The sequence below is a fragment of the Carya illinoinensis genome, chromosome 16 (genome assembly GCF_018687715.1).
Source record: "Carya illinoinensis cultivar Pawnee chromosome 16, C.illinoinensisPawnee_v1, whole genome shotgun sequence".
NCBI lineage: Eukaryota > Viridiplantae > Streptophyta > Magnoliopsida > Fagales > Juglandaceae > Carya > Carya illinoinensis.
The window spans coordinates 10,042,789-10,186,967 of NC_056767.1; the positions used below are offsets into that span (position 1 = coordinate 10,042,789).

At 33.4% G+C, this 144,179-nt stretch overlaps 7 protein-coding genes and 2 pseudogenes across 20 annotated transcripts; 6 read left to right on the forward strand and 3 right to left on the reverse strand.

The window, feature by feature from the left end:
* Positions 1-9,073: 9,073 nt before the first annotated feature.
* Positions 9,074-13,470, forward strand: LOC122298791 (annotated as a pseudogene).
* A 14,048-nt stretch (positions 13,471-27,518) lies between these two features.
* Positions 27,519-31,519, forward strand: LOC122298792 (annotated as a pseudogene).
* A 332-nt stretch (positions 31,520-31,851) lies between these two features.
* Positions 31,852-40,597, reverse strand: LOC122298793. Its single transcript, XM_043108650.1, has 9 exons — positions 39,553-40,597; positions 38,945-39,010; positions 38,778-38,846; positions 38,515-38,601; positions 38,347-38,414; positions 37,051-37,162; positions 34,451-34,726; positions 34,055-34,366; positions 31,852-32,757 (listed from the first exon to the last, which is right to left on the reverse strand). The coding sequence occupies exons 1-9, from the start codon at positions 40,234-40,236 to the stop codon at positions 32,017-32,019; spliced, it is 2,415 nt and encodes an 804-aa protein (XP_042964584.1). The 5' UTR covers positions 40,237-40,597; the 3' UTR covers positions 31,852-32,016.
* Positions 40,598-53,035: 12,438 nt separating this feature from the next.
* LOC122298795 lies at positions 53,036-53,449 on the forward strand. Its single transcript, XM_043108651.1, has one exon. It carries the CDS (start codon positions 53,036-53,038, stop codon positions 53,447-53,449), a length of 414 nt encoding a protein of 137 aa, XP_042964585.1.
* Positions 53,450-57,828: 4,379 nt separating this feature from the next.
* On the forward strand, positions 57,829-64,693 carry LOC122299514 (lysine histidine transporter-like 8). The gene is made up of 5 exons (XM_043109873.1): positions 57,829-58,554; positions 60,374-60,507; positions 61,625-62,052; positions 62,177-62,308; positions 63,912-64,693. The coding sequence occupies exons 1-5, from the start codon at positions 58,181-58,183 to the stop codon at positions 64,395-64,397; spliced, it is 1,554 nt and encodes a 517-aa protein (XP_042965807.1). The 5' UTR covers positions 57,829-58,180; the 3' UTR covers positions 64,398-64,693.
* Positions 64,694-69,835: 5,142 nt separating this feature from the next.
* On the reverse strand, positions 69,836-71,250 carry LOC122298564 (dof zinc finger protein DOF1.6-like). Its single transcript, XM_043108374.1, has one exon. The coding sequence runs from the start codon at positions 70,943-70,945 to the stop codon at positions 70,217-70,219; it is 729 nt and encodes a 242-aa protein (XP_042964308.1). The 5' UTR covers positions 70,946-71,250; the 3' UTR covers positions 69,836-70,216.
* A 4,196-nt stretch (positions 71,251-75,446) lies between these two features.
* On the reverse strand, positions 75,447-78,675 carry LOC122298386 (ent-kaurene oxidase, chloroplastic). Its single transcript, XM_043108104.1, has 8 exons — positions 78,417-78,675; positions 78,044-78,204; positions 77,359-77,520; positions 76,884-77,024; positions 76,546-76,800; positions 76,306-76,467; positions 76,029-76,223; positions 75,447-75,934 (listed from the first exon to the last, which is right to left on the reverse strand). The coding sequence occupies exons 1-8, from the start codon at positions 78,589-78,591 to the stop codon at positions 75,623-75,625; spliced, it is 1,563 nt and encodes a 520-aa protein (XP_042964038.1). The 5' UTR covers positions 78,592-78,675; the 3' UTR covers positions 75,447-75,622.
* A 28,815-nt stretch (positions 78,676-107,490) lies between these two features.
* Positions 107,491-112,624, forward strand: LOC122299212. Of its 5 annotated transcripts, none has more exons than XR_006239626.1 (4): positions 107,491-108,058; positions 108,208-111,377; positions 111,858-112,021; positions 112,143-112,624. XR_006239626.1 is itself a non-coding variant. In XM_043109286.1 (2 exons), exon 2 carries the CDS (start codon positions 108,372-108,374, stop codon positions 111,219-111,221), a length of 2,850 nt encoding a protein of 949 aa, XP_042965220.1. In that variant the 5' UTR covers positions 107,491-108,058; positions 108,208-108,371; the 3' UTR covers positions 111,222-111,695. The 5 variants fall into 5 exon arrangements, 1 of the variants encoding a protein (XP_042965220.1); XR_006239624.1 differs by having other exon boundaries at positions 111,858-111,974; XR_006239627.1 differs by having other exon boundaries at positions 111,858-111,974; positions 112,147-112,624.
* Positions 112,625-118,307: 5,683 nt separating this feature from the next.
* On the forward strand, positions 118,308-124,375 carry LOC122299047. Of its 10 annotated transcripts, none has more exons than XR_006239529.1 (5): positions 118,308-118,546; positions 119,779-119,832; positions 119,983-123,152; positions 123,613-123,776; positions 123,899-124,375. XR_006239529.1 is itself a non-coding variant. In XM_043108894.1 (3 exons), the coding sequence occupies exon 3, from the start codon at positions 120,147-120,149 to the stop codon at positions 122,994-122,996; it is 2,850 nt and encodes a 949-aa protein (XP_042964828.1). In that variant the 5' UTR covers positions 118,308-118,546; positions 119,779-119,832; positions 119,983-120,146; the 3' UTR covers positions 122,997-123,456. The 10 variants fall into 10 exon arrangements, 1 of the variants encoding a protein (XP_042964828.1); XR_006239531.1 differs by having other exon boundaries at positions 123,903-124,375; XR_006239528.1 differs by having other exon boundaries at positions 123,613-123,729.
* Positions 124,376-144,179: the final 19,804 nt, after the last annotated feature.

The window sequence follows — 144,179 nt, forward strand, 5'->3', positions numbered from 1 at the left end:
TTAGATTATGTTTGACTATGAGGACCATCACACAAGATTTCTACTAGAATTAAAATCCTTTCAACCATTTTCCCTTTCCTATATCTACCCTCCCGATTGTATATCTTGCTTGTTGATTTCTTATTGCTTTTTAACAGATAAGGCTGTTTTCAGCCACTTAATAGCAACCAATTAAAATATTACATCTCAACATTAGATTATGTTTGACTCTGAGGACTACTACACATAATTTTTGATAGAATTAAAATGCTTTCAGCCATTTTTCCTTTCCTGTCGTGACCCATCCGATTGTGTCTCTTGCTTGTTGCTTCCGCAACCCCTTGCCGCCACCAGCAATCTGACACCAACCAGCCGATGCAGCCACCTGCAACAACCAAGTCCGACGCAGCCACCACCATCCTACCGTCATCCTACACTCATCTAGAAACTGTTTGTCCCTTGTCAAAACAGCTGAAAGTAGCTATGATTTTTTTCTTGTGATTTGTTTCTATCAAAATGGCATACTCTGTAATTTTTTTCTATGTCAAATATGCTTGTGATTTATTTTTTCCAACCCAAATAAAAAAGGAAAATTCTATGTGCAGTCATTTTCGCGGACTCCTTTGTGCACTCCAGTGATATGATTGGTTGTGTATTAAAAAAAAATTAATCCAGCCAATCATATCAGTAGAGTGTGTAGGGAGTGCGCAAAAATGACTATATGTAGCATTACTCATAAAAAAAGCAAGGTATTATCTGGAATAAACAAGGACGGGCTATGTGATTTTATTTTTCCCGACCCCCCAAATAAAATGTCAAATCTGACGATGCGCATTACAAAAGATGCAAGGAATTATCTAGAACCAAAACAATCAAGAACAAACCTAGCATTTCCTGTGATAATTGGGGATAATTGTATTGATATGGGTTCAATACAATTAAAAGTGTATCAATGACAAAGTGATTGATCGAGCAGAGAGGAGAGCGATGGGGTGGGCAGCGTCGATGGGAGTGGTGGAAGAGAGGAGAGGGGGCTGCATCGAAGGATCTAATCAAGCAGAGTGATGGGAGAGAACATAGTGACCGAGCAGGTAAGGGATCTAATTTCCTTCATGGGTTTTTTTATCATGTGCCACGCATCCATTGCTAACCCCATGGATAGGCTATGTGGTAGAAAATTATTGAGGCGTGATTCAGCCTAATAACAGCATGACCGATGAGAAGATATTCTCTTTTTTATGTACTAGGCAACATTTACGCCTAATAAAAAGTGACATCTCAATCGCCATCGACAAGTGTATTAATTTTGATAAAACTGTTTTATTGTTCAGTTATTTCTTTTTCATTTTGCTCTTTAACTCAGGATTAAAAATTTTAAAATATTATATTCTTGCATAATTTAAAAAAATAAAAGATAAATTCAATTAACTAATGTAATTATATAATTTAATTAAAAACTATTTCAATTTTATAAAAATTGACTAGGTCATGTTTTAGGAGAGTCAAGAAGTTCTTAGTTGCTAGAATGCTAAACAAGGCAATTAAGAGGGTGGTAATGGTCCGTCCTTATATCAGAGCAAGGGGTTGTCTATTGATTCTGGTCCCATCTTTTATATGTTAGATGGTCTTGTGATTTTTTTTTAAATGGTTCTAAATATGCCTAGTGGAATTTTTCAAATGTCATGATCCATAATTAAAGAATCAAGGGTCAGTTGGTGAATCACCATAAATCTGCCTTATTTTCCAGCAAAAGTTTTTGCTTCATGGCTAGCCATAGGAGGCAGGTTAATTACAGGCTTCAAAGAGGATGTTTTTGCACTCATGCACATATCTTGGAGCTCCTAATTAGATGGAGGTGGAAGCTTTAGGGTAGGTTTGGGGCATGGTATGTGACACAAAATTCTTATCTAATCTTATTTTTTTCTTATCCCATCTTATTCTCAATGATATGTCAAAAATATTTGCTCATGACTTTTGGGGAAGAGTCTGCCGGGTGACGAGTGAAGAAACATTTCATGGGAAAAAGAATTTGGTCAACCTGCGCGGGATAGGGTTTTTGGTATTAAAGATTTGGCGGAGTTAAAAGGCACCACATATGAATTAAGCTAGCTTGCATGAAAGATCATCCCTTTGGACTTACATCTTTAGGGCCAAATACTTGAGAAAGATACATCCATCCATACCTTCTCTTGCCGACTAGCCTAGATTCAAGTCTTTTGACTCTTTGGGAATCCATCCTTCAATTCCTACGACTATACCAGAATTCATTTAGCCAACTTAAGTAAACTCCAATATGTTTAAAGACTAGGTTAGATATAAGCAATTTTGGACAAATCTTCTTACTCAAGTTTCTTTTTTCATAACTTCTGCCTAGCATTGTGTAAGCTGGACTAAAGGGGGTTAACAAGTTGTTTGGTCAGCCCTACTTGGTTAACCAAAACTAAAAATCTCTTCTCATTTTATCTCAACTCATCATTATAACTTTTTCAAATCTCCATACAAAATATAATAAATAATTTAACTTTTTCAAATTCCAATACAAAATTAATATTAAAAAATTATATTATAAAAATATTTTATTTATTGCTATTCAAAACATCTCATCTCATCTCATCTGTATAACCAAACGGATGGGAATATGGAATAAATATGTACTTGCTATTTCGGTGTTTTTTTTTTTTTTTTTAATTTGGAAATTAATGCTTCCATATGTAGGGGACTGCCTTATGTACACATTTACATATGTACTAGTCCTGAAAGATATAATATATCAAAGGAAAAGTATATAATTTCTCATTAAGCAGTGTCAAATTCATACATTTAGTTTTTTATGTTATACATGGAAATAAAATCAAACAAATGAATGACATTACAAATACGGAAACAAGGATATTATGGATTGACTGAGCCATTTTAGCCATTACCAGATTCTAATGAGTTGTCTGTATGCGGTGCTAATTGAATCATGGATGGTGCAGCTGTGTCACTACTGTCAATGCCCTTTATCTATAAAACTAGATCTCGATAATTTACTACATAAGTGTAAAAATAAAATTCTAAAAATAAAAATAAAAATATGAATTTTATATTTATAATGATAATGTTTCATGAAATAATATTCATTCATTATTATTTTTGTAATGAAGTATTTAGAATTTATTTTTTTCATAGAATCTATCAAGTAATCTTTTAGAAGACAATCTTTCATTCTGATGTGTAATCTGGTTTATTAAGTTTCATGTAAGATCTAAATATTTTTTTTGATCAATGAAGTTTAGAGTATAAAACATTTCAACCATTTTTTATATAGATCATCAATCTTAAATGACTTTTCTTATATTTTCACTTTGGATTCCATATTAAAGAATCTAATATTGTATAACAAAAAAATTTAGTATCCGTATTAATAAATTTATTATTTATCCTAATTTAAATTAATCTTAGTGAGGACACAACCTTGAAAATAGATAATATATAGAAATTATACAAATTTTGGAACTACAGAAATAAAATTGGAGAGAGGCATTTCTAAGTATATTGAAATTTTAGAAGATTTTAAAAAACAAATGGGGATTATAAATTTTTTGGGAGGCCATAGAACTATAAATAAAACTTAGGGAATATCATTTAAAACAGTCCATAAGACTATAATTTTCCTTATAAATTGGCATGCAAGTTTACTTTTATTTGTTAATGTAAGGACCGATCAACTTACCAATTAGTGATCAACCATCGAAATATATAGCAGACAATATTAACAAGTAAACATGGTTGTAAATTCAAAAATTCTATGTGTAGTCATTTTTGTGTACTCTTTTGCACCCTTTATTGATGTGATTTGTTGTGTATTAAAAAAAGAGTAATGCTACATACAATCCTAAGATACGCAAGCGCCACTACAAGAGAAGTGGGCTTTTGTGACCAAACTTTTGTGATCAAAAGGACTATTTCCTACAAAAACCGTGGGAAATAGTCATTTTGGTCATTAAATTTTGGTCACAAAAACTCGCTTCTCTTGTAGTGGCCCTACGTGCTCCTTTTGAAATTTTGAAAAAAGTAGGAAAATATGAGATCCATTTGAAAAAATCATTTATTTAATGGTGGATGCCACTTTTTCAAAATGATTACCTACTTTTTTCAAAAGGAGTATGCAGGGCTTGCATATTCTAGGACTGTAAATATCATTTTTTTTTAAAAAAAATTGATATAACCAATCATATTAGTAGAGTACGCAAGAAATACGTAGAAGTGACTATATGTAGCATTACTCTTATAAATTTTGTCTGGATGGTATAACCTCCCCTAGATTTCGGGGTTGCCAGGTGTCTAGGTGCACTTGGGAATGGATGACTACGCTTAAAAGTCTTGAACTTGCATCAGCAATAACAGATGGGAATGGATGACTAAGAAAGTCTTGAATTATGATCCATTGCCTGAACACATAGGATTTAAAACAATGCACATGATCTGTATAATGTTGTATCATTGTTGTTCTTAAATACTTTTAGTTTCTCGAGAATACTCCAACACATATATGTAATACCTAATTGTATATATAAAGAAATCTAGGAGCTAGAGTTATCTGATCTTGTCCAAGTATAATACCTTACATAAAACCTCCTTGAAATCAAACTGGGTTTAAACATTAGCAATACAAGATTTCATCTAGTATGAACCAGAATTGCCAATGAACTAGATATAACTTTTGCGTACTCCTTTCACATTTCATTAATGTGATTAGCAACATCACTTTTTTTAATATTAAATAATTGGTTTGGCCAATAACATTAGTGGAGTGTACAAAAAATATACAAAAATGACTGTACATAGTAGAACTTTTTTTTTTTTAAATGTGATGCTACTTAGTCCCCTCATTTAGCTGCCTTAAAGTTACCACTAGTTCAAATTATTTTTTTGTATGTTTTTTATTTTTTAAATATTATAAAAAATACACAAATTAATGCACTAGTGGTAATATTTCTAATCATTTAAAAGAAAATCAAATATACTAGCAATAAGTATGAGGGGGCTAACTTAGCATTATTCCTTTTTTAATGGGCAAAAAGGATAGGAAGGGACAATCAGGGGGTTGTTTTACAGCTTGTACTTAGGTATATGATTATATAATAGTAGCACTCCCCCAAGTTGGATTTGAAACTCCAACCGGATAGATGCTCGTTTTGCAATCTGGAAATTTATTACACAGATGGTTTTATCTGGGTATGGGATCATATATTGTGATGGTATAGATTAGTGGGACTCTACCATATAAGATGCGGTTTTGATAGTGAGATCATGATATGAGATGATTTTAGATGAAAGTTAAAAGTTGAATAAAATATTAATTTTTTAATTTTTTATTATTATTTAAGATTTGAAAATTTTTTATTATTATTTAAGATCTCAAGTTGAATAATTTTTTAATATTATTATTATTTTAATATTTAAAAAAATTGAATTATTTATTATATTTTGTCTGAAAATTTAAAAAAGTTATAATGATAAAATGAGATAAGATGAAATATTTTTACCATCTAAACAGGGCCTAAATCTGTAAGTGCATACAACTGAGATGCATAGACATTAATTAAAAGAGTAATACTAAATACACTTCTAGGTGTGCAAGCCCCCCGTAAACTTCATTTGAAAAGAAAGTGGAATCCATCATTAATAGAATGATTTATTCATGTATGTTCCAGATTTATCTATATTTTTAAAGAAAGTCATGTATGAGACTTTTACACTTTAAAACTACAAATACCATTTCTCTAAAATTAATCACCCACTTTTTTTATCCTCAATTAGATATATCTCTTGATTAAGAAAATGCTGGTAAAGCATGGAAAAAGGTTGGAATTGGTCAAGAAACAAATAAGAATATTCGAATAAAAATTAAAATATTTTGTAGCAATTTCCTTCCCATTTTTTTTTTTTTCCAAGCTCCATGCGCATGAAATCGTGTCCAATATTAAATGCACATGTAACGATAGGAGCATGATCGGTGATCTCATTTGTAATTAATTAGCATTTGAAACTATATATATATATATATATAGATAGAGAGAGAGAGAGAGAGAGAGAGAGAGAGAGAGAGAGAGAGAAATTCTACAGGCAACCGGCCTACGTCCCTACCGCGACCTTACGGCTGATGTGGCAGCTGAATTATTTAAAAAATAAAAAATAAATAAAAGACAGAAACAAAGCCATTGACACCCAAAAAATAAAAGACAAAAATAAAGCCATTGACACCCTCCCTAACTTCCATTGCAAAACCATTATAGAGTTGAAGAGCCCCTTTGGCTGCGTTGTCTGCCTCTGTGAATTTGAGCCAGAAGACAAGCTCAGGTTATTGCCAAGTGCTATTGGAAGGAGAAAAAGAGAGAGTTTCTTTGTTTCAAAGATTTGGCTCTGAGGGAAGAAGGAGAAGCCAAATGCATCAGCAGATGCATCAAGGTGGGCAATCTCGTTCCGATTTCCAGTGCACCGAAGTGTTGTAGTCAAAGAAGATTTGAAGGCCAAGAATAGAGATGGGGATGTAAGGAGGAGTATTTATGAGATTAACATTGGAAGGCACGAGAATGGAGGGAATGAATTGTGTTGTGACGAGGATAGACAGAGCTATAACAATTTGGAATCTCAAGCAAAGGAACCATCTTTTGCAAGGCGGACATTGCTTTGGCTCACGGGAAAATAGAACAAGGTCGTTCACTCGTCCTTGGCATCAAATGCCTAGTTTCGTTCTATTTCTTCTTCGATTTTCTTTCTTAGATTAATTTAAATTTGATTGCCTAATCTTGGAAGGTATAATTAGAACATTTGTAGTTGAGAATATAAAGAAGAGATTTCAAGCACGTAAGAGATCTGAAGTACTAAACTAGACACAAGACTCTCCTGCATTTCACTAATAAATTTTTTTTTAATATATTCTCCCAAACTCAGAAACAAAAAAGTTTGTGTCATGAAAAGTGTGCACATAATTTTTTTATTTTTTAAGTATTCTTTCAATCTAGAATTATTTGTCTCTATTGTTGTATTGTAATTTGTATCTGTTCTTTGAGTTCCTCTATTGAACACATTCAACTTTTTGCAGGTATTTTCTATAATTGTGAAATAATTAGGAAATACTTGTCGACATTGTTTAATGGTGATAGAAGTCGTCATGCTTTTGTTTTTATGTATAAAGTTGTGAGCATTATACCATATTCATTCTTTCATGCCAAGTAGCTTTATAGACGAAGGGCTTTAAAGACGAAGAGCTTTATACCAAGCAGCTTTTATTATTTCTACTTTTATTATTTCTATCTTTTATTTTTTTATTTTTTAAATAATTCGACTACCACGTTAGCCGCAAGGCTACGGTAGGGACGCAGGCCGGTTGCTTGTAGAATTTCTTATATATATAGAATATATATATTCAGTATGTAAGCATGAATTCCTCAAATTAATAATTAAACATTATTTAGCATATAATAGTCAAAGCCAAAAACCAATTAGTTTAGGAAGACAGTGATCACATAAACAAACAAATTAAGCTATATCTATTATATTATAATAAGTGACCATCTAACTGTGAATAATAACTTTTGTTATTTTTACATTAACTTTTCTTATTTTTTCGTTAAGTCTTATTTATCAAAAGGCCTTTAAGACCCTTGACCATTTGATGTATAGCTCTTTTATAGAATTTAATAAAGGATCCTGTTTTACCAAAAGGCGCCCCTTAATAGGAGTGTACAGAAACCGATGCCACCGGTCGCCTCTGACGAGAACCGAGCGGCCGAAACAGCCGGTGAACCAGTCAGCAGACGGTAGATATTCTTCAAAACAGACCAATGTCAGTTCGGTAGCAGTTTGACCCTGGTTCAAACTGCTGAACCAGCTGACTTAATAAGGTATATAAGTTTTGATTTATACCTTACTTAAATGACGCCGCCGTTTCACTTAAATAAGTGAAACGGCGTCGTTTAATATCTGAAATTAAAAAAAAAAAAAAAAAAAAAAAAAAACTTAATGAAACGGTGCCGTTTAGCTTAAGCCAAATGGTGCCGTTTCATTCTAGGGTTTAAAGTCCCCCGAGGGACCCTTCTTCTTCCTCTATTTTCTTCTCTCCTTGGTTCATCAGACGCCGCCCCCTCCTCTCTCTCTCTCTCTCTCTCTCTCTCTCTCTCTCTCTCTCTCTCTCTCTCTCTCTCTCTCTCTCTCAAATCTCAATGTCGCACCTCTCAACTCTTGACGTCGTCTCTCACCCAATGACTGAAAATAGGCTCCGTCGCCACTGAAGACGCCGACGAATCGACTGGAGTGACACTTAGACCGATGTAGACAGTTTTATTTCCTTTAAACGGCCAGTTTCGGTCGAGATTTCTCCTCGTTTAATGATATCGGTTCGATTTCGATTTTGGTCTGAAACTGAATGATCAGTTTTCACCCCTACCCCTTAATAGCCCCGCAGTGTACATTAATTGACGTCTCTTTTTCATATCCTTTTTGGTTGACAGTGCACTCATTTTTCTTTATTTTTGTTTCAATTTTTTTAAATAAAAAAATTAAAATGACTTTACTCGTTAAAATAAAAACGCTTTAGAGCATTCTCATTGTAAAATTCAACTTTAAGTAAATTTAACTAATAAAATACTTAAAACACTCAATATATAATATCAATTATTAATTTAATTAGAATATAATTATTATTAATATTTTTATTAGTAGAACTATAAAATGTGGTAAAAATAAAAATTAAAAAAATTATTAAATTAATAATATTTTATTTTTATATAGAGAGTAAATAGATAATCCAATATGAATGCATACCAATACTCATATATTGCTGAAGTTTAGATTTTTTTATCTTGACTTTTTGCTTTTCTTTAACGTTATATTTTCTTTTCTCAAGCAAATAAGTTACTGACTTTTTTATTTTTTTTATTATTTAAATTATTATGTCAGGTATACCACGGGACTACTGCTCCCGGCGTTCCTTAGTGTATATTATGTATGGAGTCTTATGAAAAATAATAATAATAATAATAATAATAGAGAAAGGAAATTGCCATATCATGATGATTCCCTTATTGATCCAGTACTGCTAGCTATTATGGCGTCGATCGCTCCGTCACTGTCTGATATTTTGTTGTCGGATTAAATATGCATATTAATTACAAGATTCGTCTCCTTAAATAGCACCCGCGGGAGGGTTTCATTCTGGAAAATATGGTGTCAAAGAAGGAAGATCAATAAAGCTTATTCCAACATATGAATGCAGGTATATATAACTCGGGATGAATCCACCAGATTCTGGATCTTTGAAGTTAATTCTCTCATGCGCGATGCATGCATGCGCGCAATGTATGCCTACTTATTCCAATCAGAAAACCAGCGCATGCATGCCTAATTAGAACATTAAGTACGTACTACGTACGTATGTACTACAATAAATTAGCTGCATGCATGCATGCTTATTCCAATCTTCTATTTTCTCTTCGCCATTATATGATATTATTATTGATTTCCTAATTAATCCACGACAACTGTAGATCGATCGTATGCAACTGTAGAATATTCCTCTGTATAACCGAGAGAGAAGGAAATTAAAGTTCTTCGATTGTGTTGGGTCAAGCAAATAGATTCTTTCCATATTTGAGCAGTACATGATGATCATATATATGCTTAATTCGTCAGGCTAGGCATCTTTGCGCAGGCTCCCTCGCCCTGTACATTTTTAACGTTTCTTAAGTATATGAACACCTCGGACAATTGTTTTCGCAAGGTATTAGCTTAACATTCTACATTTAAACAAATTTCAACACCATTGATATGGCGGCCAAGGTAGGTTTACATGTTCTTCTGTACCCAATATTGTTGCTGCTTACAGCTCTTGATCTGCAAAGCTGCCATGGCGACCAGGAAAGAAAGGTAGATATCGATCTTTACCTAGTAATTATTGACATGTAACTAATATTTCCCAATACTCAACATGCATGGGATCTTTTTCAAGGAATTTGCATGTGTTATGTACAGGTCTACATAGTATACATGGGAGAGCGGCCTCAAGGAGACTTTTCTGTTGCATCAACGCACCATTCCATGCTCGAAGGAGTACTCGGAAGGTCTACCACTAAATTATTTATTATTCTATTTTTGCGGAACCCTTTGAAGTATCTCATGAAGCATATACCTCTTTCCAATTGCAGTATTTCATTGGCCAAAAAGTCGCTAATTTACAGTTATGGGAGGAGTTTCAACGGATTTGCTGCCAAGTTGACCGACGAAGAAGCTGGCAAGTTGTCAGGTGAGATTGTAGTCAAACATACAGGTGGCAAAGAATACTATATATTGAAGCTTTGTAACTGTGTTTTGTACCAAAACTAAAGCTTTGTAACTGAAATGTGTTGCAGAAATGCAAGGTGTTGTTTCAGTGCTTCCAAACCATAAATTAAAGCTTCACACTACAAGGTCATGGGATTTTGTGGGTCTCCCAAGAAGCAAAGTTGTAGGCCATCAAGGGGATATCATTATTGGGCTTCTTGATACAGGTTGTTATACTAGCTATTTACACGATCAAGTGTCATGCATGCTTGCACGCGCATTGGTTGATTGTCAACTGGATCGTAAAATAGTTGTAAAATAATTTTAGGTGTATATGTTTCTCACGTGGTTCCGGGTGCAGGAATCTGGCCAGAGTCTGAAAGCTTTAGTGATGAAGGGCTTAGCTCACCACCCAGAAAATGGAAGGGTATATGCCTCGGTGCCAATTTCACCTGCAACAAGTGAGCTCTGTTCTAATTCTCCCGGCTAGTACTTTAGCATTTCCATGGGTCCAAAACACATTAGATCAGGAAACGAACTAATCAACCACTCTCTCATAGAACTCACTCCGACGCTATTGTCTGGAATATCAAAACTTAGACAACATAAAATGACATCACGTGCATTGGGTCTTTTAGCCGTCAACTTAGTAACTCAAATATTTTTTTTTTTTTTTAATCACAGAAAGATCATTGGAGGCCGTTTCTACAACATTAACCGGTACTTCGGGAGCACTGACTTCATATCTCCAAGAGATTCTGAAGGTCATGGAACCCATACTTCCTCCACAGCTGCAGGAAGGAAGATAGCAAGCGCAGGCTACTATGGGCTAGCAAATGGAACTGCGAGAGGTGGAGTTCCAAGTGCAAGGATCGCCATGTATAAAGTTTGCTGGTCAACCGGTTGTTCCTCAGCAGATGTCATGGCAGCATACGACGATGCAATAGCAGATGGAGTTGACATTATTTCAGTGTCCCTTGGTTTTGACAGGGTCGGCCAATATTTTGAAGACCCAATTGCTATTGGGGCTTTCCACGCCATGAGAAAAGGTATTTTGACCTCGGCTTCTGCTGGAAACTCAGGGCCAATCCCATCAACCATCGCCAATTATGCACCTTGGATTCTCACTGTTGCAGCCAACACCATTGACAGAAAATTTGTTGCCCAAGTTGTGCTTGGCAACGGACAAGTATACACCGTGAGTTTCCCAAAATGAAGTTTTCTTTAATTCAAAAGATAGCATTTCAAAAGAGTAATCATCAGTACTAAGACCATTATGCTAATTCTTTGAACGATATAATGAAGGGACTCTCCATCAATAGCTATGATCTATATGGAAAATCATTTCCCTTGATTTGGGGTGGAGATGCTGCAAACTACTCAGCAGGTTTTGACCCGGAGATTTCAAAATTCTGCTCCCCACGTTCCCTTAATTCATACAAAGTTGAAGGAAAGATTGTCTTGTGTCGAAACCCCCAGGATGACACTGGCGTTCTTACAGCTAATGGTGTTGGAACCATTATGACCAACTCATTCACCAACGATGTTGCCTTCAGTTACTCGTTACCAGCAACACGGATAAGCACAGACGATGGCCTCAAAATTTTGGACTACATTAGATCAACAGAGTAAATAAGTTCCTAACTATTTAAATCAATCACTTAGAAATGTTCTGTTTTTACACAATCCTAATGAAATTATGCAAATCATTGGTAGAAACCCAATCGCAACTATTTTAGTTGGTGAGACTTGGAAGGACATTGTGGCACCTTATATTGCATCATTTTCTTCTAGAGGACCAAACTTTATCACCCCAGACATTCTCAAGGTGATCTAAAGATCGAGTCTCTCTACTAAATCTCATGCACCGTACCATGTTTTAGTTTTAGACCACATGCATGATATTATATGCCAACACTCTTGTTTGGATGGTATGCAGCCGGATCTCACTGCCCCCGGAGTGGACATTCTTGCTGCTTGGTCTCCTGTGGCATCAGCTTCCAATGACTTTGAGGACCCAAGGAGTGTCAGATTCAATATAATTTCTGGCACATCCATGGCTTGCCCTCATGCTAGTGGTGCAGCTGCATATGTTAAGGCTGCCCATCCCAACTGGTCGCCTGCCGCCATTAAATCTGCACTCATGACCACTGGTGAAGTAACAGATTACTTGACTTCTTGAAACATGACCAAGTTTTAGATTATTTCTTGGCCCGGACAGAACATCAAGGAAAACATATTTGCATACTGAGTTAGGAGTTCATGATAGACAGATTCAATAGACCTAATTTCTTTCTACCCGTTTTTGGAACTACAAAAAGAATTTATATATAGGCTAATAACTAAATAAGCTGCATTGGTATGGAGTTTGTTTGATGAGGCAGAGTTTAACAAAATAAACTCATGGCATAGGCAGATTTAAATATTTATTATATCTTAACGCTGTTAATTTTTATTTGAACTCTCCCATAATAAATGGGCTCGACGCGTGAAACATTTTAATTAAACAGGATGAAGTATAAAATTAAGTTCAAATTTAAAGCCTCTATTTAGATATTACGTGAAAGAGATAAATTTAATTATTTATATTGTATCTTGACAGTTCACAAGATGGATCCAAAGAAGCATGAAGACCTTGAATTTTCCTATGGATCAGGTCACATCAACCCATCAAAAGCCATAGACCCTGGGCTCGTCTATGATTCATCTGAGGCAGACTACATCGACTTCCTTTGCAAGCAGGGCTATAATAACACCACAATAGGACTCATCACCGGAGACAATAGTAGTTTCTGCACCACCACTGGGCCTAAAAGAGCTTGGGGGCTTAACTATCCCTCATTCTCCCTACCTGTGGAAGATGGCTCACCAATTAAAGCTGTGTTCACGAGAACAGTCACCAACGTTGGCCGTCCAAACTCGACCTACACTCTCAGTTTTCACATGCCTCCACCTATTACTGTTGTAGTGAAGCCATCTATCCTGTCATTCTCTGCCACTGGGGAAAAGAAGAAGTTCAGAGTGAAGGTACATGGCCCAAAGGTTGCACAACAGCCGATCACATCAGGAGAGATTATATGGACTGATGGGGTTCATGTGGTGAGAAGCCCACTTGTGGTTTACACAGTTCTCCCTGGTTCAACATTCTCCTCCTTACCATCTCAGAAAGAACCAAGATTCAATTAAGATCCTTCCATGTATCATAAGAATAATATATATGGGATTCTTGTGCAGAACTAAATCCACCCATATTTTATTTCATATTAATTACCTTTTTTATTTGAGATGGGTTCCGCTTTAATTGTATTGCCTTTAGAAGGTTGAAATAAAGATGCATATGTTTTTAATTATCTTCAATTTTTTCCCAAAAGTAAATTTTTAATGATTCTCAATACACGAGTTTTCAAGAATAATTTCTTTAGTAATATTAAAAAATTAAGAGTACTGCTACGTTTATAAATGAATTATATAAAATAATTTCATAAATTGGAGTAGTTTTATCTGATCTATTAGATTTATCTTACAATAAAGTAACTTTACAATCTGACAAATCACATTAAACCATATCAGTTTGTGAAATTATTTTTGTGTAATCACTTTATAGCTAAAATATTTCCCAAAAATTAAATCACTATCCCATCTTCATGCCATTCTACTGCAGTGATAGTTCATAAAAACCCTTAAATCCATCATCGTAAAACAATTAACTTTAAAAGTTATTGTTAAAGGCTAATGCATTTTCTTAAATATTCTACAAATGGTTTCTAAAAAACGTAGTCTTCTCTCTACTTTCTGTAGAGAAATGCAGAGGTGAAGAGAAAAGTTAAGACTTTTCGTTCAAATGGGTCAACCACAGTCTTCTCTTACGACGGGAGTTTGAGAGAGGAAGAATGGATGAATTAAAGGAGAAGTGAGTCAATCTCAGCTTTGGAAGAAAAATCCATAGTCATAGAAGTGGAGAATGGAACTCTAAAAGAAGGGAAAAATAAAGAAGATCGAAGTTTGGTGGGCAGGATTCACTCAAAAAAGAAGATAAGCAAAAAGGCAATCAATTCTATAATGGCAAAGATATGAGTCAGCAAGCCAACTTCTTTTCAGGAGGTAAGAACAAATCATGTATTTGTGATCACATTCGCTACTCAAGCTGATAAACAAAGTGTGGGAAAGGAAGCCCCAGTTATTCGACAATTATCTATTTGTACTCAACCTGTTCGATAGGTTTACTGAACCACACAAGATGTGCTTCAAAAAAAGAGGTTTTGGGTACAAATACACAATTTACCATCGGCGTGCATCAACCGAGATTTCAGATAACAAATTGGAGGATCAATTGGAAAGGTTTTAGATGATGTGGATGGGGTAATTTCTTGCAGGCTCAAATTGAATTGAACTTAAACCAAGTTAATTGTTAGAGCCTAGAGGAAGAACAATAACGGTGGACGAGAATAGATTGTGGGTTCCTTAAGTATGTAAAACTGTGTCAGAAGTCATATCTACTTTGCATGTGGTCGAGTTATTCATGATCCTCATGGATGTCCAGCAAGTGGCAAGGGAGAAAAATATCCTGGGATCTATGGATGACTAGTTAGCGAGTAATGTTAAATACAGACATGAAATATGCAAGTGCTGCAAAAAAGAAAAGATTAGAGTCTATCATTAAAAACTTAATTTTTTCATATGAATTCTATATTTACTCATTTTTTCAAAAAAAGTGTGTGGTGCTTCTATAACTATAAATATAATTTCTCTAGCAGAGTATTAACAAATATGTCAAAGAAATAATTTGTAATGGCTAGTTCTAGAATCTGTCTACTTCCCGTATATATACCATACATACGATGCTTTGTATGACAATCCAAAAATAAAAAATAAAACAAATAAATATCAATCTTTTCTACAAGCTTTGGAAGAACTCAAAAGTAGAAGTCTTCCTAATTCCTCTAGCCTTTTCTCACAACTTATCCATTCAACTAAATATCACATTTTCATACCCAACAGTACTATTAGAGCTCAAATTCGATCAATTTTGGGCGAAGGGCATCATGGCTTCTAGTTCAAAATGATGACAGTACTAGTTTTTCAATATCAAGATTTATGAAAGGTGATTGAAGGAGTTGCAAAGCAAACTAAAGGAAGCCCTCTCTCTACAAGTCAAATGTCAAAACAGAAGGAACTTAAACAAAAGGATGAATGGCAAAACTCTTTTTGTTCTCCAACAAGCACTACTTGATATAGTCTTTCCAAAAATTATGACAGTTAAATCATCAAAGCAGGCTTGGGATATGTTGTAGGAGAAGTTCCAAGGTAACACACCAAAGTATGAACTATCAAACTCCAAATTTAGAGAAGAGAATTGGAGAATCTTATAATGAAAGATCCTGAGTTGCTAAAGACATGTAAGGATAATGGAGGTTCATAAAATGGATGAGAGCTTATGGAGAAGAAATATCTAATCAAAGATCGTTACAAAAGATATTAATCAACATGACAGAAAAATATGATTTTGTTGTAGCTGCAATTGGAAAGTCTAAAGACTTATCATCTATGTCGATCGCATAACTGATAGGCTCTCTAGAAGTACATGAGCAATGATTTAATAGGTGTTCGGTGTTCCAAAGCCTCATTAGAGAATGCCTTTCAATTTAAGCTCAACATAGAAACTTAGATATCAGGAAAAGTGGGAAGAGAATTTCAAGAGAATTCTAACAGAGAATCAATATCTTATGGGGAAGAAACTATGAAAATGAAGGAAAAGAAACGCAATCATCCATCTTGTGGCATATGCAATGAGACAAGTCATCTCAAAAAAGATTGTTGGTATCATGGAAAGCTTCGGTGTAGAAATTGTAAAATGTTTGGGCATACTGAACAAGTTTGCCACTTCAAAGATACTCATCAAGCAAATTTTTTGAAGAAGACAATAAGGATCATCTATTCTATGCATGCCAAGTTGCTTCTAAGAAGAAACATGAAAAGTAGCATTTAGACAGTGGATGCAACAACCATGTGATGCTTGATGAAAGTATTTGTATGGGCTTAAGCCAGCACCTCGAGCTTGGTACATTAAAATTGATAAATATTTAAGTGACCATAGTTTCAGGAGGAGCAAAAATAATCAGCCAATGCTCTACATCAAGACCCAAGATCACATAGTTATTCTAGTTGTTTCTATATATGTTGATGATCTAATTTTCACAGTAAATAATTATAACCATCAATGATTGAAGAATTTAAGAAAGACATGATGAAGGTTTATGAAATAAATGACTTGGGATTGATGCACTACTTTCTTGGCATAAAGATAAGTCAAGATAAAGAAGGAATTTTCGTACGTATCACAAAGAAAATACGTGAAGAATGTATTGAAGAAGTACAAAATATATGGTTGTAAATCCACAAAATAATTATATAAAAATAATCTCACAAACTAATGTGCCTTAATATTGTTTGTTAAATTATCAAGTTACTTCTATTGTAAAATAAATCTATCAGATCACATAAAATCACGTCAATTTGTGAAATTATTTTATTTAAATTCTTTGTGGTTGTAGTACTCCTTGAATGAGAAATTAAATAAAGAAGATGGATAAGAAAATGCAAATGCTTCTCTCTCTAGGATCCTAATTTGAAGTTTACTATATGTTACTGCTACACATCCATATACCATGCATGCTACACATCCATGTCTGATACAAGTCCACTATGGTACAATGAAAAGATTTTTTCGATATTTGCAAAGAAAAATGGATTATAAAATAATAAACAAGTTCGCTTCAAATTCAAAGGTAATAAGATTCAATGATAGTGATTGTGTTAGATCAGTGGATGACATGAATAGCAATTTTGGATACGTATTTGAGTTTGGTTCTAAAATTTTTTCTTGAGTGTCAAAAGAAGAAAATACCATTGTGCAGTCATCTACAAAAATTGAATTCATTGCAACAGTCAGAGTAAGACACCAAGTAATATGGCTTAAAAGAATATTTGAAGGTATGGAATAACCACATTCTCAGATAAACATAAGCAAATGGAGAAATCAATCTGAAATATTGTAAATGTAAAGAACAATTTGCAGACATATTCACAAAAGCATTTCCAAGAGAGAAATGAAGATGCTTGAAGTTTCAAAATGCATTAAGGGTATTAAAAATTAATGAATTTTATTGCATATTCTAGAAATAGACATTCATTATAGGTAGCCAAAATCCATTGAATCTTGAATCTTGGACCATGCATGTATATAGTTTATTTATTGTGACTAGGAAGTTGTAAAGGTTGATTCTAGAATGTGTTACAACAGGAAATACTTTTTGCAATCATTATTTGTAACGAAAATCTTTTCATTGCTAATGTATACCCTTTTGCAATGAAAGTCAATATCTTTTTGCAAATGGATATAATTGCGACAAAAACATTTCCTTGCAAAATAATAGTTACAATTAACCTCAGGTTTGGAATGCAAAAAGTTTCTACCAATTTCTAACTGTTTATTGTTGAAAAAACATGTTTTCTCATTAGCAACAATATAATTCCATTGCAAAACAGTTCGCCTAATTAGCAACTATGTAATTTTGTTGCAAAAAACATGTATCCTCATTAACAACAGATCAAATTCGTTGAAAACCGCAACGAACCAAATTCATTGCAAAAACAAGCACCTTGGCAACTAATTAATATATCATTACTAATAAAATTGAATAGTTACAAATGCCTCATTACCAACAATATAATTTTATTGGTATCATCATTAGCAAGAGTATGATTTCGTTGTAAAAATATGTTAATAATAATTTCAATTTTCTTGCAAATAGAAGATCATAATTATAAAATCTCATTAGTAACGATATGATCTCCTTGCAAAAACATGTTAGCAACAATATAATTTCCTTGCAAAAATATATTAGCAACAATTTTAATCTTCTCACAAATAGAAAAATAAAATTAAAAAAAAAAAATTGATTACCAATGATATATTTTTTTACAAAAATATTTTTATTTCCTTGCAAAAACAAATTAGCAACAATTTAATTTTCTTGCAAATAGAAGGGGTAGAATTATAAAAATCTCATTTTTTTTCCTACAATTTGAAAGAAAATACACAATAAGTAACGTATTAAAAAAATACGAATAAAAAATAATTTAGATCACATATTGCATCATTTATTTAACAAAATTAACATCGCTTGTATAATTATCTGCAGCGGCAGAATCCATTCACTCACTATGCTCATTAGTGTGAGCAGCAGCATAAAGATTGCATTTAGCATTAAAGACAAGGTGAATGGTCGCGGGATACATGTTTGAGGAAGATGTGCTGTAAATGTTTTGAATTTTCATTGCAGATGTGTAATGAAAATTTGCGGGATACTATGAGAAGGGTTATCCTTGGGAATGAACCAAGCCCAATGAGCTCGGACTATGGAATCCAGGAAGACCAAGGGCCCAAAAGTAAACGGGCAGAGCCAGACTAGGCTCGGGAGGCTCAGCAATGGAGACAGCTGGACAGCACGTGTTGAACGAGAATCACCTGACACCTTTAGTGGCCAATAGATCTCTACATGCAAGGACAAGAATAGTCCCTGCCCGAGAGACCTGACAGCTGAGCATGTCCAGGAGTGGGTGCATTTGACTTATGACACGCTACATTAAATGAGACACAGAAACAGGCACGCCACAATTACAGAACCACATCGCATTCAATACTATCCAGGGGCAAGGAGCTCAGGGCAGGTATAAATACCCCCTCCCTCACCAAAGGGAAATTCTTCTACACACTTCACCACAACATTTATGTCTTTTTGCAGCATTTTTAGTCGCAACTAATACAACAAATGTCGCTATTAATAACAATTGTTGTCCATTGTGTTTCGCTGCTACATGGTCGGTAGTATTCCATCTCAAAAGACTTTATACAACACATGTATGAATCATCGCAAATATGGTGTTTTTCACGTCCATTTTGATCTCCCTAATAAACCATCCAGCATAGACACAAAAAGACATTTTGTCTGTATATCACTTCATAACGTCCATTTTACTTATCGTAAAAAATTTATTTGCACCATAAAAAATCTATTTATAGCTGCTCTCCCTCTTTGTCGCCAATGAGAGGATGGATCCTCATTCTATTTCCATCCCATTCTATAGACACAATGGTCATTTACAGCAATAGTTTTTACTGTGATAACATTTTTTTCCAACCCAGTTTTCCCGCTGTGAATGTTCGTGTATTTATCTGATTTTAGTTGCAAATATCATTAAATTCGCAGCAAGTAACCAACCATCTTGGTTGCAAATACCAAAGAAATTCGCAGGTAAAATAATATATGGGTCGCAAATACCAATTTGACCATGACATTCGTAACTGTATTTTTCCGTTACGAATAATTTTGCATTCATCTAATATTTATCACAAATGTCAATAAATTGGCTATAAAATAAAATATAGAGGTTGCAAATATCAATTTAATTTTTGCATCAATGATTCTATTGCAACTGTATTTTTCCACCGTGAAATATTTTACATTCATATCATTTTGGTCACAAATGTCAATATATTCGCTGTAAATAACTAGCTTCTTGGTTGCAAATAGGAAACAAATTCGTAGCAAATGGGGATATAGAGGTCACAAATAGCAATATATTTTTTTACGTTGATAATGATTTATTGCTACTGTATTTTTATGCCATTAACGGTTTTGCATTCATCTAATTATGGTCACAAATTTTGACATATTTCCCGCAAATAACTAGCTTTTTGGTTGCAACTAGGAAATAAATTCGCAGCAAATTGTGATGTAGTGGTTATAAATTGCAATATATTTTTATGTCCATAATGATTTTTATTGCAACTTTATTTTTCCGCCATGAATAGTTTTGCATTCATCTAATTATTCTAATCACAATTGTCGGTATATTCATTGAACAAAAGTAGCAGTTGCTTGCCAATAGTATTACATTCGTAACAAAAGTGAATAATTTGGTCACGACTGAATTAATGGCGGGTCACAAATATAATACTGCTGACTCCAAGTTTTTGCAAAACCCATCCAGTTCGTGGTGTTGATGCTTTAGATCAGTAAAATGTTTTATAGAATTTTATCTAAACTAAAGTAAAATGTTTTATCAAATTGATCATGATCATCAATAACAATTTGTGTACAAGCAGTCAAATATTTTCCCACTTATATATACCTAAATAATAGTATGCAATATAAATTTCTGAGTTAGAATTAGGTGATGAGCCATGGCCTAAATATAAATAAACCTTTGGGTTTCAAATCAAATCATACATAAACCTCAAATGGTAAAAATAGATAGCTAGCTACTTAAAGCTGCAACTTAAAACATGATTAGCATATTTTCCAACCTATTCATGGTCTCAAACAGAAATACGCATCTTCCAATTAATTACAATAGTATCATTTATATTCCAACTAGTTCATATGCACTGAAAGTTATCATAGTTTTAATGTACCATAGATTTGATCTGTCTTCATCCACTACCAGTGATTTACCAATCACTCTATTACAATGGTAGGAAGGAAACAAGATATATACCTAAATTAGCAACTTCTTACTATTTAATCACATATGAGGCAATCATTTTTGGACATTTAATACAAGGCAACTATAATATGTATATATATGTAGATAGTGTACCTTAGCAGACAACATTTGAGTATTTTCTGTCATGGAACCATCAGTATCCCTTCGCCCTAGAACTTGAAGTGCTCCCATCTTCGTCCTAGTTTCACCAATCACCCATCAGCCCTCACCTTGTCCAATGGTTTTTTCAGCATCCAAATTTAATCTCAGTGTTGGTTAAATATTACAAGTAATATCAATTTACAACAAACTACATCCATCAAATACATTGCTTTTTAACTAAACATGTACCTGAAGTGAACAGATTTTATGTAGGAAACCTAAAACATCACAGGTGAGTTTACCCTGCTCATACCACTTAGAAAGAATTGGTTAACCATGCTATTAAGTCCCCCTAACTGCATCCTCAGCCCATATATGATTGAATTATTTAAAAATAATACCATCACAACATATTTTTTAATGTCTACCATATAAATTTACACATGCCATTCAAAACTACCCATTCTGATCATAAGTGTATGTAGTAACTAAAATTACTTCATAACTAACATTATCATAAAGATCAACTAACCCCATAGTTCAAATGGATTATATAACATAAATTATCCTTTCAAACGAAACATTCATTTAAATGCTCCTAAATTAATGTTGAGAAGGCAGTATCAAACTAGATGCTAGTAGTTTTTGCTAAATACCTGTTTGAAAGGGTTGTCGCCACCACACGTATCAACAATGTCGCACGTATCTAACTCTTTAGTACCATCAACTTATCAACCCAAAGTCCCTCTGTCTATATAGACAGGAGGGAGTTCGTCACTACCCATAAAGCTAGTCTAAAAGCAGTACTTATAAAACCCCATCTTTGTTGCCCAAACAGAAACAAAAATCCCAAAGGCTGATATATCGGATGTTTGGACACCAACATCAATGTTTCAATCCTCTCGAGTGAAGTGGGTTGGTACATCAAGCAGATACATTCAACATGAATATAAGCCTAAGCAATGGATCCTTCTGGGTAGGCTTTGTTTTTCACACAACACTTAAACTTGCCCAAATACCTCTCGAATGGATACATCCACAGGTATTGACCTAGTTCTGCTAGCAACAACTCTCGGGACAAATGGACAGCTAGATGGATCATTACGTCAAAAATGTTTGGTGGAAATATTATTTTCAGCTTGCCAAGAATGAGAACAATGTTAGTCTCAAGTTGTAAAACTGCTTCTTTTTTACATGTTCGTGCACACAAAATCTTGAAAAATGTGCTAATTTCAATCAATTTCATACGTATATCATGAGGTAAGTACCCTGCAATTGATGTTAGTAATAGCCTTTGCATGAATATGTGGGCATCATGACTTTTCATCCCAGATATTTTACAATCACTAACATTAACACATATTGAAATGTTAAATGCAAAACTATCAGGAAATTTTACACCTTTCAGCCATACACAAAACTCTTTTCTCTCATCTCAATGCAAATGAACTGGGCATGAGGGATAATAACTCGATCACCAACTTCTTTCAAATGTAATTCTTTCCTTATACCGAGTTCGACCAAGTCTCAGTGAGCCTTGATATCATCCTTTGTTTTACATGGAATATTCATCAATGGACCCAAGATACTGTCAAATATGTTCTTCTCAATGTGCATAATATCGAGACTATGTCTAAGGTTCAGAACTGGCCAATAGAGTAGATCAAAAAAGAGACTCCTTTTTGTCCAGTTTAACTCCTCAGGGGTGCGCTTTCTTCGCTTAGTACACTATTTAATTGGTGCATTATACCTTCCCTTGAAAGCTGCATAGGTGGCATGCGTAGATCTTCTTTTCCATTGAAAATATTCTTTTTCGTTCTCAAGATATGACCTATTGGAAGGAAGCAGAGATGACCCATGTAACAATGTTTTCGCCCATGTGTCAACCACAAAGATTCTATACGCAAATTGCAACAAGGGCATGCCAACTTCCCTTTAGTGCTCCAACCAAAAATGTTACCATATGCATGAAAATCATTGATAGTCCACAATAAAGCTGCACGTAATCGAAATCGTTGGCTAACTATGGCATCATACTTATCAACCTCATTTTCCCACAAATTTAGTATTTCATCAACTAAAAGGCGTAAGTAAACATCAATCTCATTCCTCGGTGATTTCGGCCAAGGAATTAGTGTAGACAACATGGAGAATGGATCTTTCATACATAGCCATGGAGGCAAATTATATGGAACTAGAATCATTAGCTATATGCTATATGGTTTGCTCATATTATTGAATGGGTTGAACCCATTAGTAGCAAGACCAAGCCTCACATTCCGAGGATCTTGAGCAAACCAATGATGCTCGGCATCAAATGTAGTCCACACCTCAGAGTTAACTGGATGGTGCAAAGTGCTTTCATCTTGTACTCTTTCTTCATGATGCCACCTCATGGATACAGCTGTTTTCTTAGATATAAGTAGTCTCTGCAGCCTTGGTTTTAGTGGAAAATACTTCAATACCTTTTGGGGCACTGGTCGTTTAGAAAGTGTGGCGGACAACCACCTAGAGGCTTTGCACTTAGGGCACTCTTGCATGTTGCTATTTACCTTCCAATAGAGTATACAATCATTTAGGCAGGCGTGAATTTTAATATATCTAAATCCCAACCCTCACTCCAATGCACGTGCCTTATGAAATGATGCTGGAAAGAGTAAATCAGGAAAAGCTGTTTTCAATAGTTTTATCAACATGTCAAAGGACTTTACACTCCAACCACCAATAGTTTTAATATGGAGCAACTTAACAATGAATGATAGTTTGGAAAATGCTTTTCAACCGTCATAAAATAGATTGCAAGCATCTTCCAGTAGCTTCTCAAAGGTGGTTGGTTTGGGTTCAACCGTGCTGGGCTCCTCGGGGTGTGAAGCCATGTCTTCTTCTTGCCCTACATTGTTTGTCGCATGAATGTCATCCAACATATCATTGATGTCATCAATATAACTATTGTCACCACCATCAGGTGTATCATCTTCGTCCTCAGCTATGAAATTAATGGGTTCTTGCTCCCCATGAAAAATCCAATTAGTATAATTTGGATCAATACCCATAATAAACAAATGTCTTTCTACCTCGCTGATTGGCAAGAAATTTTGTATTACGACATCTACGGCATGGACGCTTCACTATTCTATTTCTTTGGGCATGAGCTCGAGCCATTGTGAGGAATTGCCTAACCCCAATGCCATATTCCCTTGACCTAAACCTTATCGGTGAGGTGCATCTAACTTTTGTCCATCTGAAAAATGAATATTTCAACACTTGGTATTACTTTTATGGACATCGAATCTCACAAATATCAAATGACGTAGGGAAAATAAGATAAATATTTCATAAGAGGAATATTTTGTGTTTTTGATCAATTAGAAAGCACTCTAGTGGTGGTATAGAAAAATACGAAGTGTATAGATGTTTTATGAACTTCTATATTTATAGGAGATCAAGTATAGAAGTTCAATATGGGGATGAAGTCTAAGAAGGTATTTATGAAAAGTTCATACTTGCTGAAAAAGGCAATAGCCATTGGTCAAAAAATGGACATGTCTGAATAATCTTAACTCCCACGTCAGTTGGTATTCACCATGATAGAAATGTGTAAGTATCAAAGGACTTGTGTGGTAGTGGGTGATTTTGTTTAGAGGTTTCAGGAGAATTTCTAGATGCAAAATTTGAAATGTTCGTGCACAGATTTTAATATCAGCATTGGTTTGGTTAAGAAGCAATCACATATGAAGTTAGAATTGTTTGGTTGTTTATTTAACCTAAATCAATGAAAGAGTTGTTTAAGGGTCACTAATAGTACTAACTTGTATTAAAGCGAACATAATGGTCTACCATTATCAGCTGCCAAACTAGTTTTGAAGGGACAAATTATTCGAATAGAGAAATTCAAATTAACAAAAGGAACCAATGCAGTAAGCAACAATTAGTCTAGTTGGCAAAAAAATCCAACTCTCATGGTCATCTCTTTTATTTCAGCATGTATTAAGCACTTGAAAACATAATAATTTCAAACCGACTAATTCAACAAAGAGCAAAACAAATGATAAAAGTAAATATGATTGATTATAACAAGTATGCACGGGAACACTACTTACTAATTATCATGATTATCAGAAACATCTAATCAGTTCATTCACATGGAAAAGTCGTAGTATATTATTTGACTATCATACATCAAGGTTGACAGATGTAATATATCCTAAAAAATCTTAAAAAAAGGAAAAAGGGAGCCTAGAGATGCAACATGTCCAAACTGATCATGGGTATATGTAGGCCAACTAATTCCTACAGGGAAGTCATGAATGCGTAAAAGAGATGATGAGGGCAGGGTCGTCGATCAATTTTACTCAATTTTCAGCTATCATAAAATTAAGGAATATAGATCAAAAGGTCGTAGTTTTTTATGTTCAAGTATTGCTACTTAGATGTCAATAACACCCGAACAAGCTGCTATTGATTTAGATGTTTTACAATAGTAACTTTTGTGTGTCACTAAGTGACCTTGCAAATAAGATAAATATTTCATAAGAAAAATATTTGGTTCACAAAAAAAGACCTCACAAGGAAAAAAATTTACAAACTCGTTGTGGTTAAAATAAAGTTGTAACATTAGCATGCAATATAAAATTGATCTAGTATGTCCATATTTAGTTCTATTACAAAAACAAAAACAAAACAAAAAAAAAAATGCACTAATTTATGGCAAATCATCGATCCTTATAGAAAAGTTTCCCCAATTACTTTTATAGGATTTAACTTTATGAAACTAGTATTAGCATATTCTAGGTATAGGCAAGCTTTCATATAAGCTCCAAGCTGCTTATAATGCATATATATAAGTATATGTTTCAATACCAATATATATATATATACACACACACTCTATTAGATGATGAAACTCAAGGATTCTCAACTCACGCTGGACTGAATTAATGGGCTGCACTAACTTACAATAGTTTTGATGGGTAGATGTTTGAAAAAGTCATACAACAAATTAGCTCACCAAGTTATGAGCATACAGCATGGTCCAACCCACCCTCATTGCATTTAAATTCTAAGGTCTTACTCACATCCATTTATCACAATTAAGCTAGACTAGTGCTGGCGACTTATTTCCTCCAGATATCAAATATTTAAATTAACATAAGGAGCCAATGTCAGTAAGCAACATGTGAATATAGTAAAAATAAAATTCTAAAATTCATGGTAAAAAATTTTGTAGCTTGTATTAAGCACTAGAAATGGTCAATAATTTCAAACCTCCACGCAAAAACAAAGAGCCCAACTCACGACATAAGTAAATATGATTGTGCACTAAATTTACAATCATATAATTCATGAATTTGAGGGTTTCATTCAGTGGATAGTCGTCAACCAATAATCAACAATATTACACAAGAACCACATCAAAGACAGGGAAGGGCAAGAAATATTGAAAGTGGGGGGTGAAACAGACCGAGTCATGAATGTGTAATGGGAAAGGAAAATCATTGAGTGGAAAAGAAAAGATTACAAGTATGTTCCCTATTGTTGGGGCGGCACGATTATGGGCCAGAGAAAATGTGAGACAAAGGGCGAGAGATGGTTTTCAATCGACAGCAATTTATTTGATTTCTGCTGCAAATAGAGAGAGAGAGAGAGAGAGAGAGAGAGAGAGAGAGAGAGAGAGAAATTACTTGCTACGTTTGGCGGTGACACAACAATGTGGGAAAGGGCAGCATGGGGTATTTCCTTCAATGTTTACATAGACCATATAGGGTATCGGGGTGGGCGAGAAGGAAAACAAGAGCGTTATATTTATTCCCCTATTTTTTACAGCGAGAAAAAATGCTGCCACAGAATTCGCTTGTGTGGATTTATTGTGTCGGATAAAAAATTCACTATAATAAATCATAATCCGCTGCAAAGGCAATCCATGGTCAAATTTAAAGCGGCGATAGTAATTTTGGTTGCAACAAATCATCTGTAGTGTCATTGTGTTGGTCACCGTAAGATAATGGACTTCGTTTTATTTTTGTGTCAAAGCATACAACGCCGAAAATAATTTAGCCGCAAAAACACATACGTGTTGTAGTGCTTGCACTTTATTCTCCACAACCCACACAAAAAACCATACACTGACTTTACCATCAAATGTGTCCCTCACTACCCCTGAGCTCTCATTTCTTTCCAGTTGTAGATCATCGGGTTGGGCTTCCATGGAATTGCTTGGGCCAACACGACATCAACAGTTGCATTGGAAGCCATTCAGCACGGATTCCTCTAATCAATTAACATATACTCAAAGCCAACAATAAAATTCAAAATACCCAACAATATTAAAAAGTTTTGGAACACAATGACATCAAGAGACAAAACAAAAATATCTTAAGTCATGTAAAGTATGCTTCATATTTGAAGATTCGACTCTCTCTCTCTCTCTCTCTCTCTCTCTCTCTCTCTCTCTCTCTCTCTCTCTCTCTCTCTCTCTCTCTCTCTCTATATATATATATATATATATAAATAGTCGGAAGCCAGAAGATTTCAATCTGAAAAACAACCACTGTGATTGAGAAGCAAAAGTTCTTCCTATTGGGTCAATGGAGAAAGCAGCTTATTCCAACACAATGGTATATAAGCTAGCTAGCTATGAATTCTCCGCCACCATATACTGATATATTTTCTTTGAATTTGATCTCTCATCATTGAAATGCTTATTTAATTCATCACTGCAGTATGCTTTGGTTAATGTTTTCTTTTTGATAAATAATTCGCCAGGTCATACTCTGTGATGATGTGAAAACCAAGCCTGTAAAGAAATCAAGACCAGGAGGCCGAAATCGAGTTACGATTTTTGTATACAGTAACACACACAGCTATATTTCTTTTCTTTTCTATGATGAATTCTGCATGGTACATAATTGGCCGGCTTAATTTTAAACGTGAATCTATACATACATGTAAAATGCAGCTACTAAGGGACTGGAGAGCATGGCGTTCGTCTCCCAATGCAGTGAGCCTCGTAACTTATTTTTACCATTATATGAATTTCAGCTTAACGAAATCCGCCACAACTCTCAAAAACTTCACGGGGACTGCATTTTTACTTCCACTCGTTGGCGGATTCATCTGCGATACCTATTTTTCCAGATTCAAGACTTGTGTCCTGTTTGCTTCCATAGAATTGTTGGTACGTACGTACCTGCGTATGCATGTTTATTCTTCTATTACAGTATTCTTCACACATTAACTATGATAACTACATCTGGGAAAAACAAATATTCAGATAGTCTCTTATGTATACTACTCAAATAGTCTTAATCTGATAGAAAGGAGATTGAAGAAATTAAGGAAAACAGCTGATGATCCTAGATAATTTGGGTCGACGTTACGTCCAATAATTGGCAAGTTGGACAGATACTAACTACCAAAAGATATATAATTTGTAGCTAGGTAGGTACGCCATAACCTAAAAACATTTTAAATGGCATAATCAATAATTGATTCGGTCGAAAACAGACAAAAGTATATAAATAATTCATGTTGTCTAGCATGCAGCTCTCTGTATTTCCACATCTGTCTCGATGATCGATTATCCAATCATAACACGTACATGTATGTTGGTTAGAAGGCATGATAATCTTATAATTTCAACATTAGACCCACCACGTACGTTTTAGGTTTGGTGGATTACAATAGTTTAATAAACTTCCAAATTTCAAGTTCAATCCTTATATATTTATATATGTATACACATACATATATATAATTTAAATATTGTGTGTTTTAATTTAGCTTTTTAAGTGGCTATTTTTAAATTAATGCAAGAAATTTATTGGATATTTTCTCAACTGCCTTGATCAGTTTTTTAAAACCAAAAGGACCAATTTTCCATTAACTATTGTAAGTGTCCAATTAATGTTAGAGAGAGAGAGAGAGAGAGAGAGAGAGAGAGAGGAAATTATAATTTTGATTTTGATACAGGAATAATAAGGCATATATATGTGTGTGTGCGTGTGTGTAAATTAAAGCTTGACTGTAAAAAGTCCCCAGAGAGTTCGATGGACTCAACTGATCGTGATTTACATGCATGCATATGTATGCAGGGATATGCCCTCCTAACAGTGCAAGCTCATTTTCATCAACTAAGACCCATCCCATGCAAAGACGGTGGATTATATATGCAAAACAACTGCGAGGAAGCAGACACAAGCCATGTCGCAATCCTTTTTAACGGCCTATACATGATTGCACTTGGAATCGGCGGGGTAAAGGCGGCGCCACCCGCTTTGGAAGCCGATCAATTCAACGACAAGGACCCCAAGGAGGCAGCTCAACTATCTAGCTTCTTTAACTGGTTTTTGTTTAGCCTCACCACTGGAGCTATAATTGGGGTCACTTTTGTGGTATGGATAACCTCCAACCAAGGCTGGGAATGGGGCTTTGGAATATGCACTGTAGCTGTGTTGTTTGAGCTGGTGTTTGTGTGCATGGGCAAGTCAATGTATCGGAATAATGTGCCCAAGGGTAGCCCGTTACTTCGAATTATCAAGGCAATGTGTACTTTTTGACGACTAGTTGTTCTATTTATAAGTCTATGTGTAAAAAGATTATTTATTGTAGAACTCATTACAGTGATTTAAAAAAAAAATCAAAATAGAAAATTAATGCTATATACAGTTATGAAGTATGCATGTAAATGTCGTGCAGTCGCTTTTAAAAAGAGTATGGCTTACTATTAAAAAATTAATTTTCTTTTCATGTAGATTCTGTATTTATTCATTTTTTTCAAAATGATTGTACAACACTTATATACTCACAACTGCAAGTATCATTTCTTATTTTTTTTAATCATGACTAGCTTGGACCATATATAATACTGTCATATGATTATATTTCATTTCATAACCAGGTGTTAGGCAAACATATAAATATTTGAATTGATTAGATGTTATTAATTTGTACATTTCCTAGGCACATCCCTCAAGCATACACCTTCACATGTATTGGCAATTTTAAATTATTTCTGTTCTTAAAATTCAGGTATTTGTAGCTGCCATTCGAAACCGAAAACTTTCAATCCCAGAAAATGCAGAGGGCTTGCAGGAGCCTCATGACAAAGAAAGAAGAACAGATGATGAAATCCTAGAGAGAACAGAACAATTTAGGTATATAATAAAAAATCATCAAGGTTACTAGCAATATCTTTTGTAATTCCTTCAAACTGGAACTACTGAGAATGAAATGAACTGTAATATTATACAGATTTTTGGACCGGGCAGCAATCATTCAGAGGAACAATGATGCATGGACAACAACCAGTTGGAGCCTGTGCACAGTGACACAAGTTGAAGAGGCAAAGATCTTAATCCGCATGCTACCAATCATATTTAGCACAGTATTCATGAACACATGTTTGGCTCAACTTCAAACATTCTCGATCCAACAAAGCACAACCATGAACCCCTGTATCCTAGGCTTCAAAGTGCCTGCCCCCTCAATCCCAGCCATCCCCCTCCTATTCATATTCGTTCTTATTCCATTATACGACTAGATTTTTGTTCCACTGGCTAGAAAATTCACAGGAGTACCCACCGGAATTCGACACCTCCAGAGAATTGGAATTGGGCTGGTGCTGTCCGCTATTTCCATGGCGGTTGCCGGAGTCATAGAGACCCGCCGCAAGTCCGTGGCTCTTGAACATAACATGCTAGATAGTGTTAAGCCTTTACCAATGAGTGTGTTTTGGTTGGGGTTCCAATATGCTATATTCGGAGTAGCAGATATGTTTTCCTTAGTGGGGCTCCTAGAGTTTTTCTATGCAGAGAGCTCAGCTGGCATGAAGTCACTCGGCACCAATGTTTTGAATACCGTATTGGATGTCATACCGGTCAAGGTACTGGAACAAAATATTTCGATACCAATACCGTTTCGTGTACCGTTTCAGGATAGTCGATATATAAATAATTTATATATATAAATATATATATAAATTATATTTCAAAATAATAGTCTATATATGAATAAATTATACATAGAATACATACGTATATATAAATTTTTCTCAAAAAAAATATGTATATATAAATTATAAATAGTCTGGTCTGAATTGGGGGTCAAAAAATAAAATTACAATTTATAAAAAAAAAAAAGAAAAAAAAAAGTAGAAGAAGAAGAAGATAAAGGCCGAAATACCGGCCGGTAAGACCGGTACGACTGGTATTTCAGCCGATACGAAACAAGTACCATACTTGTACCAGACCAATGACAGGTACGGAATGTACAGACTGGTATGATACGGTACGGTATCAAAAACAATGCTCAGCACAGCCATTTCATGGTGTTCAGTGTCATTTGGGTATTTCATGAGTACTGTGGTGGTGGAGGTGGTGAACAAGGTGAGTGGAGGGTGGTTGGCTAGCAATAATCTTAATAGAGACAAGCTAAACTACTTCTATTGGTTATTGTCAGTAATGAGCATGGTGAACTTTGTGGTTTATTGGTGTGTGCATCTTGGTATAGATACAAAAAGGTGGAGGATAAGGAGGATGATCCTGAGGGAAAGCTTGGAATGGCAGGAGCTAGGGAAGTTGGTGTTTAGATTTTCTTCCGAGGTTTTCCTAGTATGTTTTAGTAGCATCCATCATATTCCCTAGAATTTGTGTTCGTACTTTAAGCCTAGATTTGGAGATAAACTTTACAGTATTTATTAAATATTTAATATTTCTCAAAAAATCCATATATTATAGAGTTCACATACTAATTAAATATATTTCTCTTTTCAAGTCTTGTTCATGTGGTGCTAGCTGCTGGTGATTATGACATTTACTAACAATGGACAACATGAATATATATGCGTACGAGGAAATCCAAGCTTGACTACCAAAATTAAAATAAATAAATAAATAACCATGCTACCAGAGCCATAACACATGGATAGAATCTAGTTTGCAAATTTAATTCATTTCCTCGTTTTCTTTGAAATTTATGTACATGCGAACCAATTAAAAGTGCGCTTGATACAGGTAGCTTATACAATTCATCATCAAACAAGGCAGAAAATGACACAAATCACAACTATAATACAACAATTTCATCCTACCACTTCACATCCAGAGTTAGAGCCTCTGGAGGAACAAGGATGGACCCTAACTGTGTAAAGGACACATTCGCCATTAAATTGCTCCATGAAACTGTATCTACTTCAATGAAAGGATTCACCTTCTCGATCGAAAGGGGCTTCAGCCTCTCTGCTTCAACTCTTGCCATTACCTCAAACCATATTCTTTGGACATTTGGCTTTGTTCTCCACTCTGCCAACTTAGTGTGGAGAGTGTCGTTGCTCCTGACATGTCTTTCCAGTTCTAGCTGAAAGCGGATGATAGCAGATGCCTTGATCTTAGTTTTGAGAAATCTCAATTGTTTTTGAAGAATTCTATCACCAAGAAAGCTCCGCAAAACTCTTTCCACCATGGCAATCCCCGAACTCAAGGAATCAATGGGGCAATCATGCTCCTTGAAGACTCCGTAACACTTCTCAGGCAACAATTCAATTGTGTCCTTAGAAACCAATTGAGTTTCAATGTATGCATCCCTATTTCGAGTCTTATATGCAATTAATGATGCAGCCCCTAGAACTTGTATAGGAAGTAATGGGATGCACATAGAATGGCGAAAGGCCCAGAATTCATTTTTCACCTCGTTATTCACAAGACTTCTATTTACCAAAAACCCAAGATTGGATGAGTGGAAGAGAGATACTTCTTGCGCTCTTCTCACTTCCACCGTGATGCCTTCACCAACAAGAACTCGATTCAAGCCCTTAATAGAAGCGTTCATCTGGCATAGATGTCAACATGTCCAGGCAGTTAGTGGTAGAATTAAAGAAACTTTCCCATGCAGCCAAAATAATAATAGCCATTTATGGGACTATAACAGATGCATCAATAATTAAACGTCAATCCTTGAGTATAACCAGACATTGTCAAACAAACTGGTCCGCAAACTATAAAAAGAAAGAAATGCAAGAAAAGCCTTTGTTGATTGAAGCTATCCATTTCAATATGATGCCATCGAGGTGAACTCAACTAGCCTATACAAGATTGTTTCTGAAATTTTTAGTCTTGCTTTATCTCCTTTTTCTAAGCAAAATTGTATCACAACTACTCATAAGCTTAACAGAAAAGGAAGATATCCTCTGGAGATGTTTACGAGAGAAAAGGATAGTCAACTATCTCGGGAATGATTTGTAAAGTCTAAAACAGATCCAAAAAGCTCTAGCAACATTGATTACTGATCTATTCAACTCCCCACTTCTTCACAACCAAAAAGAAATTCCCACTTTTCTTGGGACCATCAAAATTGTATTGCTTGAGCAACGAAGGTAGCCACTAAGAAAAAAACAGCTTTAGAAACCAGAAACCAGAAAACAGAAACCAAAATCCAAAGTGACCATGAAATGCTAATCTTGACTCTTTTCAGTCTCTAGAACAATAGATATGAAAAATCGTTTCCCTCGTTTAAGATTTCAAGTAATTGACACCTAAAGCATTTTGAAACCGGTTGGTGCCCCAACAGAATTTTAAACATATATGCATCAGAGAATTATCCTAAAGAATCACAAAGAGAGAGGGGGGGGGGGGGGGGGGGGAGAGAGAGAGAGAGAGAGAGAGAGAGCTAAAAAACTAGAAGAAATTATCAACGAATTCACATACGATACAGAGAAGCAGAGATTTACTGAGAAAAACACTACGGACTGAAAGGTGACCAATAAGATGCAATTTTGAAGATAAAGAAAGATTCCCAAAGTGGGGGCTAGATTCCTACGCTTCCAGATTCTTATCCATATAAAAATATAGCAATTATGCATGCATGGACCACCATCTGCTTAACGAAGAATCTGGTTCAGCCTTCTATCCCATACATTCTCAGATTTAGTCCCATTACCAATAAGAGCGAGCTAAAACCCAAAAAATGGCAACCTTTTACGCTCAGTTTCAATAAAATATATATATATATATAAATATATCTATTATATCAGTCTCAATTCCATCCTAAAATATATAAAGCCACCTGGGATGGAAATGGAATGAGATTACAGTATATAACCTAACTCGTACTAAAATATAAAGCATACCGGCAACTGTAGCGAAACCTCATCGCTACCACCGACCAGCAACTCAAACGGACCCTCCACTTTAAACGTATCAAGCACGCCCATAGAACCAACCTCGCCGACCAAAGACCCAAAATCGCTTTTTTCAGTCCCGAGCTTCTTCCAAGAATCCACTCCATCCACATATTTCAACACCAGTCGAGTCCTGCCAAACGCGACCCGATATTCGTACCGTTGAGCACTCCCAAACCGGACCTTCTTCAGATCCAACTTCGAAACCCTAACGTCATTCAAATCCCACCTCTGCCTCGCCGATATTTCCTTCAAAACATCCTAAATTTTCCACAAATTAGGATCCGGTGAGAGCGTAATTAATGGTTAAAAAAGATGAATCAAGATGAGATCCGAGGAACGTACCTGTATGTAGTTGTGGCTTGAGTTCGAGGTGTTTGAGGAAGGAATATATGCTAGAATTAAGGTTGGGAGTTGAAAGTAGACGAGGAAGTGGAGGAGGAGAAGGGACATGGGCACAGGGAAACGACTCGTTGTCATCAGTTGTTTCGTCAACAGTCGGACTCTGTTACTGTTAGCGCCCCTTTTTGGTCGTCGGCGATCGTAACTCGTACGGGCTTTGGGCAGGTTCCAACCCAGTTTAGGATCGTGAAGTAGTAAAATGACGATAATGCCCAGATAAAAGGATAAGTGTCAAACGTTTACTGTGCGTACATTTACAAAAAACTTCCCAACATCAGATATTTTTTTTTTACAATAAAAACATATTTACAATCTAATATATTAAATAATCAAATTTATGAATTTATTTTTATAAAAAAGTTTTATAATTAAAGTATTTTTTATAATAAAAAAATATTTAATAAATAAAGAGAATTATTAATTCTACACCGATATCTTATATAAGTTTACATAGCTGACGAAATTTAAAGTGTTGTATTAGATGGACTTTACAAAAAAATTATATCATATAATCTACCGTTTCATATTGCATCCTTACAAAATTGTAATAGAGAATAAGAAAATATCTTATCATCAAACGTTAAATTGTAATGTTATTTTTATTGTAACATCAATTTTTAAAACTACATCAAGTCTTCGAAGTTCATAGATTCACAATCATAAAACTTATATAGATCTAGCAGTTTTCTAAGATTGTATTTAAATGTTAAGATGATTTCGCATGATTTGAATTTATCTGTGAATAGTAATATTTTGTAAATTATATTGAGATGTATTTAATATAAATAAGTTAAGATATATATTTGAATATATGAAATAAATCGTGATGAATTTAAATTTTTTATAATAAATTAAAAAAATAATAAATCCTATCAATAATTGATTTGAGATGGATTGAGATTATTTTAACAACCTTGCTATTTTGATTTGCATAAATGCTATATGTCTGGAGAAAATGTCATGAATTTGTGTCTCGGCAAAAATTTTTTAGTTTTTTTTTTTATTATTTTTTTAACTTGGTGATTAAGGAAATATTTTCTAGTGATGTTATGAATTTTTTTAAAAATATATATATATATATTTAAAAATATAAAAAATGTGAATGAAAAAAAAAACACACACACACACACAAAAACATTTTAATATAAAAAATGTCCTCGTTACCGAGCTGGTTCTACCGTTCTACACGAGGATGTAGCACTGCTCCTCTTTGGACAAACTTTACTCTCACCCATAAAACTCATGACAAAATCCACCAATTGAGTTTTTTTTATTATTTAATGATTAGAGAAATATTTTTTAATAAATTTTTATTTTTTTAAAAATGTTTAAAGTATTTAAAAGATGTTTGAAAAAAAAAAAAAGGAATAAAAATAAAATGTTTTGTCGTTCCTCACCGCATCACCCTACTCTTGTCATTAACTGCTCCTTCGACTAGCGTCAGGAGTAAGTTTAACGACCCACTTAAAACATGATACAATAAAACAAAAGAGAAAAGGGTTAAAGAGCAGCAAACAAGGTGGAAGTTGATGAAATACATGAGCAAAAGTCGATACAAACAACAACCCAGAATTAGGTGTAATGGCCTGTTTTGGTATGCAGTTACCAACAGATGGTTTCCAAACAGAAATATAGACATGATACAATAAAACAAAAGAGAAAAGGGTTAAAGAGCAGCAAACAAGGTGGAAGTTGATGAAATACATGAGCAAAAGTCGATACAATCAACTACCCAGAATTAGGTGTAATGGTCTGTTTTGGTATGCAGTTACCAACAGATGGTTTCCAAACAGAAATATAGACATTTATTACATACTTATAACAATAATCACTCCGACTGAGTGATCCCCAACATGCATATAACAATGGGGAATTGAAGCTAGCTCTGAGAACCACCCACTTGCCATGAACATTTTTAAGATGAGATGGTTAGCTCGTCGACCAGAGATGCGATGCTGTATGCCAGTATGGATAAATTCATAAGCATCCAGCATGATAGTAGAGTACCCGCCAGACTTCATCACTTCACCAATTCATCATCATCAGGGAAACTCCAAAGACAACATCTAAGAGAATCAGAACTTTTGCACCAAAGTCTAGTCGATGGCAGCACCGGACTTCATTGTAAACCAACACCCCGCAGATATTTGAGCCCTCCAAAGCCAAACTCCGTAGACTGCTGCAAGCTCATTTTAAGTCCTTGACTAGCGAAGTGCATTTCAACTCCCCCACGGATAATAACCAATATAAATATAGGTATGAGAAAAAGGAATGCTAAATATGTTTCCTACATTCCTCTCTTCCCACTTTTCATGCAGCACTGGCGGACAGCTGGGCCATCCAAAAAGTAACTGATAGACAAGCTATCCATCGAGAACCAATTGAAGTCAGGCAGGCACATGATGGGAAAAGGGTTGAATGTTCACAAGTGCTTAGTGATGAGGTAAAAGAGAGGATAAACAAGTTCTAGAATCATCATCCAGATGAAATAGTCGTCACCAAAGATCATTATCGTGCAAGCAGAGGGAAATATGTCAAAAAACTGCCACCACTTTCCTACCCACTTGTGGTTCATATATGGTGTCTGATACTTTGGATGGAGGCCAATAGCGAAACACTGATCTCCCTATAATGTTTTCTATAGGAAGCGGACCCCTGATGACATGGTAAACAAAACAACATGTCAGGAAATACATTAAAAAATTAAAAAATTGAAAGCGTGTTTATTGGACCAGCATCAATTGATATTGTCATTCTTAGGGGTGAGTATCGGCCGGTCCGGACCGGCAAAACCGACCGGACCGGCACTGTTTGGACCGAACCGAACCGGACCGAATTGGGACCGGTCCGGTCCGGTCCAATTTTTAAGGGACCGAGAGGATTCGGTCCGGTCCCGGTCCGGGAGTTTTTCACCCCGGACCGAACCGAACCGGACCGAATAGAAATTAAAAAAAAATATATTTATATATATTATTTATATAATAGTTGTATATAATTAATTATATAATTATATATGGTATAAAAAAATATTAATAGTCTAATATAGACTATAGTTATAATATGTATTAAATCACTATAACTACATAGAGTATTAGTAATAAGAGTATTACTATTATTTAATATAGTATTACATATAGTATTACTATCATTACATATAGTTATTAGTTATAGTATTAGTACTAGTATAGTTATTAATACTAGTATAGTTATTAGTACTAATAGACTAATAGTATTAGTTATTAGTATTACATATAGTTACATATATAGTTATCACTATAACTATTATTACATATAGTTATTAGTTATAGTATAGTTATTATTACATATAGTTATTAGTTATAGTATTATTACTAATAGACTAATAGTATTAGCATATTACTAATATATATATATAATAGTATACTATATATATATATATATTAAATATATTACAATATAATTACATAAGTATTAAAAAAATGTCATTAGATAAAAAAAAAAAAAAAAAAAAAAAAAAAAAAAAAAAAAGTCAACCTTGGACCGAATGGACCGACCGGACCGGACCGAATAGGACCGGACCGAACCGGTCCTGAGGGAGTTCGGTCCGGTCCAGGGTGAGAAAACCCTGGACCGAATAGGTTCGGTCCGGTCCACAAAACCTCCCCGGACCGAACCGAACCGGACCGAACTCCCCCCTAGTCATTCTCATACATTTTGTATATAAATTTCTGATGGGCTAGATTTTAACATAATCATATTTGAAATATCTGTAGAAGCCACGTCCTGAAAATGATTCTTTCCCACCTAATTCAACAGTCTCAAACTAAAAAATCATCAACAATGATAGATTCCAGAATTACCAGTTATGAGAATCAAAACTGTTGTTGCGATTGTCTCCCATCACAAAGACGGAACCTTCGGGAACAAGCTGCAAAATCAACAAGAAGAGTGGACAAGGTTCAAACATGCAAGGCATGGTGACAGATCAGTAACAAGAAAAGAAAGTAATGATGAACATGAGGCATTACCACAGGATCCATCTCATAAGCAAGTGGCTCTAAAATGAAATTTTCATCTCGAACAACGCCGTTCACATATAATTTTCCATCATGAACCTATCGCATGAAAAGGCAAGTAATATCCAAGGTGGTAGAGATAAACATAAGGAAAAAATTTCCTTACATAAAAAAGATGAAAGGAAGAAGTGTATATAAAAGTATCTTTTATATACCAAAAAAAAAAAAAATAGACTGCAAGAAATAGATGGAATTAATTATAAAAGGATTCTAACCTCAACATAGTCTCCAGCCCTTGCCACGACTCTTTTGATGAACACATCGCCAGAACAAAAGCCATCTTCCTACAAGATGCAAACAATTCGCAAAATCAGCAATTCCCACTTAAACCAAGAGATTTTTCCATGTAAGGCACTTCAAAGTAGTTTCCATCCCATAATACCTGTAATATTGGTGCCTTAAAAATTACTATATCTGAAACATCGGGCTTCCTGAAAAGGTATGTAACCTGTGGTACAAGAACAGAAGCAGAAATATCAGCTTACCGTCCAAAAAGAGAAATGAAAACATTGACTATAACTGTCTTATCTCTATATTTCTGAACCGTTCAATCAAATTTATCAATTAGCCTGTGAATCCACCGTAAAATCAGACATCTTCCAACACAAATTATGATCCCTAGATACCATTTAACAACGTAAGAAACATGCAAAATCTTCGGGAATCCATGGAGTGCACTAAAGGAATAAATCAAACTTTTACAGCGCTTATTGCAACTACAATATACAATAAAAACCATAATGGAAATTCGGGAAAAATGTTCACTCCTATTGAGATTGTTGAATTATCAAAATAATCTGGAAGTATATCCCAAGCAACTGGGAAAAAGTCTATAAATTTAACACGAATTTTAATTACAAAAACTCGCTAATTGGTTGGATGTAAGTCGCATCAAGTTCGATATGGAATCCATCCAGCCAGGCACATGCCCGTTCCCGGATTAGAATACCAAAAAACGTTTTAAAATTAAATGAGTTCAGCTAAATGAACCTTCTCGGCCAAAACGCGGTCGCCGACATCCAGTGTAGGGTACATCGAAGACGACGGAATCGATCTCGGCTCCGCCAAAAACGACTGAGACGTCAAGCTCACAGTCAGAGCAATGAACACAGCCTTGGCATCCTCCGAACACAAACTCAATATCTTCGATAACCACCCGCTATTCTCCAACGTCTTCTGTTTGAACTCTGAGCTCTCCTCACAACACTGTGTTCCCCCTTTATCCACAACCCCACTAGCCGACTCGTTACTAGAAGGAAGCCAGTTCGATCCCTGTAAGAAGGGAAATATCGACGAGGCCTTAATGGGCGAAACCCCGGAAACGCCGAGCGCCGTGGCCGACGTACCCGACGCGCAGGCCGTTGACTTCATAATCGAAATCGAGCCCAGCACAATCGGGCTTTTGCACTTATCCCCGATAACCTCTCCGGCGAGAGTGGAGTACAGAGAAGCCGAATTTTTGCCCCAGTTATTCGGTTTAGGACGGTCCACATCGGATCGGTAATTGCGCACCGTGCCGGAGGTATCGTGCTCGGGCTTCTCGTTCGGACCGAAGGTCCGAGGACGGAACCAGCACTCGTGAGCGGTGCGGCAATGGCCGGCCCGAAGGCCGGCCGAGGATGCCAGGTTTTTGGCGACAAAGCCGGAGAAGTTGAAAGTAACCCGGATAGCCATGTCTAGAATTTTGATAAACAAGATGAAGAACTGGTACAGTGTGACTTCGGTAGCTAGCAAATTCGATTCGGGAAACCCTAGAATCCGAAAAACGCAATTTCCACAGAAGACAACAGAAACTCGGAGACGGGTGGGTGGAATCGGAAGTGGAAGCTACCGCTGGGAAAAGAAATCGAACACGATTGGGAAATTAGGGAATCGAAATCCTTTTGGCTCTGCGTTCAAGATGGGGATAGCTTGGAGGTCCAGAGCAGCGAGAGAGCTAGACTCCGGGGCCGAAGGAATTGGGACGTGGAGGAATACCAGCAATGGCGAGCTTGGACAACTTTTGAATTTATTAGACTGCGGCTATGTCTTGATGATGAAACTGGACTCGTTCTTCGTTATTATTACGATTCTGCACCTCAGCATCTTTTATTATATAATGTAGGCAGCAAAAGAAGAAAAAAATGTTATATTATCTTGTATTTGTGGTTACAATATTTTTTTTATATATATATTTATTTTAATTATAGTCATTTTCCTTTTTTAATATTTTTTATTTTAAATTTTATTATTCTGTTTCAATTAATTTATTTTATTATTCACTCATGCATTATCCCCTTAAATGATGCATAAACATGTGTACTTTTTATCTACAATTAATCCTCTAAATTGATATTTCTAGTTTTATCAATTCCGTTTAAGTTCGGTTTAATTTTTTAATTTTAATATATTAATATTATTAATATATTTATCAAAATAAATATGGTAAAAATTTATTAAATAATAAAATGTATTTAATATATATTTTATATTTAAAACATATATTTAAATAAATATTTGTCTAAAATTAAAATATTATGTTATAAATTATAATATATTATTTCATACATAATAAAATATTATATTTATAATTATACATAATAAAATATATTATATATAATATTAAAAATTAAAAAAATATATATATAATAGGTTGAAAAATATGAAATTAATTCTAGACCAGATTTAATCGATTTTTTAAATAAATGAATCGATTTTAAGAGGTTAAAGTGCAACGGACATTTCAAGGCTTGATAAAAAGAACAAAGTTCAAGCAGCCAAAACATGCCAGCTATCTGAATCCAAGCCAATCCAAATTAATCTTTAGCAAGATTCCCTCTTGGCTAAACCACACGGATAACAATTTGGTCATCCGACGGTGACGTTGATCGTTGGGGCTAGTTTGGATATTTGGTGGAAATTCGAGGGTGCTTGTTAGCTCTGCACTGCTATTATTTACTTTGTTTGACTTTGACCAAGAATGGGTTTTTCGCAGCACGTTCCTGCGACTTTCCTGCTTCCCCGACCGGCCACAACAAGCGTGGAAAATTCGTGCCACCAAAACGACCATATTACCCCCCGTTCAAATTTATTCAACGCTCCACTCAGCATAGTTTTTTAGTAAATTCCCTTTATAATATATTTGAGTCCAGCTATGTATCTGTACGTCTGGATGTCATGGGCCCAGGGCATAATGCTGACGTGGCAGATCAAGAAATTCATCAGGACTCTGAAAGAAAAATTTTATTTGAAATACAGAACTTTTATTAAATGAAAAAATAATAATATTACGTATAGTTTTTATTTAGAAATTATAATATAAGTCTAAATAATTCTAATTTTAAAAATTTTTAAAATTATAAAAATATCTCTCTTAAAATAATATTTTTTAATATTTAATAAAAAGCCTATATATGCAGTCCCTATTTAAAAATTACAAATAGAATTTTTTATAAGAAAAAGTATCATTTTAGGAGAGCAATGTTATGATTGAAGATTGTAATGTAGGTTTAAGTAATTTTATTTTTAAAATTTTTTAAAATTAAAAAAATATCTCTTTTAAAATGATATTTTTTAACATTTAATAAAGGGTCTATACATACAGTCTCTATTTGAAATTACAAATAGAATTTCTAATGAGAAAAAATATCATTTTAGGAGAGCAATGTTATGTACAATCTCTATTTGAGGATTACAATGTAGGTTTAGGTAATTTTATTTTTAAAATTTTTTAAAATTACAAAAATATATCTTTTAAAATAATATTTTTCTCATTTAATAAAAGTCATGTATATACAAGTCTTTAAGTGAAGACTGTAAATATAATTTCTCGTTTACTCTTAGGAGAGATATTTTTATAATTTTAAAAAATTTTAAAGATAAAACTGCATAAACCTACTTAGAATTCTCAAATAGAACCTGTAGGTAGCATTACTCATTTTAAAAACTACATTCTAGTTCGTCAACACTTAACTAGAAGGAAGAAATTGCTCACCATTTTAGGACATCATTTTCGTTCATCCATACTCTACTGATATCACTTTTACACACCATCTTAGACCAAAATTCATCATTTTGGTTCACGTCTTAAAAGATTTGAGTCATTTTCATGGAGTTTGGAGGCTCACATTCTCCCATTTTCAGATCAAACCCACCATTTCACATCACCCCCCACCGCCCGACTCTAACCAATTCATTTTTTTTATTTGAGATATCTTCAAATTCTAGCTCTCACCAAACTCTCAAATTTTAGAAGAAAAGACCCCTAAAGCTCCGAAACCCACCACCATTTGAGGTGCTCTTTGCAAGTGCAAAAGAAAGTGGGAGATTAGTCAAAGATAATGTTAGAAGTACTATAAGATGTGCCTACTAAATATGCAAACTAATAAAAATAAGTTTTTTTTTTCTTTTTCTTTGAATATTTTTTAAACATAAATAACAATTAACCTTATTTGTTTTTACAAATAAGATTAATTAAAATAAAAGTTAAAAATTGAATAAAATATTATTAAAATATATTTTTTAATATTATTTTTATTTTAGAATTTAAAAAAATTAAATTGTTTATTTTATTTTGTTTAGTAATTTAGAAAGTTATAATAATTAGACAAAAAGAGATGAGTTGAGAAGTGTTTTCTAAAAATAGACTTAAGAAAAGATAAAAATATATATATAAATTTATTAATAGTCACTTTTTTAATCATTAAAAAATAAAAAAATAAAAGAAAAATATAAGAGTGGGATGCCCTATATAACCAACCCCCAATTATATTATTTGTACCAGTGAGAGGAGGAGAAAATAAATTACAAATAAAGAGATGATAAACAATAGGTTTAGATCCATAGTTTTTGGCTCTTTCAAAAAGAGATATTTCAAGTTTGAGATATAAAATTTTTATTTTATTATTATAATTTTTTTAAATTTTTACATGAAATATTATAAATAATTTAATTTTTTTAATCTTATTTCAATTTTTTTTAATTTTAAAATGATAATAATATTAATAAATAATATTTAAAATTTTTATTTAAAATTTAAAATTTAAAATTCTAATCTCACTTTCAAAACCTGCCAGATGTTTGCTATGATCCAATCGAGAAAGAGACATTATGATGGTCTGGTTTGGTGTATTCCTAGGAAACCTATTCTCATACGGTTCTACGACCTTTATGTTCTAATTCGAGAAAAACATAAACATAATTGGATAGTTAGAGATTAAAAAAAATAAAAAAATCTGATCCTCGACTGTACTCAAAGAAGACCAATGGCTGTACCAGCACGTGAACTCATTTGTCGACTAGGTCACATCTTGATGCTTTGAGACCAAGAAATCTATCGGTGCCATGCATGTAGTCGTTGAAGTGGCTAAATCATGGCGTGTGAAGTTCACGCGCAAAATGAAAGGCTCGTAGTCGTTACGGTGTTGCATGCGTACGTAGCTTTTAACAATAAGCGAAAAAACAAATATAACCTTGGACCGATGGGAGAGGAAGCATTCCTTGCTCCAGACGGAAAAAAGGTTGGGGACTCTTGGTTTTCTTGAAAGAGAAATGAGAGAGAAGATATGAGCAAACTTTGAAAGCGACCAAGTGAGCAAGGAAAACATGGATTTTGGTGGCTGCGTCTTTGGAGAGGGCCGTGGCATGGGACTGGCCGACTGAGATTGGAAAATTGTCAAAGATGTGATTTGATGGTTGGGTCTTACTCATGAGAGTTTTGTAGGTCAGGAGAGGATAAGATGAGATTTATCTTATTAGATAAGATGTCATATAAATAATTATTCAATAAAAAATCATCAATAATATATAAAAAATATGACTCTTATATAATAAAATAAAAGTAAATAGTAATATAGTATATAAAATTTTTCGATTGAATAATACATAGAGTTAGAAGGATGAATGGTTAATATTGTATAGTTGGGTAAACTAAATGAGAAATTATATTTATAGTTTTAAGGTATGTAGGATCTGTGTACTCTTATTGAAAAAAGTAAATACATATAAAATTTATATAAAAATTATTTTTTAATAGTATATGTCAGTTTGTTTTAAATAGAATGCGTAAAACTTACGCACGCTAAAATTTTATCTAGCATTACTTAAACCAAATACTGTAGTTGAGTTTTTTTTTCTTTTTTCCTAAGCGTAGGTTCATATTCGTATATTTATATCTTTTTAATATCATGCTTACTGTATAGTTTTTAAATTTTTAGAAGAAAATTGTGTATAAATATGACACGTGTTATAGGCTATAAAAATGATAGTTATATGTGATGCCAATAGTTTCTATAAGTAAACTAATGGAATTATCATTGAAAGACTTATTTGAAACAAGAAATCTCCAAGTTTTGACCAAACCATCCTTATAATAAGAAAGAACATGTCCGAAAAGGTTCTATAACTAGGGGTGAGATTCGGCCGGTTTGAATCGAAAAAACCGACTGGATTGGCCATTTTTTAATCAAATTGAACCGAATTGAGTCCAGTCTGGTCCCGTCTAATTTTGGAATGACAAAACCACCCTTATAATAAGAAAGAACATGCCTGAAAAGGGCCTACAACACTTATTTTGAGCAACTCTTCCCTATGATGGCTAAATATACGTACCTTTTTAGGCTGCCTTTAGAAGCTAAAATGATTTTAGATGATTTATGAATAATAATGTTTTATGAATTTTATTAAAATATGTTTGAATATAAATATGTTTATATATGTGTTTCAATGTATGAAATAAATTAATATGATTTTAACTTTTTTATGAGAAATTAATAAAGTAGTAAGTTCATCAATAATTAATTTAAAATGAATTGATGTGAGTTTATATTTCAAACATAGCCTTAACCTCGCTTTCATGTATGAACTTATTCTATTCTAAAATCCTTCATCCTAATTTCATTTCGAGACTAGTATGAACTATGCGGATTTGGGGAGTAAGATGAGATCAAAATTTTGTAAATAGTAGTGAAATAGTTTGAGTTAAGTATTTTTCAAATTTAAAAAAAAAACATAGATAAAAATTGAATAAAAAATATTATAAAATTAAAATATTGTAAGAATATAGTTTATAATATTATTTTTATTTGAAAATTTGAAAATGTTTGAATTGTTTTTTTAGTTTTTATTTAAAAATTTGAAAGAAGTTGTAATGATTAGTTTGAAAAAATTGTAATAATTAGTTTGAAATTTTTGTATTTAAATTATATTTGATAATAAGATGAGATGAGATAAAATAAGATTAGATAAAAATTTGGTGTCTCATCCTATACCCCAAACCTATCCTAAGTAACTTACTCAAATATTTTTATGACATTGTGATAAGATGTTATAAAAAAATTTATAAAACAACTATTTATCAGTCCTCTCATCACCAACACCACTTTTATCATCTCATTGATAATCAATTATAGATATAAAAGCTATACTCAAATCTTAAAATCAAGATTTTAAAATTTTCCACCTTGAATTTGATGAAATGTTAAAGATAATATCAAGTAAAATCCAAATATCATAATTATCAATTCAAGAAACTTGATTTTCATAATGATGAAGAGATTTACAGCTTATTTCATCCCTTGTAAATTTCTTACAAATAAGAATATATACTTTATATTTAACTAAGGGTGTAAAAAAAATCAAAAAATTGATTGAACTTGATCGACTGGTGGGTTCAGTCTGATTTGTAAGTGGTTCAGTACGGTACCAATTTTCATATTTTGAAAATCGGTTTAAATCAAACCGGACCGGTATATATATTTATAATTTTTTATATTATATTATATATTATATGCTAAATCTCTAATTAATCTAATATGAAATTCTAATCTTATTATTCAAGTCTATTAACTTATAACATAAAATTAATATAACATACGATAAAACATAAAATTAATCTTATAAATTTTAATATAACATTTGATATAACATATAAATTTTGATTTTAAAGAACATTAATATTAAATTATTAATATAAATTTACTTTTGATATATATATATCAATAATAAATACATTTTTAGCATAATAAATTACAATATATATTCTTTTGTAAATACATAATACATTTTTACACATTTAATCATATATACTCATAAAAAAAGTCTAGAACTTATATAGACTATAGTTAAATTCAATACTATATCAATATGTATTAATTATTATAAAATAATATATTTATACTATAATATAAATAGACTAACAATTTAGTATATATAAATATCATATATTACTAACATAAACCAAAATTCATCATTTTCGTTCTCGTCTTAAAAGATTTGAGTCATTTTCATGGAGATTGGAGGCTCACTTTCTTGCCATTTTCAGATCAAACCGACCATTTTCCCCTCATCGCCTCTAACCAATTCATTTTTTTTTTTATTTGAGATATCTTCAAATTCTAGCTCTCACCAAACTCTCAAATTTTAGAAGAAAAGACCCCTAAAGCTCCGAAACCCACCATCATTTGAGGTGCTCTTTGCAAGTGCTAAAGAAAGTGAGAGATGAATCAAGGATAATGTTAGAATGACTATCAAATGTATCTATTAAATGTGTAAATTAATACAAATAAGTTTTTTTTTTTTCCTTTTTCTTTGATTGATTTTTAAACATCCATAACAGTTAGCCTTGTTTGTTTTTACATATAAGATGAATTAAGATAAAAATTGAAAATAGAATAAAATATTAGCAAAATATATATTTTTAATATTATTTTTGTTATAGAATTTAAAAATGTTGAATTGTTTATTTTATTTTGCCTGATAATTTGGAAAGTTATAATAATTAGACAAAATGAAATGAGTTGAGAAGTGTTTTCTGAAAACAAACTTAAGAAAAGATGATATATATATATAAATTTATTAATAATCACTTTTTTAATTATTAAAAAAATAATAAAACAATAAAAATATAAGAGTGGGATGCTCTATATAACCAACCCACCCCCCTAATTATATTATTTGTAGTAGTAAGAGGAGGATAAAATAAATTACAAATAAAGGGGTGATAAACAATATGTTTATATCTATGTTTTTTGACTCTTTCAAAGAGAGATATTTCAGATTTGGAATATAGGATGAGATATAAAATTCTTATTTTATCATTATAATTTTTTTAAATTTTTACATAAAATATTATAAATAATTAAAATTTTTTAATTCTCAAATCAATTTTTTAAAATTTTAAAATCATAATAATATTAAAAAATAATATTTTAAATTTTTATTTAAAATTAAAAATTCTCATCCTACTTTCTAAACCTACCAAATGATTTGTTTTGGTCCAATTGAGAAAGAGACATTATGATGGTCTGGTTTGGTGTATTCCTAGGAAACCTATTCTTATACGGTTCTACCACCTTTATGTTCTAATTTGAGAGAAAATATAAACATAATTGGATAGTTAGAGATTAAAAAAATAAAAAAAATCTGCACTGATCGTCGACTGTACTCAAAGAAGACCAACGGCTGTAGCAGCACGTGAAGTCATTCGTCGACTAGGGCACATCTTGAAGCTTTTGAGACCAAGAAATCTATCGGTGCCATGCATTTAGTTGTTGAAGTGGCATAATCATGGCGTGTGAAGTTCACGCTCAAAATGAAAGGCTCGTTACGGTGTTGCATGCGTACGTAACTTTTAACAAATATAAACATGAGTAACTTGGACCCATAGGAAAGGAAGGACTCTTTGCTCTAGACGGAAAAACGGTTGGGGACTCTAGATTTTCTTGAAGAGAAATGATATGTGCAAACTTTGAAAGCGACCAGGTGAGAAAGGAAAACTTGGATTTTGGTGGCTGCATCTTTAGAGAGGGCCGTGGCATGGGACTGGCCGACTGAGACTGGAAATTTATCAAAGATGTGATTTGATGGTTGGTTTTGAGTTTTGTGGGTGAGGATAAGACGAAATTTATCTTATTATTATTGTAAGACGTGATATATTTATTATTTAGATGATAAATAATTATTTAATAAAAAATTATTTAATGATATATAAAAAATATAAATTTTATATAATAAGATAAAAGTAAGATAGTATTATAATATATAAAATTTTTCAATTGAATAATACATAGAATTAGAAGGATGAATAGTTAATATTGTATGGTTGGGTAAACCAAATGAGAAATTATATTTATAGTTTGAAGGTATATAAGACCCTGTACTCTTATTAAAAAAAGTAAATAAATATAAAATTTATATAAAAATTATATTTTAATAATAGATGTCAATTTTTTTAAATAAAGTGCATAAGTTCGCTAAAATTTTATCTAGCATTACTTAAACCAAATAATGTAATTGAGGTTTTCTTTTTTCTTTTTTCCTAAGCATACAACAAGTTTCATATTCGTATATTTATATCCTTTTAATATTATGCTTATTGTATAGTTTTAAAATTTTTAGGACATAATTGTGTATAAATATGACAAGTGTTATACAGATTGGCAATAAAATGACAATTATATGTGATGCCAATAGTTTCTATGAGTAAACTAATGGAATTATCATAGAAAGACCTATTTGAAACAAGAAATCTCCAAGTTTCGACCAAACCATTCTTATAATAAGAAAGAACATGCCTAAAAAGGGTCTATAACTAGAGGTGAGATTCAGCCGGTCTGAATCTAAAAAACTGATCGAACTCGCTACTTTTAAACTGAATCGGACCGAATTGAGTCCAGTCTGATCCCATCCAATGTTGAAAGGACCAAACCATCCTTATAATAAGAAAGAACATGCCTGAAAAAGGCGTACAACACTCATTTTGAGCAACTCTTCCCTATGATGGCTAAATGTACCTTTTTAGGCTGCCTTTAGAAGCTAAAATGCTTTTAGATGATTTATGAATAGTAATATTTTATGAATTTTATTAAAATATGTTTGAATATAAATACATTTATATATGTGTTTCAATATATGAAATAAATTAATATGAGTTTAACTTTTTTATAAAAAATTGATAAAGTAGTATATAAGTTCATCAATAATTAATTTAAAATGAATTGATGTGAGTTTATATTTCAAACATAGCCTTAACCTCGCTTTCATGTATGAACTTGTTCTATTCTCAAATCCTTCATCCTAATTTCATTTCAGGAACTAGTATGAACTGTGCGGATTTGGGAAGTAAGATGAAATCGAAATTTTGTAAATAGTAGTGAGATAGTTTGAGTTAAGTATTTTTTAGATTTTGGAAAAACATTGATAAAAAATTGAATAAAAATATAATAAAATTAAAATATTGTAAGAATATAGTTTTATAATATTATTTTTATTTGGAAATTTGAAAATGTTTGCATTGTTTTTTTAGTTTTTATTTAAATGAAAAAAGTTGTAGTGATTAGTTTGAAAAAATTGTAATAATTAGTTTGAAATTTTTGTATTTAAATTATATTTGAAAATAAGATGAGACGAGATAAAATAAGATTAGATGATAATTTTATGTCTCATCCTATAGGCCAAACCTGCCCTGAGTAACTTACTCGAATAATTTTATGACATTGTGATAAGATGTTATAAACAAATTTATAAAACAACTATTTATCAGTCCTCTCATCACCAACACCACTTTTATCAACTCAGTGATAATCAATTATATATATAAAGGCTATACTCCAATCTTAAAATCAAGATTTTAAAATTTTTCACCTTGAATTTGATGGAATGTTAAAAATAATATCAAGTAAAATCCAAATATCATAATTATCAATTCAAGAAACTTGATTTTCGTAATGATGAAGAGATTTACGGCTTATTTCATCCCTTGTAAATTTCCTTCAAATAAGAATATATATACTTTATATTTAATTAAGGGTGTAAAAAAAATCAAAAAATTGATTGAACTTGATCGATTGGTGGGTTCAGTCCGATTTGTAAGTGGTTCAGTGTGGTACTAGTTTTCATATTTTGAAAATCGATTTAAATCAAACCGAACTGGTATATATATTTATAATTTTTTATATTATATATTATATGCTAAACCTCTAATTAATATAATATGAAATTCTAATCATATTATTCAAGTCTATTAACTTATAACATAAAATTAATATAACATACGATAAAGCATAAAATTAATCTTATAAATTTTAATATAACATTTGATATAACATATAAATTTTAATTTTAAACAACATTAATATTAAATTATTAATATAAATTTACTTTTGATATATATATCAATAATAAATACATTTTTAGCATAATAAATTATAATATATATTCTTTTGCAAATACATAATACATTTTTAAACATTTAATAATATATACTCATATAAAAAGTCTAGAACTTATATAAACTATAGTTAAATTCAATACTATATCAATATGTATTAATTATTATAAAATAATGTATTTATACTATAATATAAATAGACTAACAATTTAGTATATATAAGTATCATATATTACTAATATAGATAATCCGTAAAATAAAAAAAAGGGATCAGTCACGTTAACTTAATAGCAAAAAGAGTCTTCTCTCTTTTCTCTCTGGAATAAGAGGAGATGTATGTAATCCATGGCTTTGGCATAGTGGTAGCGATTGATAAGTGATAGAATGGAAGGGCTTGAAGAAAAATGGGAGTGTTTGAGATTAATGAAGGAGGAGGATAAAATATTAGATTTGGAAGGAGAGGTTCCAGAAAAAGTGAAAAGGAAAGGAGATCACAGTGCGATGGGGAAGGTGTGGTCAGAGAGTGGTATTAGAAGAGAGCTATTGAGTTCAACTATGGGGAATGTGTGGTAGATTAGTAAGGCGACATCCTTCATTGAATATCAAAAAAATATATTTATTATTACGTTTGAAATAGAAGCTGATAAACAGAAAGTTATGGAGGGACATCCGTGACTTTTTGACAATTATATGCTTGTTCTAAAGAATTTTGATGCTTACACTCCACTACAACAAATGAGATTTGATTATGAACAATTTTGGGTTCAATTACATCAGTTGCCAATGGGGAACTCCTTAGGAAAAATCATTGATATAGATATTTCTGAAGATAGAGTGGGATGGGGGAGATTCCTTCATCTTAAAGTGGAGTTGTGTTTAACCAAGGTGATTGTGAAAGGGCGCACCATTAAAGTCCAAGGTAAACATGTTTGGATTTCTCTGCGATATGAAAAACTCCCAAAGATATATCTCAACTGTGGTCGAATAGTGCATATCTCTAGTGAATTTCCAAATGATGGGAGGAACAATTCAGTGAGAGAAGGGGACTCATCCCAGTTTGGATCTTGGCTATGTGTAGAACCAACACAGAAGAAGAATTTAGGTAGGAGTTTTTACATGAACGAGAAGAATTCATCAACTGAGCATTAGAAGGCACCATATCTAGTATCGGCTCTTGATGTCGAAGATGAGCCGATGAAGGGAGGGGCGGAGGAAGGAGGAAGGAAAGACATGAAAGGGGGAGTACGTTACAGAATCTTGAATTCAAATATAGATAATATAGTGGTTGAGAGGGATAAGGAGGGTAGCAAAAATATGAGGGATTTAATTTCTTCCCAAAACAAGAAGGGTCAAATGGATAAGATTCAATGAGGGGGATGATATGGAGATTATGGATTCTTTCCATAATAAGGTGGATTGTGAGAATAATTTTCCAAGGGTGGCAGGTGTAACGGTCACTTTCCAAAATAAAGATAATGGGATGGTGGGATTAATGAAAACAGGCCCAGTAAGCAATTTATAGAATGAAGTTGGGTTGAGTGCTATAAGTGTAGCTGAGGGGATTGAAAGTATAAGGCACCATGATGACTTTAGTGGAGAGGCAGTTAAGACAGATACGGGGGCTGATATGATTGATAGCCATTCTAATCATAGTTGGAAAATACGGGCAAGAGAGAAGGGGAAGAGAACAAGTGAGGAGTCTTTGGTGGGAACACGGAAAAGAGCATTCATAGAGGATGAGAGTAATTCACAAAAATAAGGTTATACAAAGTACATTCAAGTTGTTTGTGATAATGTTGCTTAGAAACCTGAAACAGATGTGGCAGTGGCTATTTGTTAGCCCCGCCAAGCACAATGACTCTCCTAAGTTGGAACTACCAAGGGCTTGAGAACCCTCGAACAGTTCAAGACCTTTGCCTATTGGTGAAGGATAAGAAACCCAACTTTGTTTTCTTAATGGAAATAAAGCTATGTGCAAATAGATTTACTACTTTAAAGTGGAGATTGGGGTATGATAGCTGTTTTGTAATGGATGCTAAAGGAAGAAATGGAGGATTAGTACTCTTCTAGAGATTAGAGTGTCAGGTGGAGATTATCAACTATTCTAATAGACATATAAGTGCATGGATTAAAGATGATAAGGCTAATTCTAAGTGGATGCCAATAGGCTTTTGCAACCAACCAAATGTAGCAAAGAGATCAGAAGCACAGGAACTTTTGGAACATCTAAAACCAGATTTTCAACAACCTTGATGTGTTTTTGGAGATTTTAATGAAATTCTTTTTATTAATGGAAAGAAGGGAGACAGGTTAAGGAAGGAAGCACGGATGGTCAGCTTTCGAGAAATTCTAAATAAATGTCACTTATATGATCTTGGCTATAGAGGGGACATGTTCACATTGAGTAATAAATATGGAGATGGTACTTATACAAAAGAAAGGTTGGACAGAGTGGTAGCTAACCCTATATGGACTTACATGTTCACAAATTATGGGATTGAAGGATTAGTGGTTAGGAGTTCTGATCATAAGCCCCTATTGATGAGGTTTAGTAAAGAAGAGGAGGCAAGCATGAATAGTGCACAGCTATTTAAGTATGAGGCAAAATGGAATTTAGAAGATGATTGTGGAGGGGTGGTTCTTGAGAACTGGAAATATGGGGGCATACATTCTGATCCTGTGAACAAAGTGAAAGGAATGCTTGAGAATTGTGAAGGAGCATTAGAGAGATGGAGTAGATAGAAGAATAGAAACAAAGGAAAAGAAATAAAAGATCCGTCTGATTAGTTGAAGCACTTACAAGACAATGAAAATGAGCATATGATTCCTGAGGTGAAGAAATTATAACTGAGAATGGGGATTCTGTTGGAACAAGGAAACATTAATTGAAAACAAAGAGCTAAAAGAAATTGGAATAAAGATGGGGATAGAAACAGACAATATTTTCATGCATGTGCAACTAAGAGGAAGAAAAAAAAACACTATCAAATCTGTAAAAGATGAGAATGATACTATGTTGACAGAGGCAACAGACATTGCAGGGGCTTTCAAAGGTTTAAGGTTTCTTTGAGAAGATTTATAAATCTTCAGAAACACCAATTGAAGTTATTGAAGGTTGTTTGCATTCTTTGGAAGCTCAGAGTTATAACAGATATGAACCAGAAACTGGACTTATCATTCACAAGAGCAGAAGTTAATGATGCTATAAAAATGATTGCTTTTTAAAATCCCCAGAACCAAATGAATTCAGTGCATGCTTTTTTTAGAATCATTGGAATATTGTGGGAAACGAAGTGAGTAAAGCAGTTCTTATATTACTAAATGAAGAATGCAAACAATAAATGTTTTAATCCCTAAAGTGAAGAATGCAATAAATGTTAGTGAATTTCATCCTATTACACTTAAGCAAGTGTTACCTTGATTATTTCTTGTAATCAAAGTGTTTTCTTCTCGAGAAGGTTAATAACTGATAATGTCATGATTGCATACGAAGTTCTCCATTTTATGTAGACTCGAAAGAAATGCAAGGTTGTGAGTCTAGCACTGAAACTAGATATGTCTAAAGCTTATGATAGAGTAGAATTGAGGTATTTGGAGGCTATTATGGAAAAATTTTATTTTAGTGAAAAATGGATAAAACTGATAATGGAGTGTGTTAGTTCAGTAAGTTATTCTATGTTTGTCAATGGTGCCATGAGAGGTTTTCTATCCAAAGAAGGGTTTGAGATAAGGTGATCCTTTATCACCTTATTTGTTCATTCTATGTGCTAAAGGTCTTAACTCAATGATTTATGCTATAGAAAATAAGGGTGACATTCAGGGAGTATCATTGAGAAGAGGTGGTACTGAAACCAATCATTTTATGTTTGAGGATGATTGCATCCTATTTTGTAGAGCAAAGGTTTCAGAATGGAAGAAGATCCAAGAAATATTGCAGGGGTATGAGGCAGGCTCTGGTCAAATGCTTAATAAACAGAAGTCATCATTTTCCTTTAGCTCCAATACAAGAGAAAAGAACAAGAGAGATATTATTGAAATAGTAGGTGGTGGGGTGTGTAGGAGCTATGAAAGATATCTAGGGCTACCAACATTGGTGGGAAGGTCAAAATTTAAAACTTTTAGAGGGATAAAGGATCAAATGTGACAGAAAATTAGTAGATGGAAATCCTCTTTTCTTTCTCAAGCAGGGAGGGAAGTGCTTATCAAATCTATACCACAGGCCATACCTACATATACTATGAGTGTTTTAAGTGTCATGAAATTTTAAGTCTGATTTTAAAGTTTTGGTAGGGCAGTAAGGAGGGAGAGAGAAAGATTCATTGTAAAAATTGGAAAAAAATGGAAAAATCAAAGAATGAGAGAGGTATGTGATTTAGGGACCTGGAGAGTTTCAATGAAGCTTTGTTAGCCAACCAATGTTAGAGAATGGTGCAATTTCTATCTTCTTTGGTTGCTCAGATTTTTCAAGAAATGTATTTTAAGAAGAAGTCTACACTGGAGGCCAAATTGGGCAGGGGACCTTCCTTGATTTGGAGAAACTTGTGGTCTATAATTGGGCTTTTAATATGGTCTAAGATGGAGGATGGGAATGGCCAGAATATCAAGATTTTGGGGCACAATTGGCTTCATTCTCCATCAACTTTTTGTGTACAATCTCAAGTTAGTGTTTTGGACCAAGAAGCAAGTATTCAGAAGCTAATTAAAGTCAAGGATCACTATTGGAATGAAAATTCAATTACAGAAATATTCAACAAGGATGAAGTTGAGCAAAAATGTAGCCTTCCCATCAATGTTTTAAAAATCGTTCCGTTCTGGTCGGAATGGCTAAAATTTTTCGTGCCAGAACAGTGACCGGAATGGGATAGGTATCTATTCCGTTCCGGTTCAAATTCCGGCCGTTCCGGTCAAATTCCGGCCGGAATTCTGGTATTTCGGCCGGAATTACTGCCGGAATAGTAATTCCGGTCCGAAATTAAAATTTAAATTAAAAAAATAAAAAATAGCTCTTTTATAAATAAGTTGAAAAATAATAGATAAAATTGTACTTTTAGAATTCAAATACCCCTTTCCGTGCACTAGAAGTATTGTTACTTTTAATAATCTGTCTATTCTTTAATTTTTTCCTTTATTTTTGTGTCTTAACTCAAGTTTGTGATTTTTTTCAATATATATTCATTTTATAAATCTTTAATTCTTCTATATATATACACATATACATATCACACACTTACATATATATGTATTTATTTTATTAATTGTTAGTTTATATATACAAATAAATATTTATATATAATATATAATTAATCCCGAAACGGTATACCAAAACGTACCGGTATCGAAATATTCCGTTCTAGTGCTTCAACCGGAATGGTCTCCGGAACGGATTTCAAAACTTTGCTTCCCATAAGTTTTTTTTTGGAGGACCTGATAAAAGATATTGGGGTATACCAAAGATGGGACATTTTTTGTGAGGAGTGCCTATTATACTGTCTTAAACTAGAGGAAAATGCAGTAAGGTGATTCTTCAATGAAGTGTGGAATGGAAAAATATTGGAAAAAGTTATGGAGCTTGGAGGTTCTAGAGATAGTGAAGAGTTTTCTGTGGAAAGCATGCAAAAATGTGCTACCAATGAGGCAAAATCTGTACAAGAAACATGTTCTTGATAATTTTTTGTGTATGGTTTGCAAGCAAGAGGAAGAAATAGTCATCCATGTGTTGTGGAGGTGTATTGTAGCTAATGACATACGGGTGGATAATACGAATCCAATACAGAAGTCGAATGTGAGTGAAAGTAATTTTTTGGAGTTGTGGAAGAGATTTGCAGAATCCTTAACTGAATCTGATCTGAAATGGGTAGCTATAATATTGAGAAAAAGCTAGTTAAGAAGGAATAAATTTATATTTGAAGGCAAAATGATTAATTCAAGGAACAAATGATTTAATGGAGGTGTTTAATAGTGTAGAAGAGAAAGGGACGGGGGATTATCATGTGAGATTCGACATACATCATTAAAAGATGGAAAATGTCAACCGATAGATTTATTAAGGCCAATTGGGATGCTGCGATTGATAAAGGTGCAAAGAAAATGGAAATTGGAATTATTGTTCGTGACAGTGAAGAGGAGATATTAGCGTTGCTTCTTGTTAACAAGCAGTTTCATTCCAAATTAGTTTTAGCTGAATGTTATGTCTTATGAAGAGCAATGGTATTTTGTCAAGAACTTAATTTCTAGTGTTATATTTGAAGGTGATGCATATATGGTTGTAGAGGTTGTGAACAGTAAATATGAAAATTGACTTTGATTTAGACAAATTGTGGATAATATAAAAGAAATGCTTAAGAGAAAGACAGATTGGAAGGTGGTGTAGATATCTAAAACTGGGAATTGTGTTGCACATCAACTAGCTAAGTTGAGTTTTTCTTATAAGAATAAGATTGTAATGATTGAGGAGGGTTATGAGATTATTTCAGGTAATGTCTTGTCAGACAAATTCTATAATTAATCAATTTATTATCAATGAGAAGTTTCTTTAAAAAAAATAGAGGATCGAACTAAAATTTAAAAAAAATAGAGGATCGAACTAAAATTGAAAGTTTTGGTTTTCGTAATAAATCAGTTTGGCATCATTTCTCAAATTTTTAAAATCACTATATACCAGTTTAATTATAAAAAACATATAAATTTGAACTCGTTAGATCCATATATTCAATCACAATAATAAAGATGGAACCTTCAAATTCTTCATTTATTCCTCGTTCTCTCCTCCCTTCCTATTTTTATTTTTATTATATTTTATATTTTTTATCTCATAGAACAAACTTGCAATAGAAAAATTTATTGAAGGAGTAGACATAAGACTTCAAAATTTATAATAAACCTATTATATTAACTCAAGTTTATTTTGTAAAGTAATTTTATTTTATTTCTATAATTCTAGATACTAATATCTTCTACAGTGAAGAGACCGATGAACTACAGGTAAGCTCCAGCCAGTTTGCCCACATATCGAAATGATACTCCAGCGTAAAAGCCAAACCACAAAATCCATCTAAAATCAAAGCAATCTACTTTTTCGTTGAATCTCGTGGGTTGTGTCTTCATCGCCGTCCAAAATAATGGATCCCACTCACCAACCGTCAAAAGATCGTAAACGCTGCAAACTTCCATGCTGCTCTTGTACAAAGACCCCACGCTCGGATTCCAAACTGACACTTCTTCTGACACTGAAAAAGCATTGAAATAATTGAAGTGAAGTTGGAAAACGAAGGTAGGAAAGAAAGAAAGAGACGGGAGAAATCTCCATTATTGCTTCTTGATCACGTATAGATATACTCCTGTAACTCGGAGTACTGGAGTTGCAGAGTTGGAGCTAGAGGTAAAGGCGCTAGATATAGACCGGCATTGGTTTCAGCGGCAAAGCTGCAGAAGGACGGAGAGTTTTGGGTTTTGGGTGCTGGGAGCTTAGGGAGAATGGAGGAAAGGCCAGAGACGGAGCTAATATCCATACCGGCTACGCCGAGGGCGGTTACGCCGGAGATACAGACCCCATCGGGGCAGAGGTCTCCGAGGCTGCAGGGGAAGTCGTCGACGGCCTGGACACCGACGTCGTTTATATCGCCTCGGTTTCTGAGCCCGATCGGGACGCCGATGAAGAGGGTGCTGATCAACATGAAGGGCTACTTGGAGGAGGTCGGCCACCTCACGAAGCTCAACCCTCAGGACGCTTGGCTACCCATCACCGAGTCTCGCAATGGGAATGCTCACTATGCTGCGTTTCACAATCTCAATGCCGGTATCGGCTTCCAGGCTCTGGTTTTGCCCGTTGCCTTCTCTTTTCTCGGCTGGTATATATGTTTTTATAGCTATTCAATTTCATTTACATGTTTTCATATTTCTGAGTTAGACAGTGAGTGGATTTAGTCATTAGAGGTTTACGTATCTTTGTAGCAATGATTGCATGCAAATTCGTGAACTCTGAACTGCCTGCCTGCCCGGACATGTCTAACTGAAGAGAGATAGACAACTTTACTTCAATTCTAATGTTATTTCTTTATCCTAAGCTTCATGCAATTAATTTCAAAAGAGGGAGTCTTTCGATTTCTTTCACCATTTGTACCATATGTATAAGTTCTTCTCGAACGAACCGTCTCTTTCCTTTAACTTGAGTCTCTTTCTCTTCTCTCTTTCTCTCTCTGCATCCCACATGCTATTCACTAGAATTTGACTAAAAGGTACAGGGAAAGCTTTTTATTTTTTATTTTTTTAAAGTTATGGATAGACTCTCTTTGATAAAAGAAGAATTAGACATCCTTAATGCAAGCTATTCGGGTCCTTTATCTTTTGCTTTTTAAGCAAAATTATTCTAGAGAGAAAAAGCCACCTCTCGTACTGGGGCCAGTCATAATTTTGTCAACAGTTCTTGCGATTATGACAGGGGGCCCTTTATACTTTGTTTTTGCTTGTTTGGCCTTACCCTTGATTCCTTATCGTAATATTCATCTCAAATCACTGAAAATGCTTAACCTAGAACACTTTGCCAAAGCATATTGTGCAGCCATTAGTAGTATGTTCTTTCTTCTTGTGTTTCTTCAAATTTAATTGATTTCTGTTTGGCAAGTTACTCTATCCCGTACAACACTGTATAATATGAAAATAAGAACAGCAAATTCAGCTCAATTTTCCATCTAAATTCTCTTTAATTTCCTTGGTGTGGTGGAAACGTGAGGTTGCTCTTTCTACACATATTTGCGGCTTAGGTATTGTTTTAAGTTGCAGACTAGTGATTCTGGAGAATGTAAGAAATTTCATAAATATATTTTTACCCCACTGGTGAATATGCAATATCAGACTATCCTCATGTTGATAACTCTTGAAATAAGGTTGCGACCATTTTTGGCACCCAAAGTAGAATTTTCTTGTACTTGATTTGCAAACTTGGCATATGAATTTCTCATGGATATTCACATGAGCGTCACAAATAAGAAGACCTAAACGGCATGAGTGATCCATCTTTGATCCATCCAGGATAATCAAATAGAAAAACTAGCCTCGTGTTTGTGTTAAGGACCTTATGAAATGGGACAGGTGGGTGTAAATTTGCCAGGGAAGCAGAGTGCAAGGTGCTCACAACCGTCATTTTTGGTGTGAGAAGCCATGGCTCTAATGAATTGCATCATTTACCTCATGTATTAATTATTCTGTGGCTTTGGTTTTATGCGTCCCGATCTCCCAATCCTTTACAAATTAACATGTCACACCCAATTTCACATTATTATTGCTGTTGTCCGTTCAAATTAGTAAAATAAAATTAAAAAAATGGATTTCTTATATCTTTATATGGTTGTGGACCCTGTGTACATTGGTGAGGCAACTTTACCGTCCACAGCGTTGCTTCTTTTCAGCCAAATCCTGGCAAGCTCCCCCAGTTTGATTACTATTCTTGATTTGACCTATTATTATAAAAACTGCTTGCTAACAAAATGAAAGACAGCAAGGTAGAGAAGAAAGGGACTAGCAAGTGAGAACATGAATTGGGGAGAAAATGCTTGCTGTTGCCTATCTTAGACATTGTGTGAAAATCTGTACAATAATCATTTATCTTGGTGCTTAAAGGAATAAACATATATCGATCGACGTCGTTTACCTTTTTCACTTTTTCTATAGGAGCTGGGGAATACTTTCTTTAACTATAGCCTACTGTTGGCAACTCTATACTTTGTGGATTCTAGTTCAGCTACATGAGGCAGTTCCAGGAAAGCGGTACAACAGATATGTGGAGCTTGCAGAAGCAGCCTTTGGTGAGAATCCATTTCAACATAAACTTTTGTTAGATAACATTTTAAATGTTCCCTCTTTCTTGAAGATGATTACCATAAACAACTTATAAATTAAAAAGCACACAGACAGATTGTGAATGCTCATTAAACAGGGCTGATTATTTACATTTATTCCTTGCCTGCTCATATAACATTGACCATTCCATTTATCACAATAGTCAGATGATTGCATGTATGCTAATTTCATTTTTGACAGGCCCCTTCTGCATATATGACAATGGTCAAGTAAATTACTGTCATATGAAAAAATGTTCATCTCATATTTTGCTCTTTGCTTCCTAAAATTTAGCATTTGCAACAATTATGGTAGGACTATTGTAGATATCTAATTCGAAAGTACTCATTGATTACTTCTATATTGAACCCTTTTGAGTGCAGAAGAAACTAAACCATAACGGGGAGCTGGTGAAGCATGATGCCTTTACTGATTTCATTTTAAATTAGAATTACGTGAAAGCACAATCTTACCATATTTCCTAAAGCATCTAATATTAGAAGTATATATGAGAACCATGGTTGATATTCAAGTGGTTTACTAGTATCTGCTGATGAAAGAGGAAATAAAATCAACTCACAATGAAAAATATTTATCAAATTTCATAAACTTCTTGAAAGTGTGGCTACAATGAGTATATAAAGCAAACCCTAATTAAAACCCTAGACTAAAATAAAACCCTTTTCTCAAAAATACCCCTGGCCAAAAATATCCCCCCAAAGAAACCCTAGGCACCCCAAAATAAGATCCTTTCCCAAATTGCCCTAGTTCATAAAAATAAGACATGTGGGCCAACCATCCTCAAGCCCAATTATTCTATACTAATTCCTATAACTAATAAAATAAGCCATTTTAATGAAATAAACAAGTCCAAGGCCCTCAATCTCATAAACATAACAATAAGCCCATCTTGAATGTTTCGTGTCTTGCTAGCTTCATTCCAAGTGAATTGCACCAATCCTTACATTGTCTCTTTGATCTTCTTGGCACTTGACCTTGTAATTGGCCCATCTAGAATTTGCAAAGGATCTTTAAGACTTGGTCCACCTTGGTGCTCATTAGATGATATTCTTTGTTTTGCAGGGGAAAGATTGGGTCTCTGGCTTGCTCTCTTCCCAACTATTTATTTATCAGCTGGAACTGGAACAGCTTTGATTCTTATAGGAGGGGAGACCATGAAACTATTTTTCCAGATAGTTTGTGGGCCACTCTGTTCATCTAATCCCCTTACAACAATAGAGTGGTATCTGGTGTTTACTTCTCTATGCATTGTTCTATCTCAGCTCCCGAACCTCAATTCAATTGCTGGACTTTCACTAATAGGGGCTGTGACAGCAATCACTTACTGCACCATGGTGTGGGTCCTCTCTATAAGCCAACAAAGGCCACCAGCAATATCATATGAACCCCTTTCACTGCCATCCTTCACCTCTTCTGCCTTTTCAGTCATGAATGCACTTGGAATTGTTGCTTTTGCTTTCAGAGGACACAATTTAGCATTGGAGATCCAGGTATGCACTCTGCGAGGGATGAAGAGATAAAATTTACTAATACCCTTGCAGCCACGTCCAAAGTCGTCATTAGTTGAATTTGTGCATCTTGTTCATCTTATGAAGTTCATTTGGCTTCTGTCAGGCAACTATGCCATCAACATTTAAGCACCCAGCTCATGTGCCTATGTGGAAAGGAGCCAAAGTTGCATATTTATTCATTGCCATGTGCTTGTTCCCCGTTGCCATTGGAGGCTTTTGGGCTTATGGAAACCTTGTAAGTATCTAATTGAACTACTCTTGAAATTGATTAATCAATAATATCATGGTAATTTACTAGTATCAGAAGCAAAATTTCTTTAAAACTATGCATACAATAGAGGTGAATGTTTTTCAGTCTGTCTCATAGAAGATTCCACCGTGTCAACAGGTTTTGTACAAAAGAATTAGATAGTTTCTTACTTATCAAAACAGAATTAGATATATTCTTAGAATTATATTTAAATTATGTATTAAAATAACCATTCTGTGTTAATTTGGCTTTCGGTACAAGTGATGGTTTTTCATTATATCAAACTAGGTGGTTTGAGTTTGAACCTTGTCTCTACTCTGTATCTTCAATTTAAATTGGAAATTTCACGTGATCCCAACTTGTTGCTGGAGACAAAGAGTTTGAACTTACATGTGAAAATGAGATCTAGAATGATTAAATGATGATTTCATCATTTTCCCATCAAGTTGTAGGCTTTTTGGACCCATTTTCATTTAGCTTCGGTGAGGAATTTGAATGAAACAATTTTGGGGGACATGCTAAAAGAAATAGCTTTTAAGCAGTTTGTGTAAATTCAAGATAGGTGTTCTAACATCCTTCTTTCATTTAAAGCAGAGAACAACCTGATTCGGGAAGGTGAGTTAACTTGTATTTAATTACTCCCATATGGTTAGTGGTAAGGATGCAGCCCATGTGACCAATGCATGCATGCACTTTTTTGTCTTCTGTAAATGCACTTGTTAAAATATAATTTAAATAATTACTGATAAAAAAATACAATTTAAATTATTAAATTTTTTGCATCCAATCAAGGCTTTTAGAGCAAGTGATGATTTAACATGATGTCAAAGCATAGGTCTTGAATTCAAACCTAACTTTACATTTCACTAGATCTAAATAAAATATTCAACATGTTTGGCACACTTATAAAAGGAGAGTCTGACCCAACATGAGAATGAGTGTTAAGATATAATTTAAATTCCCATCAGCTTATGCTTTTTGGACAATTGGTGATTTAACAGATTGTGGAGTGTATTGTTGGCATTATATAGACTGTCACATTACTGCAGACTTGACTTGCGTCTCCTGTTTTATCTAAATACTCTAGTTTTCAGAATGTCGATGATAAAGTTTTTGGTGACTTCATGAAATATTCCCCAATCAGGATGAAGCTATCGATGTCCAGTGGCCTGTTAATTTTCCTTCACTTGCTTGACCTCCATAGTGGGTTTTTGGTCTTCACCCTTTTGTTTACTTAGTTCATGGAAGCCTTTTATTTTTGTCCCTCTTTGTGCCCAGTATTTGACAACTTGTGAAAGCGATACTGTGGTGTTCGTGGTTACATACTTTGAAACAATCACAAAATAATGACATTTCAGTAAGGATGAAAATGCTATTTTTTTTTATGATAATGATGAAAAAACTAATTCACCAGAACATTAATCAATGACTTTATCCGAGATAATCTTCCTTACCATATACTTATAGTTCTATGGATATTAATTTATGCAAGCAAATTATTGATTAGTCTTTTATAAGATTCTCAAATGTATGCCGTAGCATCACGAAGATATTTTGGTTGGATTCAATATGCTGTTTCTTCTTGCAGATGCCATCAGGAGGGATTCTTAATGCCTTGTTTGCCTTTCATAGTCAGGACATCCCGAGAGGACTTCTTGCTATAACTTTTCTGCTAGTCGTGTTCAACTGTTTGAGCAGTTTCCAGATATACTCCATGCCTGTTTTTGACAGTTTTGAAGCCAGCTACACCAGCCGAACCAACCGCCCTTGCTCGATCTGGGTCAGATCCGGTTTTCGTGTATTCTATGGATTTATAAACTTCTTCCTAGGGATTGCTCTCCCTTTTCTCTCCAGTATTGCTGGTCTGTTAGGAGGACTCACTCTTCCTGTCACATTTGCTTACCCTTGCTTTATGTGGGTTCTTATAAAAAAGCCTACAAAATACAGCTTCAATTGGTACTTCAATTGGATCCTTGGTTGGCTAGGGATTGCTTTTAGCTTGGCCTTTTCTATCGGAGGTATTTGGAGCATGGTGAACAGTGGACTCAAATTGAAATTCTTCAAGCCCATTTGAGATTTGGTCAAAGAAAGCTAAAAATGCCATCTGAGTTCTGTAGAACTGATACTGAAACTGTATTATGTTGTTGTGTATACCCCAGGTGTCATGTAAGAACCTCTTCCCCCTGGACTTATTAGCAGCAAACTGGTGTTGTGTTCAAATTCGTTTTCTGCTTCAACTTTTCATGTATTGTTAGTCTTGAGGTGTAATTTGGCTCCTCCCTCAGCTCCATGCTATCCTGTATTGAAATAATGAAGAATTGGATCACCATATGTTTGGGTTGTTATGAAGAGATGCAGAGAGATTGTGTAGATTTTAGATTTTCTTCTTCTCTCTCTCTTTTTATTTTTTTATTTTTCCTGTAATCGCTGCATAAGTCATACTTTAAATCAAGGAGGTTCAAATATATCATCAGCAGATTGGACATAATTAGGAGGTAACTGGGCTATAGGTATTCCACCTACAATGTTAGAAGCAGCGGCCCATTTTACCTAGTTATTCGCCAGAAAAAACTACCAAGGTCTTGCCTACTGTCATTTATTACCGGAGAAATCAGCCAATTTGTTGAAAGATTTTGGTTGTAAAGTGCAAGTTCCTCATGTAGAGAATCTCTCGACAATGACATGGTGAAATCCTTGAGCTTTGGGTTCAATCTCAACTGATGATGCATCATAAGCTTCAACCATTGTAGGATTGAGAGTATTTTAGTGTACAAAAAAGAAGAGCATATATCACATTGAGTTCCACTGAGCCCATAGATGGGCTTGGAAATTTGGAATGCCTTAAGTTTTCTCGTCCCAGGCCAGGCTCTCTCTAGGTAAGTACTTACCTGACATTCCCATGATAGAGTTCACACTACATACAAAGAAAATAAAATGAAAAATAGAACTACCAAGTTGGTCGGTTCTCATGTTTTTTTCATCAGTGTGAAGACAGTTTTTGAAGCAGTCCAATTGATGGATTGTAGTTGCAATGGTTCGAGTTCACATAAAAAGGTGTAATACTGCGATCTACTGATGAGGAAGCCGATGACCAATTCCAGATTTTGTTTCCTGGTAAATGTGGTATGATTTACTTCTCAAGAAATGGATTGAAAAAGCCAGATGGCCATTGGATGGAATCATGCGTGCTTCTGATGGTGTGTAGACCTCCCGCCAATGGTGATGATGATCGGTGGGCGGAGCTTGGTTAATTGGAGAGGGCATGTGGGGATGTGGTTGTGGTGGATGGATGATTATAAATCTAGATTTCCACATCCAACAAAACTTGAGGATACAAAGAAAATTTTGGGGAAAAAAAGAGGTAGAGAAGAGGTGAGAAGGACAGGAACGCCAGAGTGAGATTTCATACCGAAAGTGTAAAATTTAACATGTGGAAATTAGATTCTGGCTTGTTCTATTTTTACTGTCTCCACAAGATGGCCTAGTGGGGCAAGTGCAACCCCTAGTAAATTTCAAGGATGGCTCAGAAATAGTTTCACTGATCTATGTAAACTTGAACTAATTTGGATCTTCTAGAGTTCATGGGTTCAGTTCATATGTCTTTCTCTCTTCCACACTAGACTTTAGGCCTTGTTTGGATTGTAAGATGGTCTCATCTTATCTCATCTCAACATCTAAATACTACAAACACATAACACTTCTATTTTAAATTTTTAACTTTTTCATTTAATTATTATTTAATTATTACAACTTTCCCAAACTTCTATTCAAAATACAAAAAACAATTCAATTTTTTTTAAATTTCAAAATGAAAATAATATTACAAATTTATATTCTAATAATATTTTAATTTTAGAATATTTTTATTCAACTTTTTCTCTCTTCTTTTTTAAAACTCTATAAAAATATCTTAACTCCAACATTTTCATTACTATTAATAAATTTCTAATTTCATCTCATATCAACGTTCAGGCCTTATTTGAATTCGAAAAGTGTTTCATCTCATCGCATTTTATCATTATAATTTTTTTAAATTTTTACATAAAATATAATAAATAATTTAAAAATTTTAAATTTTAATACAATAATAATATTAAAAATAATATTTTAACAATATTTTTTTAATTTTTACCTAAAATTATCTTATTTTATCCCTAAACCTAAACCGACTAGAGTTCATGGGTCAACAAGGTGGGGGCAGAGCATTGATAATGGGATGCTTGGTGAAAGGCGGGGAGAGGTATCAATTAGCAGCATGCGCCGGGGGTATCTATTGGGTCAGTGAACAGTATGAGTGCGTGTTTTGTGGAGGGCCCTCCATAAATGATGCCTTCGCATCTGTATGGAACATAAATATGATGAGCTTTTGGCGGCTAGACTGTGTTTCCTCCGTAGGTCAACGTTCTTTCATGGGAGTCAGCAGCTGATCTCTATCTGTAGCACATCAATATTCATCACCAACTTAGGATGCAACCTTGTGTAGATATGATAATGAGGCTACCAAAATGAACCTGTATGCAAAGACGTGAAAGCTCAAAAACAAGAAAACGACAGTTTAACGGCCCAGCTGAGCATCAAGACTTTAAAGACTGAGAATGATTCAGCTGTGATCGAGTAGCATTAATGCTGGAACAGCTAGCTAGCACAAACTTGGAGTATCAATGGCTGAGTCCTTTCATGGAAGGTTGCCTTTCGCTAGACAAACTCACTCCTCCGGATGTTGGATATAGTTTTATTTTCGTCTCATAACATCAGTTAAATATAAATATTTTTAAATTAATTATTATAATTTTTTAAATAAATATTTTAACTTTATAAAATTCAAGCAGGTTTGATAAATGAAAATTATCATCTCAAATTCAAAATTCTCATCTTATCATTACACATTTTTTAAATCATTATACAAAATATAATAAATAATTCAACTTTTTTAAATACCAATATAACTTTTTTAAATCTCAAAATAATAATAATACTAAAAATAATATTTTAAACTCTCATCTCAAACTCAAAATTATCATATCTAGCTATCTCCAAACGTCATAATCTCACTACTATTCACAAAATTTTCATCTAATCTTATTTCCTAAACATACTCCATATTTGATTCTTTTAGGTCTTTCTTTTAATCTCCAAGTTTTTTTTCCCAAAAACGAGGACTAAGAATAAAATTAGAAATGCCGTCTCTCTTCCTAAAAGTAAGATGCTCTTTGAAAGAGTGGGTAAGTCTTACCTTTCCATTTTTCTCTGTGTTTTCTTCCATTATTCTCTTTTTTTCCCTTCCCTTTCCATGTTTTTATATTTGTGTTATTTTACTTTCCATAGCAATCTAAGCAATTATTATTTATTTTATATATTAACACTCATATAGTTATTATTCACAAGCATTATTTCATAAAAAAAACTCCACAAATATTTATCCTCTGTTAACAATAATAAGTAAGGTGTGATTCTTTATTAATTGGGATAGGAGATCACATTCCACAATAATTAATTAATGAATTAATATGAAAAATAACTAAGAAGCCGACATGCACTTTAGTAGAAGTGAGAAAAGCAACCGGTGGCGCTTTAGTTGTGTTTGGTAAGTGAAATAGTCTGAGACTATTTTATTATTATTCATAAATAATTTATTATTATTTATAAATTATTTATTACGATTTTTTTTTATTAGTATTCACAGAAATTATCTCAGTTAAACATAGTTTAAGGCTTCATTTTGTTGTAAGATTCAGTTGAAATCAACTCAGTTCAGTTTAATTTTAAAATGAGTCTAACGTCAAAACATTCAACTCTCAAACTATTAAATTTATCTCAACTCAAAACTTCCTTATAAGTAGGACCTACAATATTTTTTAACTCAACATATTTTTATACGTAAGACTCATAATATTTTTCAATTTTTCATAAATAGTATTAAACTCATCTTAACATTTAAATACATTTAAACTCATTTTAGATCGGTCTCATATAACTCATTTCACTTATTTAACTTACTATTATTTATAAAGAACTTAACTCATATCATTTCAACGTTTAAAAACAACCCTAATTAAAGAAGAAAATATAGAGGAGGAGGAAAGAAGAAGAAAAAAAAAAAAAAAAAATAGGTGGTAGGAAAGAAGAAAGGAACATGCGTGCATAGTAATCGCATAATTAGAACACCAACGAACCAATGAACCATCAAACTGTCCCATGGTCGGTGGTCTGTCAGCCACTACCTATCTATTTGCCCTTTTTCTAGATTACATCGAACGTGAATGTGTCTTTAATAGATTTCCCCACACATCAACCTTTTTGTTTTTTTTTAAGAAACTTCTCACCATTCCAAAGGGAATGGAAGAAACAAAAAAAAAAAAAAAATCATGGTTCACAATTAATTAAATTGCTCCATTTCTTTAAAAAAAAAATTCCAAAATCAAAAGCACTTTTCTCACATGGTAGATATGGTATTTTCCATAACTTTTAGATCATCTCTTTTTTCAAAATAACAAAAACAAAAAATTAAGGTCAATTACAAAATTATTACATGAATTTTAACAGTTTTGCAAATCAAGAGCTCAATTTTCAACTTCTACAAAATTGATAACTAAATAAACTTAAAACAAAAACTCGCAATTGGGTACCTTTTTTAGGCTGCGTTTAGAGGTTGAGTTAAGTTAAAAGTTAAATAAAATATTATTAAAATATTATTTTATTATTATTTTTAAATTTAAAAAAATTAAATTGTTTATTATATTTTATATTAAAATTTAAAAAAGTTATAATGATTAGAAGAAATGAATTGTAATAAATTTGGAATCCAAGCTTACCCTAATCTCATTTTATAAAACTAATAGTATGCCACACATTAGCTATGGATTGGCTACACTTGGCATTAATATATCAAATACTAATAGTTTGAATTTGGAAAAATGTGAGATATAGAATTTTTAATTAAGCTTTGTTTGTATTCAAGAAGTGTTTTATTTTATCTCATTATTATAATTTTTTAAAATATTCACATAAAATATAATAAATAATTCAACCTTTTCAAATTTTAAAATAATAATAATATTAAAAAATAATATTCCAACAATATATTATTCAATTTTCATCTCATCTCAACTCACTATCCAAACCGCAACATGTCATGTCCATAAAAATTATCTATGTTGAAATCACTTAAATTATTTTCCAAGTGTGATTAAAAAGAAGATTATCCAAAACATTTCTACTATAAGTCTGAAGAAAAAATGCATGCTGCGGAAGGGGAATCAAACAGTGTCTAACCAAACAAGAAAAATGTGGGATTGCAAAGTAACATGATAAAAGTGAACAAGACAAGACATAATCCGAAAGCCATTACAGATACTGGGAAGCTCAATTTCTGTTGAATGTGTTTTTGCATTCAAAACCCTGAGGTTGATGAGCCTGGAAACTGCAAAGTTGCATGGATTACCCGAACCCTTCTGTCCATTGATACGTTCAAGAAAGTACTATGTATTAATTTTTGCCCAAAAACCAAAAACAAAACATTGAAAAGAAGAACATGAACTATGATGCTTCCAAAGAATTTGCCTTTCTCAAAGTAGATACTGTAGTATAAAACTCCTGAAAAGGATGTCCTTGTCCACTTTCTTTCACCCCATTTTTGTCCGACAAAAGACCAAAAGATTTACAGAGCCACCGACAAACAAAAACATAATCTACCTAAAGAAACCTTCTGGTCATTTTTCTATGAAACCCTATGCCACTGATCTTCAATGTCCACCAAATACTGACCCACAAAAGAAGGCAACTTTGACCCACAAAGGTTCGAACGATACCACTTCCCCCAGAATTTTCGAAAACCCCACCAAAACCCAGAAAAGAGTGAGGAAAAGCATTTTCTGGAAATGGTAAAATGCTCCACTATTTCTCTAGACCTTGGCCGGGACTTGAAATAGAAAGGTCCGGCGAAGTAAAGGAATCCCCGCCGTGATCAACCAGTCCGCCTTGATCATCACCACCGCTCACCTGCCAGGTACCGTACGATGCCGAAGCCAGCGAAGTTCCGATGCCACTCCCGCCGCCAAAGTCACCGACTTCAGGAAATGCCCAAGCCCCAGCTCCGGCCAACCCAAGACTCATCTCTTCGAAACCAGGTATTGACCCGTACCCGTACGTCCCGCTCAGCCCCAAGAACCCGGCCGGACCCTGCGAGTTCAGCAAGAAGTTGAAGCTCCCAACTGCACCACCCACTGCCGCCACGTTCTCGTTTAGGTTCACATCGTGCGAGACCATCTCGGGTAAAACCGGACTGGGATTGGAGGGTACGGCCTCACTGTTTACGGCAGATGAAGACGAAGAAGACGAGCAAGATGAAGTACTAGTATTCGAGCGAGAGCGCTTGGTGATACTCTTGCGGGTGCCACCGCCGACGGGGACGTTGCGGAGGGTCCCGCCCTGGGTCCAGTAGCGGCGGCAGGACTTACAGAAATGTCGGGGCTGTGAGAGGTTGTAGTTGTTGTAGTAGCAGAACTTGGTGGAGGTGGAACCGCAACGAGGACAAGGGAGGGGCTGGGTCTGTGGCGGTGGAGGATAACCGAAGCTTTGCTGGAGCCTCGCCGCCGGTTTGTCATCGGCGGTCTCGGATGGCATTTTTGTGGGAAGTGCAGCTGGTACTTGTTTTGGGCTTAGTTTTTTCTTGGTTCCGGTGAAGAAATGTGGAACTAGAAGACAAAACCAGGTGGAGATGGGAGAAGATTCAAGATTTGTGAAAGAAGAAACAGACAAAGCGAGAGCAGATGTCTTGGAAGTAGTGAGTGGGGCTTTATACCCACAGGGGGGAGAGAGAGAGTGTGTAAACAGTTCAAACGGGAAGGGGATAGGACTTGAGAAAGGGATGGAGCTGCCGAGTACATTCAAAGAGTGGGGAATTTTGGATACCTGGGTTTGCAAAATTGCGATCGGTGGTTTGTAGTAGTACCATACTCCGTAAAGTGTTATACAGCTCGACGCGTGGCTTAGCTAGTTTTAGGGTTGTGTGAATTGAGAGACTGTTTTATTTTAGGGCTATAATTTTTTTAAATTTTTATATAAAAATAAAAAATAATTTATTTTTAAAAATTTTAATAATATTATATTTTAATAATATTTTATTCAATTTTTAATTTTTATTTAATACAATATAATATCATCTGTGAATTTAAATGAGTTTTTAATAATAACTTTTTTTATATTATTCTATCTAAAAGAAATTTTTTAGTCATAAAAAGATTATACAAAATTAAATATATAAAGTAACATGTTTGTTGCCATATGTTAGATTATAAAATTATTTTTATTATAAATTAGATCTAATAGATGTTATAAAATCATCACTTTGTAAATTTATTTTTATTTAATCCTTTTATATATTTACTACTTCTCTTTAATTTATTTTCAATTTGGATGATTTTGAGATTGATTAATAATATAAAATTTTTATGTAAATTCTAAAACTTTCTTTCGTTATAAAAAAAATCTAACATATTACGTTATAGACATCTCAATATGTATATTTTTTTAATAAAAAATGCTAGTAGAGCCTCTCATACTTACCGTTCATGCATTTTAATTTTTAAATTTATCTTTTTACTTAATTGTTAAGAAAGTAATTATTAACAAAATTATATATTTTTTATTTATTTTTAATAATTAAAAAATATTTAAAAAAACAATTCCCACAATTGTGCTAGCGGGGTGCTTGGCCCATCATTTCTTTATATAAGATTTGTAAGCAAATTGTTTATCCTCTATGTTCGGAATGTTTGTTGATGATCATGCATGGTTTCTTAGTATACTCTGTAATACGTCATCAATATTTTATCATTTTACAATTATTTTTTAATTTAATAATAAATTAATAGAAGAATTAATGAAAGTCTCACACTTTATACTTACCATACATAGTAACATACATACAGTTTTATAGTACTATACATATAGTTTTAGAGTACGTAAGATTCATATTTCATTTATAAAAATAGATAAAGTTAAGATTTATTTAAAAAAACTTAATTTTTAATAATAAATTCTATTAGTTTTTAAAATAAATATACGAAATTTGTATTATTATTATTATAAATAAGGAAGCTTGCATGACAAAGTCTCTCTATTGTTTAACGAAAAATTCTATTTATCATTTTTATATTATATAGTTTGTTATTTTTCTTTTTTTATTTAAATATAACATATAAATATATATTTAAATAAAATGATGAAAATAATAATAGAGTTAAAAAAAAATTAGAATAATTAAAGACTACCCGTTGAATGAGATTCACCCTAGAAATAAAGGTTAAAAAGAGAGTAGATGGACAGAAAAATAGTAGGGTAAAATGCACAGAAGAGGACCCACAGCATCATCAATGCTGGGCTGCTCTCTCTCTATCTGTAGCTGCTTGCCTGTGCCGGATTTCCCGGCTGCCTTAAAATCTCTCAGCTCCGTTGATTGAGCATATCTGTTCCCATGTTCTTCTTCGTCAATGGCTTTTTGTTTCTTTTTTTCGTAAAATTTCACTACTCACTTCCGTAAGCAAATTTCCCCGACAGAGCTGTACGCCATCTGACCTACATCTGACCTGCAGACATAAATGTCAGTTCTCACGGAATTGACGAGACCCTTTGCTTCTGCAACTTTGACCAGGTTGTTCTACCACGTTGAATTGGCCCCGCCCGCCGACCGGACCATCCTAACCTGCCGACTCAAAACTTCAGCCACCGGCTACTGATTATAATCCCTTATAATTCTCGACCCGGTAATGATACGGACAGTTGTAGAATTGTAAATATCGTATAATTATTTTAAAAAAGAGTAAGATTTATGATTAAAAAATTAATTTTTTTTATGTAAATCTCATATTAATTCTTTTTTTCAAAGCGACTATATGCCGCTTGCACAACTACGACTGCAAATATCATTTCTCTTCTCGATTGTACTTTCTACAACTCCTTTTGATTACCTTAGATGATTAATAATATATACAGTCATATAATATATAATGATCGTATAATTATTTAAAAAATAAAATAAAATTTATTATTAAAAAATTAATTTTTTTGTATAAATTTTATATTTATTTTTTTTTTCAAATTGTTTGTGTAGTATCTGAATATTTACAACTATAAATATTATATTTTATCATATATTCTAATTTAAATTTTAGAATATGCAAGTTTACTTTTTTTCCTTCAAAAAAGTGAAGTTCACCACTAAAACTATAATTTTTTCATAAAAATCTCAAATTTATCTTTTATTTATTTATTTATTATTTTTAAGGAATGCCCTAAATTTGCTCCTTCCAAAACTACAAAATATCTTCCTTTTTTCAAATTATAAAATAAATTTGAATTAAGAAATTGTAAAAAATCTCAATCCCACAAGCATCCAAAATAAGTTTTCTATGGAGTCGTATATTGGCTCTATGCTAACGTGGATTTATTGAATAAATTAAGGTCGCAGAAGGTTCGACCAAAAAGTGTTTGGACACACAATTATGGTTGTACCCAACTCTCGAGTGGGTTTTGAATGTTGATGTTCCATTGTTTGATTTTGTTGAGAGACATGTGGACAAAAATAATAATAATGATGATGAATTATACCTTATTGCAAACGAACATTAAATGTTGTACTAGTCATCCATGGACTCACCCCCCCGTCATCATTTTTATTTTCTTCCATCATATTAATTAAAAGACAAATAATAATTCTGTATATTTAATATGTATTACAAGGAGGCCTCAATATATTTAAACGTAACAATCATTTTAGAGAAATTCTATTTAAGTTTTTTAATTGAATGTAACGAAGACAAGACAATTTTTTTTTATTTGTTTTGCTTGGCAATGGAGTGAGGACTCGAACTTAAACATCGTGTAAGAAAAATGTCTAAGATCTTTTGGATCAAATTACATAAAATTATGAAATCATCACTTATCTTAAAAGTTTAAACTGATAAAAAGATGTAAAATTTATTAGTCATTTTATATCTTAACACTCTCTCACATATGGGTCAAACTTTTCCTTAATGGGTAGTCCAACAAATAGAATATTTAATCGAATAAGATAGAGTGTAGAGTCAGAATTTAAACTCAGAACTTATGGTCTAACACCATATGAAATTATTACTTATCCTAAAAGCTTAAGTTAAAGGAAATATGTAAATTTTATTATTTATTTTATTACTTCATGGATTGATGAAGTAGCTGTCAAGTAAAGCATGGCTCTAGATACCACTTGTAACGTACCTCTAGTTACTTAGGAACAAATATATTGAAATTACTCGATTCGAGCGGAGCACCTCCCTAGAAAGAAAATAAAGAAGAAAATAAGAGAATGAAAGTAGAGTTTTTCATTAAATTTCTAGATGACGAACCTTAGAGCCCTTAGCTCATACATAAAGGAGATGACTACATGGGCCCAGACTAAGAAAATGAAACTAAGGCCTAAGGCCCATTACTACTATTGTAGTCCAAATAACAGGTAGCATCAAAGTAAATGAAATTGTAAATGAAATTAATTGGCCCAAGGCCCATAGCCCATGTATTCCGTTCGTGGACTGTGACATAAACACAGGAAAACCGTGCGATGTGAGAGGGGCTGAAATGCGGTGGAAATGGAATATGGGAAAAGGTCGGCAGTGGGGAAAAATAGACACAAGGAGAGAGAAATGGCTTTAAAATATTTTAGAATTGTGAACAGTAAACTCTACATCTAGTGGGATCACTATCGCAACTTGTAAAATAAAATTCATACATGACATCATTGGAAGAAACTTTTGAGCAATTTTCTTTATATTTTGGAAGAAACTGTATTTTGCAACATCCATTGAGGATGCTCTAAGATAGATTTGTGGACCTCTTGCCAGATTTTGGTGGTCTCCGGCCTCGGCCGCCACCAGAAGGTGATTATCCCAGACATCTCTTCAAATATTGTGAATGTTCCATGGAGCATCTTGTTATTCGAATGTGTAAAAGCCAGCCACTTATACGCCACATCCTCCCCAAATATGCACTTAATTAGAAAATGTTTTGAGGGTTTAAAAATAGAAATTATACTTTTCTTTAAGATTTGTTTTTATCAAATTCATATTCATTCTATCTTTGACTGTAAATCTCATTGAATAAAAAAGCAGATATCATTGGTAACATGAAATATTAGAATCACTAACATATTGTTTTTCTTCCTTTTCAGAAGGCTTTGAGAACAACTTAAAGCATTACAAACATAAGTGTCCAATACCTCAGAATCAGTTTGAGGGAGTGAAACTGAAGGCAGCTGGAGCTCCTAGGCTATTAATTTCTCAGCTTTAACATTGCTTGCATCGGATGGAGTTTGTGAGTAGTGAGCCCAAGAGTATCTACCTTGTCCTCCTCCCCATCTTTCAGCCTCCACTCAAACTCCTGTACTAACCGACCGATTGATGTGCATGCTATTAGGTTTGCCTGAAGAGAACCTGCGCATACTCTCTTTCCACCTCCGAATGCCATCGTCTTGTACATATCCGCTGGATCATATTTCTCATCGAGAAACCTCTCCGGCTTCCACTCTTCCGGATTTTCCCATTGTTTCTTGTCCATGTTGCATCCATATATGTTTATTGCAATCTGTCCAACAGTTCCCAGTGAAATTTCATTGGCAATAGTGATATTAGAGTCAAAATCTAATGAGAATTGATGGGTGAATAAGAAAATGACCAACCTCACTTCCAGCCGGAATATGGTACCCTCCTAATTGTGTGTCTTCGTGTGCATATCGCAAGGGCACTATTGGAGCTGGGCTATGCTTCCTCAAAGTTTCATGGAAAACAGCACTCAGGTATGGAAGCTGAGACAAATGTTCCTCACCAAACTTTCCAGATCCACAAACATTTTGGATCTGTTGGTAAAGACGATCCTGTTACATGAAGAAGGAATCAGTATTATATAGTTCTAAAACTAATGGCAAATGGATGCACATATCTGTGATAAAAAGTAACCTGATGAATTGGACTCTTAGCAAGTTCATACAAGGCCCACTCAGTAGTAACCAAAGTAGTATCTGATGTCTCGATGATCACCTCCCAAACCAACATGGCAATTTGTTCACTCGTAAGTGTTTTTGCCTCAGATAACAAGTAGCTAAGATAACAATCTACTTCCTGCATCAGTTCCTTGGGAAGGTTACAATAATGACAATGTCTTCAAAGTAATTTTGAAGTTAGGCACAAAACCATTACCTCTCCTGAAGCAATGCGCTTGGTCTGCTCCTTGATTAGGGCCTTCATCACTACTTTCCTGCGAAAAGCAACTCGCTTAATTTTCTTCTCAAAGCTCTCATTTGGAATCCATTTCAGGTATGGGAAGAAATCTCTCCAATCCACCTCAATTGCACCCTCCATTAATTCAGTTACCAGAATCTTTAATATCTCCTCCTTTGACAAAGTGCTTCCAAGCTCCTCTACATAAATGGATTGCACATCATGTCCTAAAGCCTGCAAGTTCCATTGTGTTTTTTCACTTAACTAATTAAGTTGGAAATATATGTAACCAAAAAAGAAAAGGAAAAGAAACTCACCTCTTTAAATGCTAGTCCGAAAAGTTCAGACTCAAAAACTTTCCTGAAATTCACAGCTTCGAAGGGAGACTTCTTTATAAGAGCATGAAATTTGCTTGAGACATTTTCTATCATGGTAACTCTGTGGCGTTGATGCCGCTTCTGAATGTCAAAGTGAGATGATAATCAAACAAGTTTGGTAATATAATTGTACCCTTGAACTACCATTGCTTTTTTAATTTGATCCACATGCTAACCAAAATGAACAATTTGCAATCTAAAGTAGCAATTTTTGGAAATTTGCACCTAATCAAGATCTAACCATAGATCGATGACAAATAGTAAAGTGACTCAAATTTAATAGTCAGATCTTGTAGATGCAATATCAAAGATTAAAATTCATAGATGATTGTAATCCAGGGGTGAAAAATCAAATCTACCCTGGATAACATGCATGCAAAAAATATGAGATGATTGCATTGATAAAGTATCCAACCTGAGCGTTCGGTCCCAGAACATTTGTAAGTATATGTCGTTTTACCATCTTGTGAAACTCATTGTAGTCACTTGTTGCTACCATACATTTATCCGAGGTGAGAATCATTAGGGCTTTTGTTAAATTTCTTGTTGAGATGGATGAATGTCTGGTCACCATAGCCTGAAAGATTCAAAAACTGGTTTATCCCATTGAAGACACAAAACATGCTCTGTTTTTCAATTAAGGAACAGAAAATTCAGCATACATAACATTGTGATAAACATAAGTTACGAAAAGCTAGCCTAGGGATTCTTATGACAGCATTTATTCACTACATACGAGGATTCTAGACACCCACGTTATCATAAGGGAACTTGTTTACCGCGACATGTATACTCAATGTTGTAAAATGAGGGAACAAAACAACCCCTATATGGACTTGAATTCCACATTTCTGAACCAGAAGTCACTTGGAAGCTCAAAATCTACAGATTAAACGACACCACCTCCTTTTGGGTGCCTACTTTTGGGAGTTCCAATTACTACTAACAAGTGTAAAACAAAGGCTAATCTGGTGATTATCGAACATGGCTCTGGCACCATTTTAAGTACTGATTACTTAAGTTGAATTTAAGAACTGCAGTAGAGTGATATACTCAGTTAAGAGAAAGATGTTGGAATTGGAAAAAGGAAGCTTAGTTACCTCTTTGGCAACATCTGTTGAATTGAGAACAACAACAGTAGAAGCACCAGTTTTGATGGAATAGACTGGACCATATATCTCAGCCCACCTTGCAAATGTCTTGTGGGGTTTCTTCTCCTTCAGCTGCAGCAAATTCCCAATAACCGGAAGCCCTGGAACAACTACATCTCCCAATAAACAATTCCCCCCACCCCCAAAAAAAGAACCCATCAATCAATCCCCAAAGGAAGAGCAGAAATCGGTAATCAGAACATAACCCAACTCAGTTCAGATCACATATCTTTTAATACAACCTACAGATGCCAAGATTTGAAAAAGAAAATCCAATAACAAACAAAAGGAGAAGAGAAAGGAATCAAGAAACATGGAGTACCGGGTACCGGAGGGAGTGTGGAACTTCCCATCTTTTGGGTGGAGAAAAATCCTCGGATGATCAGAAAGAAAAGCAAAAGAGAGAGACTACCAAGAGCAACAGATGTGACAAGGGGCGCAGCAGCTTGGATATCTTTAAGGATATGAGTCAGGTAGCTTAGGCTGGCCATGAACATTGGAGTTGAGTAGAGAGATGAGCACTGGGATAAATAAAAGAAACCGGCTGTGGGTGGATATTAATACTGATAAAATAAGCGATGCCATGATTGTGACCGAAGATTCAGCCATACTCAATAGTACTCTTGTAGTTGAGGTTTTGGTTCCGGAATATGACTGTTTTTGACAATTTTTTTTTTTTTTTGGTAATTTTTCCTTCTACTTTTGACACAAACATATTTTTAATCTTAAATCATATGATAATTGGTCGGGCCTATTCAATTTCGCATAAACTCAAAAAATAACAGAAATAAATAATTTTTTTATAAAAATATTTTCAAAAATCTTATACTTTATAACCTCACAAATTTTATTAAAAAAAGGTAGTTTTTTTTTTCCCCCTCAAACTCTCCTTTTTATTATGAATCATCACGTATTTTAACAAACACAATAATGTTAATCAAATTATGGGGAAAAAAAAAAACAAGTTAAAATATGAAGACTGAGAAAGTTGATGCCATAAAAACAAGAGATTTTTGTCCATTTATGTAGAAATCTCCATAAAAGTCTTAAAAGAAAACTAAATAATTAGAAATATATCCCAGCTAATTAATACCATTTAATAATTTCGTGACATGTCGTTCAGCCTTTTCATAGTTACCATATTGAGTGGATAATACCCAAAGAAGAGAGAGAACAAAATCTGTTACTGCATATCTTGTCATAAATTTTCATGATAATGTTTGGATATAAATTTTAATTTTTAATCAACCCAATAACAAGGGCACCACAAAATAAAATCCCTTAATGCAACTATAATGGCAATAATTATCCAATTAGTTAAATTGTTTCCTTTATGGTAAAAGCGTGATGACCAAAGCAAGTAAGTTGAATTGTATGGATCAAGTGTTTCCTAATTTGTAAAGAGCCTTTATTTTCTTAGCATGAAAATCAGCATCTATTCTATGATAAATACATTTTCATCTTGGATGGAAATTGCAGCATTCTCTCTTCTTCTTCTTCTTCTTCTTTTAAATCATGAAGTACATAAATACTGCATAATCGTTTTGAAAAAAAGTAGAATCTATTATTAAAAAATTAAATTTTTTATGTGAATTTCATATTTTATTCATTTTTTTAAACCGATTACGTGAAAATTACATAATTCACGGTTATAAATATTTTTTCTCTAAAAAAAATTACAAACTTACGTAATTTGATGTGATTCGTAAGATTTTAAAATTACTTTACATATAAAATAAATATAACATATCATATAAAGTCATGTCAGTTTAATTTTATAAAATTTATTTTTGTATGTTGTAATTCTCTAAATATTATAGTTATTGGTAGCATAATTATTCATATTTTGTAGAATTATTTTTTTTATGGTTAAAGCATTTTTATTACATTTATATTATTATCTTATATGATATCAAGTAATAAATAAATTATTTAGCTTTTTTAATTATTTGATATTTTATCAAAAGAAGTTAAAAAAGAAAAGAGAGATTAGGCGAGGCATCGAATATACCACGGCCTTTGGGATGTTTGGCGGTCGATGTCGCAAGTGTTCGGCCTCTGATTCCAAATTTGGCGTTTTGCTTTGATGCGTTTGCCTCTACGGGAATGGAGTCAGCAGGCTAACCGACAAAGGACTGTCGGATAATATTGCATGCAAGGCACGTATTTTTTTTTTTTTAAATGATATTTATAATTATAATTATTTAATCGTCTTATAATTTTTTTAAAAAAATAAATTAATATAAAATTTACATAAAAAAATTAATTTTTTAATCATAATTTTTATTCTTTTTTAAAATATTTATACGATATTTATATATTCTATAGTTATATGTAACATTATTTTTTTTTCTCTCTTTTTCTTGTTTACCCACTTCGATGAATACCCTTAAATAATGCATGCATTAAGTTGAAAGGGAATAAAATGTGTACATTGATCTCTCTCCAGGCAACTATTTCCATGGCCCATAAGTTTGTGAAACAATCCAGGAGCCAACCAAAATCTTTGGAGAGACATCCTTGTATTTTTTTACGAAATCTTTGCATAATGATAGAGATATTTTAATAAAATAATATATAAAAATTATATCATTTTATAATAAAAATAATATTTTCAATCATAAAATATATAAATATTGCATATATTTTAAAAAAAAAATTAATAAATATAAAATTTATATTAAAAAAATTTCTTTTTTTTAATGGATTGCACAACCCATACTAAATAATGCATGCATGGCTTGAAATTGAATGAATAAAACGTGGATGTTGGTGCCTCTTGGACACAAACTTTTGCGATAATGATGTGATAGAGTATCTAAATTAACGCACAATTATGTTTGTAACTAGATTTTTTTAAAATAAAATGACATCCCGAGAGACAACCTCATCGAAAAGAGAAATATCTTTATCATAAAAATGAATTACAAATTTACTTAATTTAATATAATATTTAGAATAGAAAATTCTTAAAATCATGTTAATTTATAAATTTATTTTTTAAAAATTTTTATATCAGTTCTCATCCTAAAAATAAGAACTTTTTAGAAAGGGCTTTGCTAGACGCAGTCGGCAAATGCAGTCGGCTGTACGGAATAAATATTTTTTTTTCATCGTTGTACAAAATGAATAAAAAAAAGTTATAAAAATAATTTTTTTTTTTTTCATATAGGTCCCATATTAATTCATTTTTTTTAAAGTGACTGCATGCCAACTGTATTTACCGACCACACAAATCATTTCTCTTTTAGAAATAAATCTTCATTTGCAGTAGTGCCGGCAGGAGCTCGTCCTTTGCATGGAATTTAAGGAATCTTTTGAAGCAAAGAAGACGTTATTACGAGAGGGATATTTGTAGATGCAGGGAGGATGCTCTATGGCTAAAAGACAAGCATGGGTGAGACTCAAGACAGATGATTATCTTGACTCCTCTAATCACCTAGTAAGAATTTCACACGGCAATGTATGTAATAGATCGAGTATTAAGAAATGTTGTCATTCACAAGTATATTGAATGATGTAATATATTACTCTAGAAGGGAATTGAATACTCTAGCCACAAAAAAATTATAAAAAAGAAATCCTACACTGATGCGGTTTGATAGAGTTTGTTAGATTGTAAATTTATTTTTATTATAAAATAGATCTAATAGATCAGATGAAGTTATATCAATTTGTAAAATTATTTTATGTAAATTTTTTATAGATGTAGCAGTACTCGTATATTTAAGTGATTGACATGTGATGTAATTTAAAATGTACGATATCAACAAGTGTGATTATAAATGATAAGATATAAAATAAATAAAAAATAACATTATTCTAAAATATATTTAGGATCGATCGAGATGCTCTATGATGGGATGCACACATAAGTGATGGTGGTTCAACGAATAAACGAATTTTATGTCGAAGAAAAACTATATTTTGTAAATAAAATTTTCTCATATCGGTAATATGATGACATGTCTTGTATACCCTTGTATATAGAAAGATTATATGTTGAGGAAATCTTCTTGCATGAATTTGACATTGAGAAATAAATCTTATATTGTTTGTAGACAAGATTTTAGGTATGTTTATAATAAATAAGCAGCTCTCTCTTATTGAATCAATTTTATGAGAAGAATTAAACCCATGAATTTTTTCATGATATCAAAGTCTGTCACAAGACGAATGGAGGCTACACTACTTACTTCAGGACAAGAACTAGAAAAAATACAGACATGCACATGAGGAAGGGCGTTGAGGAATAAATCCTATATTGTATGTGGACAAGGTCTTTGACATGTTTATAAAAAATGAACAACTCTCTTGTTGAATCGGTTTTATGAGATGAGTTAAGTCTATAAATTTTTTATGGTATTAGAGTCTGTCACAAGAAGAATGGGGGCCTACACGTAAGGGATGGTATTGAGAAATAAATCTCATGTTGCCTTTAGACAAGATCTTTGACATATTTATAAGAAATGTCCAACCCTCTTTTATTAAACCAATTTTATGAAATAAGTTAGGCGATCAATTTCTTCATTTAAGAGATCCAAGTAAAGAGAGAGACACATGACATGAAATACTGTATCTTATTTCAGTTATTACTATTTGTATAAATATTTTATACAGTATTAAATAAATAATATTAAAAATAATTTTTTCTATGTCTTATATTTGTCCCTTTTTGTCGGAGGAGGAGGTACTCTCCAAAATTGCACATGTAATTTCTTTTATGGAAACATTACCAACAAAAGATCCTAATTCTCATTAGCAGGAGCCGAGTATTGACTTTTAGATGTTAACAACGGATCGAGGTACCTACCACATAGTTGTTGAAGGCGCAACTATATTCTTTTACCAACGTTAAAATAAATAAATAAATAAACTAAATGTCTCTTTATTCTCTCTTTTGGGAATCAAAATAATCTCAGTACGCCATCTTAATTAATTTGGAAAATATTATTTGTATTTACAATTTTTATTTATATAACAATATGTATTGACTTGTTAATTATTAATATTATAGATAAGACTATGAAAATTGAAATTGAAATTTTAAATTTTAAGAAAAAAATGATAAAATGAGTCTTGTATATAAGATTATAAGTAAAATTGTAAAACCACTTAATTATTTACACCACCGGATCACATAATCACTTGTTGTTGGCAATGTCCTTAAATAGAGTTAATTACACTTTACCTCCTTGAACTTTCACTCAATTCACAATGTGTCCCCGAAACTAATAATTGCATCAAAGTGAATCTAGCTTACTTTCAAAACATATCAATCCCCCTATTTCATCTACCAGCAACATCAAATGTAAGGGAAACTTCCTCCACATACTACTCACATGCATCTTGTTCACTACAAAAACAAAACCACCCCTGATTTCATTGTCCCAAAACTGAAGGAGAAAATTTGAAAACCCTAAGCCTGCAAAATTCAAAAACCCTAAATTGCAAACCCCTAACTTCTTCCAAACCAGACCATTGATTGTTGTTCTCATGGTGCAAATCTAAAGGAGAACTGGTGTTTCGTGATAAACGCACTAATCTGAGTGACTTCAAACATTTTGGTTCGTCTTCATCGAACTGCTCTCTATCTTCTTCGTGCAGTGGGTGTCGCAGAGATGAGTCCATCTCGAAATGATTTCATCTTTGTCTTCATCGAATTTGTGTGTTCTTCATGTGAAAATGAGTAATTTAGCATGGCAAATGTTTTAGTTTTGAGGATGTCTGTGTCGAATGTTGCACATGAGTGAGTCCAATGTTGTCTACTTCCTAATATGACACTATTATATTGCTGAGTAGCTTTAGTGGCCCCAATTTGAGAACAACTATAGTATTGAGGTGTTTTCTGTTATCGGATTGTGACATAAGTAGTCCCTTGTCTAGGAAAATGGACAAATTTATCTGTTTGGTCCAATAGTTTACTTTGTTTACTTTATGTTTGGTCTAATAATTGATTGTTTTTATTTGACTATGTGGTCCATTGTGGTCCATGACTAATTTAAGAAAATATTATGTATGATGGCTACGAGAAATTTGCTTTTTCAAGTCCATCATGGTGGAGTAATTATAGGTAGCACAATGAGGAATATGTTGGGGGTAAGACTGATTTGTACCATAAATCATATGATGAGGATCAACTATCATGGATTAAGATACAGACGATTGTGACCAAGTATGATTACATTTCAAGTGACCTAATCTACTATAGACAGTCTGGCTTAGGAATGCACAATGGTCTTAACTTACTTACATCTAACTATGATGTGATGTCTATGATGGCTACGTATAAGGGTCGACAAGTAGTTAATTTGTATCTTATGTCCCATTCTTGAACTACAGTGCACCAATATGATTTGGATGATCATCACGTCGAGGAGGATGTGAGTGAGGATGAAGAGGAAGCAGAAAAACGTCACCTAGGACTTAATGATCCATTTTGGAAAGCAGTGTTGAGTAGTGAAGATAAGTTGTATGACATTGCTATCAGCACAGTGGGAACATCAAGGTCAAGGTTGAGGTCGTGGTCAAGGTTTGCACAACTAGTGTTCACTGGTGTTGATGGTCGAGAGCCATAATCTCCCTCAGATGTGATGTTGAGGATGAGAAGGATGAAGGAAGTCATCTGCCACCCGAAATAGGCTAGGACATAAGTGGTCCAAGAAGTGATGATCCATTTCCAAGGTGGCTAGAGGAGGATAACAATGGTATATAATACTTCTTTATTTTTTGGTTTATTATTTTGGTGTTTATTTCTCTAAAGCTACTAAACAGTACTTTGTTTCACAATTAGCAAATAACTTATTTAATATGGCACCAAGTGATGTGCTTCAGTCTCCTATCCATAGTGGTAACGAAGGACGTCATGATTTTAGGTTCCTTGAGTTTCAACATGTTGACTTAGAAATCTAAAAATAACTATTGGAATGAAGTTTAGATCTAGAGCACAATTTAGAGAAACAACAAGGAGGTTGAACCTAAATGTTAGTAAGTCTATAAAGTTTCCAAAGAATGATGAAGATAGGATTCCTATTGTCTGCAAGACCCCTAAATGTCTTTACCAGGTTTATGGGTCTTGGATTATAGGGCAACAGACTTTCCAAATAAAGTCTACGAATCCAAAACATGAGTGCAGCAGGAGTTATAATAACTCCATTCTCACATCATCCTGGATGCAAATCAGTTGATGCCACTGTTTATGAACCAACCTAATATGTCTATTCATGTACTTGCTAATGAGATTAAGAGAAAGTAGGGAGTGGAAGCTTGTAAAATGAAGTTGTATCGTACTTGAGTGAAGGTTCAGTTTAAGATCCAACCTAATATGTCTATTCATGCACTTGTTGATGAGATTAAGAGAAAGTAAGCAGTGGAAGCTTATAAAATGAAGTTATATCGTACTCAAGCGAAGGTTCAATTTAAGATATTTGGCAACCATAGAGAACAGTATGCCAATATATGGGACTATTGTTAGACCCTGAAACAAAGGAACTAAGGTAGTTGTTTGTTAGTTAGGGTGGAAAAAATAGCTCTTGAGTTACCTCCTACTTTTCAAAAGATGTATGTAGGATTGGCAGCCTGTAAAGAGGGTTTTAAGGTTAGTTGTAGACCATTGATTGGTTTGGATGGTTGTTTCCTAAAAGGACCATTTAAGAAGTAGCTCATATGTGCTATTAGTAGGGATACAAATGATAACATGTACCCCATTATCATGGCTATTGTGGAGGTAGAGTTAAATGATAGTTGGAGATGGTTTATTAAGACACTTATATCCAATCTTGAACAACAACCTGAAGGCAGTTGGGCATTTATCAATGACAAGCAAAAGGTAATTTTGTAAATTTTTCAATATATTATGTTAAGTCAACTTATTAAATGAGCCCCTCATTCAATATTTCTTATAGGGTTTAAAGCCAGTAATGGAGCAACAGTCGTATTTGTGTGAGGCATCTATATGCTAATTTTCGAGATGCTGGCCATAAGGGTGTGGCTCTAAATGAGAAATTGTGGCAAGCAGCAATAGCATACACCAAGAGGGACTTTGAGAACGCTATAGATGAACTGAAAACCCTTAGTGAGCCTACATATGACTACCTGAAGGTCATAGACCCATCACAATGGTCTGGAGCATGGTTTAACACATCTTGTAAGTCTGACCTAGTAGTGAATAATCTTAGTAAATCTTTCAATGTGTATATTCTACAAGCACGAGAAAAGAAAATTGTAACTATGGTAGAGACTATATAGAAGAAACTGATGAGGCAGTATCTGTTGAAAATGGAAAAAATAGGTAAATGGGATAATACAATAACAACTCGGATAGTTGCGAAACTTGAACTTATGCATGACCTGTCCATCTATTGTACTTCAACGTATGCAAGAGGTGGACAATTTGAAGTTAACAGTACTAGTCGACAATATGTGGTTGATTTGGGCCAGAGGACCTGCTCATGTTCGAGATGGGACATGACAAGTATTACATGCTCTCATGCATACACATGTATTGTGTATTCTGATCAAGACCCTAAGGAATATGTGCACCATTACTTTAGCTTGGAGATATGAAGGGCAGCATATAAGCCTTTAATTTATCATATGCCTAGTGAGGATCAGTGGCTCACTACCACATACAAGAAACCCACTGCTCTTGAGGTTAGGAAACAACCCGAAAGGTCAACGAAACATCGAAGAAGAGATGAGGACAATCAACAAGGAGAAAACAAATTAAGAAAAATTGGTGTCTATATGACATGTTCGAGGTGTAAGCAATCTGCTCACAACAGAAAAAAATGTCCACATTGGAATGCATGCACACCCTCTGATTGAGCTGAAATATTACATATTTTATATATTTAAAATCAATGTATTTTAATTATTTAGTGACATTATTATTAGTTTTAGATGGAAAAATGATTAATCGATATAAATTTAAGCTGTGATTTAAATTGGTTAATATCATGATTTATACTTAAAATTATAATATCTGATTTAATTGAGTGATATTTTTTCACATGAACAATGTTTTTCTTTAATATTATATTTTTAATTTTAATTTATTTTTGAGTTTTTTTTTTGTATTATTTCTTTTCCTTATTTTTACTCTTCCTTTGATTTTATAGTTTCTCAATTTCTGTCTTTAGATAAAATGCACATAGTTTTAGCAGATGATCGGCTTGATTTTGGACAGGAAACCAAAGGGAAAACACATGCACATGGTTCTATGGGACCCACTCATTATTTTATGGAAGCACATAGATTTTATGGAAACACAAACACACACAGCAACTGCATTTCAACCATCATGCAGCGGACTTTGCAACAAAAAAAGAAAAGGCTAACCTTTTCATATGCTGAGGATGGACTTACGAGGTGTCATGTAGCAGGTTTTGAAGAGATTAGATGAGTGATTCACGGTGAGGGGCACAAAGATAGGTTTGAAAAAAAGAAAGTGGGTGAGTGCTGACTTTTGTGGACCCTGAAAGTCATAGGGGAGGTTGAAAGTCGTAGGAGAGCAGGTTTTGAAAAAAAGAAGAAAGCTGGTGTTTTTTGTTGCCCAGATGACTAATACAAGAGGGGGTGAATTGAGTTGTATTAAAAAAATAATAATTATAAATCAAATATACAATATAAAATATAAACAAAATATAAAATAGCAATAAATATAAAGAATAAGGGTAAGAGAGAAGCAAACTCAGTATGTTAACGAGGTTTGGCCCCACTGCCTATGTCCTCGCCTCAAGTTACCCCTTGAGAATTTCCAAATTCACTATTCAACCTCCTTCAGGTGGAGATAGAAACTTATTATACATTTGAACAACACCGCTACAAAGGATCCGTGTAGAACACCCTCTACACTTACAATCACCTTACACGTGGTAATTCAACTATTTCCTGTGTAGAACACTTTTTACAAGCACAAGGGTTATACACACCCTTTTGCTGATATAAGAGCTGATAGTGGGTAGGTTATCAGAAAACACTCCTCAATGAGTGGAATAAGAACAATACAACGCAAACTATATCTCTCAAAATGAACAAGAATTAAGGCCCAATGCTTAAAGAAGAGAGAATGAAAGCTTTGAATGAATGTTGTATGCTTTTGGTGTTGTAAATGTGAAGCTCTCAAATGATCTATTTATAGGCATATGAGATTTCATATTCAAATTTAAAAAGATTCACATGTCAAAGACAGCATCATTCATTTTTTCAAAAAATTCAAATAAAATGTTCTCCTTTTTCAATTGTAAAAAACAACATCATTCATTTTTTAAAAACTTCAAACCTAATATTTTACTTTTGGCATATGAGAAAAGGAGCACACTTTACTTTTCAAATATTTCAAACCTAATCTTTTACTTTTTGCATATGACAAAAAGAGCATACTTTATTTTTCAAATATTTCAAACAAAAACATCTACCTTTTGCATAAGTCAAAAAAATTATCAAGTACTTTTGAAAATATTCAAATAAAACATGCACATGTGAAAGATGACAATTAATTATCTTTAATATTTTTAAAGTTTAACCATTTAATCAAGGTATGCACATGTGAAAGATGACAATCAATCATCTTTCAAAATTTTTAAATTTAATTTTCAAAATATTTATGCACATGTAGAAAATGTATTTTAATGCTTTATGATAAAATATTAATTTTGAGCCTTAATCCTAATTTCTAATTTTTAAGAGATTTATAATATTACTCTATTACTTTAATGTGAACTTGTTTCATTCTTACTCATGCTTGTTTTCTTGATGTGCTTGACTCCATTGTGTAAACAACTTGAGCTTGATACTCCTTTATTCTTTGAATTCATTTATTACCATTAAAATCCATGTGTAAATATATAATTACACAAAACTTGAAATTTTAGATTCAGCATTTTTTTTGTTCGATCTTTTTTTTCGAGACGTAGATCGAACAAAAAAAAATAGAAAGCTTAGACATGCTATAGAGGTTGGAATGCAGTGGCGGAACACAGAGAGAGAGAGAGAGAGAGAGAGAGATGGCCAAGTGCTCTGTTTTGAGAGGGGAAAAAAAAAGAGAACCAGTGGAGATTTTTTTAGTCTGGGTGAGAGACAAACAGAAGAGGGGTCTGAGTTTCGGTAGGTGAGGACAGACTGAGAGCACCTAGGGAGTTAGAGTTTTTCGTTTTGAAGAGAGAAGTGGACTGGAGCTACTCTGTTTTTTAGAGTGAAAATAGGGACTTACGCAGAGGGACAGAATAGAAGAAAGGCTAAATGAAAAAGAAGTTTGGAGGAGCATTTTTTCTTACGAGAGAGAACTCTAGAAGCTAAGGGAAAAAAATGTGGAAGAAAGCTTTTTGTTTTGGCAGGGCGATTCTTTTTCGTTTGGACGGGAAGGACAAGAGATGATATTTTTTTCAGCTTTTTTTTTTCGTCTGGGACGTAAGAGAGTAGGGGAGTGGGGTTTTGACAAAATGGGAAAGATTTCGAAAAAAAAAAAAGGCAGGAGCTTCGGACTGGAGTTTCTCGATAGCAATGAAAATACAGGAAAAAAGAAAGCTTACAGAAAGAAAGGAGAGGAGAGGAGGTTTTTAGTGAAAAGTTTGTGTTTTTTAGTGGACTCAGACCAAACAAAAGACGTTTACGTTTAGAAGGAAAGGCTGAAAAACGTGAAAAGAGAAGGAAAGCTGTTGAGCATTTTCCTTTAAAAACGGGGACACTGGACGAATGAAAACAGACAGGAGGTTTGAGCTACGGTCTGTAGTTTTGGAGTTTTTCTGGGTTGAGAGCTCTGGTTTTTACGAAACGGAGAGGTAGTTTTTACTATTTTTTCCGTGGACTTCGACTTTTCGGAAATAGAGCTTTTAATCTATCTTCTCTTCACTTTTATGTTCTTGTGTCTGTTTTCTTGTATTTTATTTTAGTATTATTATAAAGAATGTTTATTTAATTTTCATAGCACTTGTGATGAACATGATTAGCTCAATTCTCGTATTAAGATTAGAGGTAAAGTTTAATGGGTTAGACATTGTTTTCGGATTAATATTGGAATTTATTTTGTGAGTTTGATTAATTGAATAGTTTTATTATTGGATATTTAGATTATCTATATATTTATCTTGATTTATTGTTATTTCTGAATACAGTGAATGCTTGAAAAAATTCATGTGATATTCAAATGAGTTTGTGAATGTTTTAGCCATCAATCGTTCATTCTTTATCATTAGCAATTATTTTTCTTGACTTTAGACACTAAATCCTCTAGTTAAACAGAATCATTATTTTACTTTAATTGAAGTAAATCAATCGAAACAATATTCTAAATTATTAGACGAATCCTCGAAATCTTAGTCATTCTCCATATCAATTTATTTTATCATTTTAGTTTTATTTTGTTACGTTAAAAATCTTCATCTCATTAATTTTCTTGTTTAATTGATTGCACATTCATTTTAGTAATTTATTTTCTTTGTTTGAGTTTATTTTCTTCATCACATAAGTCAATTCATGTGGATTCAACCCTGTTAGGTACTACTACACATGTATACTTGCAGGTAAAACTGCACTAAATTTTTGATTTACTAGTTTGAGTCAAAGTTTAGGTGTAATACCCTTCTTCACTTCTGCAGAAGAATTTCAATCTGCTTCATTTCTAGATGAACTAGTTAGTGGCTAAGTCTTCCTTATTTACTATAAAGTATTTATTTACACATATGTTGAGAATGTTGATTTCATTTATTTACATTTAAATGTGTTATTAGATCATTTCACAACCTTCACTGTTAAAGTTTTCATAGTCAATAATCCAATCTAGGCAAACTGAGCACACTCCACTATCATTGCATTCATAGGTAGTAGGCTAAACAAGTCCATCAATGCAGACTCCCTTGTTAGAGCCTTCATAGGCAGTATGGAAAACAAATCTAGCAGGCCAAACTAATCAACTACAAGCCTATATATGTTGTGTGCCAAAGTTGATCGCCAAATGAGCACCTAGGAGGCGGTCTATAAGACTTGAGGGCCACCACTCATAGACTAATACATGACTACCTGTATTTGTGAACTTAGACGTTGATACAAGTAATCTAGAATAAAGAAGACTGTGTTCTTAGGGCAATCCTGGAAATGGGGATGCAATTCAGAGTTGGTCAACTGCCACCCAACACCCAAGTGCCTCCTGCTAAGGTTAATGCATCAATGGAGAAAGGGAATGGTATAGAGTCATCTTCACGTGTGGAGAGGATGAACCAAAATCAAAAAGAAAAACGGAAGAGACCAAACTGGCAATATTGACTACTGTTGTAATGGTGTAGTTAGGGTTCTATGGTATTACTAGTATTACAAAACTTTTGTTGTAATGGTCCAATAGTTATGCATTTTTAGTTTTATGGTGTTATGGTGATATTCCAATTGAGGGATTTTGATATGAATAGTGACATTATTATTAATCATTATTATCACCACTTGACTACTATGTATTGAGATTTTTTGGATAGGAAACAACCTATTTTTGCGATGTGTGATAGGCAAGAGATTTATGTATGTTATATGATAAAGCTATGAAATAATTACTCTACGGTAGTCTGACCTAATAGTCACCAACAGCACACAATAAGTTCTTGCCATCAAATTTAATACATAACCAAATTACATACAACAATCAATATCAACACAACAAGTGATGTCTAATACAACAATCAAATTTCAAAACAACAACCACAGTCAATACGCATCCAAAAAATTATATTAACCAATCCTATCTTATAATCAATTTCTTGCAACTCTCATCACCATCATGAGATATTTTCGTGTAGATAACAGAAACAACCAGACCAATTATAGTAACACCACATCATATGTAGTTATTGTATTTTACATAAGTCCTTAGATTTTTCATTCTCCTTATGCAATAACTCTTGGATATGCTTCATGTGCTCCCTCTCCATCACCAAGTTAGCCACCAATTCTGATTTCTCAATCTTCAACTCACGACTCTGTATCCAGAGTCTATCTCGTATCTCGCCAACAACATCTCCACACGTGGAGCAAAAATATCATCTACCCAATCAAAAAATGTACAACACTTGTCTCCACCCCCATGTTTATAACCAAGAGTCCAATATGGGCATCTCCAGAACTTCCTTTTGTAGTTATTGTCTGTAGTTGATACTCTTAGACGTGCCCGCAGATTGCAACAGCAAAATGGGTCATCTGGTGGTGCTTTACCACCCCAGCTTGTGCTAGATAAACCAGTGGACATCTTTCACAACCTGCTAAAATATATGTGTTAGTCATGTATATAAGTCCAAGTCATGGCAAAATTGGATTCAGGCAATATATCATGACAAATAAACTGAAATATTGTCTGAGCATGATAACATTAAGATTAAGACAATATCATGACAGAATTAGAATACTTGCATCACTTGCTTATGTTATATTACTATTTTACATGAAACACAGTATGCAGCTCTTGGGCATGTGCAACTGCTACAAACAACAAGAAGTATGAATTTATTTCAGTTCCAATAGAAACTACTTATGCAAACTAATTATTTGAATATAAAGAACCAAGTCAGTTTGAATGTAAACAAAATAAAAAGTATTTTCACCTTTATTTCTCAACAACTACAGATTGATCATAAAAACCCTTTATTCCCATAACAATAAGCAAAGTAGTAAATGGATGCGAAGCCCCTACTCTACTTCTTCATGAGACACAAGCCCTAGAATCCCAAATGCCCATATGCGAAGTGCAGTAAATTTTGAGGAATTTTAACTACAATGAGGAGCACGGGAGCCATGAAATCGATGAAGTTAGGCGAGGTTTTGTCTTTACAGTGAATGTTATGCACATGAGCAGTGCATGAAAGAAGTTTTCATTGCATTGACGTTACTGGTGAACAGAAGGAGGCAATTGATAAGTTTTGAAAGTAAGTGGGTCTACTTTGATGCAATTATTAGTTTCGGTGATACATTAAAAATTGAGTGAAAGTTCAAGAGGCAAAATATAATTAACCCAATAAATATTTGCTCTCCCATGCGACTCTTATCATTTGAAATAATCTGCCACGTCATCTTTTCATTTTCCCAAGTAAGTTTTTTCTTCCAGATACTTACTTTAAAGAGAAATATTTGTATAAGCTTCAAATAGATAAATCACATACAAACTCTTATAAAAAAGTAGACTCAATATAAAAAAGTGTAAAAAAAAATTATTATTTATTAGTAGAATCCACTGTTTTACAAAAGACTTGTCTATTTAAGACTTCTGCCTAGTATTATTCTTAAAATGTACTATTAGCCTTCTCTAAGGATATTGGTATTGAAATAACCAAATGTTAGTGGAGTTCCTAAAATTGCTAATGTGGCTTAAAACCAAAATTCATTAGATTACACATAATAAAACCATTCAACTCTGGAGCTACAGTAACACAAAGGGGATCAACAAATATAGGATGTATTGTAGCAAGATCATTTAACTTTTTATGATTATTTCATCTAACCGAACCCTAATTTTTTCTCTCTTCATTTAAAATAATTAAGTAAAGTATTAATTATTTCATCCAACCGAACTATTGAAAATATAAGTAAAAACAATAATTTAATTAGGATGAACAAAATAACTATTATATTTTTAAATATAAAGCCATCGAAAAAATGCACATTATAAATTTTGAAGATTAACATAAAATATATATTATTTGATTAAAATTTAAAATATGACCCGTAGATCTGTACGAAAATGAATTAGATAAATAATAAAATATTTATTTTATTATTATATAGAGTTTGGATAAATAATTCAATATGAGATTAGATTTTGAGTAGAATAGATACGCTCAACTCATTTAGAACGTGAATAGAAATGATAATGCAGTAGCTCATTAGTTAGTTATAAGCTAGGCATGCTCAATTTGTAGATAAAATGTGGGTAATCTGGATATAGCTAGTACTTTTTCCAATATGTAATTTTTAACTCCATGATATTGGTGTCTAAGCAAGGACTTACTAATATCAATGCGTTAGATTTAAAAGTTAACTGCATCAACGTGCATGATAAACGATTACTACTGTTAAATAATCCTAAAAAAAATCTTTTGATATTAATCGAAAATCTGAATCATGAACAAAAATTGCCTTCCTATCAGTACGAAGTCAAAGACAGGTCTAGATCATAGAGAGATATGGAGATAGCTGTTTTACCTTTTAAAAAGTTCAAATTTGAAAAACAGGTGGGTCAAAACGAAGGAAAGAAAATCTATGTGATATTTTATTCTGATAACTGATAAGAGTAAGTGGTGTATGAGATCCTTTGTTATTTAGAAATGAGAAGTTTTTACTTTTTATAATATTTTAATAGAACTCCATTTGTATTCTTGATGTTGTAATTTTGCTCATTTGTCTTACTCCCGCATTGGTTGGAAATGAAAGAGGAGTAAAGGCCCAATGCCTATAAAAGGGAGTTTAGCCTTTTGGTAAAATGTACCGGTTAATTGCTTAATTAGTAACTTTTGATTATAGTTAAATTTTTTTATTGTATATTTTTATAAAATGGAAAAATGTGTGAATTAAAGTTTTACTAATGGGAAAAGCTTTGTGGGTGTGTTTGGAGTGAGGAGAAAAATTGTGTAATTGTAAAAAAAATTTACATAGTAAATTTTCTTCTTTAGGTCTGATAGTTTTTCTCTTGTTTTGTGAGTTTTCTACTTAAAATCTTGTGTTGTTATTATTTTTCTATTTTTCTTAATATTCCTGCAAATAGTAGATCTTAGGAAGTGAAGTTGGGAGATTCAAACTCCCAACAAGTGATATCAGAGCCTAGGTCCTTTTGGTATTGGTGAAGTTTTTGTGTGGTAATGTGGATACGTACTATCTAAGGAGGTTCTATCTAGGAAATTAGAATTTATGCGGGACCATAGTGACCATATAATCTTTCATGAGAACTTACATAATGAGGTACTATTTATTTTTACGGTAAAAATTTATCAAGGCGATGTCAGGAATGAGGTGGAGAAATTAGATTACACAAGGCGTTAAGGGTAGATCAACCCCTAAAGTTAGCAGTAATACTAGCGACTGGTGAAACAACTAGTACAAGGAGCAAGTTCGATAAGTGACTCAAAATTAGTAAATGGAGATACTGGTATTGATACTAACGTTGTGTCTCTCTCTATAGAAAAATTGACATCTATATCCTTATGGCATACTGCTAATTCCCAAAGTTTCCATAATAGAGGATGTGTTAATGTTAACAGATCCACAAATTTACACACAGGCATTGGTTTGACATTGATGCAAGGTGTGTGGTGGAAATTTATATCGATAGCTAATGAACTTTCAGGAAAGCCAAATGTGGAAATTACACCAGAATTTTTAGTAAGGTTGTTTTCGACATGGGCTGAAATGAAATGCTTGAAATTGATTTATTCTCAATGTATATGCTTTTATGGTGGAGCATGATAGCGAAAGTTATGAAAATTTGTATTGAGGTGGAGCTTGGCTGTGGGACCAGCCAAAGTCATAAGGTAGAGATTGTTGGAATTTTGCTCATTTGTATTAGTTATACATTGGTGGGAATGAATGAAGAGCAAAGGCCTAAGGCCTATGAAAAGGAGTTTAGCCTCCTTGGTAAAATGTACCAATCAAGTGCTTAACTAGTAACTTTTTACTATAGTTAAATTCCTTTGTTGTTCATTTTTGTAAAATGGAAAAATGTGTGAGTTAAAGTTTTGTTAGTGGGGAAAGCTTTGTGGGTGTGTTTGGGGTGAAGAGAAAAATTGTGTGATTGTAACAATTTTCCACGTAATGAATTTTCTTCTTTGGGTCTAGTAATTTTTATCCTATTTTGAGAGTTTTTCACGTAAAATTTTGTATAATTATTATTTCTCTATTTTTTTTTATATTTCTACAAAGAATAGATCCTAAGAAATGAATTTGGGAGGTCCAAATTCCCAACACTTGACTACTAATATATAAAGAGCCTTAGACATTTTCATTTTTATCAAACAACTCTCTCTCTCTCTCTCTCTCTCTCTCTCTCTCTCTCTCTCTCTCTCTCTCTCTCTCTCTCTCTCTCTCCACCTCTAGTTTCTTCTTCTTCCTTCGTTGGCTGAACCCCTATCTTAATAGACAACAACTGTATATCCTTCCATTTTAGGTCACATGAGCTTTAAGCTTGCAAAATCAATTAAGATTTCTTACTTATTTTAAAGTGTTGTTAGTATATATGATATTTAGATGCTCTATCCTTCAAGAAAATGATCTTATAACTGTAAAATGAGGACAAAAGTTTAGATGAAATGACAATGTGATTTCAGGTTGGCCGGGTTTATGTAATATATGTTTCTTTAAGATCATGCATGAATGTTAAGGTTACAGGAAATCTTAGAGAGAAATGTCATGGTTTTATGTTATGGAGTTTGAGGTATCATAAAAGGACAGATATTAGTGAGAAATGGTTGTAAAATTTTTGGACTTAGATGAATTGATTAGCCTAAAACATATTTGAGTTGTGATGCCCCCAAATCCCCACGCCCGAACACGGGGAAATCGAGACGTCCGGATGGTGACAACTCGGGCCACCATCCTATCGACGGGTGCCAAGTGTGTGCAAAAGCAACAAATGTGCACAAAAGAACACGCAACGGATAACGAAAGTCATAACTAAGTACCAGAATTGTTCTTAACGTAATACAAGCTGTTTAAAACATACATAAATAAAATATTACAAAACACAAATACAGTTTTAAACCAAATATAAAGCATAGCATCAGCAACCCGGCGGAGCCGCATCCTCGGGCTCAGCCTCCTCCTCTTCATCCTCAAACTCTGCACCAAAAGCTACGGAACCAAAAATGGTACCGCAGGTAAGTAAAACCCAAACACTAACAGATAAAAACACATAGAACTCAAACAATATGCATGAAACATGCCCAATGCACAAACCCAAAAACATAATTTTTCCACACACGCCAAAAAAACCCATTTGGCCCAAAAACACATCCTTTCCGAAAAACACGCCAAAAGTCACATTTGGCCTTTACCTGACTCAAACCAGAATCCATATTAACCGTATGCACCATGACCTCCCCTAGGGGTCATCCGCACACCCTGGCTCCAGTGCCACACCGCAGAGTACCACCACGCATGTGATACCTAACGAGCGATGCCCAGTTCCGTGCCCCGCACGTTCGTAGCCAAGCATCCTCTAGCCCTCACCAGCGAAGGGCCACGGAGTCGGTGCGTAGAGCGATGCCCGGTTCCGCGCCCGGCGCGTTCGTAGCCAAGCAACCCCTAGCCCCCGCTCCCGTCGTCTAGCGACAACTCAGGGGACATCACTCAGTTTATTCCGCTTCCGAGTAACCAGAGGAGCTCCACCGGGATAATACCCCATCCCGGCTTGGGGTCGTGATACACCCGCACCCGTAAGACCACTTACGCCAATACACAAGCTTTTCACACATAAACAAAAACACACGTGCATGCACCATGTAATGCCATATCAATGCATAATAAAATAATCCAACAACATAAATCAATAAAACAGGTAACTCTGTCCTCCATCCATCCGACCCCCGAACTCCTCGGACTCAGTCCAGAATCAACCAACCAGCAGATAAAATAATTGAAAGAGCAATATATATTTAAATCTGAAAATAGGGTTTGGAAAATACTTACAGCGCTATATGGCAATTTTAGAAAACACGCGGCGTTGCAAACGGCGCCGGAAAAGCAACGTAACAGTGTAATTTACACTGTTGTCGTGGGTAATAAATTACCCATTTTCGAACGGGGACAAACCAAGGCTCGGGATTGATAGGGAATGGCCTTGAGATATTTATGAAGCTAAGGGAAATGAGTTTTGGCCGTGGGTGGTGGTGGAAATGGCGGTCGAAGGCCAAAAAGGGGCTGAACGGAGTTGAGCTCGTGGGAGCTGCTTCAGCAACGGATCGAGGCCGGAAATGGGTGGTTTAGGTCGGTAAGAGGTAGGGGAAGAAGCTGTGAAAAGATGGTGGCCGGAGGTGGTGCGACGGCACCGAAAACGGTGAAAAACTGTATGGCTTGGAGGAGCTCGTGGCGGCTAACGGTGGCTCGGATGGAGGTGAAACTTGGTGGGGATGTTCACCGGTGAGAGGGGAAGAAAACTGGGTGGGTGGTGTCGGCCACGCCACCGGCAAGCGGCGGTTCTGGGCTGCGAAAGCAACCAGCGACAGAGGCAAAAACAGAGCAGGTGCAGCGACTTCCGGCAGCTCTCGAAAGCTAACGGCTGGTCCGATGGCTCTGAAAATTGGTGGGGATGATCTCTGGTGGAAGGGGAAGAGAATGGTGGTGGCGGTGCACTAAACGGTGGCCGGACGGCGGAGAACTGGCCGGTCAAAGTGGAGGCGACGGGAAGGAGAAAAGAGAGGAGTGCTGCGCGGGGAGAGAGAAACCGGGAAGGAAAGAGGAAGAAAAAAAAAGAAGAAAAGAAGAAAAAGAAAAAGGAAAAGGGAAAAAGAAAAAGAGAAAAGAAAATAAATGAGGTCCAATCCTCACTCCGGAAACCAAAAACAGATCCGCCGAAAACGATATTAAAAACCGTAAAACGACTAAAATAAATTAAACACCACCTCAAATAAATTAAAAACCAATTAAAACACATTAATTTAAAATAAATAAACCAATATATTAATCAAATTAAAAACAACTCTTCAGTGAAAATACACGTAAAAACGGGGTATCACATGAGTTTTATAAATGAAGAGTAATACTACGTACAGTCACTTTTACATATTCTATGCATATCCTATTGATATGATTGACTGGATCAATTTTTTTAAAATATACAACCAATCACATCAGTAGAATGTATAAAAAAATACGTAAAAAGTGATCGTATATAAAAGTTTTTATAAATGAATGGTATGTGTAATGGAAAGTACTTTATTCTCTTTAAAGTTTAAAATGGGTTGATGTGGGCCCATAAGTTGGACATATATTATGTTTTCACGGTTAGTAATATTTTAATCTTTGGTACATAGTTTTAATATTTGGTAGGATAATATTGATCAATGACCATTTCATTGCTATTAAACCAACTTAAAATTATTTTAGCCACAAAAAAATTATATAAAATAATCACATAAATTGACGTATCTTGATATGCTCATCAGATTATATAATTATTTTATTATAAAATAAATTTAACAGATTAAATAAAATTACATCAGTTTGTTAAATTAATTTTATGTAATTAATCTATGGCTCTAACAGTCCTTTTTATTATAACTATAATAGATCCTACAAGAAGTAACTAATCTACTTGTAAGAGAGCTCGTGTGTATTGAAACACTTAAATATGTGAGACAACGTGAAAACAGGCCCACAAATAGTTGGGAGTCAAAGCCATGGATTAGAAACAGGACAAGTTCCAAGCATAAGCCCAAGCATTTCCTTTGACATCCAAAGAGCCTGTGCCTGGATATGTCCAGGATCGCGTTAATGTAAGGCCTACTGACACACTATAATATGATAATGATATTAAATGCATGGAAAACTCTGCCGTGAATTTTTTTTTATTTAATAATTAAAGAAATGATTTTAAGTATATTAATATATTTTTTTATTTTTTAAAAATATTTAATATATTAAAAAATGTAGAATAAAAAATAAAAATAAAATTTATAAGTGACTAGCGGTAATTATGAGCGGTGCTACTCAGGCTGCAGAATAGCACAGTTCTAAATACATATATCTCATTTTTTTTTAAACAAATTTACTAAAAAATATTCAGAAATAATATTTACAATTTTAAAATATGTAAATTTTGTATATTTTTTTAAATAGATAAATCTAAAATTCATATGAAAAAATAAATTTTACTTCTTCTATTTTTTCAAAATGAGTATACGAGATTTGCACAATTTAATACTATATCTAGCATTATTTATAATTATTAGACATCTGATCACATTATGTTACATGTCCAACTAACATAAATAAAAATAACATTAATAACATAATACTTTATAATAGGATAAGAGTATTACGTTACCTATATTATAAAAAAGAAATGATATTTATAGTCGTAAAATGTGTTAGTGTCTGACAATCACTTAAAAAAATAAATAAATTTAATATCTAAATCGAAAAAATGAAGTTTTTAATAATGGTATTCTATAGTTTTTCAAAATGATTACGAAATAGTTAAATATTTTATGGTTATATATAACATTATTATTGACACAAAAATACTAGAAATTAATGGATATACTTGGATAGCCAACGGCCCTTTCCCCTTGGATAGGGCAGAATTAAGAGTATTAATTGACATAAAAGATGAAGAGGAAAAGACATCACCCACGAACATTTGCTTGGCTCTAGCTGTCTCACGGAAGTAAAACCAAGTATATAATGTTTTTGAAGGCTTTGGTGGTAACCCACTTGATAGCCACATTCAACGAGATATTGATGAGCTTTTTATGATGGAATTTGAATGGAATTGACATCTTAGGAAAAAGTGATCCAATAAAAGTGGGATAAGCACCAAAGCAAGACATGACCACTTTTTTTTTCTTTTTTAAAAAAAAAAATAATAATTAATTAATGAATGACCCAACCACTTGGATCAAAAGAGACTATACTCAATTACCAACTGGGATTATAAACCCCACCTGCCAGTGACAAACTGTTGCAGATCTACCTTTCCTTTTTGGAGGTATATAATTAAAAGAAATGGTAGTTTTAGTCTTGAATTTATAAGTATTGTATAATTATTTAAAAATAAATAAATAAATATAAAATTTATATAAAAAAATTAATTCTATAATAATAGATCTTACTCTTATTTAAAACGATTGTACGGTACTTAATATTTTATTAATATTTTACGATTATATGTAATATTATTTTATAATTAAAAAAATAAAATTTTTTAAAATATATTTAATGTGGGAGAATTAATATAAAATTGGGCATAATTTTGCAAAATCTAGCATGATTTGTACGATATAAAGTAAGAGAAAATTATTTATTAACTCTATGGTGTTTGTAATTGTTTTCTTTTTAAATTTGGTATTTCGGCTTTAAAAAAATTAAAACAAGCACCTATAGTCATTATATTCAAGTTTCAAAATGGTTCTCCATCACAACTCTTTTAATTTCTTGACAGAAAATACTCACGTGGCAGTTGACCACCACGTCATGATTAATCAGAAAATGACACTTGGCATATTCATACAGCTAGCATTAAAAAGATTTTTAAAATATATAGTCAGGACAGTAAAAAAAATTAAAGAATTCTATTACATACGGTCACTTTTATATATTTTTTATACACTCTATTGATTTGATATGTCAAATAAGTTATTTTATATTAAAAAAAACTACTGTACTGCCTAAAGCTGATAGCCCATTTTGACCACTGGTCAATTTTTTATTTTTTATTTTTTTACTTATTGATTAAGGAAATAATTTTAAGTGTATTGATATATATTTTTTACTTAATAATTAAGAAATTTTTTAAAAAATGTGAAAAGAAAATTAAAAAGGAATAGAAAAGTGCGGTGACTTGCAGCGGTAACTTGCAGGCAGCAAAGTAGTTGGGTTTAAAAAAAAAAATATGACGCAACCAATCATATTAATATAGTGTGTAAGGATTATGCAAAAGTGACTGTACATAAAATTTTTATAAAAATAAATAGAAAAATTGGAAAACATTTAAAAAAGATAAAATAAAGAAATCATTTAAACTTTAGAAAATCAACAAAATATAAAACTCAAAATTCTACAAAAACTCAAAAAGGAAACAAAAGTGTATTTACTCTAAAAGTCGTTATCAATGGAATTATGGAGGTGATACAAACTCATAATGGGTGAACTTTGACTCTCCTCTTGCAGCAATCATAATATAACCTCATAGTGGATAACCTAAGATTTTTTTAGACTTTCGATCTTTGAGGTTTTGATTTAGGAGCATTTTTTGTCTAATATTTCTTGATATACAAAAGTCAAAAATTATTCTAAATTTGGAGGTTCTCACTTTTCAATAATTATTAGTATTTGAAACTCACTCAATCATCACATGAAATACTTTTACCATTTAATTTCATTAACACTTAGGACCAAACAGTTACTAAAATTTTATTCATGCATCACTAAGCTTGGTTTGGATTGAGAATAGCTCTTAATCTATCTTATCTCATCATTATAATTTTCACAAATTCTCGTATAAAATACAATAAATAATTCAATTTTTTCAAATTTTAAAACAATAATAATATTAAAAAATAATATTCTTATTAATTTTTATTCAAGTTTTAAGTTTCATCTCAATTCTATCTTTTCTCGACTTACAATTCAAACCAAACCTAAGACTTTTCGAAAACAAAAACGTTATGTATAGTCATTTTTACATATTTCTTACACGTTATACTAATATGATTGACTATATCATTTTTTTAATATAAAATAATTGTTTTGGCCAATCACATCAATGGAGTGCGTAAAAAATACGTAAAAACAATTGTATGCAGTAGAACTCTTTTATTGGTGGTGTTAAAAAATTAATGTCCCTAATAGAGTTTATCTTTTTTAAAACTATTGAATAATATAACATATTTGCCTTGGACATGTGCCAAGCATGGACATTATGAAATTAGCAAAACGTGCTTGTTATTGATTTTCTAAAAATAAATTATAATTGAGTTTTTAAACTTTTAAATTTTAATAATTTTATAATTTTTTATTTGTACTTTTAAGTTTATTTTATTCTCCCAAGTTTATATATAAGTTATTTATATTATTTTTAACAATGTGACGCTTCCAAAACAAATTATTTTTGTTTGGAAGATGCAGTTTGGCCTCAAGAAGTAGATATTAAAAGAATAATTATATTTTATGGGCCTTGTCCTTGTGTCGAGCATACACTTTTGAGTAATTAGCGAAATAAAAATTCTATATATAATTATTTTTGTATATTTTTTTTATATATTTTATTAATATAATTAATTATATATTAAAAAAAATTGATACAATCAATTACATCAGTGGAACACACAAAAAATATATAAAATTGACAGTGCATAGCATTACTCAAATTATTCTCATATGGCCTTTATTATTTATAATGATGTGATATTTTTATATCACATATCAAATTTTAATTGGTTGACGCACATCCTAGTTATTAGTAATGTAATGAAAGCAAAGGAAAGATCTAAATTTGGAAAAAATCTAAAAATTAAAAAACTAGTGAAAAATTAAAAATTAAAATTGAAAAAACAAGAAGCCTTTTCCAAACCCAAAATACAAAAAATCCCGAAAAATGATATTCACGTAACCATTTTTATAATTCTTTATACAATTATATTTTAAATAATGACCTTTTTATAAAATAAATTATAAAATTAACCCCTTTTTTTTTATAAATATCTTCATTTTAAAATATAGTTGTATAAAAAATCATAAAAATGATTATACGTGCATCATTACTCAAAAAAATTTAGAGACTGACTTTATATTTAGAATAAATTTATTCATTATTATTTTTCTTACAATTCTCTCGTTATCTCATAATGTGATATTAAATAATAGACTCACAAGTGAAACATAATAAATAATTTTTAATTATTTAATACCATATCATAAAAAATAATGAGTAGCATTACTTTTATATTTAATCTAAAAATTTAATTATTTGGAGACGGGTACCGCTAGATTGTTACAGATCACCCCATGCAACCTGACAAACAATGGAGCATCGTTCTTTCGAGCCATTTCATGTATGTGGATCCAAAACACTTTGATAGAGAAAGCACAAAATAATTGTGATTTTACATATTAACATCAAGAATTTTCAGGTCAAATCTTTAAATATCTTCAAAAATGTAATCCCCATGGAGTAATCATGTTTACCTCTCTGAAAAATCACGGTTTTTTCTTTCTCAATTCATTACATATTAATTTAATAATAAAAATTTTATGTACAATCATTTTTACGTATTCTATAATAACTTGTAGAAGGACATACATGCTTGCAGATGATAGAAAAGGAAAAAAAAAAAGAAAAGCGTCACTTTGTGTGAGAGCATTTGTAATTTTAACCTAATCACAATCTCATTATGGTAGAAAATATGTAGGGAAAATTTTAACTAATGCATAAACCTAATCAATATATGTGTATAGATTAATTATATTATTTACAAGTAGATGCTTAGACACATAATTTAGCATAAGACATAGTTTAGTATCAACAAATAAACTTTGAGTAATGATATATGTATAATTCTTTTTACAATTTTTTATAAAATCATGTAATTTTAAAGATTTTTGTTACGTATAAATAAAGTCGTGTACTAATCTGCATACCAATACTGATTTCTTCATATTCAAAATTTAAATTAGTATTGTTTTCAATAAAATCTACTTTTTAAACAATCACATTAGTTTGGTACATATATTAGTGCGTAATTGTGTTTATAACTAGATTTTTCTAATTTTTTAAATTGAAAGTGTTTCTATAAATCGTTGTAACTTTTATAAATTATTTTATAAAAATATATCTTATTTCTTTTTATGAGAAATTAACTTTATTCATTTATAAAAAAAAAATTACATTCAACTGAATACATATAAGAAAATTTTCAGATTATAAACCAACTATCATGTTTAGAACTCTATTAGCGCATAATTTTTCTTGTGACTGATATGGTTTTAACTATCAAAATGGTCCCATCGAATTGTAGTTAAAATCAATGACAAATTTGGCGGAAACTTCGCTTAATAGAAATGGCCAAAATTAATAAATGAAAGCTTATTACTTTCTAGTTTCTGGCATTCTGCTGTTTACAAGTTTACAACAACAGCAGAGCCAGGGAAAGCCATAGCTGTACGACACAAGCACCAGTTCTGTGGCATACTCAAAGGACTAGACGGCCTTTAGAGTGCCACCATAACTTACCAACATGAATATCAATAAGTAAAATATTTTGTAGTAAATATAAAAGGATAACATTATATACAGCCTTGAAACGTGTAGTTTATAGTTATTTTTTTTTAAAATAAATTAAAATTGAGGACTAATTCTAAATTTATTCATTTTTTTCAAAATGAATATACGGAGACTACACACTCTAAGCCTAATTTTCTCTCTAATTTTCCTTTTCTAGACCGTCGACTTCATTTATTGTGACATGTGGCAGGTATTTTGTTAATGGATACAATAGATGTGTAATATAAGAATCAAAATGATCGAAATTGAGAGTATAGGAATTGGAAAACACTACTCCCAATCTCCTAATGAGATGTCCACACTAACATCTTGTACTGATTTTTTTATATATAATAATTAAAGAAGTATTTTTAATGAATTTTTTTATAAAAAAATGTTTAAAGAAGTTTAAAAGATATTTAAAAAAGAAAAACATTACACACTTGGTGGCCACTCTCGGTGGATGTAGCATCATCCATAGGAATTAGAAGTCTAGCCGAGATTTGGACAGTAAATTTATATAAAATTTAAAAATTAAATAAAATATTATTATTTATGATGTTATTTTTACGTTTGAACGATTTTATTAAGATATCATAATTTTATTTCTTTAGTGAAAAAAAGTTTTAAAGTTATGATGTAGACTCTAATTAAACAACTATTTTTTCAATGAGAAAACTATGTTTTGTATCTTTCAAATTATCATTAATTTTATGATGTGCTCTCTAAACTACCAATTTTGTCATATTGCTCCTTATACTAATTTTGTTAATTGGCAAACATTGACTATATATTTTTTTTGAAATAGACTTCAATTCAATTTATGAATAAAGAAAGTTACAGCTGTGATCAATAAGTTTAGGTATAAATCATGATTATAAGTCGACTACTCATCGATTATATACTCCCCCGCACACAACTTTTATTGTATCGAATATTTTCTAAAAACTTTAAAAGTACTCTCTAATGACACAGTCATTCTGAGATGCGAGACTCTGTAAAAACAGAGATGTCCATCTCAACTTGTCTATAAAAAAACAAAACTCATATCACCCCACCCCCCAAAAGAGGAGGGGGATTTTTCAAAGCATTTATCAAAGCGGATTGAACCAACAAAAGAAGATAAAGTAATACTACGTACAGTTATGAAATGCGTAAATACCGTACAATTATTCTAAAAAAAGTATGTGGTCTATTATTAAAAAAAATTATTTTTTCATGTTGGTCTTATATTTATTCAATTTTTTAAAAATAATTACACAACGCTTACTTAATTATGACTACAGCTATTATTTCTCATATAATAGTCCGGATCAAATGGTTTAAGTAACATGAGAAGAGAATTAGAGGAATAAAAGGTTTATGCAATTGTTAATCATGTAACATTAGCAATAATAACATCATAATTATGATGCTAGTAATAGAAAGTTGAAAGAGATGATAATCATACGAGAACTCGAAACATGTTATTGCGACGGCTAATAGCCTAATAGCATATCCATCAATTATAATCATGGTCAATACCCACAAAAGGGCACGACTAATATGAACTTTCTGATCTGTTCATAAAAGATTTCTATATGGAAATTTCTTGCTAATTATGCAAAAAAATTTTGAGAGAAAATAATTTTCGATTTTCTCATACCGATCAAAAACCAATGTTAGGAATAATGAGAGAAAAAGTAAATAAAGAGCGAAATCAGGTTTACGGATTCGATTACTGTCTATGTCTATAAAATTGCAGAAAAATTTATTTAAGATGATAAGTAAATACAGTATAATTACCGTATAAAAGAATAATACAATATATAATAAAGGTCGGATCGGATCAAAATTCTGAGTGTCAAAATTATAAACTAAGATGTTAGTGTCAAAATTTCGAAACATACAACAGTTTGGTCAAAATTTTCCAAGAACAAGAAGAATAATTTAGTGGATGATCAAATTTCAAGTTGCAACTATGAATAAATGTTTTCGAACATTTTAATGCTTTGTTGTCTTTTTCCTTTCCGTTTTCAATTTCTGGTGGAGGGTAGATGAGTGGGTCTCTTCCCCCCCATGGTCCCTAGAACAAACTATTTTTTTGTTTTGTTTTGTTTTCTGTCTGTCCTAAAACACCAGTAATCAAAGAAGTAAACCATATTTATCTTCATCAACACAGATCTTTAACAAAATATGCAGCGCAGGGCGTGAAGTCAAAGTAGCGCGCAATGCTTTTTTCTCCAACATTATGCATCTGTATGGAAGAGCATAGTCCCAGGTAGACTTCCACTTTCTGCTGCTTGGACTCCCCCATCTGTAAAGTACCGGGTCAAACCAGCGCACCGTGTTTCCATAGCCTAAATCAAGTGGGGCAGGGAAGGGACTAAACTGGAAATTAGAGATAGAGAGAGGTGGTGGTGGAGTGGAGTGGAGTGTAATAGTGGTGGGGAAGTGTGTGAAACAGGGGGGGGCATTCAATGCGGACATGTTTGCATTTGCTACGAGAGTAAATGCCAAACACTGAAGGGTTGCAAAGGATTTGCCTTTATTATGCCCCGCTACAGGTCTTAGACGAGGGGAGAGAGAGAGAGAGAGAGAGAGGAAAAAGTAGTTGGTGTGGTTGTACTAAATAGTAGGGGAGGAGTTGTTGAAGCTATTTTTGCTTCTCCGTGGCTCTTCTCCGGCTCACATCGTGGATTTGTATATAACTCCAGGGGTGTTTTCTTTGTTGATAAGTTTTTTCTGTCTTTGGGCTCAAGACTGGGTGTTCCAGGGTCTTAGAATTTCTTATTTCCATTTTGTTTTCCTGCGTTCTGTCCAAAGAATCAAATGGAAATGTGTTTTGGGAGTATCTGAGATCTTTCCCTCGTAAAAATCCAATCTTTTGGTTGTAAAATTTGGATTCCGGGCTCATTAACTCTTGGTGGAGGATATTTTGTTCGTTTATTTTAATGGATATTCCATAATGTTGGTGTTGAATTTGAATTGAGGGAGCCTGCCCATGAAGGATGCTAAAGCTGGAATTTCTCTGATCGCCGTTAAAGGTCTGCTTCTAATAATATGACACTTTTTTTTCTTTTCACTTTTTTTTTTCCTCTGCTTTAAGACCAAGAGTTGTTGATCTCTCGTTAAAGTTCTGGGTCTTAAAGGAATGTTCATTGATTTTTTTTTTATTGCTTTGAATGTATGAAAGGTGATAAAGTAAAGGCATCTCAGCAGTAGACCTAAAGTTTGAAATGTATGTGACTGAGACTGAACTTCTGCGGCAAACGATTTCATTTTGAAAAGGAAACAGGAATCCCATTTGCTTTGCGTTCAAGGTTGAGAGATTGGCTGTGGGAAGAGAGGTAGATAGGCATGCATATGTCACTATGGAAGCCTATAACCCACTGTGCCGCCATAATCATGGACAAGAAGAGCAGGAGGAGGGAAGGTCCTGGTTTGACGGGAGAAAGGAAGCGAAATCCCTCATCGATTCTTCGGCAATTGCAGGAGAATAAGCTCAGAGAGGCTCTTGAGGAAGCATCTGAGGCCGGTTCCCTTTCGAAATCCAAAGATATTGATTCCTCGGAGCCTTCCAACCAAGCGGGTGGTGGTCTCGGGCGCTCTAGATCCCTTGCTCGCCTCCATGCCCAGAAAGAATTCTTGCGTGCCACGGCTCTTGCGGCGGAGCGAAGCTTTAGCTCAGTGGAGCTCCTTCCTAGCTTCCGGGATGCCTTCAACAAGTTCCTTATGGCGTACCCCAAGTTTCAATCCACGGAAAAGATTGACCAGTTGAGGTTGAACGAGTATGGCCACTTAACAGAATCGTCCGCAAAGGTATGCCTTGATTATTGTGGCTTTGGCCTCTTATCTTACCTTCAAACTCAACAATATTGGGAGTCATCGGCATTTACTTTGTCGGAGATAACTGCGAATCTGAGCAACCATGCCCTTTATGGAGGTGCAGAGAAAGGTACCGTAGAAGACGATATTAAGTGTAGGATTATGGACTATTTGAACATCCCTGAAAATGAATATGGACTTGTTTTTACTGTTAGTAGAGGTTGTGCGTTTAAGTTGCTTGCTGAGTCTTACCCTTTCCAAACAAACAAGAAGTTGTTGACCATGTTTGATCATGAGAGCCAGTCCGTGAATTGGATGGCTCAGAGTGCCAAGGAGAAAGGTGCTAAGGTTTCAAGTGCTTGGTTTAAATGGCCTTCCATGAAACTCAGCTCCAGGGAGCTTAGGAAAAAAATTGCGAATAAGAAGAGGAGGAAGAAGGATTCTGCAGCTGGGCTTTTTGTATTTCCTGTACAGTCAAGGGTTACTGGGGCCAAGTATTCCTACCAGTGGATGGCACTTGCTCAGCAAAACAATTGGCATGTATTGCTTGATGCTGGTTCATTGGGTCCTAAGGACATGGATTCTCTTGGGTTGTCCCTCTTCCGGCCAGATTTTATCATCACCTCGTTCTACAGGGTATTTGGCTCTGACCCAACTGGATTTGGATGCCTTCTGATAAAAAAATCTGTGATGGGAAGCCTGCAAAACCCATCCGGGCATACTGGGTCAGGAATGGTGAGGATTCTCCCGGTTTTTCCTCATTACCTTAGCGATTCTGTGGACGGCCTTGATGTTTTGGCCGGAATTGAAGATGATGCATTAAATGGAAAAGAAGAATCAATGCCTGAGACACATGGGGGGCCACAGATGCCTGCCTTTTCAGGTGTATTCACTTCCAATCAGGTAAGGGATGTCTTTGAGACAGAGATGGAACAAGATAACAGCTCGGACAGGGATGGGGCTAGCACCATTTTTGAGGAGGCTGAGAGCATTTCAGTTGGTGAGGTTATGAAAAGTCCAGTTTTCAGTGAGGATGAATCGTCGAACTATTCATACTGGATTGATTTGGGTCAGAGTCCATTCGGCTCTGATGGTTCTGGCCAATTGACAAAACAGAAAGCAGGGTCACCCTTGCTGCCATCGTGGTTTTCTGGCACAAGAAGCAACAAGCAAATCTCTCCAAAACCAACTTCAAAAACATTAAAGAGCCCAATATATGATGACAGGAGGGTAAACCTCAAACTGCATGAGGATCCTATGTTGTCCTTTGATGCAGCTGTTTTATCAATGTCTCAGGAGCTTGACCGTATCAAGGAGATTTCTGAAGAAGAGCAGTTTTCTGTAGCCGATGCCTCTGAAAGTAGTAAATTTTATGCAGAGACTCGGCAAGTTGAGATCCAAGAGCCTGAAATTATAGAAGATCTGGTTCAGAGTGATACTAAGTTGAGATCTATTGCAAATGGATCCAGATTGAAGAACCAGAACTGCAGCAATTGGCATGATAATCGTGAGAATTCCTCGACCTCCAAAATATGTCAAGATATGAAAGACAGCGCAATAAGAAGAGAGACAGAAGGAGAGTATAGACTGCTTGGAAGGAGGGAGGGGGACCGATTTGCTGGTGGTAGATTCTTTTGTCTAGAAGACGGGGACCGGGTTGCAAGCATGGGTCATAGGGTGTCTTTTAGCATAGAAGACAACCACAAAGAAGGTCCGAGCCACTTGTTTGAGTCTGGAGAAGTATCTGGGCCTACCCTTGTTGATGATGATTCTGTCAGTGATGGAGAATATGGTGATGAGCAAGTGTGGGGAAGGAGGGAGCCCGAGATAAGTTGTCGGCATCTTGACCATGTTAATATGCTGGGTTTGAATAAAACTACACTCAGGCTACGGTATCTAATCAATTGGCTTGTTACCTCATTACTTCAACTTCGGTTACCTGGCTCAGATGAAGGAAAAGGAGAGCCTCTTGTGCAAATATATGGCCCTAAGATTAAATATGAAAGGGGTGCGGCTGTAGCTTTCAATGTGAGAGAGAGCAGTGGAAGAGGGCTTGTTCACCCAGAAATTGTCCAGAAGTTGGCCGAGAAAAATGGAATTTCTATTGGCATTGGTATCCTTAGTCACGTTCGAAGAGTGGACAATCCAAAACAGCCTTGTGGATCTGACCTTGAGGATACAGACTTGTGCAAACCAATGGCTAATGGCTGCCAAGATGGTAAAAATGTGTTTTTCAGAGTTGAGGTTGTTACTGCATCTCTCAGTTTTCTTACAAACTTCGAAGATGTTTATAAGATGTGGGCTTTTGTGGCCAAGTTTCTTAATCCGTCATTTGCTGAAGGTGGTGAATTATCTCCAGTCCCAGAAAGTCCGGAAACTTAGGACTGGGAGCTTGTATCCATGTTTTAGTTTTATGTTCGAAAGCCCGCCAGTGCCTTTAGCTATGCAGGAGAGAACATGCTGGAGCTTGAACTTTCTGAGCTGAAATCTGAGACAGGGAAATAGGAGATGTTGAACCAAAGAGGATAGGTTGTGAAGGTATTTTTGTGGGGTCCTTTTTATTTTTATTTTTATTTTTATTTTTTATTTTAAAATTGCTTCATAAAAGCTTTTCCTTAGTGAGATGATGAATTTTTTCATTCTTCTTGTTATATCTATCAATGTATTATTATTATTATTATTATTATTTGCAATGTTTAAGTAGAGTTTGCTCAAAAATCATCTGAGCACAGGAAGTAATGGGGAATTTGAAAGAGAACTGACATTGGTCTGTAAACAGCTTCCAATATGTGCAATATATGTTAGATACAACTATATCTTGGAGAAGAAACTCAAATATCATGTTCTATTCTGTTTTGTATTTTTCCCGTGTGCCAATTTTTATTTCTTAGAAGAAATAAATAGATTGTTCTATGCTATCTTGTCCCTTTTTCCAACTTGTTACATTTTTGCTGATTTGGTCCATCGGGTAATGCATTGAGTTGATATTAACTTGATCACTACTATGAAATCTTGTAGAATTTTTCTCCCGTAGTCTAGCATAGGGCAGATTAAGGTGTAAGATGCTTCTGTGGAATGAGTAGCTTTCAAAATATTTCGTCTGGGAACAGAACAAGTGCATTCATCTGCAAACGGGTAGGTTTGGCTATTTGGTCCATTCAGAAACAAGTAGTTAGAGAATGGTTTGTCTTTGACTCCAATTTTGTCAGATCATGTGTTATTTTCGAGTTAGGCAGGTGGTTCGACTTGTCTATACTTTCATCGATCTATCTCTTTCCAATCGATTTTTTCATGTTAAATCAGACAGGTGGGCTAGAGCAAAGAGAAACCATTCAAGTTCCTTGAAATTTGAAAAGGAAATACCGCTGACATATGGATCATAAGCTATTAAGATTCCCTTTTAGATACAGCACACAGCCAGACTAGACTTGATCTCTTAAGAAATATGGAAGGGCCGAAAGTGGGGTTTGAAACTTGGTTGGACCTCGGCAAAGGAGACTGGTTCTGGCTTCCAAGGGAACTTGGCTAATTTCCTACAAAGATGGACAAAAAACACAAGGCTTGTTTTACATTGCGAATCTATCGTTACTGCTGCCTTTGTTATGCTTTTACCTCTTAGTAAACACGTAAAATACAATTGCTAACAAATGAGCTTCATGTCTTTTTTTCTTTTCCTTGGCTTTATGAACTTCTTGTCTGTTTTTGTAGAAAATAAGACTTCAAGAACTGTAACTTTTTGGGTACTCTCACTGAGAATTTTGTATATTTAAGTTGGCTTTGGCTTAGGTTCAATGCTTGCTAGAATTAGACCTAGTGGATGGGGGGATATGTATCCCTTAACAAGATGAAACATAGATGTTCTTCCTCCTACAGATCTAGTTCCAACAAAGTCAAATCCTTGAAGTGTATGTCAACCCAATTTTTTAAAGATATATATGATAATGACACCCAAGTATGCACGCAATCTCATTGCTTTTCTCAAGTTTTTGTTCAAACTCTCAACTCCGGATAGAATTTAAGCGGATCTTCAACATGCTATATGCAGCGAAGATGTGCTTTTCTTCTGCAAAAATCCCTCTAAAACCTATAAAAGCACTCCTTTTGTTGCAGTATGCATGGCAACAAACAAATCGAAGCGGTCTATACTACTATTCTCCTTAATTTATACTACTCACTTTGTTTCAGTGGCACTACACGTGACTTATTTAAAAAAAAATTAAAAATACAAACATAAGAAACAGAGATCATCTAGAATTTGATTCTTCCTCTTTTTGTGTTCTTGGGTTTCATTTTGTTCGCAATATATATTTTTAAATTTTTTTTAACAAGTTATGTGACAGCATGGATTGTGTTATCAAGTCAAAAGAGGCAAAATGAACTGTATAAATTTGAGGACATAGAAGCATTACTCCTTAATTTTTAGATTGGCTCAACTTATTTTATTATTATAAATTTTTTAATTCTAAAATAAAAATAATATTAAACAATAAATTTTAATAATATTTTATTTAATTTTTAATATAAACCTCAATCCATTTCATCTTTAAAAATAAATTAGCCCTGAATACTTTTTGTGGAAGCATTTTGACTTTTCTTAACCAAGTTTTAATTGTATTTCTGTACATATTGTATTGAATTTTTGGTTGAGATCAACGAACTTTCTTTTAACAGTCTCGTACGACTATATACTCAACCCCTCTCTCTCTCTCTCTCTATCTCTCTCTCTCTGTGTGAATAGACTGGACTGGGAATTTGAGTCTTTATGGTACTTTATATTAGAAATAATAATGAGCCACGGTAGCTTTAAACATTTTGGAAAGGAGGAAGGCAAAGCTTCCTAAATTGTCGGGTAAAATTTGGTTATTATCTTTTGTGTTAAATTTAAAATAAATAATAAAATATATATTATTTTATCAGTTTATATTTTTAGAGCAATTGAATATTTTATATAGTATCATTGTAGAGGTCTTAAACTTTAACTCTATACTCTATTTTATTTTATTAAATATTTTATGTGTTGAACTACCTATTAAGGAAAAGTCTGGTCCAATCATGAGGATAAGTATTATGATATAAAATAAATAATAAAATCTATATCTTTCCATCAGTTTAAACTCTTGAGATAAGTGAAAATTTCTTATTTTGCACTTCTTTTGAAAATAATGAATTGTATAATTATAATTGACAATATTTAAGTCGGTTTGTGAATAAGAAATATATACAACACGAAACATTAGGGTTAGTGTTGTGCATAATAGAGTTTGAGACAATTTGGGTCAACTTGAATATGACAAGACATTTAGAATTTGGTGTATGCATGTAAGCTTGATGTTGGATAGAATTAAGATCTCCTTGTATCTTATCATATTTGTATTAATTAATCCGACTATTTAAGGTACTTCAATGTTATCAACGTAGAATCCAAATCTGAATCTGTCTCATCACTTTGGCCTTTGGGTTTTCATCATAAGTTTTTCGAAAACTTTGACTTTGATGATTACTTTATCTAATATTTATTGATATACAAAAGTCAAAAGATTATTCTAAATTAAAAGGTTCTCACTTTTCAATAATTATGAATCTTTGAAACTCACTTAATCATCACATGAAATACTTTTGCCATTTAATTTCATTAACAGTTAGGACCAAACAGTTACTAAAATTTTATTCATGCATCACTAAGCTCGGTTTGAATTGAGAGGGGCTCTCAACTTATCTTATCTCATCATTATAATTTTTATAAATTCTCACACAAAATATAATGAATAATTCAACTTTTTTAAATTTCAAAACAATAATAATACTAAAAAATAATATTATAACAATATTTTATTCAACTTTTAACTTTCATCTTAACTCATCTCTTCTCAACTTACAATCCAAACCTAACCTAAAACTTTTCAAAAACAAAAACTTTATGTGTAGTCATTTTTACGTACTCCTTTCTACTATACTAATATGATTGACTATATCATTTTTTTAATATAAAATAACTATTTTAGTCTATCACATCAGAAGAGTATGCAAAAAATATACAAAAATAATAGTATATAGCATAACTCGTTTATCGGTGGCGTTAAAAATTTAATGTCCCTAATAGAGTTTATCTTTTTTAAAACTATTGAATAATATAACATATTGGCCTTGGCCACATGCCAAGCATGGACATTATGAAATTAGCAAAACGTGCTTGTTATTGATTTTCTAAAAAAAAATTATAATTGATTTTTTTTAACTTTTATAATTTTTTTATTAGTACTTTTAATTTTATAATTTCGAGCCATTTCATCCGTGTGGATTCAAAACACTTTGATAGAGAAGCACAAAATAATTGTGATTTTACATATTAACATCAAGAATTTTCAGGTCAAATCTTTAAATATCTTAAAAAATATAATCCCCATGGAGTAATCATGTTTACCTCCATCTCTGAAAAATCACGGTTTTTTCTTTCTTAATTCATTACATATTAATTTAACATTAAAAATTTTATGTACAGTCACTTTTACGTACTCTGTAATAACTTATGGAAGGACATACATATTTGCTGGTGATAGAAAAAAAAAAAAAAAAAAAAAGAGAGAGAAAAGTGTCACAATCTTATTGCGGTAGAAAATATGTAGGAAAAATTTTAAGGAATGCAAAAACCTAATCAATATATGTGTATAGATTAATGATATTATTTACAAGTCGATGCTTAGACACATAATTTAGCATAAGACATATTTTAGTATCAACAAATAAACTTTGAGTAATGATATATGTATAATTCTTTTTACAATTTTTTATAAAATCATGTAATTTTAAAGAGTTTTGTTACGTACTGGAAAAGTTAATATACATATCAATACTGATTTTTTCATATTCAAAATTTAAATTAACACTGTTTTTAATAAAATCTACTTTTTGACCAATCACATTAGATTGGTACATATATTAGTACGCAGTTGTTTTTATAACGAGATTTTTCCAATTTTAAATTGAACGTATTTCTATAAAGCGTTGTTACTTTTATAAATTATTTTATAAAAATATCTTCTTCTTTTTTATGAAAAATTGACTTCATTCATTTATAAAAAAAAAAATTACATCTATAACCAAATACATATAAAAAAATTTTCAAATTACAAACTAATTATTATGTTGAGAATTCTATTAATATATAAATTCTTTTGTGATTAATACGGTCTTAACTATCAAAATGGTCCCATCGAATTACAATTAAAATCAATGACAAATTTGGCGGAAGCTTCGCTTAAAAGAAATGGCCAAAATTAATAAATGAAAGCTTATTACTTTTCTAGTTTCTGGCATTCTGCTGCTCACAAGTTTACAACAACAGCAGAGCCAAGGAAAGCCATAGCTGTACGACACAAGCACCAGTTCTCTGGCATACTCAAAGGACTAGACGGCCTTTAGAGTTTAGAGTGCCACCATAACTTACCAACATGAATATCAATAAGGAAAATATTTTGTAGTAAATATAAAAGGATAATGTTATATACAGTCTTAAAATGTATAGTTTATAGTTATTTTTTTAAAAATAAATTAAAATTGAGGATTGTCATTAAAAAAATATATTTTTTTCATATAAATTCTAAATTTATTTTTTTTTAAAAATAAATATGTAGAGACTACACACTCTCGGCCTAATTTTTTCTCTAATTTTCCTTTCCTAGACAGTCAATTTCATTTATTGCGACACGTGGCAAGTATTTTGTTAATGGATACAATAGATGTGTAATATAAGAATCAAAATGATCGAAATTGAGAGTATAGGAATTGGAAAACACTACTCCTAGTCTCCTAATGAGATGTCCGCACTAACATCTTGTACTGATTTTTTTATATTTAATGATTAAAAAAGTATTTTTAATGAATTTAAAAAAAATGTTTAAAGAAGTTTAAAAGATATTTAAAAAAAAAAAACCATTACACACTTGGTGGCCACTCTCGGTGGATGTAGCATCATCCATAGGAATTAGAAGTCTAGCCGAGATTTGCATAGCAAATTGAGATAAAAGTTAAAAGTTAAATAAAATATTATTATTTGTGATGTTATTTTTACGTTTGAACGATTTTATTAAAATATCATAATTTTATTTCTTAAGTATATCTAAACTTATCTTAACATTCAAATACATTTAAACTCATCTTAAGTAAACTCTACAAAACTCATTTCATTATTTTAACTCACTAGTATTCATAAAAAATTCAACTCATCTCAACTCAGCTCAATGTCCAAAGCTAACCTTATATTTTTTTAACACTCCCTCTCATATATAAGTTCAAACTCAAGATGTCTGCTTTGATAACATATGAAGTTATTACTTCGTCGTAAAAATTTAAACCCATAGAAATAGTAAATTTATTTATTTTTATTTTATTTTCTTGACATAATATGCACTATCTTTTTAAGATTTGTCTACTTGGATATGTAGGAGGTGACAAACCATGAATAAGACTATGCTGATGGTTTCAAGCCTCACTATGGCTTGGAAGTTGTGACTTACCCCATGCAAGGCGTTTGCCAAAGCAGATTAAACCAACAAAAAAAAAAAAATAAAGTAATATTATATATAGTTATAGAATACGTAAATATTATATAATTATTTAAAAAAATATGATCTATTATTAAAAATTTTTTATTTTTTCATGTTGGTCTCGTATTTATTTATTTATTTTTTTAAATAATTATGCATCACTTATATAATCATGACTGCAATTATTATTTCTCATATAATAGTCAGTATCAAATGGTTAAGTAATATGAGAATTAGAGGAATAAAAGGTTTATGCAATTGTTAATCATGTAACATTAGCAATAATAACATCATAATTATGATGCTAGTAATAGAGAGTTGAAAGAGATGATAATCATATGAGAACTCGAAACATGTTATTGCAACGGCTAATAGCCTAATAGCAAATCCATCAATTATAATCATGGCCAATACCCACAAAAGGGCACGACTAATATGAACTTGCCATCTCTCATATTTGTTCATAAAAGATTTCTATATGGAAATTTCTTGCTAATTAATGCAAAAAGATTTTGAGAGAACTTAATTTTCGATTTTCTCGTACCGATCAAAAACCAATGTTGGGAACAATGAGAGAGAAATTAAATAAAGAGCGAATTCAGGTTTACGTGGTTCAACTAGTGTCTATGTTTACAAAATTGTAGAAAATTTTATTTAAGAAGATAAGTAAATACAAAACAACTACCGTACAAAAGAATAATACAATATATAATAAAGGTCGGATCGGATCAAAATTCTAAGTGTCAAAATTATAAACTAAGATCTTAGTGTCAAAATTCCAAAACATAAAACAGTTTGGTCAAAATTTTCCAAGAACAAGAAGAAGAATTTAGTGGATGATCAAAATTTCAAGTTGCAACTATGAATAAATGTGTTCTAACATTTTAATGCTTTGTTGTCTTTTTCCTTTCCGTTTTCAACTTCTGGTGGGGGTTAGATGAGTGGGTCTCTTCTCCCCACCACCTCTCTCTATTTAAAAAAAAAATAGTTTGTTCTATGGACCATGGGGAGAAGTAAACGCTAAAAGGTTAAAAACCATACGGAAGTCAAACCCACATTCGGACCTTCTCTCTCGTGCTCTCAGAGTCTCACCTACACGAAAACCCTAGCCTCCACTTGCCGATAGTTCCGCTTCGTCGTCTTCGTTCTTGTGCGCCGATCGAAGTGAGTTCTTCTCCTTCTCTCTCTCTCTGGGTCTTTGTTTTCATTCTATCTTTTGCTGTCTTTTAGTTTTCATATTATTTTAGTAGATCATAATATGAACCCAGTAACTGATTTCTTGAGTAGAGATTTGGTTTGATGATTGGAAATTATGGAAAGAGCAAAGGAAAAGGATTTGATAACTTAAACAAAAAGAAATTGATGGAGAGAAAGCAAATGGGTGTGCATCGGCCAAACACGAAATAAACGGCCACCAAAAGATCTTGTTCTCTTTGTTTTTTTTTTTTTCTCTCTCTTTGTTGATTTTAGGTTTGTTTTGATGAGAATGTTTGAATATTTGAGGAGTTTTTTTATGGGTTAGATCTATAATGTTTTTATGAGTATGTTTGTACACTCTGTAATGTTTTGTCGAATGGGATTTTTGGGCGAGCTTGTCGATTGGGTAGCAATATTTAGGTAGAAAAAAGTCAAACCCAGATAGAAATAGGGTTACTGTGGTGGTTCTGTTCTATGTGTTAGATGTGGTTCTGTTATCTGTGGTGGCTCATCTACAAGAGTGTTTGCCAATGTTCAAGTTCAGATTTGAAGCAATTTTTTAGGGTTTTTTTCTTTTATTACTTTGTTGATTTGGGTCTGTTTTTTGTTATTTTGTTAAACATGGGTATAAAGTATATACTGATATATGAATGGAGATGTTTATTTATTTATTTTTTAATTTTAGATGCACATACATTCAATTTATATTGAAATTTCAAGGGAGTATAGGATTAGGAAGGAGGGTAACTTGTTCAAGTAAACATGATCTGAAGTCAGAAACAGACCCATCCTTGCTCTTATGGTTTGTGATCTCCTACTTTAAAATCAAAGCTTGAGTACATATGTTTTTCCACAAGTCAAAATAGGCTTTAATCTGTGCATGCCTTGAATGCTCTGTTATATATGTTATAGAGGTTCTGGTCTTTCTTCTGCTTGAATTTTGAGGACTTCACTCATAATCTTTATGTAATTTTGAGAGTACTGAATTTATATCCATTTTGTTTTCCTGGGTTCTGTGACTTCTGTCCAAAGAATCTAATGGAAATGTGTTTTGGGAGTATCTGAGATCTTTCCCTCGTAAAAATCCAGTCTTTTGGTTATAAAATTTGGATTCTGGGCTCATTAACTCTTGGTGGAGGATATTTTGTTTGTTTATTTTCATGGATATTCCATAATGTTGGTGTTGAATTTGAATTGAGGGAGCCTGCCCATGAAGGATGCTAAAGCTGGAATTTCTCTGATCGCAGTTAAAGGTCTGCTGCAGATAATATGACACTTTTTTTTCTTTTCACTTTTTTTTTCCTCTTCTTTAAGACCAAGAGTTGTTGATCTCTCGCTAAGTTCTGGGTCTTAAAGGAATGTTCATTGATTATTTTTTTTTTATTGCTTTGAATGTATGAAAGGTGATAAAGTAAAGGCATCTCAGCAGTAGACCTAAAGTTTGAAATGTATGTGACTGAGGCTGAACTTCTGCGGCAAACGATTTCATTTTCAAAAGGAAACAGAAATCCCATTTGCTTTGCGTTCAAGGTTGAGAGATTGGCTGTGGGAAGTGAGGTAGATAGGCATGCATATGTCACTATGGAAGCCTATAACCCACTGTGCCGCCATAATCATGGACAAGAAGAGCAGGAGGAGGGAAGGTCCTGGTTTGATGGGAGAAAGGAAGCGGAATCCCTCATCAATTCTTCAGCAATTGCAGGAGAATAAGCTCAGAGAGGCTCTTGAGGAAGCATCTGAGGCCGGTTCCCTTTCGAAATCCAAAGATATTGATTCCTCGGAGCCTTCCAACCAAGCGGGTGGTGGTCTCGGGCGCTCTAGATCCCTTGCTCGCCTCCATGCCCAGAAAGAATTCTTGCGTGCCACGGCTCTCGCGGCGGAGCGAAGCTTTAGCTCAGTGGAGCTCCTTCCTAGCTTCCAGGATGCCTTCAACAAGTTCCTTACGGCGTACCCCAAGTTTCAATCCACGGAAAAGATTGACCAGTTGAGGTTGAATGAGTATGGCCACTTAACAGAATCGTCCGCAAAGGTATGCCTTGATTATTGTGGCTTTGGCCTCTTATCTTACCTTCAAACTCAACAATATTGGGAGTCATCGGCATTTACTTTGTCGGAGATAACTGCAAATCTGAGCAACCATGCCCTTTATGGAGGTGCAGAGAAAGGTACCGTAGAAGACGATATTAAGTGTAGGATTATGGATTATTTGAACATCCCTGAAAATGAATATGGACTTGTTTTTACTGTTAGTAGAGGTTGTGCATTTAAGTTGCTTGCTGAGTCTTACCCTTTCCAAACAAACAAGAAGTTGTTGACCATGTTTGATCATGAGAGCCAGTCTGTGAATTGGATGGCTCAGAGTGCCAAGGAGAAAGGTGCTAAGGTTTCAAGTGCTTGGTTTAAATGGCCTTCCATGAAACTCAGCTCCAGGGAGCTTAGGAAAAAAATTGAGAATAAGAAGAGGAGGAAGAAGGATTCTGCAGCTGGGCTTTTTGTATTTCCTGTACAGTCAAGGGTTACTGGGGCCAAGTATTCCTACCAGTGGATGGCACTTGCTCAGCAAAATAATTGGCATGTATTGCTTGATGCTGGTTCATTGGGTCCTAAGGACATGGATTCTCTTGGGTTGTCCCTCTTCCGGCCAGATTTTATTATCACCTCGTTCTACAGGGTATTTGGCTCTGACCCAACTGGATTTGGATGCCTTCTGATAAAAAAATCTGTGATGGGAAGTCTGCAAAACCCATCCGGGCATACTGGGTCAGGAATGGTGAGGATTCTCCCTGTTTTTCCTCATTACCTTAGTGATTCTGTGGATGGCCTTGATGTTTTGGCCGGAATTGAAGATGATGCATTAAATGGCAAAGAAGAATCAATGCCTGAGGCACATGGGGGGCCACAGATGCCTGCCTTTTCGGGTGTATTCACTTCCAATCAGGTAAGGGATGTCTTTGAGACAGAGATGGAACAAGATAACAGCTCGGACAGGGATGGGGCTAGCACCATTTTTGAGGAGGCTGAGAGCATTTCAGTTGGTGAGGTTATGAAAAGTCCAGTTTTCAGTGAGGATGAATCGTCGAACTATTCATACTGGATTGATTTGGGTCAGAGTCCATTTGGCTCTGATGGTTCTGGCCAATTGACAAAACAGAAAGCAGGGTCACCCTTGCTGCCATCGTGGTTTTCTGGCACAAGAAGCAACAAGAAAATCTCTCCAAAACCAACTTCAAAAACATTAAAGAGCCCAATATATGATGACAGGAGGGTAAACCTCAAACTGCATGAGGATCCTATGTTGTCCTTTGATGCAGCTGTTTTATCAATGTCTCAGGAGCTTGACCGTATTAAGGAGATTTCTGAAGAAGAGCAGTTTGCTGAAGCAGATGCCTCTCAAAGTAGTAAATTTTATGCAGAGACTCGGCAAGTTGAGATCCAAGAGCCTGAAATTAGAGAAGATCTGGTTCAGAGTGATACTAAGTTGAGATCTATTGCAAATGGATCCAGATTGAAAATCCAGAACTCCAGCAATTGGCATGATAATCGCGAGAATTCCTCGACCTCCAAAATATGTCAAGATGTGAAAGACAGCGCAATAAGAAGAGAGACAGAAGGAGAGTATAGACTGCTTGGAAGGAGGGAGGGGGACCGATTTGCTGGTGGTAGATTCTTTTGTCTAGAAGATGGGGACCGGGTTGCAAGCATGTGTCAGAGGGTGTCTTTTAGCATGGAAGACAACCACAAAGAAGGTCCGAGCCACTTGTTTGAGTCTGGAGAAGTATCTGGGCCTACCCTTGTTGATGATGATTCTGTCAGCGATGGAGAATATGGTGATGAGCAAGTGTGGGGAAGGAGGGAGCCCGAGATAATTTGCCGGCATCTTGACCATGTTAATATGCTGGGTTTGAATAAAACTACACTCAGGCTACGGTATCTAATCAATTGGCTTGTTACCTCATTACTTCAACTTCGGTTACCTGGCTCAGATGAAGGAAAAGGAGAGCCTCTTGTGCAAATATATGGCCCTAAGATTAAATATGAAAGGGGTGCGGCTGTAGCTTTCAATGTGAGAGAGAGCAGTGGAAGAGGGCTTGTTCAGCCAGAAATTGTCCAGAAGTTGGCCGAGAAAAATGGAATTTCTATTGGCATTGGTATCCTTAGTCACGTTCAAAGAGTGGACAATCCAAAACAGCCTTGTGGATCTGACCTTGAGGATACAGACTTGTGCAAACCAATGGCTAATGGCTGCCAAGATGGTAAAAATGTGTTTTTCAGAGTTGAGGTTGTTACTGCGTCTCTCAGTTTTCTTACAAACTTCGAAGATGTTTATAAGATGTGGGCTTTTGTGGCCAAGTTTCTTAATCCGTCATTTGCTGAAGTTGGTGAATTATCTCCAGTCCCAGAAAGTCCAGAAACTTAGGACTGGCAGCTTGTATCCATGTTTTAGTTGTATGTTCGAAAGCCCGCCAGTGCCTTTAGCCATGCAGGAGAGAACATGCTGGAGCTTGAACTTTCTGAGCTGAAATCTGCGACAGGGAAATAGGAGATGTTGAACCAAAGAGGATAGGTTGTGAAGGTATGTTTTGTGCGGTCCTTTTTATTTTTATTTTTTATTTTAAAATTGCTTCATAAAAGCTTTTCCTTTGTGAGATGATGACTTTTTTCATTCTTTTTGTTATATCTATCAATGTATTATTATTATTTTTTGCAAAGTTTAAGTGGAGTTTGCTCAAAAATCATCTGAGCACAGGAAGTAATGGGGAATTTGAAAGAGAACTGACATTGGTCTGTAAACAGCTTCCAATATGTGCAATATATGTTAGATACAACTATATCTTGGAGAAGAAACTCAAATATCATGTTCTATTCTGTTTTGTGTTTTTCCCGTGTGCCAATGTTTATTTCTTAGAAGAAATAAATAGATTGTTTTATGCTATCTTGTCCCTTTTTCCAACTTGTTACATTTTTGTTGATTTGGTCAATCGGGTAATGCATTGAGTTGATATTAGCTTGATCACTACTATGAAATCTTGTAGAATTTTGCTCCCGTAGTCTAGCATGGGGCAGATTAAGGTGTAAGATGCTTCTGTGGAATGAGTAGCTTTCAAAATATTCTGTCTGGGAGCAGAACAAGTGCATTCATCTGCAAAAGGGTAGGTTTGGCTATTTGGTCCATTCAGAAACAAGTAGTTAGAGAATGGTTTGTCTTTGACTCCAATTTTGTCAGATCATGTGTTATTTTCAAGTTAGGCAGGTGGTTCGACTTGTCTATACTTTCATCGATCTATCTCTTTCCAATCGATTTTTTGCATGTTAAATCAGACAGGTGGGCTAGAGCAAAGGGAAACCATTGAAGTTCCTTGAAATTTGAAAAGGAAATACCGCTGACATATGGATCATAGTAAGATTCCCTTTTACTTACAGCACACAGCCAGACTAGACTTGATCTCTTAAGAAATATGGAAGGGCCAAAAGTGGGGTTTGAAACTTGGTTGGACCTCGGCAAAGGAGACTGGTTCTGGCTTCCAAGGGAACTTGGCTAATTTCCTACAAAGATGGACAAAAAACACGAGGCTTGTTTTACATTGCGAATCTATCGTTACTGCTGTCTTTGTTATGCTTTTACCTCTTAGTAAACACGTAAAATACAATTGCTAACAAATGAGCTTCATGTCTTTTTTTCTTTTCCTTGTCTCTATGAACTTCTTGTCTGTTTTTGTAGAAAATAACACTTCAAGAACTGTAACTTTTTGGGTACTCTCACTGAGAATTTTGTATATTTAAGTTGGCTTTGGCTTAGGTTCAATGCTTGCTAGAATTAGACCTATTGGATGGGGGGATATGTATCCCTTAACAAGATGAAACATAGATGTTCTTCCTCCAACAGATCTAGTTCCAACAAAGTCAAATCCTTGAAGTGTATGTCAACCCAATTTATTAAAGATATATATGATAATGACACCCAAGTATGCACGCAATCTTATTGCTTTTCTCCAGTTTTTGTTCAAACTCTCAACTGCGGATAGAACTTTATCGGATCTTCAACATGCTATTTGCAGCGAAGATGTGCTTTTCTTCTGCAAAAATCCCTCTAAAACCTATAAAAGCACTCCTTTTGTGGCAGTATGCATAGCAACAAACAAATCGAAGTGGTCTATACTACTATTCTCCTTAATTTATACTACTCACTTTGTTTCAGAGGCACTACACTAGACTTATTTAAAAAAAATTAAAACTACAAACATGAGAAACAGAGATAATCTAGAATTTGATTCTTCTTCTGTGTTCTTGGGTTTCAAAGAGGTAAAATGAAGATATAGAAGCATTACTCCTTAATTTTTAGATTGGTTTGTTTTCACAAATCATTTCAACTTATCTTATTATTATAATTTTTAAAAATTTTAAAACAAAAATAATATTAAAAAAATAAATTTTATAATATTTAATTTAATTTTTAATTTTAATCTCAATTCATTTCACCTTTAAAAATAAATTAGGCCTGAATACTTTTTGTGGAAGCATTTTGACTTTTCTTAAGCAAATTTTAATTGTGTTTCTGTACATATTGCAATGAATTTTTGGATGAGGTCATCGAACTCTTCTTTTGACGGTCTCGTACGACAATATACTCAACTTGAATAGACTGGACTGGGAATTTGAGTCTTTATGTTACTTTATATTATAAATAATAATTAGACACGGTGGCTTTAAACTTTTTGGAATGGTGGAAGGGCAAGCCTGCCTAAATTGTTGGGTAAATTTGGAATGGTTGTCACCTTTGTTAAGATATAAAATATATAATAAAATATATATTTTTTATTAGTTTATATTTTTGAGACAAATGGATATTTTATATAATATCAGAGTAGAGGTTTTGGATTTAAATCTTGACTATAAGCTCTATTCTATTGTATTAAATATTTTATGTATTTCACGTGTTGGGCCACCCATTGAGGGAGAGTCTGGCCCAACCATGAAGGTGACTATTACAATATAAAATAAATAATAAAATCTATGTATTGTTATTAACTTAAACTTTTGAAATAAGTGAGATTTTATATTTTGCACCTCTTTCAAAAATTATGAAGTGCATAATTATGATTGGAAATATTTAACTCAGCTTGTGAATACGAAATATACAACACCAAACAATAGGGTTTGTGTTGTGCATGATAGAATTTGAGATAATTTGGGTCAACTCGAATATAACACGTCATTAAGGTCTTGTTTGGATAGTGAAAGAATTTCATCTCATTTCATATTATCTCATCTTATCATTACAATTTTTATAAATTTCTACATAAAATATAATAAATAATTCAACATTTTCAAATCTTAAAATAATAATAATATTAAAAAATAATATTTTATTCAATTTTTAACTTTCATATAATCTATCTTATCTAATCTCACTTTCCAAACCGCACTTCAGGATTCGGTGTATGCACGTAAGTTGATGTTGGATAGAATTAGGAACTCCTTGTATCTTACCCCCTCATAATGGCATCTATGAGATTTGGGTCGAAATAGGAGAGAGTATTTCCCAACAGACCATGACGATTCGGGCATCAATCAGTGTGATCTGGTTCCCCCAACAGTGGACTAGTGTGGCTATACAGTGTTGATGCGTACATCCATACTAGTGAAGGGAAAATAAGTGTAGAAAAAATAAAGAGAGATGAATACAAAGATTTATGTGGTTCAACATAATACCTACATCTATGGGCATTTGAGGAGAAGAAATCCATTATAATATGCTTATTATGGTCTCTCATAGCCTCTCATTTTTCATTGTACAATGAAGATTTTATATATATTTGTTGGAGAAAATCCATTCGGCAAAGCTCCCTTTTGAAATGTTGAAGAAGAAGTCGAAGTTGCAGAAGAACCCGTTTAAAGTTGTCTAGACGTCCCCTTTTATCTAATACCTCTTTCTGTATGCCCCTGGCAATGATGATGCATGGTTTGCATTGTGTGTCTAACTATCTCTCTCTTTCCCACTTTCTCTTGACATTGCCCCCTTGCTTCCTAACACACTCTTCTCCCTAACCTCCTTACTTTTCTCCTTATCTCCTAGTGGTGGCCTAATAAATTGGGCATATATATTTTACTCCCTTATAGTGACGTTTATGGGATTTAGATAGAAATGGGAGAAAGAGTCATTCCCGGTCCACTATGAAGATTTGGGTCTCGATCAATGTGGTCCGGTGCTCTTAGCAATGGTTGGGTGCGGCTGTATGGTATCGGTGCGTACATCTATAGTAGTGAAAAGAAAATAAGTGTAGAGAAAGTAAAGCGAGATGAACACAAAGATTTACGTAGTTTGCATAATGCCTACGTCTACGGGCGTTTGAGGAGGAGAAATTTATTATAATTTGCTTATTGCAATCTCTCATAGCCTCTCATTTTTCATTGTATAATGAAAATCTTGAATATATTTGATGAAGAAGATCCCTTCGGCGGAGCTCCATTTCAAAAGATTGAAGAAGAAGTCGAAGTCAAAGAAGAACTCGTTTAAAGTTGTTTGGACGTTCCTTTTTATCCTATACCTCTTTCCGCTTGCTCCTACAGTGATAAGACATGGTCTACTTTATGTGTCTGACCATCTCTTCATTTTCCACTTTCTCCTTACACTGTTCCCTTGATTTTTGACACACTTTTCTCCCTTACCTTCCTGTTTTTCCTCTTATCTCCTAGTGGTGGCCTGGAGGGCGAGCCTGGTCTTGGGCTTGAATATTTTACCCTCTCATAATTTTTTTAAAGTTTAATTCTAAAAGATTTTTTTTTTTTGTTTTTTTCTATTCAATGTAGATTTATTGAAAAAATTAATTATCTGCCCTCAATTTTAATGGTTTGCTCCTATTTGTATGGCATTGAATAATTCCTGATAAATAATGGATGATAAATGATTTTTCAATAACTTAATACCACATCAGGATTTGATTTGCAACAAAACATTGTCATCAATTAATAGCAGTATACAACCTTCTTTTTTTTTTTTTTTCTAAAATATATATATATATATTTTAGATATATGTATATTTTAGAATTTCATCTTAAGTAAGATTTTAAATAATAATATTTTAATGATATTAAGAAAAATCAAAGTTTTATTTATGGTGTGATGATTCGAATAATCAGAAAAATGTTTGGTTTTAGTTTATGTCTGAATTCTTTTTAAAGTGTGATAGCCTTGTGCAATTATAATTTTTTATTATTTTTAGCACACATTATGGTAGGATAAGAAAGTATTACGGCTTTGTTTGTTTGGGCCGAAAATATTTTCATCCCTTAAACCTGTTTGGAAAGGGTGAAAAAGAGCGATTAATGGAAAATTACTTGCGAGTCAATGCAAATACCATGCGCCTGAGGTGGAAAATGAGTCAAATGAATTATCCATCGTCGCGAGAGTAAGGGCTTGTTTTGATACTTAGCTAGTCTAAATATTAAAAATATTTTATAATATCTATTAATAATAATGAAATAATTTGTGAATAATGATGAAATAATTTGAATTAATATATTTTATTAAATTTTGAAAATGAGAGAAAAAAATTTAAATAAAAATATTATAAAATAAAAAATTATTTAAATATAGTTTTTTAATATAATTTTTATTTTGTTTGAGAGTTTCAAAAAATTGTAATGAGAGTCGTGGTTGAGACTTTTTTCCCATTGGCGGCTCCTGCGGAGGGTCGTGGTTGAGACTTTTTTTTTTTCTTAATAATTAAGTATGTATTTTTGAATAATATTATGATTTTTTTAAATATTTAAAAATGTTAAAAAAAATTACATATAAAAAAAATATAAAATAACTAACAGAAACTTCCAACTTTAGAGTCACCCTATATTTTATCTCTCTCTCCATACCATTACTTCATTCCATATTAAAAAATAATCTAAAAAGTTTATTATTATTGCGAATAAACAATCTTAAATTTATTAAAGTGATTTTATCAATAAATTCATATAAATAAATATATTCATGGTTTCAATGCAATAAAGCACCTGAAACTCTAATCTGTATTATTTTTATTTTATTTTTAAAACTACTCTGTATCATTTTTAAGGTGTGAAACAAACATTAAAAAATTAATTATTAGTGTATATTTGGAATTGTAGTGAAAAATATAGCTTATAATTTTAAGACTTATAACTTATAACCTAAATAATAAGCTCTATACTTTAAAAGCTATTAGTTGTTTGATAAATATGTATTTAAAGTACTTTTAAAGTTAGTTACATTAATTTTTTTAAAAATTTACAGTTATTTGTATGAACTTTTCGATAAAAGTTTCAATTTGATATTTTTTAAAAAAGTAGACTTTCAGGTTTTTTAGGTGATTAAAATATTTTTTTTATAAATTTATCAAACATATCATTTTTTCTTTAAACAGTTAAAAATCTTTTTAAACTTTCAAGCTCAATCCAAAACAGACTCTTAGTCTAGAAATACATTTTTATTTGAACGCATTTTCCTATTTACCTCATTTTAGAAACTAAGAAAAAAATCTATAACAAAGGAAAATAGATGGTACTTGCAAAGTGATTTGAACTTCGTTCGAAGAAAAAAAAATTGATGATGCATTAACTTTTATAATCAGTAAATACAATTATGCAATTTTATTAAATATGAATGTGAATTTTATGAAAGGCAAAATCTACTCTCACCGATAATATCCATTAACTTTTTCTACTGAATTAATTATTATTTTTTAATTTTTTTAATTAATAGCTAAAGAAGTATTTTTCAATGAATTTGTGATTTTTCTAAATATTTAAGGGGTTTAGAAAAATGCTTATTTTGTTTTTCACATTCGGTGACTACTTTCGGTGTACCATCATTTTTTTTTTAAAAATGCCCTACATTTCATATACATATTTAAGAGAATTATATAATAGTTATATATTGGTAATATATTTTCTATTTATTGGCATTAGGTGTCTGAGGACATCGTTCCAATTAAATCCCGAGGTGCACAAGCTTTTGACAAGGAGATTCTTGCAAGTCTATATTGAGTAATTCAAGAAAAAAATTTTCCAATTCAATAGCTCCTAGACATTGTTTGCACTTAAAAGAATTTGAACGTTAGACCTTAGAGAGAGTATACCACCAAGACTAAGACCTTTTATGATCATATTGCATAAAGAATCCATAAAATGAGGAACATTGGTGGTACTTGCAAGTTATTTGCACTTCATTCCAAGAAAAACAAATCATAAAATGAGAAAAGTAGGAAATTTATTTTGATGCAAATCTATAATTTTCCTTTTCTGAAAATAAAATGTTAGAATTACAAATAAAAAAGTTTATTTAAAAGTGCAAGAAAAATACTCTTTAGCACTTAGCTATACCATGATGGCACAACACAGAATTTTCAAACCTGGAGAAATTTCAAAAAGCTTCGTTAAATCGTTAGCACTTAGCCTCTCAAGACCATGAAAAAATTTAAGAGAAAGTGAAGCCAACAAGAGTAAAGAGAGAGAAGACAAAGGGAGAAGAGAAAGAGAGGCCTACCGTGTCTCCAAAAGAGAGAAAGGTCGTTTGCCATGCTATGGGATTCTGAGAAAGAGGTCGTGCCGATGCGGACTGCAAGGGTGGGGGGGTGGGGAGGAAGTTGTGCGGCTAGGGTTAGGATTTGAAAGATCACGGATCCTCATAGATAGACTTGCAGGGAGAGAGAGGACGTGCGTCATGCGATGAGATTCTAAGAGAGAGGTCGTGTTGGTTTGGACTGTGAGGGTTGGAGGGGGGGAAGCCGTGTGGCTAGGGATAAGATTCAAAGGTACTCACATATCCTCACAAACAAACTCGTAGGAAGAGAGAAGTGACCGGGGGAGAATTAACGGTGCTGTTTTACCCTATAAAAATAATGTTGTTTTACATGGAGTGTAGGCTGGACTGTGGTTTTAGCCCTCTTGGGATGAGTTTTTGGGTTTTGTTTTTTTGCTAAACCCTAACTCAAACTCTAGACTAAACCCTAAATCAATTTTAATCTTTGTGTTTAATCATAATTTTATTTATTTATGCTTTTTATAGTTCTTTTATCACTAAATTTAATTGTTAGTATTTATTATTAACAATTACTATTTAACTAGTGTTTAATTACATGTTATTATACTATAGTATTATACTATAGTATTATATGTTGGTATACATTACTATGACATGTTATTATACTTTAGTTATTATACAGTAGTATTACATGTTATTTTAATTTTATACATTAGTATTACATGTTAATATTAGGACTGTTCACTCGACCCGACCCAACCCAAAAACCACTCTTCTGACACGATATAGACGTATTTCATTTGGACGTTTGGCCGATTAACCAAGTCCCCAAATCGAAAATTATTTCAAAAGAAATAGGTATTCTGACTCGACCCACTTTCCCCTCCGTTTTGTGTGTGTGTGTGTAATAATCTAGAAAATTTTGATTACCATTCTATATAAAAAATCTAAAATGGTCTGTTCCAATGATCTTTTGTGATTTTGTGCAAAAGGTTGTGATCATGCACTAATTTGCATAATTAGTTTGTTTCTAAATTTCAATGCAATTTGAATTTACACCATAACGAATGTCCTATGGTTCATTGTATTTTCAACCATTTGAGTTTAGTTGATTGCATGTTAAAAGTACTCTTGATGCTGAGCATGAACTCTAGCCAATTTTTTTATTTTATTTTAATGCATTATTATCTAATATTGTTTTTTTTTCCCTTCAAAACCCATCCCTTGCATTTCTTAAAAACTCATTTTCATTGGTCTTTCCAAGTTTACAATGGAGAAGACTAGTGTTCGAAATTATTAATCTTCTATTAAATAAAATACTTCAAATAAGTGTAGAATTGATTAGAAGATCCCAAGCATGATCCAAAATGCCCAGTCTTATAAGTCCTTGGGTCTTGTCCCTATTTGTTAATAAGGTTTTGAACTTGCAAAAAAGAAGTACTTGTGACCAGAAGATCATAGGCCAAGACCTTTTGAGATTCACTTTTGTGACATATAGTTGAATGCATTCTCCCATTTCCAAGTGAGAACATGTTCCGATTCACTTTTGTGACATAGTTGAATGCATTCTCCTAATTCCAAGTGAGAACTTGATCCAAATCTTTCAACAAAGTAACATAATTAATTGATCCAAATCTGAATTAGCCATGCAACATGCATCTTGGCTTTTAATAATATTAGTTCAATATAATATACAATGATAGTTGAGACCCAACAAGTATCCAACTCAAAAGTATTCAAGTAATTTTCAATCGATTTCATTCAAAATATTATTCAAAGTTATCTCTACATGAAAAGAAAAAAAATTATGTTAAACATATAATTAGTTGAAATGACTATAAGAAAATATTTTTCAAATATGAATCTTACCAGTTTCTAATTTGTAACTTTTAGTATCTTCTATTACATCTTGGGTAGGGGTGAGCAAAATTCCGAACTGTTCGATTCCGGCCGACTTCAGGTCCGATTTCGATTCCGACGGAATCGGAGGGTTCGGAAGTCGAAGTCAGAATCGGAGCAGTTCCGACTCCGTAACGGAAGTCGGAATCGGAATCGGTAAACCACAGGTTCCGATTTCCGATTTCCGATTCCGACTTTTTTTAAAAAAAAATAACCTGATGCAAAACGACGCCGTTTTGCATCAGGTTTTTGACTACCTCCTAATTGGAACGGCGTCGTTCCATATAAATGAGAACGACGCCGTTTGAATCACGACTAAATGGCCTCCCCGAGTGCCATAAGCCATTCTTGCCTTCCGAATCCTCTGCTCCTGAGTTCCTCACTCGAAGTCTGACCAGTCGACCACACGGCTCACGCCTCACTGTCCTCAGCTGCTCAGAGCCTCAGACTCATCTCACCGACGACGCCACAGCTCAGAGGTTGCCGTTGCTGACTCGCTGCAGTGCCAAGTTTATTGTTGCAAGTTGCTGCTAACAGCCTAACATTACCCAATCGGTAAATTGAAATTTTACCGACTGTGTATTTACTCCAAATTTTTCTTCTGTATTTATTTATTAATTGGAAATTGGCCGTGAAATTGTGAATGCACTGTTTTGGATGTTGGCACTTGGCCGTGAATGTATTGAGGATGGTCTTTTTCACACGTTGTGTGTTAGTTAGATGGACTTTGAAGGCTGCGGCCTACGTGTTTGTGGAAATGTCACAAAGAGTTGACATGATCATATAATCGGGGTTTCCATTTAAGCTCTTCTCAAGTTTTCAACATTAATTAAAGCAATATGTTTTGTTAATTGGCAACATATACAGATCATTTAACAAAACTCTAAAATTGGACTCCAGTAACTCTAAAATTCAACAAAACTCACTTTAATGGAAGTAAATATAATAAACTAATACATCATCTAAGGACATAGAAAAGTTTTACACTGCATTACACAATAGTAATAGAAAAGTCAAAAAGATCACGAAAATGTTATGCATAATTTAGAGGACTTTTAACACAGGATCCTTTCTCTGAACAGCTCAAAGACACAAACATCTCCTTCATTTAATTGATTGATCGTCCTTGCAAGGCGAGGGCCAGTATTGGGAGAGTTCAATCGAGAGGGCAGGGTTTGAAGGGTGGCACACGAGAAAATTGTCGCTGGCTGTAATATAACAACAGAGTCCCTCAACTTTGGTATTTTTTCTTTAGGATGGAACCTTTGTAATAGGATGAAAACATGTTGACCCAACCCGAATTGCTCGAGTAGGGTTATCCCAGCACAGATTCTGAGTCGGGTCTGATCAGGCCAAAAACATATTAAATTGATCGGGTTGCAGGATTAGATTATAGTACTAATTAATGTCATGAGCTGAAAAATCCATTATTTCGATGTGCTAGCTAGTTTTAACATGAAATATTTAGATACAAAAGATATATTGGAAGCTGTGATAGAGAAAAAAAGAAATTACTTCAGGTCACTTCAATATATATATATATACAGGAATTTCAGAAGAAGCAAGAACTCATAACTTTATTGTTTTGAAATAAATGCTACTGTTGGGTTTTATTGATGATGTTTCAGAATATTTTGATAATGGAATCTTCTTATACTTGGCTTGTAGAATTGTTTATGTTAGTAGCATCCCTAATGTGACGCCCCCAAATTCTGTTTGGGATCGGACAGACATTTGAAGCGTCGAGACATGCAACACAAGGTTACCTGCCCCCGTTCATGACATATAAGATGCAATGTTCCTAACATGCATCTAACATTATGCAATATTCGCAGCGGATAATTTTTTTCTTTAACAATATTATGCACCAAATTAAAAATATCTCAAATGCTTAAAACATACTTCATACATAAAGACCCATTGAATAGATCACAACACTAGTCCAAAATGGGTATGATCTAAAAAGTACTAAAGATGCAACTCCATTGTACAAGTAGTAATTTACGTTAACTACTATATTAACATTGACGTCGCACCGTCGCTTAGTCAACTGTGTCTAGTTGATCAGCTCCTGATTCTCCTTCAGGTCCTATAATAAGATCTACCATTCGAGAGGAATGGTAGTTGGGACTACCAAAGTGAGATTTGATTACAAATCTCAGTAAGTTAACAAAAAACTTCCACACAAGCTAATGATGCATGCATGACAGTAAAAGCATAAATGCATAATCAAATTCATAAGTAATTAAAGCATAACTTGGCGTACAACATAGCATAATTGACATAACTTAAATTGAAACATGAACTGAACTTGACTTGACATGAACTTGATCTGAAACTTGACTTAACATGAAAAATACATACTCCACAGTTGTTGTGGCCCCATGTATTCTACATGTAAATACATACTCCATAGTTGTTGTGACCCCATGTATTCTACACAAACTTGACTTAACATGAAAAATACATACTCCACAGTTGTTGTGGCCCCATGTATTCTACGTATAAATACATACTCCATAGTTGTTGTGGCCCCATGTATTCTACACAAACTTGACTTAACATGAAAAATACATACTCCACAATTGTTGTGGCCCCATGTATTCTAAGTGTAAATACATACTCCACAGTTGTTGTGGCCCCATGTATTCTACACATCACAATGCAGTTAAATACATACTCCACAGTTGTTGTGGCCCCATGTATTCTATACAAACTGAATGTACTCAAGATGAAACGTGACTGGAATACGAAAGGACTTGAGCCCTGACGTAACATAACGTGATTTGAACATAACTTGAAATACATGACCAACTTGAGATAGAAACATTTCGTAACATGGCATAACATATAATAGACAATATATTTGACATGACATACTTGTAATGTACAGTAATACATGACAGAATATATTATGTAACAGATAAAAATTGATGACAGAATAAATTCTGTATAATAGACAATTACGTGATAACTTGGCATGGCATGACATATATGATAACATACATACATACACTGTAGTTCCTTTACTTAGCACACATACACAGTAGACTACTGGTAAGTTAAAAGCTAACTTACCTCGATCTCCGCGTTTCTTATAAAACTTCAAGTGTGATCACGAGGAACTGTAATTAGTGATTCTAAAAGTTAGAACTAAATCACTAATAATTTGAAATATGGAAAATACTAACTTAAAGAGTAAAATTTTCATTTTACTTTCTACATGTGGGAAAATGACCGTTTTACCCATAACTTAAGGATTTTGCATACTAACTCCAAAAGTTTCCAAAATTTACATTCCTCATGTAAATTTTGTCCTAAACTTAAATATCAACTCAGAAAAATTTAAAACAAAACACAACTATGGAAAACACAATACGGCCGAAACATCCATAGGCCATTTTCCTTGATTTTTGTTGCAATTCTTTTCAACTTCAAAACTCATGCTTAAACCAAAATTTTGCAACAAACATCTTCCAATCCTAAGTTCAAAACCATACTTAAAATATCCATTTAGAAAAAGCTAATAATCAACACCAAACTTTTTTGTAAAAAGATCCAAGCACTTGAATCACTAGTTTTGACCTTAAATCAAAACATCTCCAAGAATTTAAAAAATCAAATCTTACTTCTAACATATTCATAATATCATCCTAATATCAACCATGCTTTAAATCATCAAAATAAAGTCACCAAAATCACAAAATAACATTTGGAGTTTTTGGTTTTACACTTAGTCCAAAAACAGAAACTTTTTCCTCAACTAGTTTTGATAAATCTCTTGATCTATGACTTATAAATATATGATCTTCAAACCAAACCATTTCATGGTTTAAAAAGATGTCCTAAAACATATATAAGCTTCTAATTCAAGATCACATGGTTAGAAATTAACCAAAACATAAATTTAGCCAAGAATATTCACACTTTGGCTTATCTGAATATTTCTTTGCATAAAATTTCATATCTTTGAAACTAACAATAAATATCTTCAAAATAATAATATAACATATATATAAGATGCTTAGGATCCTCCAATAAAATTATCAAAGTCATTGGAATAGGTTTAGACCACCAAAGAGTTAAACTTTCTCAAAACAGAAACTGTTTTTCCTCTTCCAGTTTCTAAGTTTCTAAATCTAAGAAAATCTTTCATCAAAACCTTTAATCATGCAAAAATCCTCAACCAATAGTCATATATACATGTTAAAAATACTCCATAAAAATTTTGGACCAATATCTATCCATTAGCTTGGTCAAAAACTCCAAACTATAACTTATTCTCCAGTTTATCTCCCAGAATGACCTTTCTATAGTTTATATAATATTTGACTAACCAAATGATCTTCAAATGGGACAAATAAGATATCCACGTAAACTAGACTAAAAAAGGAACAACTTATATGAAGAAGACTTTATGATAAAATACCTACAAAAGCTTTGAAATGGGTGTGTAAAAGACCTCCTAAAAGCTGTCCGAGAGAGAGTGTTTGATATTCTTTCAATGGAAAGTGTAAATGAAGATAATTTCGTGGGGAGAGGTAGCTGGAGATACTTATGGATGAGATATGGAAGAGATGAGACTGGATTTGAGAGTTGAGTGTAGTTTTCTCCTACCCAAAATATCTATAAAAGATTATCTCATAATATTCTATCCAATAGTATCTACAAAAAATCAACTTAAGATATTTTTATCTAATAATATCTATAAAAATCAACTCAAAATATTTTTACCCAATAATATTCATGAAAATTACCTCAAAATATTTCTTTTTATCCAATAATATCTACAATTTTGAACAGACATTTTGTCCGAAAATATGAAAAAATGTTATTGCGCCATAAGACTTTAAATAACCCTCCGAGTCTAATGGCACAAACCATAATATATTTTGACACTTCTAACTATCTCCAATAATCAAAAACACACTTCTGATACCATAGTAAATAATAACACTAACTATGTAGTTAGACAAAAACCTATACGATTAATGGATTCGTGAAAACTTATGGGGTTTTCACAAGGTTCCTAAAGTTAATAGAAATTTCACAATTAAATTTCTAGTGGGCTGTTACACCTTAGCTTAGAGGAAATGGGTGTTATAATTTATTTTTAAGTAGAGGGGTGTGTTATAACTTAACATATAGAAAGAAGAGAAAAGATCAATAATATAGTTAGAATCTAATACCATCATATTAAAAAAAAAAAAAGTGTTGATAGACGACATAAAAATGAAAGAAATTGAGAAACTCATCAAAACTTGTATATAACTCTTTCATGAGCATCAATTTCAAGGAAGCTAACCTTTGCAAAAGTAGTAGCTAGATCATTTATACTTCCTAAGAGAGAAGTTGATGTTCACAGAGGTGAACAGGTCTTTTGTTTATTTAGTGGATTCATTTATACTTCCTGTGTACAGGGATTACATCTCTTCTCATCATTAATTATAATAATCAAAGAAAATAACATACGTAATTACTTCTAACATGAGACTGGCCAAATGAATTCATTATGCATGTCTATAGCTTATTGTTTTATTGTTTATTGTTTTTTTAATAAATACTTTAATTTTTGCAACTAAATGTGTCAGATTTCAAGCTATGGAGGAAGAACCATATGGGATCCCAGAACAAGATCAGGATGCCACAATTCCGTCCCCACCACCGAGATCCAGACCCACTTCCAGAGCACAAACTTCATGTGCAAGTAGTCGATTCCCACTCCCGGTAAACATAGAAGATGAGGATACATTTAATGATGAGGAGGAGATGGGTATTGGGGATGAGCCGGATGTACCACCACCTTCATCCGCGAGGGCCAGACCACCACGTCCATGATCAAATAAAAAAAGGTCGTGGACGTGGGAACATTTCATAAAGGTTGACGGTGATCCCTCGGAATCGCACGCAGCTTGCAACCATTGTGGCACAAAGGTTGCATGTCATTCAAAGAAACAAGGCACTGTTGGTTTAATATCACATCTAAATAGTTGCCAGAGGTATAAGATAGTGAAAGGATTGGCGGCCCGAGATCAGACAACGCTAAGTTATGAAACTTCTACTGCAACTGATGGTACGCAATCCAAGAAAATGGTCATCCCTCAATATAGTGAGAAGATGTTGAGAGATGCGCTTGCCGAGATGATCATAAAAGATGAGATGCCGTTTACTACAGTTGAGAAAAGTGGGTTCCGATCGTTTATCAATCTTATTGAGCCACGATTCCCAATGCCGTCACGGTATACAGTGATACGAGATTGTATGAAAATGCATTTGAAAGAGAAGGCTGAGATGAGACAAATGTTTGTGACGACCGGCCAGAGAGTCTCATTTACGACTGACACATGGACGTCTATACAGAATGTTTCATACATATGTATTACAGCACACTACATAGACAATTCATGGACTTTAAAAAAACGGATTATTGGATTCAAAGAAATAAATGATCATAAGGGTGCATCAATTGGGGCAGCGATGGATGATTGCTTGAAAGATTGTGGAATACAGAAGGTTTTATGCATTACAGTTGACAATGCCAGTGCTAATGATACTGCAATTGAATGGTTCAAGCGGAATACGAGAGTGAGGGCTGATGTCATTCGGGACCATGAGTTTATCCATATTCGTTGTTGTGCTCACATAATCAACCTGATTGTGACTGAGGGGTTAAAAGAGGTTGACGATTCCATTACAAAAGTCCGCAACATTGTGCGGTATGTGAGGGCTTCCCCGCAAAGGCTGAAAAAATTTAGGGCAATAGAGGAACAACTTGGGATAAAACATTCTCGGACGCTGTGCTTGGACGTTCCCACTCGATGGAACTCTACATACATGATGTTGGATGTGGCACAGAGGTACCAAAAAGTGTTTGAGCGGATGGAGGTGGAAGATGGGGGTCTGCGGTATGCTTTGCTGGAGCCTGCAGGAAATGGGCTCGGTCCGCCGGACACACATGATTGGACGAGTGTAGGATTCTTTGTCACATTTTTGCAGATTTTTTATGATATTACAATGCAAATATCTGGATCCGCATACACGACTGCAAACTTGTGGTTCAGTCAGATCTCGATACTACACCACCACTTGGAAGATGGTTGCGATGACCCTAGCGGACTGTTATCTGGTATGGCTCAGAGGATGTTGTCCAAATATAATAAATATTGGGGGCAAATTGAGAAGATAAATAGATTATTCTTTGTAGCTGTGATCCTTGACCCTCGAATCAAGTTGACCGTGATAGAATATTGGGCAAATTCCGCCCTCGGGGCAATGAAGGCTGCATCGTTTATTACAGCGTTGAAAACTGATCTCGATGACTTGTACAACCACTACAAAAATAGTGGACAACCTTCATCTTCAGCGGGTACCTCACACGTGACTCCGACACCTCCCTCTGATGACTTTAGCCCGACTGACACATTGCCTCGACGCCGTAGGAATTACGACATCATGAACGAGTATCATCAGCTCGTTGCATCGAAGAATATTATGGGGTGTACTTCAGAGATTGAACGGTATTTTATGGAAGAGGTCGAGGCACCTAGTCCTGCATTTGAGATATGCATTTGGTGGAAGGCTAATTCCATCAAGTATCCAATCCTTTCCCGTATTGCCCGAGATGTGCTAGCCATTCCTATTATGACGGTTGCATCTGAGTCGGCGTTTAGTACTGGAGGTTGAGTCTTGGATGCTTTCCGGAGTTCTTTGTCAACGTCAACCGTGGAGACCCTCGTTTGCACACAGAACTGGATCAGTGATATACCCCTTGGACTAGATAGCATTGGCATTGATGATGAGAGCTATAGGCTTGAAGATGGTAACCTTATTTTACTTTTTCTTTTTATTATTGATTATTTTAATTGTTTTTATGATTTCATAAATTTATTTAATTTATATTTTTTTTAACATTTCACAGATATAATTGTGAACCCCAGTATAGTTGCCGATGAATGATGGAGTATGGATAAAGATAAGTTGATATCAAAATTAAGGATGTCTTTATTGGTATTAATGGTAATTAAATTTTACTTCTATTGTGTTCAATTTTCTGTATCAATATTTAGTTATATTTATTGATTGAATACTTTTTTATCTTAATTTCAGGTACTTCAAAGTTCAAATGACCAAGTACGATGTTGTAAAGTGCAAATGATGTTTTTTATTTTGGTTGAATCAAAATGTTTATTCTTATGGACTGTTTAATCAAACTTTGAAATAGGCTGTTATTCCTATTATTAATTGTTTAGGACTTTCTGAATTATGTATAATAATTAATTATGCAGTCTAATGTGCTCAAACATATTTGACCTTTTGCATTGAAAATATTGTCCATAATACTCGTTATACCAGGAAAATTAATTAATTAATTAATTATACGCTTTAATGTGTTCAAGCTTTTATAATTTATATATTTCAAGAAAATTGAAAATAACAATAAAATCTATACAAAAATACCTCAATGGAACTATATAAAGTGAGTTTTTATGAAATAAGGATAAAATAAATTTAAAAAAAAAATAAAAATAAAACGTATCAAGTTGGCCGAGTCGGAATTAAAGTCGGAAGTCGGAAATCTGACTACCGACAGTAATCGAAATTCCGAATTCCGATCGGAATCGAACTCCGAATCCTCTCAGAATCGGAATCGGAGCTCGTTTTCGACGTCGGAAGTCGAAATTCTGATTCCGACTCCGTCGGAATCGGAGCACAGCCCTAATCTTGGGAGTCATAATTAATGGACTAAGTCGTCAACTAATTTTGTGTGCAGATAAGAGTTTCAACTGTTATTGGAGTCAATGAGCTATGAATGAATCTAAACACGACCTGCAACTCTAAATACCAACTTAGAAGCAACGGTAGATATGAGAATAACTAACATATCTCGAGCTATATTAGCAAGGATCGAATATCTAATTGAGTTCACGTTTTACCATATTAGAATATCAAAGTCGGGTGTCAATCCTTCAACACTTTCTATGAAATACTTGTCTAATTCTAATTTAGACTCTACCACACCTTTTGATACTTGATATTGATGATACATACTGAATATATTATCATCATTATAATAAGTGTTGCTTTAGGTCTCACCAATACTTAATTAGTCCACACCTGAAATTACATTGAATTTTAAATATTACTTATACATCTGCTCAATTATCTTCTTTAATCAATCAATAAGTTCAGACACTCGCTCATGACCAAGAATATTCATAAAACAAAACTCCAAAACTTCCAACTTGAAGTGCGGATAAAGCATAGATGTAATAAACAACATTTTGTTTAATTTCTCAAAATCCCCTCAGTACTTGTCATATTTTAACAACATCATCTTCGACATAGTTTTCGGTATATTACTTTCACTCATAGAAAATTTGTTTAGATGGTTATAGATTGTAAATATTTATTTAATAAATAAATTTGAAGTTGCATAAACTGAACCTAAAACCAGCAAAGTCATATCATAAAAAAGCTTTAAAAATGGTACAAAAACCTTGATGGTTTTCTAATCATGTAAAGTTGGTATTCCTTGTCCAACCTCACATAAATATGGGCCAAACTTATTGTCTTCATCTCGTAGCATCTTAAACACTGCAAAATACTTGAGAGTGACTCACTCAAAAATGAGTAGCACTAATGCTATCCCAAGTGCAGTAGGATGTCGTGTAATAATTAGGAATAAATTCCTAGATCGTCTCCTCAGGGAAAGTTGCTTAAAATTAAACTCGTTGAAAAAATGTGAAAAACTTCACAAAGAGAAAATAAAATGATGGTATATGCAATGGATGGAAAAAGGTACTAGTCATGGACTGAATTCATGTCTTTTGAATTTTTTGTTTGTTGGATTGGAATGTAAAGGACTAATAAATTAAACTCAGAAATTAATAAAACTAAATTAAGCATTAAACTAAATTAGAAAGTAATTGACAAAACATGAACGGAACATTTAAAATGCCCAAAACCAAGATTCTAGAATTCATCTTTGTAATTAAATCACGAATTCTCAAAATAACACATAACAGTTGTAATCACTTATTAAATGAAAACTTAAAGAAGTAAGAAAAATAAATAACACAAAATAGGTAAACAGAAACTCAAAAGTATTATATAAACTTTAAAATAAAATAGAGAACGAAAAGTTTAAACGAAAACTTCCTTTCACTATTCAATTGAAATTCAAAACAAAAAGGAACAATTTCTCACGTATCACTCTTGAAAATTAATCTCTAAACCTTTAATAAAAACTCTATAACAATTCCTCTGCTCTTCACGTATGATGTTCAAAAAAATCAAAAACAAAAACAAAAGCTTAAAACCAAACCTTTCTTGCAATAAATTAAGGTAACACAATTAATTAGAACTTCTAAAACAATTCTTTATGAAACAAAATAGCACACTTGATTAAAACTTCTAAAACAATTTCTTTTTGTTACATGAAATAAACTAGTAATGAAACAAACTAGCACACTTAATACTAAGGTATTACTCTTAATGAAATAAAAGTCTAGAACAAATCTTAATACACTAAAAAAAAAAAATGCTAAAACAACAAAGCTTTGAAACTAAAAGGAGAAACAAAATTTCTGAAAACAAAAAGGAGCTAATTCTTTCAAGTACATAGCAGAAAATTGTGTGTGTTTGTCTAAGTTTGAGTTGTCCTAGATGTCCTTGTATGCTTCGGAGTGCACCCCTTTTATAGCCGAACCTTGGCTAGTTCATCTCTCATTCAATTGCATTCACACTCAATTTTGCTTTCACACTCAATTTGCATTCACACCTCAATTTCAGCCACTTGCATTCCTCTTTAATTGTTTTTTTTTTGTGTCTTGCATTGCATTCCTCTTCAATTGCCGTGTCTTCCATTGCATTTCTCTTTTCTTATTTTATTCAATTGGTTTATTAATTCAAACCAAACAACCAAGTCCAACATGCCTAACTTGTTGACTAACTTGTTGACTAACTTGATACCTAACTTCTTGCCTAACTCATACTCGGTTTCTTCATTGCCTCTCCAGCCGACTTCTTCAATTTGTTTCTTCAATCTGTTATTTCAATTTCAGCACACAACAATTCATTCACCTACTGCTTCTAGTCGGTCCAAATAAATTAAATTCATTCCCCCTTCAATCACAATTCACAGCTGACTTCTCTTGTTGAATATGACACTCTACTTCAAGCATTTCGGTGGAGACCAATTGGTGGACAGCAGCCCTCTTCTTCCTTCATTTCGGCTACCTCTTCCTTTCTTTTCAGAATTTCTTTCACTCACATGCCAAACTCTTTCTATCTTCCTTTATCTCGGCTCTTGTCCAATTCAATGGAAAGGAAGCAGCCTTTGATGACCCTTTCAATGTCAAAACTTGTGGAGACAATTCGGTGGACAGCAGCCTACCCCTTCATCTAATAATTTCGGTGGACAGCAGCTCTCTTTTGATGACTTCATTTCATCACATGTTCCTCAACTTAGTTTAGCTGCACCAACCGATGTAAGTTAAGCCAAACAAGTAACCTTCCAATTAATGTATAATTTAGGTGGGTTGGAAATGAGTTGGTGGATTTGTGGGGTGATTGTAGCCGTGTATGAGGTTAGATTGAGTTGGGATTGTTTGAATGGTGGGAAAGCTCAAGACAAAGTATGAACAAGGCATGAACATAATTAACCATGGTATGCATGAAAAATGGAGATGAAGAAAAAGAAAACACTCAACAACAAAATAACATAAATGAAAGATTAGCTTTGAGCAACTTCCATTCAAAGATGGCAAGAAGTGCTTCTATCTTTTGAGGTTCATGAATTGAACCCAAAAGATGGAAAGATAGCTCAAGAAACTTTATGAACATGAAGAACAAGAAAAACAATGGTACAAATGCAAATGATAATGGAAAGCAAGAAAAATTATGGACTAGAATGCATAGTAATCAATAGTTGGTAGAATTCAAGCATAAATTCATGCTTTTAATCAATTAAAATCACAACTTTGATTTATTCATTTTAACCATTTTTCCATTTAAAACCAATAATAATGTCATGATGAATTTAAAATATATTGGTTTTAAATAGTTAAAATGTGCAATATTTCAGCTCAATCAGAGAGCCCCACTCAATATTAGATATGTTGAGTTCCACCTAGTTGTAACATCAAGACAAAAAAGCCCACCACTCAAAATATTTTGTTTCTCTGCGCA

Coding starts and splice junctions, on each gene's coding strand:
- LOC122299047 (XM_043108894.1), top strand. CDS start 120,147: ATGCATATGTCACTATGGAAGCCTATAACCCACTGTGCCGCCATAATC.
- LOC122299212 (XM_043109286.1), top strand. CDS start 108,372: ATGCATATGTCACTATGGAAGCCTATAACCCACTGTGCCGCCATAATC.
- LOC122298793 (XM_043108650.1), bottom strand. CDS start 40,236: ATGGCTATCCGGGTTACTTTCAACTTCTCCGGCTTTGTCGCCAAAAAC. Junction 34,727..37,050: donor TGGGTAGGAAAGTGGTGGCA/GTTTTTTGACAT, acceptor CACTTATCCTTT/TATCTGGGCATTATCGTCAT. Junction 32,758..34,054: donor AGGTTTCGCTACAGTTGCCG/GTATGCTTTATA, acceptor CATCTATGCCAG/ATGAACGCTTCTATTAAGGG.
- LOC122298564 (XM_043108374.1), bottom strand. CDS start 70,945: ATGCCATCCGAGACCGCCGATGACAAACCGGCGGCGAGGCTCCAGCAA.
- LOC122298386 (XM_043108104.1), bottom strand. CDS start 78,591: ATGTTCATGGCCAGCCTAAGCTACCTGACTCATATCCTTAAAGATATC. Junction 78,205..78,416: donor CACACTCCCTCCGGTACCCG/GTACTCCATGTT, acceptor TGGGAGATGTAG/TTGTTCCAGGGCTTCCGGTT. Junction 77,521..78,043: donor CAACAGATGTTGCCAAAGAG/GTAACTAAGCTT, acceptor TGAATCTTTCAG/GCTATGGTGACCAGACATTC.
- LOC122298795 (XM_043108651.1), top strand. CDS start 53,036: ATGGTCAGCTTTCGAGAAATTCTAAATAAATGTCACTTATATGATCTT.
- LOC122299514 (XM_043109873.1), top strand. CDS start 58,181: ATGGAGGAAAGGCCAGAGACGGAGCTAATATCCATACCGGCTACGCCG. Junction 58,555..60,373: donor GCCTTCTCTTTTCTCGGCTG/GTATATATGTTT, acceptor CTTTTTCTATAG/GAGCTGGGGAATACTTTCTT. Junction 60,508..61,624: donor GCTTGCAGAAGCAGCCTTTG/GTGAGAATCCAT, acceptor TTTGTTTTGCAG/GGGAAAGATTGGGTCTCTGG.